Source organism: Benincasa hispida, chromosome 7, assembly GCF_027475165.1.
Source record: "Benincasa hispida cultivar pf3 chromosome 7, pf3_genome.v1.1, whole genome shotgun sequence".
NCBI lineage: Eukaryota > Viridiplantae > Streptophyta > Magnoliopsida > Cucurbitales > Cucurbitaceae > Benincasa > Benincasa hispida.
In genome coordinates, this window is record NC_143484.1 from 40,497,693 (window position 1) to 40,641,871 (window position 144,179).

Genomic DNA, 144,179 nt, shown 5'->3' on the forward strand with positions numbered 1-144,179 from the left:
GACGGTTGGGTGAGCTAAACGATCGTGCAGGTGCGAGCTAAATGATCGTGTAGTATTTACTAAACGATCGCATAATTTTTCTAGACAATCGCTGGCCCAAAATAAACGATCGTATAGAGTCTGTAAGCGGCAGACCAAGCTAAACGATAGATAAACGATCGCATAGCTTTTGCTAGACGATCGCATAGCTTTATCTAAACGATTGGGAATCGACCTATGCAATAGGTCTCGCCATCTCCCATTTGCTCAGTCGTGTACGCGGTCGTTGTTTCTTCCGTTCGTCTGCCTCATACCAAGTCCGAACAGAGCCCACCCACTGGATTCTCACACCGAGAATACCAAGGTCGCCTTGTTGGTGGTGTCAAACTTAACTCGAGACCGTCAAGTTTTTTTGAGGCCGTTCGTGGTGCTGTGGAGGTCGTTCGTGTTGCAGAGGAGTTTGTGACCGAGGAGATTGTTGAGGACGAGTGCGAAGTTTTGTGCTGTGTTCGTGCAGTGTTGCGGTCGTGTAGATTGAGCATTTGTGGTTGCGGATTGTTCGGGCGGTCGCGCAACGGAGCATGGAGACGCATCTGTAATTATGTGTAAAGTCCCTTACTGCATTTGTAGATATTCATGTTGTAATTTCTGCATTGTAATTGTATAACTGTTTGTGTGAAGTCGATTGTAAATGCATTGTTTATTCATGATTATAATTTGGAATAGTCTTTGCTTTCGCTGCTCACGAAATCTCGTTTCCGATTTCTTTCAAACATGACCTCAATCCTGAGTGAGTTGGGAACTCCTGCCATTGAGGGTTGTCCTTTGATTTGTATGGGTGCGAGTGGCCAGGTCGCTAATTCAAACTTACCATTTTGGGGATTCGTCTGATTTGGGAGCTGGGAACTCAGCTACACAAGATAAAATTCACTCATTCCCTGAAGTAGGGGTAAGTAGATAGATAGCTCCCTTAAGGGCTGATTCCAGGGCTTGAACGATGTGGCACCTCACACCTTTTTTTGGCCCGAGATGTGTTCACACATAGTTAGACTATGTTGTATTGTTCATTAGAGGAATCAGTGGTACTTAAGGAGTGAGATGTAACTACAGGGGCAAAACGGTAAATTGGCCCAGCTGTACTTACGAGCATCTATGAAGAGTCATTGTATTCATGATTGGTTATATCCGATGGACACAGAAATATATTTGTGGTAAGAAGAGTTCAGTTGTTGGTCTTTAGTGGAATGCTTGACAGTTAACGGATGGTGGATCTCGTGGCTAAAGAGTTTAGTCAGCTATTCACTGACTGTTGGAGCTTCGAGCCACAGGTCCATTAGGTCCCCTGGTAGCTTGGATAAAGTCGAGAATTAGTGTTTGGGTCAGTTTGAAATGTTCAAATTGACAAGAGGGAGTTCGATTATATATGATATAATTGAACTGGTTAATTATATACGATAATTAACTAAATGCATGAGATACATTATTTTGGAGAAAATTAGATATAAATATGATTTATATCATGTGGAGAAATTAATATAGTAGATATGTGATATCAAACTATAGGGTAAGAATATAATATGATTATATTCTTTAATTATTAAATTGGTTAATTATATGATAATTGGCCTAAAATTTCTCTCGGAAGTGTGTTAGTGGGAGCAGTTGCATTCGGTTATGGTAATCGAAGAATAATATGAAATTTGTTTCATTTTGCAAAGGTTCGAAAAAATTGGCATCGGTGTGAAAACGTAACGATTGCATAGCTTGAGAGCCTATACGATAGTCACTCATCACCTAAACGATCGCACACCTCGCGCTAAACGATCGCACGCTAATTCCTAAACGATCGCATAGTGTGCCGCGTTTTCTAAACAATCGTCTACCATTTACTAAATGATCACTTAGTAAAACCTACATAATCGTGTAGCTTCTTCTAAACGATAAGTACTTAGCTATGCGATAACTTTTTTTCTCTTCCACTTGCTTATCGTCTACATGATTAATTCTTTCTCCGACCTCTACCAAATTCACCAAAGACCTCACTTTGGGTTCTCACTTCGAGAATACCAAGGGCTCCTTTTTGGTGGTGTCGTCCCTGCTGCGTTCACTTGTTCATGACTGTTCGTGCTGCTGTAGCCAACTTATTTGTTGGGCGATAGAGTTCGCATAGAGGTCTTCCGCTGCGTCTGAGTTTCAAAGCTTGAAGAGGGTCTTCAACTGGTATCTATTTCCTTGTAATTTTATTGTTCATAACATGCCTTTAATTAGTGTTAATTTGCATAATTGTATGTTAGAATGTATATGTTGTATTTCGGTCACGATGAAATCGGAAAGACCCAAATGCGCTCATGGGTATTTTTCGTTAAGAGTTCCTTCATTATGTTCATTAGAGGGATCAGTGGTACTTAAGAAGTTAGATGTAACTACAGGGGCATAACGGTTTTTGGCCGAGCTATACTTACGAGCGATCTGTGAAGGGTTATCACACTGCTGATTGGTTAAGATGGACACATAATATATCTATGGTAAGGAGAGTTCAGCTGTCGGTCTTTAGTGGAGTGTCTGGCAGTTAACGGATGGTGGATCCCGTGACTAAAGGGTTTAGTCAGTTATTCACGTACCGTTGGAGCTTCAAGTTACAGGTCCATAAGGTCCCCTTGGTAGCTCAATGGATTCAGTTGAGGATCAGTTTTTGGTGTTGATTTGAAATGTTCAAATTGACAAAAGGTATTTCGATTATATTTGATATTATCGGTATGATGTATGAGATACATCTAGTGGAGGATTAATCTAGTTGAGATTTATATTAAGTACCATGGAATAGAAAAAGAGCTATGGTTTATATGTTTCATGAGATGAAATATTAAAACTATAGGTTATAAATATAATATGATAAATTAGTTATCATTTATATTTATAATAAATTAATTATTGGATAATTAACTCTTTTTCTCTAATAACCAATTGAGTGGGAGGTTATTAGTGGTTTCATGGTAACCGTGAGATAAAAGGAAAAATGTTTTCCTAATTTTAGTAATGTTGAATTTGTTGTTTTGAGATTTCCTCTCTTGGAAATATTCTCAGGGAAGTTGTCAAGTAAATTGGATTTACTAAGCGACAGCTTGGATAAGGTAAACAATCGTGGAGTGTTTGTAAGCAACAGACATTCAGCTAAGCGATTGCATAGCTTTTGCTAGACGATCGCTTAGTTTTTCCTAAACGATTGGGCATCGACCTATATGATAGGTTCTGCCATCTCCCACTTGCTCAATTGTTTACACGATTGTTGTTTCCTCCGTCTTCTGCCTCAAACCAAGTCCACACAGAGCCCATCCTCTAGATTCTCACACCGAGAATACCAAGGTAGCCTTCTTGGTGGTGTCATACTCAACTCGACACTGTCGAGGTTCTGTGGAGGTCGTTCGTGTTGTTGAGGTGTTCGTGACCGATACGATCGCTGAGTTTGAGTGTGCAATGTTTGTGCAGTGTAGCAGTCATGTTGGACGAATGTTTATGGTTGCTATGTTGCCGTGTTCGAGCGTTCGTGATCAAGGAGTTTGGCTATGAGTCTACAAAAGTGTGTAGCTTTTGTCCTTGATCTTTTGCATTATCATGCTGTAATTTCTGTAATTAATGCATAACCATATGTTTTTGTTTATGACAGTAATTGTAAAGTTCATATATGATTGTAATTTGGAATGATCTTTCCTTCACCGAGATTAATTGGCTAAATTCATTAGACTAGATTAATCCCCATTTGTTAACTAATGGGTCACTTCACTAAAGCCCATAGTTGCACTCCCCTCACTGTAGATATATTATGTCCACATGATTTAACCATAATCAGCAAGTCAACCCTTCACAGGTTGTTCGTAATAACAGCTGGGTCAAATATCTGTTTTACCTCCGAGATTACGTCTTATTCCTCAAGTTCCTACTGATCCTCTAATGAACAATTAGTTTGTGATCCAATCACTAAACCAAACTCTCTCAGCCTAGTGAGAGGGTGGGGCCCCTTGTTCAAGACCTAAATTCAGTACTTGAGAGAATAACCTTTCTCCTATCCCTAAATCGGGTAGGCGTGAACTCCGTATTGCATCTTATGTCCCCATCTATCTATCCGGTCTTACCCCTGAAATGGAAATCTTATTGAGCCGGCGCTGTTGAGCCAATTCTTACCTGTGCAAATCTAAGGATAATCCCGAATAAACAGAAGTTCATAGTTAGCTCAGGATTAAGATTGAGTTATCTAGGTCATCTAGGTGAAATAGTCAGTCTTATACGGTAAACAACGTTATAAAGTAAGAGTGACTTATTTCTTGGTTCGATCTTATGCAAACTCATTGCATAGGACGCCCACACTTCTCATGTCATAACATGTACGAATTAGGATCACATCGTATGTAGCATTTTAAAACTCTTTGTAACAACTACAGAGTAGGCCGCATCCACTAGTGTTACCAAAATAAGGTACCCAACCTTATTCATATACTATAGATCATTTTGAATATTTACTCGAACCTGATCCACTCTTATTTCTCCACATAAAGTTCAAGTACTCATGTAATAATCATGGGTTTAGTTTATTGTATTTAGACTTTCATACAATTTATAAAATCAATAATAAATTTATTGATTATAGAAAATGTTTATCATTTTACAAATTGCGAGTTTTAGAACATAAAACCCAACAAGAAATGGGAGGACAATCCTCAATTAAGACAAACCGCAAATCGTCTATCACAAGTATCATGTTCAAATTTGATTTCCATTTCACATAATTATCCCCAATAAGTTTATCCGATGCCAATAATTGTATTATTGAACTCGTCATTCTGAAATTATAAACAAATTCTATAAGTGAATTGTTTTTAGATCCAATCAAGTTTTAGCAATTTTAATAATGAATCCAAGATTATTCTTTTGCAACAATACTACAACAAGACATTCTTGTCTAAATACTATCTCCAGAATAACTCATATTCAGATAGTAATTTAGGTACCATTTTTTGTCATAAATTATTAACACTTAGTACTTCTGTAACTGTAGACCTGCCATTTTCAGATCTTGTAGAACAATATGAGTATGCCACCGAAATAGAAGACAATACCCAAGATGGAACTATAAGATCCTATTCATTTTACTGGAGCCTGGGTTGTTCTGAATCCTATGTTACAACCCTCCAAGAGGATAGCCGTCATTAAACGACTAGCAAAATGTCGCTTAAAGCTAACCAGCAGGCGCAACATAGGAATCTCACGGTTTAGACTAATGGAGGAGACTATAGGATATGTTGACACATTTTCTTCACCCACTTACTATGAATTACTTCCTCTGTTCACCTTGATATTGATTCATACATCCACTTTTCGAATGGAGGTCACTTCTAGGGTGACACGAAGCGTCATATGAATCTCACGGTGTGAACTATGTGGAGACTTGGCAGTTGAAATCGTACACTTGATTTCTGTTCGAACAACTTCCCCTTATTCACCAGAGTCTAAGCTAAAAAATACTTTCCGAATGGAGGTCACTCCCAGGGTGACACGAAGTACTGCTTAAATCCAGACTGTGAACTCTTAGGGATGCGAGAGCTAAGAATAACATATCGTATATGTTATTAATCTCCCGCTGAAGTTTTCTAATAACTCTATCAAATAGATGTTACTGATTACCACTGAAGTGCTCTAATTTTTTAGTAAATTTATACTTAGGTTCTTTTCCGGTTAATAAAAAAAAACCCTAAGTCTATGTGGTTTATCCAAGTATAACACTTATAAGTGGACTTAAACCTACGATGTCGAGGTAATAAACCCTTTTATTACCTCACATCGCTCACGAATACTCATAAAACTGGTTACCAACGCTCAATTATTTGGTTATAATCCCCAGGTAGGAGGTGTTCCGTAGACCGTCAACTTAAATACCCCCAGCCTTCGACAGGATTATATACTGGTTGAGTTTGTAACCCTAGTTTTACAAGTTTAGCGACCTATTTTAACTATTAAAACAAGTGGTTAACCTACGTGAGCATGCGGTTGTTCTTTGTTATGGATTTTAAATGTCTAACCCAATTTTATAATAGTTTATAAAACTTTAGACATGTTAAACATCCACAACATACAGACATTCAATATTTAATATGACCATTATATCAAATACAAGAAATTCTGACATGCATACTATATACTATAACAAATTATAACATACTTTCAATGCATGTTGCATGCTTCCTACGGTGGGATTTTAAATATAAATGGCATACTATATGCACATACAAGATTTATTTAATTATAACATACATCCAATGCATAAATAATTAAACACAGACTGATATGGTTTTAGTTTTGGCAAATACAAGCAAGCAAAAGTCTAACTATTACAAAAACAGTTTCAACACTGCTTGAACCGGACCCGAATCGGATCAGCAGAGTCTGAACCAGACCAGCCACAAGCTATTTGAAGCTGAACCAGACTGTATCTCAAGAGAACCGGTCGAATCGGCTGCTCTTGCTCTCGCTCAAAAACTCACTAAGACTGATCGTTTAGCATCGATGACCATCGTCATGCATTTTCCTGATCATTTAGCGTTTGCGTAATTGATTAGCAACCAATGCAAGGCACCTGACCAAGGTACACGATCGTGTAGTGTCTGCCTACTATCGCATAGTGTCATCATCTAGCGCCGGAGGATGCTACACGATCACTTAGTGTCTAACACTATCGCGCAGCTCCATCGTTTAGCACAGATATTTACTACATGATCGTTTAGCGCTATCGTCTAGCACCGCGTCTTGATCCTTTAGCGCGCGCTCAAGGTAAGCGATCACCTAGTGCTAGCGCATAGCTCTCGACCATCGCCCAATTGCTGTGCATAGGTAAAAGATCGCGTAGTGCTATCGCTTAGCACTTTAACACATTGTTTAGCTGCCGATCAATGGTAAACAATCGTTGATGCATTGTAAATGGTGATGCGATTATGATATAAGTTGCGGTGATGTGTTATCCGTTGCACATGCAAGTTTTCCTAATAAGACCCAAGTATAAGCCTCACTAGGTTTTCTAGTAAGTCCAGGGTCAAACATAAGGACTACTGAGTTAATATGCAACAATAAATTTGATTCTCTTGCAGTGGCAAAAACAATAAGTTGGATGGTGTTTTGTTAAGAATATTTCCTATGCAACGGAGTTCGAATAAAGAGTTGATGAAATCAAGAATTACAATGAGTATGCGATGAACGAGTTGAGAAGGGGTTTAGTTAACACTTCCTAAGATTACGTACAAGTTATGCGATAATGCTACACACAAACAACAGCATGTCATCTCTCAATGCAAATGCCATAATTCCTATTTCTAGGACGCATGCGATGTATACAAAAATGTCAATAGGACTTATGTCTAAGCCTCTATTCTTGTCTATGCGATGGTGAATGATGCACAAATACACAAGGTGACCGCATACTATAATATCCTATTTCTAGGGTGCATGCGATGCGTAATAGTAAACAGAACTTATGTCTAAGTTTCTATCTCTTGCTTATATGGTTCTAATCTGACTCTCTCAAGCCTAGATTCTAATCTTACTCTCTCAGGTCTAGATTCTATCTTTAGACTACTCTCTCAAGTATCTCTAAAGGGTGAATAACGCATACATAAGACAAAATGATCGCATAAAGTGTAAATCTTAGGTCATGCTAGCTAAGTACTTCTCAACCCATTCGGAAATTTAGCTACTCATGCGAAGTATGGAGAGATTGAACATAAGTTGAAATGAGAATTCCATTTTCTATAGATAAAGTGTTGAATACAAAATAACAATGGAATGTAGGGATAAGAAGCCCGGTAGCAATGTCTTGCTTCCCGTGGCTTTTTACACTGTCTTTTTCACTCCACTCTGTCCAGCTGAATGTTCTTGCTTTTGCAAGTGTTGGCCCTCTCTCCCTCTATAGCGCTTCCTGGTAGTCTCTCGAGTTGTCCGGGAATGATCTCTTGACTTCTTCGTCTCTTAGCTCGTCTCCGTCTTCTAAGTATAAGTATGAATATGAACAGACTAACGGCTCTCTAACTTGTATATGATCTAACTTGTTTTTTCTTTACATTGGTGGCCTCCGGTATTTATAGAGCTTAAGATGAAGCAGCCTTTCTCTCTAATGATTGCAATGATGGGCGGTCATTAAATCTTCTGCTCTGATGCGCCGATTAATGGTCACCGAAAGTTGAGTGTACTTGCTACAGTGTGGCGTTAACGGCTTGTCAACTAAATTCGGATTTTTCCGTCATCAGCTTTCTGTCCCATCATGATTTATTATGTTGTCACCTTCTTGAGCATCTTCTCACGATTGCATGACTTTGCGATCACAATCTTTCAAGCACGCGGTCGCCTAATTCCTTGGATCGCAATTTTACTTGCGCCAACATATTTTTCCTACACAAAAAAAGTAAATTAGCTACTTTTATGCGATGGGTGCATGCGATCACAATTTTCTCAGTTTAACACTTTTGGATATGATATTGTTTATTTTTACCGTTGCATTCCCTCATTGTTTTACTAATTTGCGCTATAATAACGTGCATTTCTACCCGTTATCAATCGCATAAGCGATTTTATAGCTACTACATTGCTTAGCTCCCACCCGAAGCTACACGATCGTGTAGGGCCATCGCATAGCCATACAACGCATCGCTTAGCTTTCGTAGGTACACGATCATCTAGCGCACAACACCTAAACAATCAATGCCCAAAGCTACACGATCGTTTGGCTTTTTTTCACATTGTCTAACGCATGAAGCTACATGATCGTTTAGCTACTGAAGCTCAACGACGATATGAACAAATGCTGATTTTCTGGAATCTGCAACTTAGCCTTTTCGCTTGTTTCTTCAAATTATAGCTTAATTTTAACTCTAATAACTCCAAATAAATTACAGACTCTTGGGAAGACATATAAGCTCATCAAACAAGAGCCAATTACAAATTTAAATAAGAAATTAAAAGCCAAAACTCAGAAAATCATATCAGTACAACAATTTCGTATTTTTCATATAAAACACCCACCAAACCAAAATTAAACCGAATTAAGTGCTTATATGATGCTCGTCGCTTCCACTACATGCTGGTACCATCCCAACAGATTGTTCCTCTGGTCTCATCCTCTAACCAAGTCCACACAGAGCCAACACTTATGGATTCTCACACCGAGAATACCAAGGTAGCCATTGTGGTGGTGTCGTACTTAACTCGACATAGTCGAAGTTTATTGGAGGTTGTTTGCTGTGTTCGTGGTCTTGGAGTTTGTTGTGTTCGTAATCTTGGAGATCACTGAGTTTGTGGTCACTATGATCGTGCAGTGTAGCGGTCGTAGTGTTTGAGCATTCGGGTTTGTAGTCTTATTGATTGTTCGAGCGTTCGTGATCAAGGGTGTTGAAGATAAGTCTTCAAAGGTATGTGTAATCCTTCCCTTGATCATAGTGAAGCATGCTATAATTTCGTTGTCTGCATGACCAGTTAGTTTTCGTTTCTTGATTATAATTGTTAATGTTCATATACGAATGGAATTTGGAACGATCATTCCGTTGCTCATGGAAATCCTCATGTCCAATTTCCTTCAGTATATATATGTAACCTCATTAGAGTTTTAGTCCAAGTGGGAGTTGTTGGGTTGTATGTCCTAAAACTGGTGGTTTGTAAACATTAAACATATTCTATTTTACAATAAAATTGTTATTAAGGTTATTCAGTAAAAATGTTATTGAATATGTGAATTGCACATTTTTAACCCTAAATCCAATAAACTAACGAACCCCTGGCTATAACATCAATACTTGAACAATATGTGGAAACATAAAAGTGGATCAAGTTCGAGTATATAGCCAAAACGGTCTATAGTACAGGGATAAAGTTGGGTACCTTAACTTGGGGATACTATGGATGCGGCTCACTTTGGATTTAATACAAATGATGTGATCCTGAATCGTTCATGTAGAGATATGCGAGTGGAGGCATCCTATGTAATGAGTCTGCATAAGATTGGACCACAAAATAGTCACTTTTACTTTATAATGTCGTTTACTAATAAGACTGACTATTTCAATTCGATGATCTAGATAACTCGATCTTAATCTTGAACTAACTATAAATTTTTGTTTATTTGGGATTATCCTTTAATCTGCATGGATTAGTGTGGCTCAACATCGTCTTCTCGATAAGCCTCCCATTTTAGGGGTAAGATCGAGTAGATAGTTGGGAACACAACCCTGCAAGATGGGATCCACTCCTACCTGATTCTAGAGATAGTAGATAGGTTGTTCTCTTAAGTGTTGACTCTGGGTCTTGAACAAGGGGCCCTACCCACTCATTAGTCTGAGAGAGACTCGATTTTTTATTGGACCACAAACCAATGGTTCATTAGAGGATCAGTGGGACTTAAGGAGTAAGATGTAATTATAGGGGTAAAATGATAATTTGGATCCGACTGTAATTACAAACAACCTGTAAATGATCTTTACTAATCATGATTAAATCAAGTGGACATAAATATATCTACAGTGAGGAGAGTGTAGCTACTGAGCTTTAGTGGAATGTCCCAGTAGTTAACGAATGTTGGTTAATTAGGTTAAAGAATTTAGTCGGTTAATCTCGGATCGTTGGAGTTCATGATCTATAGGTTCATTAGGTCTTCCTGCTAGCTCAAATCAGACTAAAACCTTAAAACAGTGTGATGAGAGAATTTGAAACGTTCAAATTCAGTTTAGGGAATAATTGTTAATTGTATGTGATATATTTGACGCTATTATATAGTTTAATTGTTGAATTAAACAAATTTGAGAGTTGAAAATATTTAAATGAGATGTAAATATTATACACGTGAACAAGGATTCACGTGTTCAGGATTGGTGTTAGTTATTAATTTAATATTTGATATTAAACTAATGTTTTTAATTAAAGTGTTTAATTAATTATTTAAATTTTATTTTATTTCAAATTAATCATTAGAATTAATTTTATTTAAATTTGTTTTAAAAACAAATGAATTTGATTTAAATCAATTATTTGGATTAATTTAAAATCAAAATTCATTTTAGTTTTTGAATTTATGAAATTCAATTTTTTAAAGAGAATCAGGGTTAGTAGTTTTATCCCTCCCACTAATTCAAATACCTCGATCCCCACTTCTTAATGCTCGAGCATGTGTCACTTGTAGATACAATTCATTTGCATGAATATCTTCTTTAAATTGAAGAAAATTGGTTGAAGAAAGATTCATGCAACTTTGACATTTTGAAGGGAATTGTTCTCTCCAAGTTTCTTCATACAAAACTCTCCAAAACTCTAATTTTCCTTCAATTTCATCACAGATTGGATCCCACAATTCGTTCTAAGGCCGAAGAATAACGGGAGAAACTCTAGCGGTGGTCCACAAAGTGTTCGTGATCAGAATTCATCAAGGGATTGCACTAGTTTGGAGGTTCTTCAAAGTTTGTCTCTTAAAACCCTATTTCTCCAAGTTATGAACACGCATGCTTTAATCCTAAAATTAATGTAGTTAGAGTGCTTCGAATCCTGATTGTCGCACTATTATAGACTCTTACAAACATTTTTTTTTCTAAATTAAACATATACGTTTCAGATCTAAATTAAATAAAAAAAACATTTCGTATCTAAATTAAATACAGAAAATTGTTTTTAAATTTAAATTAGATATGAAACTACATTTAGAAATCTTTAGCTTATTTTATGACAAGTCATTCCACCAAATGCTAATGGACAATGGTTCTATTTTTTAAAAAAAAATTATTGAATTATGCATTTCTTTTTAATACTACATTGTGCATAATCCAACGCACAATCTATCAAAAGTAAGTAGTAATATACTTTTAGCTAAAATATATAAAATACTCATGGATTGTATTTTGTTTAAAAATACTTCTAAATTTTTAAAATTTTAATAATATCCTTAATTTTTCAATAAAAAATTAAAAAATATTGACTTTATTTTAAAAATATCCTTGAACTTTAAAACGTTTCAATAACATCTTTAGACTTTAAGAAAATGTTCAAAAATACTACTAACAAACAAAAACTATTAATAAGTTAGTAACTTGTTTAAAAAAATACCTTTAAACCTTTAAATAGTTGTATTAGTACCTTATTTTTCATTAAAAAAATGTCCTTACTATTGTTGGCTCGTACGGATATTCTCAACTAAGATCAAAAATTAAAATTTTTTTAATCTTATGTTACAGTCAATTTATATTCAAATTGAGCAAATAAATAATACTAGAACCGGCAAGCTAAGGGCAATTATTGAAGTTATTAAATTGCGGGGCAACCCTCAAAAATAAATTCTCGATATATTTAGGCGCAGGCCTAAATCCAAATGGTGGCTCGCCACTTCGGAAGGCTCAGAAGTCAATATGTTAAACTTTGATGGTCAGAGCTCACAGGATTCATTCAAACATGGAGATTGACGCTTTTGGAGTGTGTGAGAGGCTGAGCTGAGCCTCTCTTCGTTTACCTAAACGAACGCGCTCTCATGCGCGTACGATTCTCATCATCATCTTTTCCTCTTAAGCCTTTGCTTACTATATTGCGGACCCCGCCGCTGGCCCCAATTCGACTTTGTCGCATTTCCCATGTGACTCAACTTTTCCAGTGTTTTTCAGTCCTCACTCCAACCCCAAGTCTTCGATTCGCTCTCAATTCGCGAATTCAATTAACCCCTTTTCTTTCTCAGCTCACAGAAGGCTCCACTTGCTTGGTTTTTCTGCATCAGACGCCTTTGGATTAGGTGATTGTTGTTAGGTGATCTCTATGTTATGTTCTTGCTTTGTGAAGGTTTTTGTTCTTTTTTCCCTTTTCTGGATTTTGGGTTTGCTTCCCTTTTGAATTGGGGTGGATTGATGAGTTTAGATTTATTTGGAGCATTTCATGCATGGTTTTGTTTCTCTTGCATGAAAATAATTGCAATGCATTTCTCTTTTTGAGCTGGGGATTTGAGATTCTTGTATATTCTGATGTTTGACATTTCGTTTGGAATTCATCGTTCTTGTTGTTTTTTACTGATCTGGTTCTATTGTTCGGGTTTAGTTGTCAGTACTGGTTTTTCTTTTCCTCCTTTCATGTTGGAAGTGTGGATTGAGCTCTGGATATTTTAACAGTGGCATTTTCTAGATCTCTTTCTTAAATTTTGTATCGTGGGATTTAGGATGGCTTTCATGGGGTTAGGGGTTTGTTGCTGTGCTAAAAGCTCATTAAAGATTTTTTTTTTTTTTTTAAAACCTTATGGTAAGTATAATTTGAAGGTGTGTTTTGTTTATTTATCATGGTTAAAAGCTCATTTGATTGAGCGATATGAGCCAGCAGTTAAAAATTGCTGTATCTCTGTGTCTCCCTCTCTGCTGGACAATTTCATCCTATAATCTCTGTTAGCATCAAATCTATTGTGTCATCTACTGTCTTTGATTCTATAGATTCAAATGTTACTGTAAAATTATATATAAATATGAATGTAACTTAAGATTTTTTTTCTCTAGGTGCTCTTCATTAAGTTTATGGAAAGTTCGACAGATGATTCTGACATAGACTCCGATATGAGTGAATCGGAATTGGGTGAGCGGGAAAGCAAGTCATATGATGAACTGAAAAATGGAAAACGCATTGTGAAACTCTCGCATGAGACATTTACTTGCCCCTACTGTACAAAAAAAAGAAAGAGGGATTTCTTATACAAGGATCTCCTGCAGCATGCTTCTGGGGTAGGAAACAGTCCTTCAAATAAACGGAGTACCAAAGAGAAAGCTAATCATTTAGCTCTATTGAAATATTTGGAAAAAGATCTAGCTGATGCTGTTGGTCCATCAAAACTCACTAGCAATAATGATCCTGTTATGGATTGTAATCATGATGAAAAGTTTGTGTGGCCTTGGAGAGGAATTGTGGTAAATATTCCAACTAAGCGTACAGATGATGGGCGATTTGTGGGAGGAAGTGGATCAAAGTTTAGGGATGAGTTGAAGGAAAGAGGATTTAATCCCACAAGGGTTACTCCTTTGTGGAATTACCGGGGCCACTCAGGTTGTGCTATTGTGGAATTTAATAAAGATTGGCCTGGTTTGCATAATGCTATTTCTTTTGAGAGGGCTTATGAGGCAGATCGTCATGGGAAAAAGGATTGGCTGGCTAATGGTACTACTGCTGAGAAACTAGGAATTTATGCTTGGGTTGCTCGGGCTGATGATTACAACTCAAATAATATAATTGGGGAACATTTACGTAAGATTGGAGATCTTAAGACCATATCTGAAGTTATTCAGGAGGAAGCACGGAAGCAAGATAGACTTGTGTCCAATCTTACAAGTATCATTGAGCTCAAGAACAAACACTTGATAGAGATGGAGAAAAGATGTAGTGAAACCGCCACCACCCTTAACAATTTAATGGGGGAGAGAGAGAAATTACTTCAAGCTTATAACGAAGGTTTCTTATATAGAGCTTTAAAATAATCTTTCCTGCATTTTAAGACCAGGCAATTTGTTCCATGTTATCATATATTACTTTTTCTTTCATGGATATTCCAAGTTGTATCATTGAATTTATGTAATGTTTCTCACGTGTACAGAGATAAAAAAGATTCAACTGGGTGCCAGGGATCACCTTAAGAAGATCTTCAGCGATCATGAAAAACTAAAGTTGCAACTCGAATCTCAGAAAAAAGAGTTCGAGTTAAGAGGAAGAGAACTGGAGATGCGTGAAGCACAAAATGAAAATGAGAGCAAGTATCTGGCTGAAGAAATTGAAAAGGTACACTTTTTTTTTTCTTTCTTAAAAGAAATCGTAGGAAATAATTTATGCATTGAATAGTGTTGCAATAACAAAAAGAGACAGTATATTTTTTAAAGGTCGATTCTTCCTACTATTCTTGTGTTCATGATTTGCAGAGACGAAGGGAAAAATGAGTATCATCTTTCACTAGTCTTTGCCTGTAGTTATGACAATTGCAGATGTGAAAGCTTGAGATAGTCATTAATCTGACTGTCAGACATGTTTTAGGAGTTACTGTAGATGAGCAATCATTTCACTTTGCCTGAACTTTGGTTTTCAAATAAATTAATACCTGACACCTCTGTTTTTTTTTTTTTTAAAGTTGTTTATTCATTTATTTTTTTAAGCATAGTTTTCAATCGCATTACAGCTGAACAATGTTGTAGGCAAGATTTTTGTTGCACCCCATGGTCTTCACATTTCGAAATGTGCTTGCACGACTGCATCTATCAGTTAGCAAATCAATGAAATGTGGCTTTAGAATTGCTTCTCACTTCTACCTTCACTACCTAGTGCACAAGTTTGCTAATTCTTTTTACCACATAAATTCAAGCATCTTATACCCATCCCTTTTGCTGCACGCTTACACTTACAAGTTACAACTCCCAAACTCAGAAATCAAACACGGACAGCGTAAACTTAGGTTTATGTAACTTTGTCTCTACAGAATCCAAAATCAGACTACACACCTCAGAGTTATTTGTGTGTGTGTATTTGAAATTTCAGAAATTTTCGTGAATTTATGATATTATGATTTTTTTTTTACCAAAAATGAACATAATAAATATTTCAGGTATTTATCCTCTTTTCTTTTACTTCATTATTACATGAACTCATTAAACTTATTACTCTTTTAATTGTTCAATTCTTTGTGTTCTTCAATTTATTAATTTGTTAATTTATTCTTTTATGTCAACCAATTAACTTTGTTTGGCTTCTTCAACTCTATCACTAGCTCCAACCCTGCACATCTATACACAGAAAGAAGGCACATAATTGTGCAGTTTGCCTTGAACATATGAACTTGTTAGAGTGACCAACATGGTGGTTTTATGTTGTGCTGATGCCTGAAGAAATGTTCTAGGGATGCTCCATGTCGTTCAGAAACTTATTGATTAGTATTTTCTGATTCATTGCTTTCTGTAATGGCTGAGCTAACTTCCAGTCGGGTACATATAAATGCTGCAGTGTATGACTTAATGAGTGTGTGATGTGGTATCGTGTTTTTGTTTTCTGTGTCTGCTATGTTTTTGTTATTGTTTTTGTTTTTGTTTTGTTTTTGTTTTTTTTGTTTTTTTTGTGGGGGGAAGGGGGGGAGGGGGGATGGTATTCTTTTCTAGAGAAATCAATCAACGAGGTTTTTTAATTTAATTTATTTTATTATTTTTTGTGAAATATATGTCTCCAACTTGGGGCATGGAGAGGTTTTTTACCATTGGACTTGTATTCTTTTTTCTTTTCAGTATGAGGTGAGAAATAGTTCTCTTCAATTGGCTGAACTAGAGCAGCAGAAGGCTGATGAAGATTTTATGAAGCTGGCAGATGATCAGAAGGTTTGTGGCGGGTGTGCTCTATTAATCATCAGAATATTTCATTATCAAAAATTAGAAAACAGGGAATACTTATTTGTGATTTCTAATGATTCAGAAACAAAAGGAGGACCTTCATGAGAGAATTATCCGACTGGAAAAACAACTGGATGCCAAGCAAGCACTAGAATTGGAAATTGAGCGTCTACGTGGGACGTTGAATGTTATGAAGCACATGGAAGATGATGAGGATGTGGAAGTCCTCCAGAAGGCAGAGGCAATACTAAAAGATTTGAGTGAAAAGGAAGGAGAACTTGAAGAGCTTGATGACCTTAACCAAGCATTGATAGTAAAGCAGCGCAAGAGTAATGACGAGCTCCAAGAAGCTCGTAAAGAGATAATTAATGTAAGATTCTTTTCTTACTGCAAAGTTGTAAGTCGTGTACAGGATAAAAATATACCACAGTTCTTTGTGAACTATTTGTAAAAAGTGTTGAGTCTGGAGGCAGCATGTCTGGAGGCTGTGTTTATCGTCCCATAATGGTCTGATATACTTCAATATGAATTTAAAGTCTTGGTTACGAGGGAGGTCGCGTGCAACTTGATTCATTTTGTGTGTCAATGCATCTGTTGGAGTCGATATATTTTGTCAACTAAAATTAGTATGAGTTTTATATTCATGTAGCTGAATGGATATATTTTTTCCCGTTTGTAAAATAAAATTTTCTTCTAGTTAAAAATTTTGAACTCCTAATACAGTTTAATTCTCTTGTTTCTTAGGCTTTTAAAGATTTGCCTGGTCGTTCACACTTGCGTGTTAAGAGAATGGGCGAATTAGATACAAAACCATTTCATGAAGCAATGAAGAAAATATATAACGAGGATGAAGCAGATGAGAGAGCTTCAGAGCTGTGCTCATTGTGGGCAGAATATCTCAAGGATCCAGACTGGCATCCTTTCAAAGTAATTAAGGTAGAAGGAAAAGATACTGCTGACGGAAAAGATAAGGTGATTCTTTTGCCATCTCCTTTCATCAGTTTAGTTCATTGCAACTAAGAAATGTAGGCATATTTTTGTGGGCCCTAATGTGGCATGTCTATTTAGAATCCAATGAGTTTAAATACTGTTAGATATGTCATACCTAGGCATCCTGGATTTTCCTTTCTTACATACTAGGGATATTTCATGCGAATATTGCATTTTCATTAATTAGATAATCCACAATCTCCCAGTGGCCCAAAAAAAAAAAAGGAAGAAGGAGACGAAGAACTCGTTAAGTATGTCTCCATTTGATGTAGAAATAGAAATGTAATTGCATGCAGAAACTATTTTATGTTCCTTGTTATCATTTTTTAACCAAGAAAATATGTATAATAATTTCTTGTCCTCTTACTAACTGATTTCTGGTTTCTGGTTCTCTGAATGTTAGTTTTTAAACAAATGAAATTTCCGTTGAAAATTAAGTTGTGAGAAATGAAACATTAAGTTATATCATATGTATTTGTCTAAAAAATCCATCTTCAGTTTAAAGCCAAAATGATAAAAATAGCTTGAATAATTTTGTAAGTATCAGCTTGGTCTAATTCTTAGATTCAGAATTTGGGTCCGTTCTTGTAGCTAGTGTTGGCTTGGGGCTCTTTTTGGTGGATTTATTTTTTGTATGCTCTTGTACATTCCTTCATTTTTTAATTAAAAATAATAAATAAATAGTACTCAATGCAATGTAATCTTGGCATATCATTACCTCTGCGTGTTAAAGGGAAAAGTTTCTAGTACAACTGCAATGCCTCCTCCCACCATTAAAAATATTAAGCCACATGATTAGTCGGTATATTATTTTATTATGTAGGCTCCAAATTTTACTTAAAGATTGCTGATAGGGTTGATATCAAACTAGTATGGTATAATGTCGGTAGGCCCCAAACTTTTCTTAGATATTGCTGATAGGTTGAAACCCTGTTCATAGTACAGGAGATTTTCTCACACTTTTTGGGGACAGGATAATTTGTATAATGTTATTATTCCAGTCATCTATCTTAGTGGCACACTGGAGCCGCAGATTCAATGTTTTAAAATTTTATTCTTGAATTTGTATTTTGATTTTTGGCTCACTGGGATGATTCAATGCTTGCGTAGAAGAAAATCAGGGATTATGTTTAACTATTAGTCATTATGCTGTTTTAGGAAATTGAAGTTTTGGATGATGAAGATGAGAAACTGAAAGGTCTGAAAAAGGATTATGGTGAGGAAGTATGCAAGGCTGTGACATCAGCTTTAATGGAGATAAACGAATACAATCCCAGTGGCCGGTATATCACTTCGGAGCTATGGAACTACCAAGAGGAAAGGAAAGCAACGTTGCGAGAGGGAGTAAGATTTTTACTGGACAAGCTGAATAGAAGCAACTAGAAACGGGGAACACACCCTGAAGGTTGGTATTCAATGTTGTGGTTGATATAATTTACCGTCTTTTTGACTGGAAATAAGAATAAAATTGCAGATTAGAAGCTTTAGCACTTTGTCATAATGCTAATACCGCTCAATGGATTTTGTGTGTGAATGCCTGAATAAATTAAATAGATTAAGGAGATGACATGGGGTTCCATCTCAAAATCAATTGGCTGTGAGAAGAGTATCTTATCTATCTTATAAAGAGTTTGAGATCCCTTGATTTTTCCAACGTGAGATCTTCAACATGCTCTCTCAAGATGGTGCCTCTTTTGGGATCACCATTCTTGATTAGATTCCAATTTCCTTTTATTGGATCGAAATATCCATTTGGATTTTATGGATTCTGATACCATATTACATAACATGGAGTTTAAAACCAATTGACTATGAAGAAGTAGTCCATCTATTTTATAAATAATGTGAGGTCCCTTTTTTCTAATGTAGGTTCCTCAATAAATATCATGAAAATGTTCAAAGTAGAACTTGTGATGACAGTCTGAATCCTTTTCAAAGCATAGCTACTCCTACATTAGTCTTCTTGAAGTAATTTGCTTGGCTGCTGTTTTGCATTATTTTGTCAGTAACATTAGATTTATTGAACTGCTGCAGCAGCCACGCCGATTAAACCAACATCATTGCCATGAATAAAACGCAATGCATTCTATTGGGTTAGAATACTCGTATGGAGTTATCGGATTTTCTTTAAAGAAAATTCAAACACGAGCATGGAGATGAAGTTCTCTTCTTTGCAATTATAAGACGTCTAACCAGGAGATGGAATATGAGCCAAATAAGTTAAGTCAGTGTATGTTTTCAAGTCATTCCTTTCCTGTGTATCAATTATTTCCAGATTATAGAGATTTCCATAATGCAGACCTGCTTATCGATTATCATTTACCGATCTTACTATTTAATTTGTTTGGAAAAACCTATAAAACTACGTTGTCCTTGATCTGAGGGGCAACCGCTGTAACCTACATGTAATGTCCAGTCTAGAGACTGAGTGATTATTTCTATCTTATTCATGTTTCAATAATGTAAGGGCTTCTGAGCAATTTTATGAATAGCTTGGATAGCCATTGTTGTTGAACTCAGTTTGCTTATGAGAATGACTTAGATCTTCTTCAAACTTTTGCAAATATAACTGTCTGAATAAAGCAAGACTCCATGATAATGGTTGGTGCATTTGTATGCTCCTTGTTCAGACCAAAATAAGGTTTCATACCTTGTCATATGTGGTTTGAGACCCATTTGGTTTATGCTTTGGAGATAATTTTTCCTTTAGACGATTATTGAGAAAATGAAGGTAAAAAATGTATTTCTAGTCTTTGTAATTTAGTTCTTTGTAACCTTTTTGGTCTCTATTTCATTTTTAACCATTTAGTTCTTGTAACTGTTGAAGTGTTCATAAAATTAAAAGATGAACAAAAGGAAAACTCCATTCATTGATGAGAACTGGATTTTGATTTCATTTTAATATTTCAACTTCCATAATAATTCTTTTTCTCCTTATCTTTCAAATACCTATTATAGTTCCTAAATTGTTCATATATTAAATACTTGAAGTTTAGAGAAAGTTATTCAAGCTACTTCAAAATATTTTGATTGATGGAATCAGTCTTAAACTTTTTAGTGTGAGAATGATCCTTGAACTTATGATATTGTAAAAATCTAACCCCTCGAACTTTTAATCACAAAATTAGGCTCTTAAAACTTGTGAGATTGCAAGAACTGCACCTCCAACTTTTTTATCTAAAAAATGGATCCGTAGACCATAATTGTTGCTTGTTCACCTCAACAATTTGGTCCAAAGTACTAATGTTTACAATTAAAAGTTGTAATTCTTACAATCAAGTTATGGAATGTTTACAGTTAAAAGTTTGAGGTGCAAAATTTACAATTTGAATAAATAATATAAATTTGAAAGTTCAAGTAAAATTTATAAAAACAATAAGGGCTAGTTTGTCTAGTTTACCCTTAAAATAGACCAAAATATAAAAATAAAAAAATAAAAAATAAATCTCAAGGTCACTAAAAATACAATATGAAAATGAAAAGGTTATATGGTACAAAATATCAATAAACTTTGAATTACATTTCTAACTCCGGAAAATTGCCAAAAATAGGTTATATTGCCAAAAAAATTGCCAAATATGTCCCTAGATTTCAAAAAGTTTTATTTCTACCCTTAATTTTAAAATGTTCTTTTAAAAAAAACTTTTGAAGAATTATTTCGATTAAATAAGATGGAGATTGATATGATAGTTAATGTAGAAAAATTTAGTAACTAGTGCTTACGCATATGATTTATAATAATTTTAATCTTCTACATAATTATGCCAAAACATACATAGACAACGACAATTGGCATATACTCCTATAACTCCTCTAAAAAACTGGAGGTTCAAATCCTCATACCTCACTTATACTCAAGAAATGAAAAAAAAAAAAAAAAATACTGAACATGAAGCAGGTGAATTTGTCCATCCCGAAAGTAGTATAGTCCAACAAGCCAACAAAATTAATTGCAGAGCTTCACCAAAAGTTAACATTCAATAATTCCAATTAGAGTTGGGAGTTAAGAAGAAGGTCTTATAATCCCAATTACAAAACAAAAGATGCAGAGAGTCAGAGACCAACATTCTTTCTTGCTCCTCAAGGAAGAACATGCTTTAATAATCCTGATTATCTATCTACACCAACTCATGTAAAATAATTGAAGAGTCCTAAATCCCAACCTCCGATATATAAAAATAAGAAGAAAAGGGAAAATCAGACTGTCTTTTGCCAAAATAGAGGAACAAAAAGAAAGCATTCAACACACAAACTGATTATGATTCACAGAAGCGACGACCGGGATAGAGGAACAAGCCCACCATAATCTCACCAGGCTTTAGTTTCATTCCCAGAAGGCACCACCATAATATGAAGAGCGTTTATCTTTTTTCGCTCTTTCGATCGGTTGGATCTTCTTGTAACGTTTTACGAGCCACAGCAAGCTGACTTTTGGGCGGCTTGACCATCCCCGGCTGCTGCGTCTGGCTTGTTTATTTTGATTGTTTGAGGCTGGATTACAAATAGATCTCAAGGTTTTACTTGGTGACAACAATTTCTTCATACAAGGCTAAAGAACATTCAAAGCAATCCAGGACCGAAAACAACATAGTAAATACCTCTGCCTTCGAATCAGTGTCTGCGAGCCTTTGCTTAATGTCCCTGGCAATTGAAAAGAAAACCTCCTCGACATTCAGGTTTGTCTTTGCACTCTGCATTAGTTAAATGCAAGAACTAAGCGTGCTTTTTCAAGCTCAAGGGCAATAAAGCGCAAAAAGAAAGAAAGAAAAAAGTGTAGGTTTTTTAATTAAAAAAATCCTAAACACAAGGAATTTTGGAAGAAAAACACTAATTATTATTATATTTTTCAAAATAATGAAAAAGTCCAAAAACCCAGGACTTTGGGACTTAGGCTTCACATAAGGCGTGTGCCTTATTTTGTGCCTCTCGCCTTGTGTGCACTTCGCCTTTACAAGGCAAGGTACCAGATCTGCGGCACTGAGTGCGCACCTGGCAGGGCTTTTAAAAACTTGAAGCATTTCTAACTTACAGTTTCAAAGAATTTGATTCCATATTCATCAGCAAGAGCTTGACCTTTAGAAGTAGGCACAGCCTGTGACAAAATTAAAAAAGATACAAGGTAAACAAAGGATAACATCAACTGTCAAATATTAAAACTAACTTCTACTTCGTTACATTGGAAGCCTGAGTATGAACTTTAAAGCGTTGCATTCAAAGTTCTTGAACCTGTAATTTTTTGGTGCCAAGCAATGAAAAGACAAAAATTGAGAGTAATCTTTGCAATAGAAATGCTTACCCTTTTACTTTCATCCATATCAGCCTTGTTTCCTACCAGTATCTTGTTCACATTATCAGATGCATGCTGTTCAATATTGCGGATCCAATTCCTAATGTCTGAATAAGAGAGCAATCTTCAAAGTTAGGGAATGTGATTGAACCCACAAACCCAAAAACATCCCCAAGATATCCAACCAAAATGAGTCGGCGAGCTTGACCTACCTTTCAGTTTAAACAATTTTTTTCTTAAAAAAGACTTTTTATTAAAACACTTTGATAAATAATTATTCCACCGAGCTCTGAATCGAATTAGAATACTTGTTTGTTTGATCATTTTCCTAAGAGTGAATTCAATCCCAAGTTTGTTTGGTCACTACATCTTAAGGTGATTCTACGAATACCAAATTACTAAAAGGGATTTGAAAGGGATCCCTTGTTAATCACTTTAGTATTACCTTTTCGGACCTTGAAGGTATTTCTTTTAAAATAATTAAAGCAATCAGATTTTACTAAAAGCGATTTTGTTACCGAACTTTGCAATTTTTTTAAGAAAATGTTTTTTGTCATAAAAATCATGAAGAAGCTATGCCAAACACTCTTGGTTTTGAAGTTGAACAATATGTCTCAATCAGATCAGTTTGCTACATAAATATAATTTTATAGTCGGTTGGTTGGTTCGGTTTTGGTAGATGGTCAGTTGTGGTTGGTTCAGCCCAATTTTGATCCATTTGGTGATTGGTGATTTTACATCAAAGAGTCATTTTCTTAAACTATAGGTTAATTTGACATCAAGGACAAAATAGCAACCCACTTATACCCCAGCTAAAAACAGTAGAACTTACACACCTTGACGAAAATTGATGCCTATAAAACTAATTTGACAAGTTAGAAAAATCTTGAATGAAACGGTTGGCAGAATGAATCACGAGCCCGTCAAGGTCAAAGATTTAATATTATAAAGTGTGGCAATTGCAAATCAATTCATCATAGATAGGCAATAAAATAACTCACTGTTGAAAGATGACTCGTCAGTGACATCATAGACCAACAAAATTCCCATGGCTCCTCGATAGTAAGCTACAGAATCATAAACAAAATTACACCGATTATTCAAACTATAATCATCAAAGTTACAGACACGCAAATCTTTTCACTTCAATATCATTGGAATAAAAATTAGTTTAAGGGAGTTGAACAAGGGAGTTACTTCACTTCCACATGACAAAAATTAGAAGCACTTCATAAAAAACGTTATTCCATCTCTCTCGTTTTCCTATTAAAAGGAATAATTAAAAGAAAAAATAAAGGAAAAAAAAAAAAAAAGAAGCACGTATTCTTAAATCGACTTTGATACTTATCAAGACACTTAAGAAACAAGAAACCACTATGTTAAAAAGAAAGAGAGAGAAAAAGAACGACCTAACAACAAAAGGACAAGGATAGATTCTTTTGATTACTAAATTGAAATGTTTAATGTCAAAATAAACATTGAAATAAGCTAGAATACCTAAATGAATCGAACTACTTTTAAAAATTTCTAGCTTTCACCTTCAAGAGTCCAAAACAGTTTCCAACGGGCTAAAATAGACGAGATTAAATGGTCACAGAAAATTTTGGAAGGACACCTCAATTACATTTAAGAAGGTCATCATCACCCCTGATCTCCTCTCTACATTGAAGTAATACAAAAGTTTGATCATACAATTAAATGCCCCTCTTTCAGAAAGGGAGCATCTGTCCTGGAACAATATCTAGGAGAAATCGTATTAAATATCAGATAGTACCTGTTGTGATTGTCCGGAAACGCTCCTGACCAGCTGTATCCCAGATTTGCAATTTGATTCTCTTCCCATCGAGCTCAATGGTTCGTATCTTAAAATCAATACTGCCACAAGATGCATATTATCTGGCTATTAAAGAGATGCTTCCAAACTACTTGTACTTAGAAAACTTATAGAATTTCTTGTGCAGATCGATTAATATCATACACATGATTACCAGTATATGAAAAAAAGTCATACCAGCTATCTGATAAACTGATTGTCCAAACCACCCTAGTAACTCATTTCAGTTAATAGTCCCAACTATGAGTCTATGACCATTACAAAACCTTTTGAATGTTTTGAATTGATTCAATACTTAAACGTTTCAACATGCAACCTTCAAGGGTACACAGGCTACAAACCCAATTGTGGTGATAAAACTGGTTGTGAAAGAACCATCAGAAAAACGCAGAAGCAGACAACTCTTTCCCACACCTGCAAAATAATCGAAATGAAGAAAGCTTACGTGGAGACTATTGGTATGCGAAATGGAAAGGCTCACAAATCTATCACAAAATTTGCATGAGATTCCCATAAATAAACTTACTATTCTTTAATGAAAGAACTTAAATCAACCAGAGGCAGAAAGACCAAACGTTACACCTACAACTTATCATACTAAGCATATGCGGAGCCACAAACAGCAACATCAGTCAATTAACAGGAAATTTCACCTCGATTCCAACAGACATTTAAGCATAAAACTCAATATTCAAAATAATCTTCTCGAACAGAAAAAGGTTATTTTTTCTCTATTGGCCGTCAAAAGATCACAACCCCTTTTTACCAGGTATACAACGTTGTTGCACACAAAAGCAAGGCGCATTCCACCAGAAGATGAAATGTAAAAGATAACAAGCCGAGAATGCCAAACTTGAGCCCAAAAAAGGGTCCCAACTAAATGGAGAGATCGACACGAATCGACCATTTTCGAATCAAAAGGCCCAAACCAAAGTCCAAACACAAACCGAAAACATACAACAAAATTACTCCCACTAAAACAAGGAACCTCGAAATCACATTGATGAAAACAAATCCCAAATCCCAAATCCCACGCCACACTACACATAACCCAGCCATCAGATCTCTTAAAGCACCTCCCATTTCCAATAAGCAAATCAAACACAAGAATTCAGAACTCAAAACAACAAAAAACCAAGGGTTGGGGAAATACCGCTATCGCCAATAAGCAAAAGCTTAATGAGGTAATCGTAATCAGCACGAGCCCTTGCCGGTGGTGCAGCCATCGGTTTCCAGTATCTTTGAACGAAATTTGATTTCCCTTCTGCGACCAAGAAGAAAAAGGGAGGGACACAAACAAACAATGACTCTATGAAATCAAACGATACCTCCGTCAAAAGATCAAACACAGAGAGAAGAAAAGAGAGAGATTACCTTAACGAAGCTTAGGAAGTCGTCGGCGACATCGAACGGAGAGAGGGAAGAGAGAGAGAGAGAGAAATGAAAACAGATACTATGATTTCGCGCGGAGATTGGCCGATTGGGACCGATCGACTGCGGTGAGACGCGTGTATACGAAAAGCGCTTTTTCTTTTAACGAAATGAGCTCACTGATTCTAATCTTACACTCGGCTACACTCGATTACTACTTTGTTAGTTTGTTTTCTAATTTATTTATTTATTTCCTTTTCATTAATTAACTGCCAAGAAGAAACAAACAAAATATGTGAATTTTTTTTTCCTTTTTAACCAATAAAATATGAGTACTTCCATCTCTTGATGATAAAAAATGAATTTACCCATAAGTTCTTTACAATCTTCCCTATGTGTGTTATTCTTTATCTCCTTCAAAAAATAATAACTTACAAAAATTACATAAAGTTGAAAGTTAAAATTTATGGGATTGTTTGGACGCTGAGTTAAGATAGAATGTCTAAAATTTATATATTTGTGGGATTCATATATCTGTGGATTTCATATGTCTGTGTTTGTGTAACATCCCGAATTTCAAAAAAAATTAAGTTAATTATCTAAAATCATTGAGTTTAAATTTCCCTTTCATTTGGAAAATTGAGGTTAAATTGAAATAATTGAAAAACTTTTATTGATTAAATTGAATTTAATTGATTAGATATTCAAACTGATTATCTTGAAAATATTAAATTTTGTTTCCCTTAGATTTTAGATTTTAGGGCCAACTTAAAAAAAATAATAAAGAGATAATTAATTTCATGTGGTTTAATTGATTTAAATATTTGGAAGGATTTAATTTGTATCAAATTGATGGATTTTATGCCTTTAATTTTGGTTTTTGAAGTCTAAATTAAGATAATTTGCAAAGTTAATTGATTTATAAATTTAATAGAATCTTTGGAGATTTTGGAGATATTGTGATAAAATAATTTATTTATCTTTTAAAAATTTGAAAAAAAAAAATAAAAGAGTTGAGATTTTTTTCAAAATTAAATGAGAGTGAAAAGAGGGGGAAAAAGCAATTCGTTTTTCAGTGACAACTTTTACAAAATTGTCGATTACTGAAGTTTGAACCGTTGGATCGTGCTCAATTTGGTCAGTCTGTTCAAGACATATGGCATTTCATTTTGAATGGTTGGATCGTTGTTTGAAGATATGGTTTGTTCGTAATTGCTGCTGAATAACATCTGTAAAACTAGAAATTCCCCTCCCCTTCCACTCTTGCAAACCCTCCTTATGCAAGACCCTCGCTACCAGCCGCTAGCCTAAACAATTTATGTTGTCCAACAGCAATACCCGCTTCCTATCTATAGTATCCACGAGCTGATGCGCCATCTACCGCCACTGCTCGATCTTTGCCGAAATCTTGAGAAAAAATTTGGGTAAGACTTATTTTCCTTAATTTGGGAGGTGAAATTCACCCATTTGATTTTGGGTTAAATTAGTAACCTCTCTCTTTGGTGTGAAACTTAGATTCAAGATTTGGAAGTTTTGAGCCATTAACCATCAAGCTAGAGACCATTTTGTTTTGCAGAAAATTGGTGAAGATCGGTAAGTTTTGTAAGTTGTTGTTGTTGGATGGTTATTCTTTTGGATTGAGAGTAATAGTGGAAAATTAAGTTATTGATTTTGGATTTAATTCTTGATTAAATTGGCTAATTGAATCAAGTTTTGGAATTTGTCTTGGACCAAGCCACAACTTTAGGTTGATTTAAGTGTGCTAAAGAAGTTCTAAGGAGATTTTACTTTGTGTTTTTTACCAAGTTGAGGTAAGTGATACTATTATCGGTGCCTTCATGCCAGGTGTCACGGTCATGCTTGTCCAGGGCCTGTTGCCCATGGCCGCATGCCCGATCTAACCCCCTTCTAGCATACTTTCATATCTTGTATTGTATTAGCTTAGTTAGCTTGCTTTCTTTACATTTTCATTATAAGTGACCACTCGCCCTTTTGCATATGCAAGGGTGCCAGTTGGCTTTTTGTTCAGAATGCACTATATGGGGATAGGACTAATCATCACTTTCCCATATTCGGAGTAGTACTCTATAAAGCTGTTGTTGTTGCTTAATTGCTTTCTAGCCTACTACAATCTTTCTTTCTTTATTCACACTCACAAAAACTGCTTACGAAAACCTTTTCTCCAAACTCGTTTTCTAAAACCGTTTTCCTTAAAATGGGGGTGGAGGTTGCGAGAGGCACTCGGTGTACCACCGGCAGTCCGTATTCGAGTTGGCTGGCTTGTTCGTGAGCGAAAACAAGTGTCGCACAATCGTTAAGAGAAGCTTCCGAAAGAGCGATTGTGACAGTTGGTATCAGAGCCAGGTTGGCTCACAGAGGGAAAGATCAGTGATCATGTCAGCGACGAAGAACCTGAACAAGTCCCATGTGGATAGGTTGGTAGAGATGGAAGAGCAAATTCTCTACCTGAGAGAGGTCCCGAATAATATCCGTTTCCTAGAGACTCGGCTACAAGAAGTTGCTGAGAAAGCCGATGGAATTGATGCGGTAGTGGGCCGCCTAGACGGATTGTCCGTCGGAGAATTGATGATAAGGGTAGAGACCCTCGAGACCAAAACAGCACGGTCCGGCAGCTTTGAACGTGGCGATAGCTCATCGGGCTCTGTTGCCCACATAGAGAAGCGTGTCGAAGAGTTGGACGACTCCCAAAAAGCAATACTTCAGATGGTAACCAATTTGTTTGAAGACTTTCGGTCGGCCCTTGACGTCGTCAGAGCCGAGATAGCGGATGTGAGCGCAAGGGTGAATCTCACCATCCGAGCGGTAGGGAACCAAGCCCCATCTGGGGGAGCAATGGCAGTAAGTAGAATAAAAATCCCAAAACCGGAACCCTTCTGTGGGGTGCGAGAAGCAAAAGCCCTGGAAAACTTTATCTTCGACCTTGAGCAATATTTCAAGGCGAACACAGTAACTGAAGAGTCGAAAGTCACACTAGCAACAATGCATCTGGCTGAAGATGCAAAACTATGGTGGAGATCACGATTCACAGACATACAGGAAGGACGATGCACTATTGATACTTGGGATAGATTGAAACAAGAACTTCGCTCGCAGTTCTTCCCTGAAAATGTCGAGATCTTGGCTCGACGAAAACTCCGAGAGCTGAAGCAAACAGGTAACATCAGGGACTACATAAAACAGTTTGCAGGACTCATGTTGGACATACGAGATATGTCTGAGAAAGACAAGGTCTTTTGCTTTGTTGAAAGGCTGAAACCGTGGGCGAAATCAAAACTATATGAATAGAGAGTACAGGATCTCCCTTCTGCCTATGCGGCAGCTGAACAGCTATACGACCTTAGCACTGACTCGCAAGATGTGAGGAAGCAGTCAACTTCCTCAAATGGGGGAAACAGAAACAGTCGTTCCAGTCCTCCCAGACCTGGGGGAGGAGACAAGAACACAGGAGGGGACCGTAAATCATCCCAACCGAGATCAGGAAACAACTGGCGGGGCTCACTGCAACAACATAACAATTACAATCGCCCCTTGTCTTGTTTCATATATAGAGAGCCACACAGGGCAGGCAAATGTCCAAATCGAACCACGTTCAATGCTTTTCAAGCCACATTAGCCTCTACCTCCAAAGACAAGGCTGAACTAGAGGAGACGGTAATCGAGCCAGCTGCAAAAATTGAGAATCCCAGGATGGGGGCATTGAAATTCTTATCTGCGCTCCAGAAAAAAATGGGAAAGGCGACGGAGCCACTAGAGAAAGGACTCATGTATGTGGACACTTGGGTCAACCAAAGATCGGCCAAGAACACTATGGTCGACTCTGGGGCCACCCATAATTTCATGGCTGAAACGGAAGCCCGCCGCCTGAACTTGACCTGGGAAAGAGATGCAGGGAAGATGAAAGCTGTGAATTCTACAGCCCTACCGATTAAGGGGATAGTGAAGAGAACTCCGATGAAGTTGGGAGACTGGAAGGGCCTCGTTGACTTCGTGATTGTCAAGATGGATGATTTCGACGTGGTATTGGGGATGGAGTTCCTACTTGAACATAAAGTCATACCAATGCCCCTCGCCAAATGTCTAGTCATTACTAGATCTACACCCACCGTAGTTCAAGCCAATATCAAGCAGCCTAATGGGGTGAGAATGATCTCAGCCCTCTAATTGAAGAGAGGCCTGGCCCACAATGAACCCACGTTCATGGCCATCCCGATAGAATCAGTTGAATCCACCGAAGAAGAGATCCCCCAAGACGTTCTATTTGTCTTGGAGGAGTATCGAGATGTCATGTCTCAAAGCTTGCCCAAGTCCCTACCCCCACGAAGGGGGATTGACCATGATATTGAGTTGTTACCAGGGGCAAAGCCGCCCGCCAAGAATGCATATCGAATGGCCCTGCCAGAATTGGCCGAACTCCGAAAATAGTTAGACGAATTGTTAGATGCAGGATTTATCAGACCGGCAAAGGCCCCTTATGGAGCCTCAGTACTGTTTCAGAAGAAGAAGGATGGGAGCCTCCAGTTGTGCATCGACTATCGGGCCTTGAACAAGCTCACAGTCTGCAACAAATATCCCCTTCCTATCATTACTAACTTATTTGATCGGCTTCACGACACTAAGTATTTCTCGAAGCTGGACCTGCGGTCGGGATATTATCAGGTCCGAATTGCTGAAGGAGACGAACCTAAGACGACCTGCGTCATGAGATATGGAGCCTTCGAATTCCTCGTGATGCCCTTTGGCCTCACCAATGCTCCAACAACTTTCTGTACCTTAATGAACCAAGTGTTTAACGAATACCTCGACAAATTTGTCGTAGTGTATCTCGATGACATTGTGGTCTATAGTGCCTCGCTGGAGGACCATCGACATCACCTCCAACTAGTCTTCGAAAAGCTGAGGAAAAATCAGTTGTATGTAAAGAGAGAAAAGTGTTCCTTTGCCCAAGAGCACATAAATTTCCTCGGCCACGTGATTGAATGTGGTCGGATTGGTATGAAAGAGAGCAAAGTGGCCGCGATCAGAGACTAGAGGGTACCATCATCCGTGACCGAACTACGATCCTTCCTCAGGCTAGCCAACTACTATAGGCGATTCGTAAAAGGATTCTCGAGAAGAACAGGGTCATTAACCGAACTGTTGAAGAAAGATAGCCAATGGAGCTGGACTCCTGAATGTCAAGCCGCCTTTGAGGGCTTGAAGAAAGTGATGATTGAGGGGCCGGTCCTCGGAATTGCCAACGTGACCAAGCCATTTGAAGTAGAGACTGATGCTTCTGACTTCGCATTGGGCGGTGTCCTCCTCCAAGACAGACACCCCATCGTGTATGAAAGTAGGAAAATAAATTATGTCGAACAGAGGTATGCCGCCTTCGAGAAAGAGATGTTAGCAGTAGTTCACTGCTTGAGGGCCTGGAGACAGTATCTCTTGGGGGCCAAGTTCGTGGTCAAGATCGACAACAACTCCATTTGCCACTTCTTCAACCAACCAAAGTTGTCGTCAAAACAGGCATGGTGGCAGGAGTGTCTAGCGGAGTTCAACTTCCAATTCGAACATAGACTGAGGAAAAGTAACCAAGTGGTCGATGCTCTTAGTCAAAGAGCGAACATGCGGCCCTGTGCATGTTCGCCCGCCTACAAGCAAGTACGTTGAGTGCAACAGTACGAGAAACTGTCAAAACTCACTTGACGAACGACACAGCGGCGCAGGCCATCATACAGTTGGCCAAAGAGGGGAAGACACGCCAGTTTTGGGTGGAAGGCGATCTACTATACGCCAAGGGCAATCGCCTCTACATCCTCAGATTCGGGGAGTTACGAAGATCGCTGATGAAGGAGTGTCACGACACACCGTGGGCAGGACATAATGGTTGGCAGAGGACTTATGCCCTTCTGAAACAAGGCTACTATTGGCCAAGCCTTCGAGACGATGTCATGCAATTTACCAAGACTTGCCTTGTCTGCCAACAAGATAAGGTCGAAAGGGCAAAATTAGCGGGTCTGCTAGAACCCCTACCTATGCCCTCTAGACCATGGGAGAGCGTGTCTCTCGACTTCATCACTCATTTGCCCAAGGTGGGAGAGTTCGAATCAATTCTTGTTATCATCAATCGGTTCTCAAAATATGCCATTTTCATCCCGACGCCGAAAATGTGCACAGCCGTAATGACTGCCCAACTGTTCTTCAAACACATCGTGAAATTATGGGGCGTCCCCGCGAGCATTGTTAGCGATCGGGACGGAAGATTCACTAGGACATTCTGGACAGAATTGTTCAAAATATTGGGGTCAACATTGAATATCTCCTCTAGCTATCATCCCCAAACTGACGGCCAGACGGAATGCTTCAATAGTATGCTCGAGGAATATCTGCGTCACTTTATCGATGCTAGGCAGAAGAACTGGGTCCAGTTGTTAGATGTGGCTCAGTTCAGCTTCAATAGCCAGTAGAGTTCGTGACCGGAAAAACGCCCTTCGAAGTGGTGTACGGTAGACAGCCACTCATGCCACACTTGGTGGACCACCCTTATGCAGGCAAAAGTCCTCAGGCACATAACTTCACTAAAGAGTGGAGCAAAACCTCTGAGATAGCTCGCGCCTACCTAGAAAGAGCATCAAGAAGGATGAAGAAGTGGGCTGATAAGAAGCGGAGGGCCCTCGAGTTTCAAGCCGGGGACAAGGTCCTGATCAAACTACGACCGGAACAGTTTCGTTTCCGAGGCCAGAGAGACCAACGGCTAGTAAGGAAATATAAAGGTCCAGTAGAGGTAATTGAGAAGGTCGGGAGAACCTCATATAAGGTTCAGTTACCCTCATGGATGAAGATTCATTCTGTCATCCATGTGAGTATCTTGAAGCCCTATCATCCCGATCCTGAGGATGAACAACGAAACATGCTAAGGTGCCCACCGGTCACGATGAAGAATTCCGCTGAGAAAGAAGTTGCACAAATCCTGAATAAACGTACGCGCTGTATTGGAAGACCCAGACGAGAACTGACAGAGTTCTTAGTGAAATGGAAGGATCTCCCCGACGAAGAGTTCAGTTGGGAGCGAGCCGAAGATTTGAAGAATGCAGCTCCAACCATCGCAGATTTTGAACAAGGTCAGTTGACGGGGACGTCAACCAATTAAGTGGGGGAGAACGTCACGGTCATGCTTGTCCAGGGCCTGTTGCCCATGGCCACATGCCCGATCCAACCCCCTTCTAGCATACTTTCATATCTTGTATTGTATTAGCTTAGTTAGCTTGCTTTCTTTACATTTTCATTGTAAGTGACCACTCGCCCTTTTGCATATGCAAGGGTGCCAGTTGGCTTTTTGTTCAGAATGCACTATATGGGGATAAGATTAATCATCACTTCCCCATACCCGGAGTAGTACTCTATAAAGCTGTTGTTGTTGCTTAATTGCTTTCTAGCCTACTACAATCTTTCTTTCTTTATTCACACTCACAAAAACTGCTTACGAAAACCTTTTCTCCAAACCCGTTTTCTAAAACCATTTCCCTAAAATGAGGGTGGAGGTTGCGAGAGGCACTCGGTGTGCCACCGGCAGTCTGTATTCAAGTTGGCTGGCTTGTTCGTGAGCGGGAACAAGTGCCGCATAATCGCTAAGAGAAGCTTCCAAAAAAGCGATTGTGACACCAGGCGACCTAGATTAGACCTATAAAGTTACTTGGTGAACTTTGGAGCATGATTTTGTTTGGTTTATTGTCTCACCTTGACATATGTTTTATTTTAGAAGACCTGCGGGTCTAGTTTCATGTTTGACGGTGTGCCTACGGGCCGCTAGACATTCGTGAACCGACAGGTTTACGTTCATGTTATTATCATGTTTGACGGTGTGCCTACAGGCCGCTAAACATGCATGAACTGACAGGTTTACGTTCATGTTATTATCATGTTTGACGGTGTGCCTACGGGCCGCTAGACATGCGTGAGCCGACAGGTTTACGTTCATGTTACTTTTATTTTCATGTTTCATGTTTTAACGGCGAGCCTATGGGCCGCTAGACATGCGTGAACCAACAGGTTTACGTTCATGTTATTATCATGTTTGACGGTGTGCCTACGGGCCGCTAGACATGCGTGAATCGATGGGTTCGCATTCATGTTATTTTCATGTTTGACGGTGTGCCTATGGGCCGCTAGATATGCGTTTCAATGTAAGATAGTACGTCTTTTGGTTTTCCTTTCATCATAAAAAATCGATGTAGCTGCATGAGCCACGAGCTATCTTTCTTTGCTCGTGGATGCATAGTCTGATCCCGGTAATGGGATCACTTACTAAGTATTTATACTCAAACCTTTCTTAATTTATGTTTTTCAGGTAATGATAAGAACGAACCGACGGGTGATGAGAAGGACCTGTGATCGTGCCATATGAGACATGTAAATTGCTTCCGCTCAGTTTACATTTTCAAGCTATTTAAAAGTTTTGATTTGAAACTCGATGTTGGTCCAAATTTTATTTATTTAAGTTATTTTTTTCTTCATTATTTTAGGGGTCTCGAATAAAGGTTTTACTTATTTGTTATTTATTTTGGAAAACTGTCTTTATTATTTTAATGAAATTTATTTTCCTTAATGGTCAAAATATTTTGAATGTAAATGTGTAATTATGAGTAATGACCATTATCAGAGTACTCAAAAGGTCGGGTCATTACAGTTTGAGATATAGTTATTTGATATAAGTTTACTTTGTGTTTGGGGTGCAGAGTTGAATTCAGAAATTTGGGATTCGAGTACACTTTTTTCAACTCTACTTTTATGATTACTATTTTTGTTTTAAAACTTTTTATTCAATAATTCTACCAATTTTTGTTTGAATAGAATATGGATTGCAATTTTTTTAAAAATTCTTAAAGATTTGCTTTCTTTCTTTCTTTCTTTTTTGGGTAATGAAAAAAATTAACCCATTACATTTCTTGCAGGGATGTGGTTAAATAAAATGAGAAACCAAAGAGAAATAAAAAAATTTGATTCTTAATTTTTCTCCATGAATTTTATTATCATCTTCTTTTTCTTCTTCTTCCTATTGTTACTATGTATCTTTACTCTACCATAAAAACTCCCTCATCATCTAGTAGCTAATGGAATATCACCACATTTCTTCAACAACTTCACTTTCAATTCCTCCAAATTTAGAGAATCATTTGAGAACAAATCTTTATTTTTCACTAATTCTTGCTAGAAAATGATATAGGAAACGAATCTCATTTTATGTTTTTTTTTTTTTTTTTGTTAAATGTTACATACTTTTCAACTATGTACATACTTTTCGTCTAAATATTCTTAACACTCATATGATACGTGAATTCAACTAAATAAAAATATATTTTACAATTTTTTACATATAAATATTGCACTTAACGTAGACAATATACTATTATATAATTAACAACTCTACAACATATTTTAATAATCATCAATTTATAATAGTCAGAAGTAATTGTCGAAGTTGATTGCCGAAGATGATTTTCATTGGAGTTTGTAGTTGAATGTGGTTTTCAAAACCTAAAGTTGGTTACATGAATGTGGTATTGGAGTTGATCATCGGAGATGGTTTTCGGAGGTCGGAGTTGGTCATACGAAGGTGGTCATCGATTTTGATCATCGAAGATGATTTTCGTCGGAGTTTAAAGTCGAAGGTGGTTGTTGGAGCCCCAAGTTGATCGCATGAAGGTGGTATTAGAGTTGGTTGTCGGAGGTAGTTGTCAAAGCCCCAGTTGGTTATCGGAGTTGCTCGCTCGAAGGTGGTCATCGAACTTGATCATTGAAGGTGATTTTCGTTGGAGTTTGTAGTCGAAGGCAGTTTTCGGAGCATACGAAGATGGTTATGGGAGTTGGTCATTGGAGTTTATTGTTGAAGATGGTCGACGGAGTTAGGTCACTGGAGTTGTCGTTGGAGGTGGTCATCGGGGCCTGATATTGGTTGTCGGAGTTTGTTGCACGAAGTTTATCAGAGCAAAGAGTTGGTCGTTGGAGTTGTCATTGGACGTCAGTGTTGTCATCGAAATTCGTTGTTGGAGCCCCGAAGTTCATTCTCGAGGTGTGACAACGATAGTCGCTGATAATGGCCAACTGGTGGAGTAATTGAAAACATTGGAAGAATGGAGAATTGTGATGAGTTAATAATATATACCAACTCAACTCCAACAACATTTAAAGTTGGTGGGCCAAACATTGAGTTGGTATATTATATCAACTCAACTCATGTTGGTGAGCCAAACACCCTATATGTTAGTTGAACTATAGTCAAGGATATGCATCCTTAATTAAAATTGGTCCAATCGTGATAGATTTCATTCATGTATCCATCATAATGAACCTTAATAGTAAAAAGGAATTGAATTTCTTTGAACTTGAACTCTTTTGCATAGGTAGTTTGTAATTGTAATTTGATTTGCTTCAAGGTTGTTTACATTAACAATAGTAAAACTGTAATTTGATTTGCTTTAAGATTGTTTACATTAACACTAGTAATGAAAAGGTTGTTGTTGTGATTACTATAATGCCCTCATGATATAATTAAAAAAATTTCTAAAACTTTCGAACATTTGTGGTTCTAGACTTTTGAACTTCAACTATTTTGGACATTCAAGTATCTTTCTCTTGTGATTAATTGCTCAAATGCCCTTCTTCATCGTCTATTAATATTTGATCAGTTGTATTTGAGTTTCAGATATATGTTAATCGTTCCTTTCATTCCCTTCATTTTTATCTTGCTTTGTGGGGTCAGTTATTGTGTCAGTATCATTACCTTGCATAGATTTGACCTCATACATGGTATAGATATTTGAACGATATAAGTATTAATATCGTTAATCAATATAGATGTCAGTATTTGAAATCAATATCAATATTGATATCGGTATTCGAAATCAATATTGATATTGATATCGACATCAATCGCTATCTATTTTAAAAATAATATGAAGTGTATAGATAATTTGACATTGTTGGTATTTAGATCAATATCAGTATTCGTACTCAGTACTGGTACAAAGATATAGCCATTTATATATGAATACCAATATCAAATTTAGACGTAACGAAAAACATATGAACGATAATTTAATGAGATGGATGAAGTAGAGGAAAAAATCTAAAATCCTCAAAGATTCACACAAACAGATGAATGAGTTCTAAAAAATCTAAAATCCTCAAAGTTTTATTGAGGGGTCAATATGCATTAAGATTACAAAATGTTGGTAAACACAAAAAAAAACTGTAATTAATTAGGTCTCATTTTTCATATTGTCATTGATTGATTATATTTATAGGTGAGTGACACATGGCCTATGTTCATTTTGGCTTTGTTAAGGGTTGTCTAAGGCAAAACTAAAAGCCCATGGGCAGACTCAAGCCTAAAGGGTACTGAGAAAGGACATAGGAGAGAGTGCGTCCCAAAAAAAAATGTCGGTGCCTTGAGGTTTGAGTTGACAAGCCTAGCTGGTAAATATATACCAATCGAAAAATAAACGAGTTGAGGCCAGATTGATATCCTTCAACCTCGAGCACCTGAAACATCCATGATATTCCTGTCGTTACACGTAACCATAGTCATCAGAGAACAAACTTATAAATACCCTCATTCGACCACCTAAAAAAGGGGGAAGTAAGTTATCTCCAAAGGAGAGACCCGACCTTACTTCTTTTTATACTTAGGTGAATAAGTGACTCCTTGTACTAACTTAAGCATCAGAGTGCAGTAAGCTTGGCACAACACTAATTTAAGGAACTAGGTCAATTTGAGAGATGTAGAGACCAAACTAGAGGGAAGTGAGTCGGAGGTCAAGGGCACCAAGCACTTGCATCGAAGCCCAATGCATATGAGATCCAAGTGCCAACAACTTCAATCATTTGACTTTAGAGGGTGCTTGTTTTAAGAGTAGGGATTGATGGTCTAAGCATCCTAAACCTACCATGGTTTGGGGCAAGGATCTAGGAAGCTTTGGTTTCTATATCATTTTCCCATGAGTTTGAATAGTAAGCATTTGTGTTATATTAGTATAATAATTGAATTTTTAAGATACAAATAAACTATTATATTAGTATCTTTCGTTTCTATATCCTTTTCCCATGAGTTTAAATTCAACTATTATACTTGAATTTAAGATACTAATATAATGGAATAATTTAAGATACAAATTAAATTCAATTATATTAGACTATTGAAAAATTTAAGATACTAATATAATTGAATTTAACTAGTATCTTAGTCTTAAATTCAATTATTGAAAAATTATAATTTTTTTTTATCAAATTTATCATAACATGCTAATTTCAAATTGAAATAAACTAGTATCTTAGTCTTAAATTCAATTATTGAAAAATTATAATTTTTTTTTTATCAAATTACATTTGAGGAATAAAAAATATATATAAAGTTTGGGTTTTGATTTTTATTTGGCACTAAGTTGTTACCGATGTTTTAATCATTTATGTTTAAAAAATAATTATAAATCTTGATTATTTTCAAATTACTTATAATTATGTTTAAATATATATATATCATTTTCAAATTAGTTAAAATGACAAAAGTCTAAGCTTTATCTCAAAATCTAGTAAAATCAAAATGTCAAATTAATAAAACAATAAATTAAATAAAATTATAAATTTAGTCACATATCTATTTCAAAATTTAAAAAATAATAATAAATATTCTTCTCAATTTTTTATTTATTTTAAACAACTATATTAAAATAATTAAGATGACAAGTTTGAATTAATCTAATATCAAACCACTAATTAAATATAAAAAAATATTTCACAAACTCAAGATTTATAAATCTGGACTTCATTCCCTTCAAACTCAAATTTCTAGGAGTTGCACTCCAAAAACAATTTTCTTAAACCCATACTGTCTAATCTCATGCTTAACATTTCTAGGTTTAAGATTCCAAATTTATGCACCAAACCGCCCTAATATATGAACAAACTCATATAATAAAATATTGTTTTGATCCTTGTTTTATTATTATTAATATTTTAACTACTTGCCAAAGAAAACAATTAATATCTGATCAGTTGATATCTTGGCAAATCTATGTAAAGGAAATCTTTATTTCCTTACATTTTCCTTCATTTTTAATGACATGTTTATTATACCTTCAAGTAGTATTTATGGTATTAAGTTGAGTTGTGAAGTCTAGTTAATATGTTGAAGTTAGAAAGTCTGTGCTTAGAATATGGAGTTGTAAGATAGAGTTTCTTGATAAATACACAAAAGAGAGAGATGAAATTTGTCAATAAATGTACAAATTTCAATAGTGAACGCTATTGAAGTTGAGTATTTAACACCCACTTATGAAGTCGATGGACCAAATACCCCTCAATTTTAATTATTAATTATTAATAATTATATTTAAAGGCAGCTCAAGATTTATTATTTTTTTAAAAAAAAAAAAAATCTTTAGAGCAAAACACATTTTTTGCAAATGAGACCACTAACATATAAACAGCAACCCATAACCCAAAAGAATAATACGCTATCCTTTCATGTCACTTCCTTTATAAATTTTAGTTTATAACATTTATTTCAATTACATCATATATATTATAATTTTGTGTATCATTTTTTTATTACTATCTCTTTCGTTATTTTAAAATTTAATGTCAAATATTTATAATCTAGACTTCATAAAATATTCATTCAATATTTATATTTCACCATAAAAATCTATCATTATCGTAAATTAACCTAAATCAATTTATAATTTTAGTGATGATTTCTTTCATTCTTAAATTTATGTCAAATACTTACCATTCAAGCAAAACAAAAAATATATTCATTCAATATTCAAATGTCACCATAAAACTCTTTAAAGAAATGTCTATAAAAAAAATTAATGTTATAAACAAATTTAACTACGTGTGTTGCATGTCAACGTCTCTTTACTAGCAAATATTTAAAGACACTAGTTGCAAGGTAGACAAGTTCTAAAATGAGCCCTACAAAGATGAAACTAGTAATTTCTTTTCTATGTATGACTCCGAGCCTACAATAGAACACATGGTCTAAACTCTAAACTTAAGAACATTTTCTACTCGGTTCAATAAAATTATACACATGTACTCTATATGTATTTTTCCAAAAATGAAAAATCTTGTTATATTTCTTTTCTGTTCTCTTAAAATTATACACATGGTATACTAGAGAAATATCACCTGACCATTAATACAAATTGGCAAGATATCACCATAAATCATTCTACCTTATTTAAGCTTTTAGACGTTCATAACCTTACATAACCTATAGTATGAATAGATTTCATATTACATATAAAGTTTATCGTATGAACTATGAACTATGAAGCTATCTTTTTTGTAAGTGAGAGTAGAGTTAGGGAAAAAAGTTTAGTGAGGAGACGGGAGACTGTCAAAGAAAGAAACATTTTAAAGAGATTATTCAAGATTTTGCAATTATTTATTAAAATTAAGGTAGTTTAATTTATTGAAAATTGTACTTGATTTCTCACAATTTTTTATAATGATTTGCAAGAAAGTTAATCCAAATTCCAAAAAGAAAAATAAATTTTCACATACTACTATCATTTTTGAAAGCCAACTTAAAATAAAGATGTGAAACTACGCCTTTGAAAACAAAACAAAACAAAACAAACATCAAATAGAAAAAAAATGGCCCTTTTGCTAACAACATTCATCTTCTCTACATAAACAAACTGGAAACTGCAGGTTAACATTTTTCAGTAGCAAAAGTCTACATGATCAGATATCAATACATTACAGCAGAGCAAAATGGAAATTTCAGATTACCAACTGTGGCTGTGGGGAAAAAAAAAGCACAAGATTAAATGTTAAAGAAGCAATAATAATAATTATCACAAAGATAGCTTCCAGAAAAACCCATACCAGGCAAGCAGGCAGTTAAATGTCCTAAAAATAACGGACACCTGCAATGCTCTGAAAAATGAGACTAGTGAGCCATATGGTGGATACATTTTGATGATATTTTCTCCCTCAGTTAAGCTGACTTTACAGACTTGGAAAAAACAAAAGAAGATTCTAGAAAGAAAGAAAAAGAAAAAAGAAAAAAAAGATAACATGGTTAAAAGATTGCCTTCAGGAATGACAAAAACAGAAGAAGGCTTGTTGGAGGTAATGTGATTTCTGTACAAATGAAATGAATCTTCTCAAGTTTCACTTGCAAGTCGTCCGAAAACATTATACACGACATACAGCTGTTTTCACCAAAAAGAAGACGTATCAGTGCAATAAATATAATAAAGAACAATACCTGGGTACATCTCAAGATACACCTATCTATGCATCACACAAAAGAAAGATGAACTTTGAGTGGATAATTTGGTAGAATGCACAAGGATAGGTGTAGTCTGGGATGCATCTAAATATTTTTCTATTAAAAAACAAGTGATAGATTTCTCAAAGAATATTGATATCCCATGTTGCAACACAAAAAGAAGATGGTATTCATTTGAGACAAAAAAAAAAGAAATAAGAGAAGCATGGAGATGATATAAAAAGCAAGCGATAGGTTTCTCAAGGAATATTATACTCCATGTTGCAGCACAGAAAGAAAGCGTTCATTTGGAAAAAAGGAAAGAAAATAAGAGAAACGTTGAGATAATAGGTAATACCTGATGAAAATATTAAAAAAGCTTCCATGTCCAATGATTTGTGGCAGAATGAGGCAGACAAATGAGTAATCTAAAGGGGTTTCCCGAATGCCTTAGTTGTTTTCTCCTTGACTTATGGTTGAAAAGAAAAGTTAATTGGCATAGCCGAGGAGGGATCTCTACAATAGCTAATCTGCACGGCCAGTGATCAAATTAGCTCATCATCTTCCTTCGTGCGTGCTTATCAAAGAAAATCGGAGTTGATGGCTAGAAACAACTGTACAGTGGCAAGATAAAACTACGAATAAACAATATCATCCCAATGTATCACTATCGCCTTTCTCAATGGATAGTCATTCTCCTAGCTTGATCTAAATTAAGTTCCCATATGAGAAGACGAGCTCTGTCATGTACACTTAGTCAGGTGCATTTCTTCATATGCTCCAAAGATGGAAATTAAAGCAAGTGATCGAAACACCATGCATATCAAAACTTTTTCTGCACACCGCTGAATGTGATGTATCCATGTAAAAAACAGAACGCTTCCAGAAAATCAGAGTAAATCACAACTCGAAGCCCATATCGTTTGCCAGCTTAAGTATACCACGCATCTGAAGGTATGGATTTTCCAACAGCTTCTCATTATTGCTCTGCATGGTGAGGAAAGAAAGCAAGCAAGCATGTTAGCAATTTCAGCTCAGTTATCAAACGAAGAGAACATCTTGGTTAAAAGTAATTCAATCAATATTGTGAGAAACTTGAAGATGTGTTTGACATGCGTGAATTGGGATATAAAATCAAAAAGTAAGACAACTATGTAAGGAATATAGGAGTGCATTTTATAACGTGTGATGTAGATTTTCATTCATTTATCTAAAATCAAATTATACTTTTTTCTTTTGCTACTAATATCAAATTGAACTTTCACATAAACTAAATAATAGTATAGAGTTGAATGAAAATTTATCAATAAATTACTACCTACAAATTTAAGTTCTGATCTTTTTATTTCTTTAGGGGACTTTCACGATTAGAGAGCACTGCCACCTATCCTTAAAACCTCTACAGGTTGAGTGGCGAAAATTTTGTAACCTCCCAAAGTATACTTACTCTCTCTAGAGCCGGTGCTTTAGATTTTTTGAAGTTGTTGCAGTTCATAAGAGGGAGTTCCGGTCTTTGTTTGAAGAGATGAGAGATTGTGATGAACTCGCTGTTTTGTGATAAAGATCTTGTGGCAGACTTTAGCTATTTTGTGGGGAGTGTGGATGGAGAGGAACGGTATAATTTTGAAAAGGTTTCTGGAGGAGGTTTGGAGGCGTCTTGGGGCGTTTGTCTATCTGATTTTTTGTAATTATCAGCTTTGCTTAGTATCATTCTTTTGGATTGGACTTCATTCTTGTAGGTAGTTGTGGACTTGCTTTTTGTATGCCCTTATATATTCTTCCATTTTCCTCAAAAAAAGCTTGGTTTCTTACCCAAAAAATAAAAATTAAAAAGATAAACAAAAAACAAATAATTTCCCAAGTTTTGTAAGAGACGGTTGGGTTTCTCGTTTCCCTCCCCCTTTTCTTATATGCTCTATCTATTTTGATACAAGTATTGTTTATCCTTAAAAATAAAGACTGCACATGGAAAAGATATGAGAAGCTGCAGCCAAATCAAAGAATCTGTTTATACAAAGGCACCACAGCCTTCAGGGTAATGTTCCGCGTGAGAAAAACTAAATTAAAATATATGTGAAGCCTAAAACTTTCAAAATACATCAATCATTGTGATATTTTTGCTTTCCATTAGGTCTATAACTAAAGGGCATATCTAGTGACATAAGGGACATCTTGGTATTCTTGGCATTTCTTGATCATTCTTGTTTGTTCTTCTTTGTTTCTTGTATTTAGTTGAGTAGCTTTATTTCTTTAAGTTCTTGGTCAAGTTCTTGTATTTTTGGTGGATATATTTAATCCACCAACCAGCTACCTTACAGCCGGTTCTATCCCTGTTTTACCAATTCGTTTCTGCCACATCTATAAATATGGCAGCATGATGTACATTTTGGGGTATTGAATGACTTCGGAGTAGTTCATTCACTTGTGTGCATCATCTACTCTAAAACCCCAACTTCTTTCTTTTCTTTTTTCCCCTCACTCATTTGGTAAATGATTTGACCTCCCTCTTGCCCTTTGTTTTTTGTTGGGGTCCTTTGCTCGCCCTTGTACTCCTTTCAATTTTGTCTGAACTTACATTTTTTTCTCAATGAAAGTTCAGTTTCATACCCAGAAGGCAAAAGCAAAGGAGAGAGGATTTTTTTTTTAAAAAAAGAACACTTTGTTTATGTGCAGGAACATAGTAAAGATGACGTGAATGCCTAATACAAATAGATTGATGATGTTCTGCAGATACATTAATCAAATCAGAATCTGTACTTTGACAACAAATGTGATAACATCACCTGCTGAGCTTTAATTACAAGATTCTGAAGCATGTATTGGTACTTTTCAGGTTTCTCCGTCATCATACGCTGAAAATAAAAAAACTTCATTCATTAACAAAAGGAAAAAGAAACTTGAAATTTCATACAAATATATTTCGCGGTCGGAAGGAATTTCCTTGCCTTCAAAAGAAACGCTGAAGAGTAATAGGCCACCCTTGAATCTGTATCATCTAGAAGCTCTCTGTAAGAATCCAACGAAGCAACACTTAAACATATCCACACATAGAAAGAAGATTCAGGAAGAGAGAGAGAGAGAGAGAGCTATGCGTGAGTGACCTGAAAAATTGTTCCCCATCCACTTCTTGGAAAGCAGATGAATCAGAACTGCACTTAGCAATTAGGAGTAAGAGCAGCGCTGATCGGATGTCGGAGGCGGCACCTGGGTGGTTCCCTCTTGCTTGGCTTCCAACAGCAACACCCAAAGCAATGTTGTCTGTTGCTGCTCCAGCAAGTTGAATCAACGGCCAGTAGAACAGAGCAGCAGGAACATGAGAAATCAACTGCATGGGGACAATAGTCTGTCCTTGAAGCAGTAATGCTGCCATGGAGGCTGTCTCATGATCAAGAGGATTGTTATAAGTTTTACTATATCTGCTTTTCTCCTCCTTTAGCTCACCAAAGTAATTACCATCCAGTTTAGCTTCAGATTCAATAACCCCTATCATTTTACTTTCACCTGAGTAATCTATAACTCTGCCGTGGGGCAGATCATCTCCAATTGGTAAGTCAGAAGCTTGTGGTACTCTCAAGCATAATTGAGAGAAGAGTATGTCGCACATCTGTCCACAAAAAACACTAATTAAAGTCCAGATAACAAGGGTGAAAAGGAGATTCCATCACTGAAATAGCTCATAAAATAGTGCAATAAACAAATATCTATTTGGATTCCATGAGCACCATAAACACGAATGCTATTTAAAAACGGCTAGAAATATCAAAATCAAGAAGACATCAGAATATACAGAAGAAATATACTCATCACTTCTTTTAAATTTTCTAATACTCCAGCAGGATCAGAAATAGTATAAATAAGAAATGATATTATTAGAACATACCCAATTGCATATTTAAAAAGCATATTACATCTAAAACAGTAACAAAACTAGAAATAAGATCATTGATGAGACAACAGAAAGTGGTGAAAAAATATGTACAAGGCTCAAGTTTTCCTGAAAAGGACTTCTCTAATCCAAAATTACCTTTAAACGGTTTACTTTTTTAGAGAAGAACATTTAAAAGGTTTACTAGATCTTGCAAAGTCATATGGACATATAAGCCTAGAGTCTTGCCTCCGTGACACCTAGCATCATAGATGTCTGACGCTTCATGGGTGCATCATTCTCCAGTGTTTTTCAGTTTTTCAATTCCATGACTTTAAAATGTAGAGCAAAGAGCATATGCTGACATTATGTTCATATCATTAAAGAAATACCTTTAAAATATTGATGCGATCTGTTTCATTGATCTGAAAGACCAAGAAAAGAGCACTGCACATTATATCTATCACTGCATTAGCTTTCTCAAGACGGCTATCTTTGGATGCCTGGCCAAGATCATTGCTGCCAGAATTTCGCATTTCATTTTCATTCAACAAAAATTTGCATCGCATAAGAAGTCTTTCTACAACAAATAAAAAGCCCCATCTAATGATGTTGTGTTTTGACTTTAAAAGTCCACACATAAGCCAGATGGAAAGGGGTATGTCCGAAGCAGATGAATAATCATTTACACCAGCGTATGTGATTCTCTGCTGTAATTTTTTCACATTTGTCCACATATTTTCATCCCTTTCACTAGTTATTTCTTCAAAAAGAAGATCGCCTAGCCAAACATAACCATTTTGACGATAAGCAATTCTCTCTGAATGAAGAAGGGAATGCAGAGTGGCCCATGATAGTTTGGATTTCATGCTAACACCATTTCTTAACATAGAACCTTGAATGCTTTCAAAAAGTTTGAGAGATTTGGTTATCTGTATCATATAAGAGAACTCATTGTCCAAATGTGTAAATGATTTGATTATTGTATTAAATTTCTCCATTATATTCTCCGAGAGCTGCAAAAAAAGAACAATCAAATGTTATTGTCAAGTTTAAGTTGGATAAAATTAAGAGAAAAATACATTTGATCTCAAAGTCTTACAAGAATAATTTGTACCACCTAAAAGCCAGTAAATTTACAAGAAGGCTTCCAGTTGACAATAATAAGATAGAGTGTTCTTATAGGTATCAGATAGTATTATGTTTTTTATAAAAGAGTAAGGGGTGAAGATCAACCTACAAGACCTCGAATCAACTCAAGAGGGCTGAGAACTCTCCAAGATGCTACTCCTTCCAAAATAACCAATACCCTCCCTTTATCTCCTCTCTGACGCATATAAGCAATGTGCACCATTAACTAACTCTCAGTATCATACTTTCCCATTTCACAGAGAGTAGAGTACATATTTACAATAGGGGGCCTAACATAATCACAAAATACACTTGAGCAGGTTCAATCTAGCTTCTTGTCCCTGTTGCCTATAGGAGATCCCTTTCCTTCTAAATGGTAATTACTAAAGGAGACTATTAAATATTTGCTTTGGATTTTGCATTCCACATTGTCCCCTCCCCATCATAATTGTTCATAATTTTAAACAAAAATAATTTTAGATAAGGATGGGAAATTTTCTAAAATGTCCCTTCCTCAAACCCAGTCACACTACAAATCCTCGTCCACCTCATCTCATATTATTGAGATCTAGACTCTCATTCCAAAATATTAAACTAACAGGTCCCCATCTTCCAACTGACCAATTCTCCCTCCTTTCCCTATTGGAGTTCCCTCCTTCCTCATCTGAGGGAATATGCAAAAGGTTTCTTGCTTTCAGAGAGACAAGGAGAGAGAAGGGCGAGAGGGAGCTGATGTCGATAAATGGGTGGTGGAGGTTGACAGATGGAGATAGAAGTAAAAAGAAGTGGACAGAAAGGGTTAGAATAAACATTTAATGTACAATGTTCATCAAGTAAAAATGATTTAAAAGAATTGCAGGTAGAAAGAGATATTTGAGGGGCCCTAGAAATTCCCAAGAATATGTATGCAAGCTGCCACTAAGATTCCAGATAAATTTATGACTCCATCCCAATTGGAACTGTTATTGTACAAAGCATGTAGGCACCCTAGATTGACAAGTTTAGATGAGCCATACCATATTTAGTCGCTCACTATTAGGATATCTACACAATGCTGATGAGATAGACGCTTTCAAAATCTCTCCAACACCTTCCACTCCAAGCTTAACTGAGATGTAAAAAGCCTCAGGTGCATTGGCGAGGGTGAACAGGGTTGCAAGGGGTTGTATCTCATCATCACCATATTCCATAACTCCAGTTGTGATGCAAGATTCATTTATTTGATGCAAAACATAATCAAAAAGCACCAGAAAGAGATTTCTCCGCTCTTCTCTTGAGTTTGCTAGAGAATACTGCAGTAGAAAAATACTAAAAATATTAGAAAAGTTAGACATAGTTTTAAATCATTTTTTAATCAGTTATCATCACTTCTCCTCATACAAATAAGAAAAGGAATGAATGTCACTTTTAATCTTGAGGAAATTCTAAATAACTAGACTCCCAACATGTCAGTCAAATAATTCAACTTACCACAAACTGGTAACTACCTTAAAAGTTAAACCAACAAATTAAGGATTTGACTTGGGGTATCTCTAAGTCTAAGGTATATAAGCTTCCCAACAACAAAAATGGATGTAGTAACGACATTTCTTGCAGTTATCAATGGCTAAAGTACATCAAAATTTCTTCCCAGGAATGGGTCTCATTAGTCCTGCTGCTAAACTGTAAACAAATTAGCATACCTCAAAGAAAATAAACTTAGTTCCTCCAACCAGATCCACCTGATCTACAAGAAATATGGGGCTTGAAGCAACCTCTGTGGGCTCCTCCGGGACTTGATAGAACATGTTTGTTAACAGGCAAATAAGCCTGCAATGAACTATTTCAGCCCAAGAGTTTCTCCTGCTAGTTTCTAGAAATGCCTTAATAACCTGAAAGGGAAGAAAGAAAGAGAAAATAAAGCATCATATCCCGTCATCAATAAAGTAGCTAAATAAAAATAGTATACGAAAAACTAATGACGATATCATTGTTACAATGTACATTTCCCTATTGACAATAAGCCAAATGAGCATGCATGAGATGACTGGTTTCAAGGTCACAAGAAAGTAGGGGGAGGGTCCAATGTATTTGCCACCCGTTGTCAATAAAGCAATGAGATGAAAATATCATAAGAAAATTTAGTGAAGAATAGAATTAAAACAATTTACATTTCCTTGCTGCAAACAAACCAGATAGGCATAACCAATTTCAAGATCACAAGAAACTAGAAAGTAGGCAGCGGGCTCAATGTATTTGCCACAAGAAGAACGGTATAATTTACACGAGAACTACATGGCTTACACATCTACTAAACCTTTTTCATAAGAACCGAAAAGGGCCACATAAATATATTTGGAATAAACTGTATTGAAGCTTTAATAAGTTTTTTGGCATATGGCTGTTTATTTAGTCCATCAGTGAGGTTGAGTTCATTGGTCTAATCCTCTCAACCCTGATATATTGGGATATCTTTGAGGCAAGTTAACAAACAACTCACCCTTATGTCAAGGCCCTTTAGTCGGCTTCTCCTGAGTCTGCCTCTATCACAAACAAAATACAGTAAACAGCTCAAAGCAGACGTCCAGACAGATTCTTCCTTCTCTTCAATCTGAAATCACAAAATGGACATTTTAGATATTTACAAAATAATGACCATGAGCAATTGTAGTTACACATCTTCCATTACAATTTTGTACCATGCCCTTATTTGCACATACAATCACAGTCCTATCTAAGAAGTAACCTTCAAACAAATTTCCCAAAGCATTCCCTGCAAATCATGTCATGAGCTGAATTGACGTTAAGTTCATTCCCTCCTTCATTTGGTGATTGATTTAATTACTTGTGACTAATCATGAGTTAAAATTCGTAATCCCATTAAAACTGTGCTCTAGCCCATAATAGAAAACTACAAATATGCATCTCCCATGTAACAGTGCAATGCAACATCCAGGATCATTTGTTCGAGCAGAGAATTCAAGGGACTAACAATTTGAAATCATGGAACCGTAACTTAGGTAGAATTAGGCACTTTGTTCCTTAACAAGTTGTGCACATTAGGATCAAAATTGTCATATCAGTCAATTGCTTTGTGCACCATAGCATTTTGCTAGATTCTCATTACACTTTTCGCTCCTCTAGAGCCGTTTTGTGATAGAGAAGGGATTACTCCGGGTGGTTTTCTACTAATTGTCCCCTTACGTTAGTACAAAGAGCTCTTGGTATGCCATTGCCAAAGGAAGGTTGAGGGGCCCTACAACGCTACCTTGCTCCAATAGGGGTATGTTGGCTTTTATGAGGGGGTCCTTTCAGGGTCTAATTAAGGTTAGTGGGTAAACTTTACCCTGCTGTTTAGTCTTTCGAAGTGTTCTGTTTAGGAGCGGTTTGGCTAGATTTCACTATGGAGAAAAGAGGAAAGAATACAAGAGCACACGAAAAGAATACAAGAGCATGCAGAATCTTCAGAGAGTTCCAATTGCATTGTTTGGTCCATTATTTCTAAGGAAGAATCAATAAGCATTTTCTCCCATAAAATTCCTACACTCCTATCCTTCCCATTGAAACTTCTATTATTTCGTTCTAGCCAGATTTCCCAAAAGAATGGATAGTATTGCATTTGACAACTTTTTTCTTGGAGGACTTGAACGTTGCAAAAATCAGAAGCTTCTGCCAAATTATTCCAAAAATCATCTTGGTGCTTTTGGACTGAGCTGTCATCATTGAAGAAGGAAATTTTTTTGCAAAAGCATGAAATATCATACATACCTGGACGAGAAGAAGCAGTATCTCATACAAGATGTTGAGGATCCAACATTCAAATTTGTTAATAGATGAAGTTGCACTGATGTTGTTAGAAGAATCAAGATTTTTCTTCCCCTGTGAATTAAATTGGGCTTCTTCCGCAAGATATGATTCTTGAGAGTACTCTTCTTCAATTGTAGGATTTTCATCGAGCGTGATCGGTTCTAATAAGTGAGCGTGAACACCAAGGTTCAAGATTAAATCAAATGCACGAACTTTGCAGGTTGACCTTGGAGAACTAAGCATTTCCTTTAAGGAAAAAAAAAATTAAGAAATAATGTTAAAATAACCTTAAATGGGAGAAAATATGCTATTTGGATAAGTTTTGAATGATAAATCGATCCAGAACTGATACATCACCTCGAGCATGGATAAAGTGAGAGGTGCAGCAATCCCAGAATCCAAAACATACCTGTAAGAGAAATTATTGAATAATTCCACTCATGCTTGACCAACATAAAATTATACAAAAGGCAACCATATTAAAACATCAATTGGCTCAATCAAAATTATTTACAAAGCCTTGAACTTGAGAAATACATAAAAATTTGGATTAAGGTTATCATTTACATTCCTCAAAGACGATAATATTCTGATCTATCAGATTGTTTATATCTTGGATAATGTCATCTCAAAATAAGAGAAACAGGTCGCGTTGCTACACCTAAGAATTTAGATCAGAACAAATGAAGAAAATAATTCATGAATAAAGACTCAAAATAAATTCAGATGTGCTTCAAGATCAGCACACATTTTAAACACAAAAAAGAGAGAGAGAGGGAGAGAGGAGAGGGGGGGTTGGGTTTGTGTGTGGATGGAGGGAGATCAAAATATATGATTCTTTAGAAGAGAACAAATTCTATTGATGAATGAAATAAGATGCATAAAAGGCTCCCAACACCTAAAGATGAAGTGCTAAAAACCTCGTGGTCGGGAGATTATAGAAGAAAGACTATAATCACTAAACGTGTATTTATTTATGTTGACACCAATAGAAACATGAAATAAAATCAAATTTAAAAAGACAGTCAAAGGTTGTGAAGATATCCCTAAATATTCACATTCCTCTCGCACCAAAGATATCCAAAGAAAACTCAATTTATGGCCAACCAAAAAGTCTTTTTCACACTATGGAAGGGATGACCCACAAAAACTAATGCTAGGATACTAGATATTTCATTTGGCAAAACCATAGTGATACGGAAGAATAGGAGTTAATGGGGTAATTAGGCAATATTCTAGGGTAATTCCCTTTTTACCCCACTGGTAATAGAACTCTATAAAAAAGGGACATTCTCCTCTTGTATGAAATACATTATTCATTCTAATAAAAGATTTACAATCTTGGTTCTTGGAGATTTCTCTCCTTTTATCATTTAGGCTACATCAATTTGGTATCAGAGCAACCATTTGGGCCAACGTTGACGGTTTATTTTTCCTTCTTATAACCAAATAAAATAAAGGTTATACAATTATGAACAGCATGGTGTTAAAAATAAATAATAATAATAATAATAATAATAAATTCTATCATAATTTTTTTTTTTTTTAAAAAAAAATGTTAACTATTGTGGGTTTTTTACTCTAGGGGCATTTTTGTCTTTTTACTTGTACCCTAGGGTTTCCCTTTTTTCTATTTAAGCAAGTAGTCACGGTGTATTCTTTGTATCAGTCTTCTAATAAAAATCCTTTATCCCGTAGTTTTTTCTCCCTGATTAGGGTTTTCCACGTAAACTTTGTGTGTGCTATTTTCTTTCTCTACTCTGTCTTTTCATCATGGTATCAGAGCACGGAGACGAAACCCTGGCCACCATTGAGGAAAACCCAATAGGAGAATCCCAAACCAATAGCCCAGATATAACCATTGTTATCCAAAACGCCATTGACAGATATTTCCAATCTGTTCTTCCCCATCTTCAGCGTGATGACCGACCGACCAGATCCAACTAGCCGATCAGAGCCGACCAGCCGGTAAGCTTCCAACCGATTTCATCTGAAGTTGAAGCTCCCAACAGACCCGACCAGCCGTTCGATGATCAGATCCAGTCGCAGAAGCTGAAGTCGGCAGCCGCAGTCGATTTTTCCCATGGATCGCAACCTCTGTTCGAAAGTTTCCAAGTTGCGCCGAAGACGATCAGGCCGCAATCTCCGACCGGTGCTCCTCCTCAGCCGCGGGTCAGCCCAGCGTTTCTTCCTCCCATGCGCACCAACCCGATTTTTCCTCCCAGCCAAGCCCTCAAGTCGTCGCAAATCCGTCTAGGTCTTCTCAGCCACAGCCGAACAAGGGTGCCATGATCGACGGGATCAGCCGCAGTGTGTTTCATCAATCGAATCAGCCGGAAATGGATCAAATCAGGGGCTGTCACTTCAGCAATCGGGATCCTATACTTCAGCCGGATGCGAGTAGTAGTTTGGGACTGTCATCGCCGATCATTGGTGGGTTTGGAGGGGGAGAATCATCGTCCCATCATCGGGACCAAGAGAGTATAATCCAAGATTAGTTTACTCAGTTGCAACTGCAGATTAAGCAACAGAATGAGATGTTCCAGCAGCAGATAGCTGCCATCGGGGAAGCCCTGGGATCGAAATCCAATGTCCAATCAGATCTAAACCAAAATCAACCGATCTACCCTGGAAATTCGGTAACTTCTTTCCCTACATACTCTTCAAATTTATTCTCTGGAGCTATAGGCAACTCTTCTAGCTTTATTGTAGGGGAAAATTGAATGGTGATAATTATTTCTCTGGGTCCCAATCCATTAAAATGGCCCTTGAAGGTCATCACAAATTTGGGTATCTGACGGGTGAAATACCAAAACCAAGGCCAGGCGACCCCCAAGAACGAATTTGGAAGGGGGAGGATTCTTTTCTGAGATCTATTTTGATAGGAAGTATGGAACCTCAGGTTGGAAAACCTTTATTATATGCAATCACGGCTCGAGATATTTGGGAGGCAGTCCAAAAACTCTACTCCAAAAAACAAAACGCTTCTCGGTTATATACCTAACGTAAGCAAGTTCATGAGTGTAAGCAAGGGCAATGGATGTTACAGCTTACTTCAATAAACTGTCACTCCTTTGGCAAGAGATGGATTTGTGCCGTGAGATGATTTGGAACTGTTCGTGTGGAGGAGTTTTGCATTATCAATCTGAGGAAACCGATCGCGTGTATGACTTTCTTGCCGGACTAAACTCTAAGTTTGATGCAATACGAAGTCGTATATTGGGAACCCGTCCAATACCGTCCTTAATGGAAGTCTGTTCTGAAGTACGCCTAGAGGAAGACAGGTCTGGGGCCATGAACAATATACTTGTGACTCTGACAGATTCTGCTGCTTTCAAAACTTCAGCCCATGATAAACAGAACAGTAAGCCACCTTCAGTGTGTGAACATTGCAAGAAACCCTGACACACGAAAAATCAGTGCTGGAAGTTGCATGGCCGTCGCCGAATGGTAAAAAAACGACAGTCAAGCCGGGCACTGGTAGGTGAATTAGTAACTGGAGACACAGCCTCAGAATCAAGAAAACAATCAGAGCACTTCTGGTACAGTAGGAGTAAGTATAATCGTCCAATTAGGTACTTTTCACTCCTTTGGCTTTGTTAGTATGTAGTAAACCATGAATTTTAGATTCAGGGGCTACAGACCACTTGACTGGTTCCTCCGACCAGTTTTTTTCTTATCAACCAAGTGCTGGGAATGAGAGGATCAGGATTGCTGATGGGTCTTTTCCCCAGTTGCTGGAAAAGGACGGTTGTCACCCTTTGAGGGCTTAGTTCTCCAAGATGTGTTGCATGTGCCAAAAGTCTCTTATAACCTTTTATCTGTTAGTAAAATTACAAGGGACTTGAAATGTCGTGTTATCTTCTCACCTGATACCGTTGTTTTTCAGGATCTAAACTCGGGGATGACGATTGGCACTGCCCGACATGACAGGGGGCTCTATTTCCTCACTGAAGAAGCCTCATCCAGGATATGTGATAGGACTAGTTTGCTTTCATCTCATTTTTCTGTTTCTGAAACTGACTATATGTTGTGGCACTTTCGCCTTGGGCACCTCAATTTCCATTATATGAATTATTTGTTTCCTCATCTTTTTCATAATGTTAATACCTCTAAGTTAAATTGCGATGTGCGTGTCCAAGCCAAACAACCCCGTGTATCTTTTAAATCTCAGCCTTATAAGCCTTCTAAACCGTTCATCCTCTTCCATAGCGATGTTTAGGGTCCGTCACCTGTTACTACCACCACTGGAAAGCGATGGTTTGTAACCTTCATTGACGACCATACTAGGCTAACCTGAGTTTTCCTTCTGACAGACAAATCCGAAGTTACATCGGTTTTTCAACAATTCTACTATTCTATAGAAACTTAATTCAATGCCAAAATCGCTATTCTCCGAAGTGATAATGGTCGGGAATACTTTAATAATTCCTTTAAGGACTTCTTAATCTCAAAGGAATAGTCCATCAGAGTTCCTGTGTGTGCACTTCTCAACAAAATGGATTGGCCGAACGGAAAAACCGTCACCTAATCGAAGTTGTTTGGTCTCTTATGCTGTCAACTTCCTTTCCATCCTATTTGTGGGGGGATGTTGTTCCGACAGCAGCCCATTTGATAAATCGAATGTCGTCCCGGCTCTAAAATTCCAAACCCCCTTAGATTCCTTCAAAGAGTCCTATCCAAATAACCGACTTATTTCTGATGTTCCTCTCCGAGTATTTGGATGTGTTGTGTTTGTCCATACTCATGGCCCTAATCGAACCAAGTTTACTCCTCGGGCTCAGAAATGTGTCTTTGTGGGGTATCCACTTCATCAGCGTGGGTACAGGTGTTATCATCCTTCTTCCAGAAAATACTTTGTCTCAATGGATGTGACATTTTTCGAAGATCATCCATTCCTTCCCAATGGTTCTCTTCAAGGGGAGAATACTAGTGAAGATACCAATTGGGGTCCGAGTCTATCCGTCTTGCCCGAACCCATCCTTGACATCAGTACTAATAAATCCATTCTACCGACCAAACAAGTCCCATGGATCACATACTATAAGAGGAATCTCAGAAAGGAAATGACGCTGCCTGTTATTTCTCCGGGTCCAGTTCATGAGTCAGAATGGGGATCAGATCCAGGTATTAATGTTCCTATCCCTGATGATGGTAATAAATGTGATAAAATTGATGCTTGTGTTGAAAATGATGAGAGCAAAGACAAGGAAGATAATGACAGCAAGGATGTAATCGAGACAGAAAATGATGATTGTGAGACACTTGTTCCAGTAGAGAATATTGTTGAACTTGGAAAAGAAATGTCACCTATTCCAGCTGAAAACACTGTTGAGAGTGGAAAAATGGCAGAGCATGAGACGTATGAGCAGGAAGGTAAGTGCAGTACGAAGTCCGAGGAGAGTAAAGATCGAGATGCATCCCTTGACCTTCCGATTGCCCTAAGGAAAGGTACCAGATCATGTACAAAATATCAACTGCAGAGTTACTTGTCTTATAGCAACCTGTCTCTTGAGTTCAAGGCCCTCACTACGAGCCTAGATACAGTGGTGATACCGAACAATATACACACAGCATTGGAAATTCCTGAATAGAAAGCCGCAGTCGTGGAAGAAATGGGGGCTCTTGAGAAAAATCATACGTGGGACCAAGTTACTCTTCCAAATGGACACAAAGCAATCGGATGTAAATGGGTGTTCACAATAAAGTATAGACCCGATGGAACAGTTGATAGATACAAGGCCAGATTGGTTGCCAAAGGTTTTACTCAGACCTTTGGGTTTGATTTTTCACCAGTAGCAAAGTTGAATACAGTATGGGGTCTGCTTTCAGTTGCAGTTAACAAAGACTGACCTCTTCACCAGTTTGATGTGAAAATTGCCTTTCTCAACGGAGAGTTGGAGGAAGAAGTCTACATGAGTCCTCCCCCAGGATTTGAGAAACAGTTTAACCACAGAGTATGCAGACTAAAGAAGTCCTTGTATGGACTAAAACAGTCCCCGGGAGCCTGGTTTGGCAGATTCACTACTTTTGTAAAGTCACAAGAACATAGTCAGGGACATTCAGATCACACTCTCTTCACTAAGAGGTCTATTTCCAGGAAGATTGCAGTTTTGATTGTATATGTTGATGACATTGTCATTTCAGATGATGATGCTTCAGAGATTGACCGATTAAAGACGAAAATGGTTGAGGAATTTGAAATAAAGGATCTTGGAAAATTAAGGTACTTCCTTGGAATGGAGGTAGCTCGATCAAGAGAATGGATTTCAATTTCCCAATGGAAATATACTCTGGACTTGCTTAAGGAGACGGGCATGGCAGGCTGCAAACCAGTTGATACCCCTATAGAAGTGAATGCGAAATTAAGTAATCTGAGTGAAGGTGTTCCAGTTAATAAAGTGAGATATCAGCGGCTTGTTGGAAAGTTAATATACCTCTCACACACTAGACCAGACATTTCATATGCAGTGAGTATGGTGAGTCGGTTTATGCAGTCTCCGAACGAATAACACATGAGGACAGTGGAGCTCATCCTGAGGTATCTGAAAACTTCTCCAAAGAGAGGTTTGATGTTCAGAAAGACTGACAGACGATGCATCGAGGCATACACGGATGCAGATTGGGCAAGTTCTGTGGTAGATAGAAAGTCAACATCAGGATATTGTACCTTCGTGTGGGGTAACCTTGTCACATAGAGGAGTAAAAAACAAGGGATACTTGCCAGAAGTAGTGCCGAAGCTGAGTACAGAGCCATGAGTTTGGGGATCTGTGAAGAAATTTGACTTGAAAAAATTAAGAGACCTTGACCAAGGTCACACCGGTCCAATGAAACTTTATTGTGATAACAAGGCCGCAATAAGCATAGCAAATAACCCAGTTCAACATGACAGAACAAAGTATGTAGAGATTGATCGACATTTCATCAAGGAGAGGCTTGACTGTGGCAACATTTGTGTCCCCTATGTTCCCTCTAGCCAACATATTGCAAATGTCCTAACAAAGGGATTGCCCAGCAGTTGTTTGACTCTTGTGTGAGCAAGTTGGATCTTATTGACATCTACACCCCAACTTGAGAAGGAGTGTTGAAATTAGGGTTTTTTACTCTAGGGGCATTTCTGTCTTTTTACTTGTACCCTAGGGTTTCCCTTTTTTCTATTTAAGCAAGTAGTCACAATGTATTTTTTGTATCAGTCTTCTAATAAGAATCCTTTGGTTTTTTCTCCCTGATTAGGGTTTTCCACATAAACTTTGTGTGTGCTATTTTCTTTCTCTACTCTGTCTTTTTCATCAACAATAAATTTTTCTACCCTTTACATTTCTCCTTTTTTCTTTACCTTCTGGTATCAATGAGCATTAAACTTACATTAAAACAATTTAAAATCAACATCTATATATCTCACTCTATATTTTTCATTCAATTATCAATTGAAATTTTACAATTATATTTTGGGGTGGAGGTAAAATAAACACATTTAATATATTTATAATTTTAATTTTTTAAAAATAAAACCACCATCCATTGGGAAAAATGAAAGAATGCAACAAGACAAAAGACAAGCTGACAGAAAAGGGACCCCTCTAGGCTCTAAGAAAGAAAATCAATCAAGCAAAATAGTGCATAGAATAGATAATTTAATTACATGACAAACATATCAAAGGCATCAAATATCTCAATGCCCACTTTTTAACTCTCTCCCCTAACAAAACAATCTATACATACTAAACATATCAGATCAAAGTCATCAAATCAAGTATTGTTTACTCTCCATGCCCACTTCTTAACACTCCGACCTTATAAAATATCTATGGAAAAATGTCTCATCTTTTTCAACAGATAATTTTTATCCATGTTAAAACCTAAGCACAACTCCAATGAAACAAACAGGGCTTAGGTTGCATATCTTGTTGCTCTCCTCTCTTCCTCCTAACATAAGCAAACCATATTGAATGTCTATCCTAATTGATAGAAAATGACTATTTGATACTTCAGCCAACTCTGGAACAGTTTTATTAAACATTTTGAACACACAGGATTGTTTGGTGCAGAGTGCCAAATATATGCAATGGAGTGAATTGAATGAGTAATAAAAACACATGTGCACACAAAGATGAAATGATTGAGGGCGATGAATAGTATATAAAAATTTGCAACATTTGAAGTAATTTAATTTAAGCATCTTAAAAAAAAAAAAAAAAAAAAACATACATGTCAATAATGAGCTTTACAAGAACGCTCACGGCAACATCCATTGATGGCTTGCCACTATTTGTACTTAACCTAGATGTTACTGTAAGAGGATTAGCGATGGGTGAAGACATTTCAGAGCAAACTGCAGCAATAACCTCGCACACCTCGGCAGGATTCAGTCTCAGAGGCTGCTGTTCACTGAGGGGCATGAAGTTAATTTTGTGAGGTATAATGCAACTACAAGATATTCAGAACGTGATTAATAAAAACTTCTTGTTCGAGTTCAGTTTTTTTTTTTTCTTTTTATCTTCCAGGTAATATTAAAAGTTTTCATTTGATTACATGACAGGGCCTCACGATACACCTTCAAGAAAGAAACAATACTACATGCACATTTTGAGAGCTCAATAACATGTGAGAATGGGGGATACGAACAAACGGCCTCTTAGACCAGGGTATATGTCATAACTAGTTGAGGTCATGATAAAGATCTCATGTTAACCAGTATCTTAAATCAATATTACATGCCAGACCCTCATATTAATTCATACCTTGAAAAAAAGAAAAAATAATAGTAATAATTGCATGAAACAGACACTAAGATATGGTAACACCCAGCCTACCCCTTCAGTAACATCATACAATCATCCATTAAAAGCCTAGAAGAGATATCCAACAGAAAGGGGAAGAGCAAATGTATAAATTCAAAATGCATGTAAGTTTCATATATTCATGTAAACAAGACCACTATTTCTTGTAATAACAAGGCCATCAATCACAAGCAAATCCATTTAAGCATTGATCAATTTCATGATTCCGAATGGCAATTACTCTCTATGTGACTTTACAAATTGAAATAAGCAAGTACTGGCTTAATGATTTTCTAGAATCTATACCTTATGAACTTACAGGGTTTCATGACGGAATCTATTGTTTTGTACCTGTAGTAACGATATTGGAAGAGTGGTCTGGCCTTTGGTCGAAATGTACTCCCAGGAGAATCTTCCCTAAATGACATTACTAAGATATCAAGAGACAAATTTATAAAAGTTAACCTTCATTTTTTTTAATAAGAAACATTTTATTGATGGATGAAATAAGGGAGAGCCCAAAAACCAATAGGCGATTACAAGAAGCATTTCCAATTGGAGACTAAATAAGATCAATTGAAAAGATTGAAAGGATGCTTATCCTTGCACCAATAAAAAGCCATAAATAAAACCATATCTATAAATCTATCGAAAGAGGAGTAACAATTCTTAAAAATACGACCCTTGTGCTTACACCAAAGGGTCCAAAAGAAAGTACGCATAAGAGCCAACCACAACAATCATTTGGTACTGCCAAAAAGTTGACCTTTCTTTCAGTATAATTGGAGAATAATTTGTTTGGTATCTATTAATACTTTTTGTTTTGTTAGGGGTGGATTTTGGCAATCTAAAGTATTTTAGTTTGTGATTTTCCTAACAACTTTGCTATTTTAGATTGTATTATATCCAACAACCCTGACATGGAGAAAAGCAGAAAGTCAACTCACAGAATAGAAACCCCTTCTGGTTGATGTGCATTGTATTTCCCACCTGACCATTTGACTTCTAGATACAATTCTTGCATCTCAAAGAAGACCAAAATTTGGTTTATAAACATTTTTTTTATGAAAACGCTTGTTGAGGGTTTTGTATTTACCAGTCGCCTATCACTGGGTGAAAAAGGCCGTCTCTTTTAATAATTTAGTTAATGGTAACTTAGGGTCCTAAGCTACGGTACAGCATATTTTTCAAATCAACCATATAACCATTTTTTTTATCCCAGTTTGGATCTTCATCCAACATTTTAAATAATAAATCCATGGTTATTTAGTCACAATAATTAGGTCATTTCTATTAAATGCCACAATTCTTGTTGCCAAAGGCCATGCCAGCAAGGACCAAAATGCAACAAAATAGTAGCTAGAAAGGCAACTAAGATACACAAAGGGGGGCAGGGACGAAGTTTAGATACCAAATGAACACCTACTACTAGTAGTAGGGATTCAGTTTAGCTAATGTCTAGTGTATCTTTTAAGAAACAGAGTAGTAAGCATGAGGAAGCTAAGTAACGATAAATGGAAGCAAGAATAAACATAAGACAAAAAACCTATACCAGATCTGATGCAAGCCTGGTTTTGTGCGCTTTGATGCAGTTATAGCCCTCAAGTGGAGACGGGCAGAGGAAGAATTGGTTATAGTTGCTACCGGTGAAGGCTGCAATAGTTGATCAACATATGGCATATCAGCTGTTCCAAAAGATTTCCAAGGTTGATCCTTCATTTTGGCTTCTGTATCTCCCACTAAAAGTGCTGCTGCACCTACTTCTAGAAGATTACGCGTTCTCAAGTCTTGAGTATTAGCAAAATTATCACTGGACCATCAAACATATTCCGCATTTAATTTAGCGAATGCAGAATAAACAAACTAACTTATACTACAGCATGCATGAAAGGCATAAAAAAAACAAAGGTTATTTAACAACCTAATTACCTCTCTCTTTGAAAAAGAGATGACCGTTGTTCCCCAAACCATCGCCATTTCAAGACATCAGGTGAGATGTATTCAAGGTCAACCGTACTATCAACTTCTTCAATATTAGATAAATTTGATGTAGATAAAACTGTGGAGTCTTTATGCTCTGAAGATTCTCCACTACTTGCAGCATTTAATTGTGAATTGAAGGATCTACTCAGCATAGATGACAGTGCAGGTAGCGACTGTCTTGACATAGAAGGTGCACCAGCAAAAGCAGCTGGTTGAAATGATCTCCTTGGTATGTGTTGTCCCACCAAGGAGCGAACATATTTCAGTGATTTTATAAGTGCTCCAGAGGCAATACTTGATACGGGCAATGGAGAAAAAGTAGAAGAGGTTGTAGGTGCAGCAGATGGTTGACTCAAAGATTGAGACCATGGTGATGACCTTCGGTTTGGACTAAAGCTACACTCGCTAATTGTGTTTAAGCAAAACCGGTCTATCTGCATTAATGTTTCTTCAGAGGGTTTGTATCTGCAAAAACAAAGTATCACACAAATTCGTATCGAAGAACAGCAGAAATGGCTCATCCAATGAATGAGTAGTCGGGAAAGGCATTCAAGGATGAAGAAAAGAGCATCCGGGAGCAGTGGAATCATTTAATGCAAGGGGAAGAAAAAAGACCAAAAAGAAAACTCTGCTGCACATTGTCAAGTTCGAAGCAAGAACGACTTGTTTTCATCTGGAATTGAGCTGACCAGCCTTGCATCATTTGAGATGCTACAAAAATAATAGTTCTTTCTAGTCGTCCATACTGATTTTTGGGGAAAAGAATTAATTTTCATTCCTTAACTGGTCAAATTCTATCAATTTTTCCCCAAACTTTTAATTTCATCAAATTGCATCCAAGTTTAGATAAGTGATGCAATCTTAACTTAAACTTGAAAAAGTGTTGCAATTCCTACCCACTGAATAAGTTTTCGTTTGAAAATTCATTAAAAAATGCATTATAATATGCATACATTGAATTAAAATTAAAAAAAATAAATAAACATGGTACTAAATTATAACATTTTAAAGAAAATGACGTGACTAAATTTTAAGAGTTTTGACAAAAGTTACTGGTTAATTTGTGAAAAACTTGATGTGGTTGAAATTAGTGAGTTCACGGAGATTTTTACATAGTAGTTTTTACTAAAATTGGTGGTGAATTAGCAGAAATTGAATATAGGGTAGTAATTGGACCATTTAACTAAGTCTAGGGAATTAACGTTCTTTTTTTAGAAGAGAAACAGATGAATGAAATAACGGTAGCATAGTGGGCTCCCAACATCCAACTACATAAAAGATCTTCGATTAGAATTTTTTTTTTTTTTAAAAAAAAAAAAAAAAAAAAAAAAAAAGAAGAGAAGAAGAAGAAGAAGATAGATTATAATCTCCAAATGGAGTGCATGTATATTTTACACCAATACAAAACATGAAATAAAACAAAATCAGAAAGCAATCAGAGGTAGCGAAAACATCCCTGAAAATTCTTGCATTTCTTTCTCCCTAAGGATACCCAAAAAACACTTGGTTTATAGCCAACCATAAAGCTTTTTTCGCACCATGAATGGGATGACCCACAAAAACTGATCTAGAATATGTAAGGGTATTAAGAGGGATTTATGGGTCGGAGTAACATGGTATTAGTAAACGCATAAGGGTAATTAGTTAGGGAGTTAGTGTATTTTGTGGTAAATAGATTGATGGGCTTTGAAGGAAGCCAAGCAATTGTTGAGTTATTTAGGGCTTGGGTTAGCATACTCAAAAGGAAAGGTTCCAAGTGCCTTATTCTTGATTTATCTTGCTGTTCTTGATCCTTTATATTTTATATTTCAATTCTAATTGTGATCAAAATTACAAAGACACAATCGAGATGCTCTCTCCCTCCCCTTTCTCTCCCACCCTTCCCCCTCCCAAACCCTACCCATGACCTTCACGTGTTCGCTGCCATGCTCCTCCTGTTTGTCAGCCTACCCGAAAGATTTCTATTGAAAAGAAAATTTTCCTTATTGATATCGACACCATCATCACGAGGCACCAAAGTCTACATAACAGAGAAAACAAAAGATAAATCTTTCCCCATTTCTGTCCACTAGAGCACTGTTCGATTTCCCCATTTCTGTCCACTAGAGCACTGTTCGATGGATCACAGAGACCATCAAAGCCCTCCTTATTGCACCATTGAACCAAAAATTCTTTAAAACGGCTGAAGTGAACACCAAAGAGAACAAATGAAAGAGAACAAAGAAAAGAAAGAAAAAGATGCCAGAAGCATTGAATAACCAACCAACCACCACCGTTTTTTCTTCTCTACCATCCCAATCCTTTTCGACCCTGGCACCTTTCTTTACCCACAATATTGTGGTCATCAGAAGGAAATTACAAAGGATGGCAGAATATCCGCTCTTACAAAATCCTCTTCTCTCTTGGAGCCATAATGAATGTCACGGTGAACAGGTTGTCCCCTCCTATGGAGGATGGATAAAAGTGAGAGGCCTCCCTTTTGATAAATGGAACATGGAAACTTTTCAATATATTGGGGAAGCTTGTGGAGGACTAATTGATGTGGCAAAAAAGACCCTCAACAGAATGGATATGATGGAGATTGGTCTCAAAGTTTAAAAAACCACTTTGGTTTCCTTCCGACTAAGGTGTTGCTCCCCTCATCTTCATCTCCGGCCTTAGCTTGTATCCACCCTTTTTTTAATGCAGCTTATCATATAGGAGTTATTGCCGGAATCCATGGCACATCAGCCAAACTTCCGGCAAAAAATGGCACGAAGAAAGAGGAATTTTCAAATTTTTCCGTTGATGATGATCTTACACAGCAAAAGTACTCTTGTGAGGTTGACAATACCAAGCAGACACAATAGAGGTTTCCTTGTGATGTTGACAATACAGAACAGCCTATCACTATCAGCCAGAAATCTGCCCTGTCCACTGGCATTGCTTCCAAACCCAACCAAACACTTGATAAACCACTGGTTAATAATACTTACCAGAGGAAACCCACCTCTCCTTCAACTACAACCCCTTTTATCCCCTTTTCGACCAACCAGATGGGACCTAACTATCCTTCACCAACACCTCCATTGAACCCATCCCTGGCCCCACCACCCTCCAACTCTCTCTCGGGTCCCACACAACAATCTATGTCCCAGCCCCCACGCTTTTGGACCCTACCAGCCCACATCTTGCCCCCGTTTTTCGAAAATTAGCAACAAATCCCACCTCCTCACACTACAACCAAACCTTGACCTACCATCCCCATCCGAAATCCCACACATTGACCCAAAAAATGTTACTATCAACCATAAGCCAACTACCTTCATTGCTGGCAACAAATGCTCCATAGCTATCATTCCTCATTCTTCTGAAGTTGACTCTGATTGCTACCTCACTAGTCCTCTTCAACGTGCCCCTGGATCACCCAGCCACAAGGATTCGCATTGGCAAGACTTCCTTTCCTCCCCACCACCTTATTATAACTCATTTTCCATGAATCCTATGACTCATCTTACTGCTTTGGCACCCTAGTTTGAAGAATGTGGCTTTTGTATTCAATCGATACCTACAAGAAAGAACGGGAATAAACTTATAGAAAAGCAAAAGAGGGGCTTACGTGAAATCAAGAAATTGGAATGCTCCATTTCTTATGATAAGAAGGCTAAGGCCTTGATCAGGGAGGGTTCTCAATCATCCTAATGTTAATTCTCTCTTGGAACATCAGAGGCCTCGGATTGTGGAAGAAAACAGCCACTGTCAAGAGACTAGACACCAACAACCCATCAATTGTTACCCTCCAAGAAACCAAAAGTCGCGATATTGCTCCTGTTTTTATTATATCTCTTTGGAGCTCCAGACGGATCGAGTAGACTTCGATGAATGCTAATGGCTCTTCTGGAGGCATTCTCATTTAGCAGCATCAATTAGAAAAGGTGCATACTCTCTCACTGTCCTTTTCACTCTAGCTGATGGTTACAAATTTTGGTTCATAGGTGTCTACGACCCTCCATATGAGTCTGAAAAGGAGTATTTTATTCATGAGCTCCATGATCTCTTCTGCCTTGTGGATGAAAACTGGATCATTGGGGGCGATTTCAACCTCATTCGTTGGCCCCACGAAAACTCTAATGGTTGCAGACCAAATAGAGATATGTTGCCCTTCAACTCCTTTATTGACCATTGGGAACTTATTGACATACATCTCACTAATAGAAGATTTACCTGGTCTGATTTTCGCACACCTCCTACACATACAAGAATTGACCGGTTCCTTTGCTCTGATTCTATCATCTCAAAATTCATTGATGCATCCATGAAAAGATTGGACAGGCCAACATCAGACCACTTCACCCTTCTTTTAACCCTTGGAAACTAGAAATGGGGATATGCACCCTTCAAATTTGAAATATGTAGCTAAACCACAAAGGTTTTCTCCCATTTGTTGAAACTTGGTGGAACAGCCATCCTTTAATAGGGCATCCTGGCCATGGCTTTAACCACAAGTTAAAAGGGCTGAAGTTGGCTATCAAAGAATGGAATTTATCCTCTTTTGGTATCATTGAAACACAGAGAGATACTCTACCAAAGGAATTGGCCACCATTGATCAAGAATCTGAAAATGGCCCCATCACTTGTGATCTTGCTGATAGAAGATATTTGATTAGAAATCAGCTCCTATCCTTAAATGCAAACGAGGAAATCAAGTGGAGGAAAAAGTGCAAAACAAACCGTTGATCAATGGAGATGAAAACACGTCCTTTTTTCACAAATACGTTGCTGCCAAGAAGAGGAAAAACTACATCACAGAAATTCTCAATGACCGGAACTTAAGTTTGGTTAGAAATACCAACATAGAGGCCGAATTCATTACATTTTACAAGGATCTCTTCACCAAAAAACCAAGTAATCGACTTATTCCATATCCCCTGGAGTGGGATCCTATTAGCCAGGAACAAGCTAGATCCATGGAAGCCCCCTTCACAGAAATTGAGATTTGGACCGCGATAAAGGCATTGGGCACTAAGAAAACTCTGGGGCCTGATGGTTTTCACATCAGACTTCTTTAAAAAATCATGGAACATTCAAAAATCTGACTTAATTAGAGTGTTCCAAGAGTTTTTTAAGAATGGAATCATCAATACCAATGTGAACGAAACTTATATATGCCTTATCCCCAAGAAAATTGATGCCAAGAAGATGGGAGACTATCGACCTATTAGCCTCACTACGGGACTCTACAAGATTATTGCTCGTGTTTTATTATCGCCTCAAGAAAATCCTCCCATCTACCATCACGATCTACCAATCAGCCTTTGTGGATGGTAGATAAATTTTGGATGCATCTTTGATTGCTAATGAAATCCTCGAAGATTGGCATGCAAAGAAAATTAAAGGGGTGGCCATCAAGCTCGACATTGAGAAAGCTTTCGACAAAGTGGATTGGGATTTCCTTGATGAATTGTTAATTGTAAAGGGCTTTGGCACAAGATAGAGATAATGGATCAAATGTTGCATATCCTCCACAAATTTCTCTATCATTATAAAGGGCAAACCTAGAGGGAAATTTAAAGCAACTAGGGGCCTTACACAAGGTAACCCATGATCACCTTTCTTTTCATCATCATCATGGATAGTCTCAGCAGAATCCTCACTTTGGCAGATGCAAAAGGCTTCATTAGCGGATACTCTATCCCAAGTTCACCTCTAAACATCAATCACCTCCTTTTTGCCGATGACACGCTACTTTTCTCCATCAACAATGAGAGGAAGATTGAAAACCTTTTCAATTTGATCACCCTTTTAGAAAATGCTTCTGGACTCAACATCAATAGGCACAAATCTAAATTCCTGGGTATCAATTGTGAAGATGAATGGGTGGATTCTATTGCAACAAGATTTGAATGTAAGGTGGGGAAATGGCCTACCACATACTAGGGTCTGCCTCTTTATGGAAAACCAACTACAATAACCTTTTGGCAGCCGATTTTGGACAAAATAGACAAAAGACTACACTCTTGGCAACACAATTTCCTCTCGAAAGGAGGTAGACTAACCCTTTTGAAAGCAACTTTATCCAATCTACCTATCTACTATTTATCCCTCTATCGTGCCCCTGGAAAAATAACTGATGCCATTGACAAATATTTTAGAAATTTCCTATGGTCGGGTCATAGGGACAGCAAGCTATCTCATGTGTTAAAATGGGATAAATTGAAGAAACCTCTGGATGAAGGGGGATTAGGGATCACAAACATTAAACACCAAAACAAAGCCCTCATTGCCAAGTGGATTTGGCGTTTTCATTTGGAGAAAGAAGTCGTCCGGAGGATTTTAATCAAAACCAAATACGGGTCACATCACTTTGATTTCTAGGCAACCGATTACAAACGCATCTCAACTAGAAGCCCTTGGAAATGCATTCTGCATCAAAAGGATCTTATCTATTGGAATATCCAATGTGTTGTTGGAGATGGCTCCTCTACAGCTTTCCGGATAGATATTTGGTTTGTTGGTTCCACACTTAAAATAGACTTTTTCCTAGACTCTTTCGGCTATCTAACTCCAAAAATAAATTAAGGAGACTTGGAATGCTACAAATTGTTCTTGGTCCCTAAACTTTAGAAGAAATCTCAAAGACGATGAGATAGAGGAATGGGCTCCTCTTACCCATCTCCTTCTAAGTTTGAACCTTATTCGTAGAAAGGACCATTGGACGTGGAAACTCAACCATATTGGTTTCAATACAAAGTCTTTATACTCTTCCCTCATGTCCAACCCGCACTCATCTTAGGCCATCTTTTGCAAAAAATTGTGGAGTTGTCCCTACCAGAAGAGCGTTAAATTCCTCCTTTGGGAAATCATAAATTCATGTCTAAACACTATGGACAGGTAACAGAAACGTTGCCCATGGATCAACCTATCTCCCTTTTGGTGCTGCCTTTGTCGAATAAACAACGAAACTATTCAGCATGTTTTCTTTGACTGCCCCTTTTCTAAAGGGATATGGACAGAAGTCTTTTCTGCCTTCAACTAATCTGTGGCTTTTCCAAATGACTTACAAAGCTAGGTTCACCTACTAATCAACTGGACTCCTTTCAAAGTTGTCAAAGAATGTCTCTGGTTAAGCATCATTTGTGTTGTTTTGTAGAAGATATGGGATGAAAGAAATGCTAGAATCTTCCCAGACAAGGCCAAGACAACAAAGGACATTATTGATACCATCATTCACAATGCTTTTTTTTTTGTGCAAAGATTTACAGGCTATACACCGTCATAGTTTTTCTTTTCTCGTTGCAAATGGGAAACACCTTTTGCACTCCCTATGAATGGGTCTTTTTTTGTACACCCTATGATTGGGGTCCTCATGTACCTTTGGATATCTTTGGATATTTCATTTAATCAATGAAATTGTTTCTTATCCAAATATATATATATATATATATATATATATATTTCAATTCTAGATTCTTATTAGGTTAGGTGGTCTCTTATGCAAGATTCAAATTAGTTGTGAAAAGGGTATCCATTTCTGTTGGTTATTTAGTTCTACCTTCTTCACCAAATTATGATTTCGATGCGAAATCAGATGTGTTAGTGTTAGTAGTTTGGAATAAAATACCATTGTTGAATTCTCAGGGTCGGGAAATAGATCAAGATGGTCATTACGAGGATTACTTTGAATCTTCTTTTGCCCTCCTTTTCTCGAATGGTGTTGTCGGTCAATGGTCATCCATTAAATTCAGTTGTTGATCAGTTCAACGAAGCTTCCCCGCCAGTGTCCACCTCGACAAGTCCTAGTAAATTTGCCTCTCTTATTAAGGTTTGCAGTCTTCAAATGCGTACAATTCCATTTCTTCGTCATAAATAAAAGTTCAGTTAATATTTGATCAATTGATTCGTGATTTCTTTTGGGAGGGCTCTCGTGGTGATAATGGTATGCATAACGTTAATTGGGAAACTACTCAACGACCAAAATTGATGGGTGGTCTTCGTGTTGGCAACTTTCATTATCAAAACTCTGCCTTTTTGGCTAAATGAATTTGGCATTTTTTGCATGAACAGGATGTTTTGTGGAGACAGCTTATTGTGGCTAAGCATAATTCTCTTTCCTGTATTTGGCCGATTGTCATTTGTAGTTCTTCTAAATCTCCTTGGCGGTTTATTTTTCAAACCAGTGATGTGGTTGCTTCTCGTACCCAAAATTGTCTCGGTAATGGTGCCTCTATTTCGTTTTGCAAGGACTCTTGGCTTAGTTGTGGTGTTCTCTCTACGATGTTCCCTCCTTTGTTTCGCCTCCCTTGCTATCCTAACATTAAGGTGGCTGATGTTTGCATTGAGGATTCTAAGGCTTGGGATTTACGTCTTCGTCATAATCTTAATGACCTACAAACTATTGAATAGGTTTCTTTGTCTCGATTGTTGTTCTCTCCCAGATTCTGTATTTCTCTTGATTCTTGAATATGGACTATTGGACCTTCTTCTATGTTTTCAGTTAAATCTCCTATGGCTGATTTGGTAGGTACGGTTGAGCCTCTTGTGAAAGATTTATATTATGTCATTTGGATGGATCACTTCCCTAAGAAAATAAAAAGTTTCTTATGAGTGCTCAATCTTGGTGCTGTTAATATTGTTAATCGTCTTCAACGTAGTATGCCATATATGTCTATCTCTCCATTCTGGTTTATCATGTGTCAAAGCCATTCAGAATCATCGGCCCATCTTTTTTTCATTGCTCGTTTGCTTCCTGCTTCTGGCATATCGTTTTGGAACCCTTTGGTTGGTCGTTCCCCTGTCCAAATAATATTTTTGACATCCTTGCATCTCTACTGGTGGGACATCTTTTTCTTGGTACGAAGAAAACAATTTGGTTGGCTATTGTGTGGCCTTTCTTTTGGACTTTACGGGGCGAGCGCAATAAACGTCTTTTTAGAGATTCTTTTTCAGTTTTTGATAGTTTCATGGATTTGGCTCTATCTATCGCTTTGAATTGGTGTAAAACTAGACACCCTTTTAAGCATTTTAGTCTTTCTTATTTGCTTTCCAATTGGAAATCACTATTTTTTTTTAAGAGAAACGCAATTAGAAATCACTACTGTAATCACCTTTAGGTGTATTGGGGTTCCCCTTATTTCATTCCATCAATGAAATATTTCTTATCTAAAAAAAATAGATAAAAGTTCAGTGATTCTCTACCATTTTTCTTTCGATGATTTTATCTCATGGAATCATAGAGGTCTTTGGAATTTTCTTTAAGGTTTGATTTGGTTGTCCCTTAGTTCAATGGAAGGTATCAAAGAGCAGCGATAGTTATTGTTTAGTCTTGATAAGTTGAGATTATCATCAAAAGGCCTGCAAAGAAATTTGCTTTATTAAGAATTTATTAAGAATTTGCCCATTGTTGATATTTGGACAATCTTTACTTGTTAGAATTTTGTTCTGGATTTTACGGTGCCTTGATGGAAGCCTTATTCATGGTAATATAAGCTATTTGGTATCTTCTTCTTAGAGGTTGAAGTTTGGTTCACAATTTCCTTTGGCAGATTGTATCAGCGGTTGGTTTTGTGTTTGGTGGAAGCTTTTTTCTCAGGTTCATATCTTTCCAATGAAGTTATTGAAATAACTCTTTGTTCCATAATGCTTATATTCTTGGCTTGTTTTCTTTATGGTGTACTTATGCCTTTGTATATTTCCTTTTTATTTTTCACTCCCTTCGAGAGTTTGTTGTCTCTGAACATTTTCACCATTCATTATATCAATGTGTAGTGAGGGATAACCGAACGAGTAATTCTGAAGGTGTTTTGGTGCAAAGATATCTTCAGCGTAGACAAGAACTATCAACAACCAAAGGTGAGGAGGCTCGTTCGAATTATAACCAATAGCATGAACGAAGTCATTCATGAGAATTTTGATTGTAAATAGTAAATAGTAAATACTCTTCTAGCAGAATTTTAGGGCCAAATCCAAGAATCATCAGTAGACCCTAACATGACGAAAGAAGATGGAAGAGACTAAACCATTCAATCACCTCTAAATCATTAACATTCTGAAGCACACACAAGTCCCATGTAGCTTGAGAATAAATCCAAGCCTATTCAACCACAATATTTGGACTAGTAGACAAATGAAAAGGCCTACAAAAAGTCGTAGTAATGGCCCAACAATTCAGCTAGGAATCATGCCAAAAAATGTATTAGCTTCAACATCGTTGAACACAGTTAGTCACAAGTTTAACGGTCAAATAAATAAACCGCCAAACGCTTTTAAAAGGTCCACTATGTATGGACCATTTCAAGGTGAAAATTAATACAATGTGAAGTTTGAAGTTTTCACTTGATTTAATTTTCTAGGCAAAGGCTATCCCCAATTATTGAATTTATAAATTCATGCATGCATGTGTGCAAAGGTAGATGGACTCTTCTTTTGGGTTCACGTGGTACCCATGAGACGTAATAATGTAAGCCTCGTGGCCTTTCTGTTCAACATTGTGGGGTGTGGGGGTTGATCAAAGAGAGGCCTTTCTGTACAAAATAATAAGATCTTCAATGATTTAATTTCACCTTTTGTGTTATTTTTAATGCTGAGTGGTGGTGTAAGTAAAAATTTACACCAATACATGTGCCTTGGTGGAAGACCACAGTCTTGGGAGATCATTTTTTTCAAAATATAATCTCTTTTCAAACACTACGGTCTTGGGAGAGCATTTTTTGTAATCCACTTTGGGTGGAAGGGATTATATTTTTCCTGATTTGTATTTCTATTTCATGGATGAAATAGAGAATCTTGTTTCGTCGGAAAAAAATTAAAAGAACAAAAAAAGCCAGTTCAACAAGTATTAGAGTATAACTGAAATATAAGATGATTCATAACATACCTAAGAAGGTAGCGTTTCAAAAGTGCCACAGACCTCGCAACTACAGCTGGGCTGGATGCAGAAAAAGCCAAATGAGTTGTAAAGCAGCAATAGCACTGGAAATGCAGAACATCTATGCTCAAAGAAAAAGCTGGAGACAAGAAAAATTAACACAATTGTGTATGCATAATAAACATAAATTTTTCCATCCAAAAATTACTAGCGGGTAATCAAGCACATAGAATAATGGTCTGGATTGGTGAATGATCAAAGAGAACTTCCAAACCTAAATACTTTTCAGGTCATGTCTCAATCCTTATAGAAACCTACACAGCATGACATATCTCACAGAGTTTTTGATGTCAGGGGTTATAGGGTCATATAATTGTTTGGTGAGACTAGTCAGATGAGTTCCGGTTACGCAGATTTTTTATAATTAAGACAGGCATTATTGTACAGGACTAGAGGCCCTTTTTGAAGAGGTGCTCCCTTTTTCGTGGGCTGGTTTTTTTTTGTGGCTCGTGTGTCCTTTCATTTTATTCTCAATGGAAGGTTGTTTTTATCAAAAAGAGACTAGTCAAATTTTTGGATTTCTTAAGATCCCTCAGGCGAATGCAGTTAAACTAAATCGATTGCTTAAGATATTGATATCAGCTAGCGCCTAGCTGTAATGAGAGAGATACATGGGCTTTTGGATTCACCTGGGTTGGGGTTCTAACATGTGCTCATACAAAAATGTTTTTTTTTAAAAAAAAAGGGTAATTTAATATTCATTATCCTCTGAACCCAATGACATTGCAAAGAAATAATTGAAAGTTGGCTACTGTATCAACCAAAGTAAATTGTAATTGTTAAAACATAGTTTAAAAAAAATTTTAAAATCTTGATTTTTGTATGCATGTGCCGATAATTTACGAGGATAAGAAAAACATGATATATAGTACAGAATCATCTTCCTTGGCAGAATGTGAAAAATGAAAGCAAATATTAGGATTCACCATCTTAAGTGAAAAAGATAGTTCATGAGTTTATTTCGACCAGCATCATTAAAAAGTTTTGTTACCTTCGTTCCCTCTCTGCAATTGTGTGTTCCAAGATCACACAATATGCTAGGTCTGTTGTTGCAGGTGCTGCCAAATAGTCCTATCATTTTGATAAAGCTTTTGATGTTAGAATTAAATTCTAATCAGATGATGGCTTGGTAATAATTAATAAATACGCAATTTTTTATCCACGGATAACTTTTCATTGAAAGATGAGAAGATACCGAAAGTTCAAGGAAACAACCTTCCAATGGGAGGAAAGGGAAAAAAAAAACTAAAAAACCAAATAGCTAACCTACCAAAAAGGTCAAAACAAGAGCCACAAGGAATGACAACACCTTTAAGAACGCAACAGAACAAAGAATTTAACCAACAAAAAAAAAAAATCCTACCCAAGACCAAAAACAAATCCCAAACAAAAAATGAACTATACATTCTTTCATTGAGAGAAAGGAAAGAATGTACAAGAACCCAGACCAGCTACAAAAGGGATTCCGATCCAACAAAATCAATCTAAGATCATAGTTACAAACCTCATCACCTTCCAAACCTCACTGTACAAATTATAATAGGTTCATTGCCAACCAAAATGAGCCTCACCACCTTCCAAACCTCATCACACAACCACTCCACCTCTCTAAAAATTCTATTGTTTCTCTCAAGCCAAACTCCCCACAAAATACCAAAGAAGTTAGCCCAAGAGCACCTCCTAAATAATAGCATAACCATCGCGATTCCATGCCAAACATAAGTCAAAAGCCTCCGACCAATGACACCAAAGAGACTGAACAAACTGACAACCCCACAACAAGTAATGCAAGTCCTTAGCTTGACTCCCACAAAGAATACACCACAACGAGCACAACACAAGGAAAGAATGTCTCTAAGCATAGTCCACAATGTTGACTCTCACGTAAAATCTACCACACAAGAAAATTTACCTTCCTAGGGATTCGACCTTCCCGATGGAGGGAATAACAAACCCTCACAAAAAAATGTCTCTCTCCCCTCCCTCCTCCCTCTCCCCTCCCGTCCCAACTCAGCCTCCCACCCCCCCTCTTCCCATCCCGCCGGAACTCACCATGTCTCCTCACCTTAACCGTGCCCCTTTCCCTCCCGCTTTCCTCCTCTCTTTCACTTTCTGGCGGTTTTCCTTCCTTCGGCTTTCTTTGCTCTGTGTTTGTGCGCTTCTCTGCCATGGAGATCAAAAGTTGTAGCATCCTTGATCACTTTTTCTGTATGTGGCAAGAGGGACTCGGGTTCCTCGTGGAAGATTTGAAAAGAGGTCAAACCATGTTCCTTTCAATGGCCTCAGCCCTCTGGCTTCAAGAAAGCTTTCGAAGACTTTTAATTGGCCCAACATTTGAATTTTTTTTACTAAAGGAAAGATTAGACCAGAGTTTCATTCGTTTAGCCAAATTTCAAGCTAAAGATAAATGGTTTGTAGAGTGTGCAGTTTGGCCAGCTTCAGGGGGAAGAAAGAACATCCACATTCCGCATGGTGATGACAAATCTGGATGGCAAGACTTCAAGGGCATGATTGAAGCCAGCATACACATCTTCAAAGAGCCCCCTGTTCAACAAGTAAGTTCTTCCTCCTTTAAACTCCCCTCTGAGTTAGTTCAAGTCAGTAACACTCGGCCAGCGCCTCCCCTCTTGGGTCATCAAGAAAGAAGTTATTCAGAAGTGTTAAAAGAGAGAAAGGAGCTCCTTCATTTGGTTTCTAAGCCCCCAAAGATTAATGTCGATTCGCATCAAAAGTCCCATGTTCCGGCGTTGGCAAAACAGAGCAAGAACTCCTTTTGGATTCAAAAGGATCATGAAGTGTTCAAAGAAGACTTTAGTAGCTTATGGATCATCTCAAGACTTCTGGTTTTTAACGATTGGAAGGAAATTGCAAAAGAGCTAAGTGAGGCCTTTAACTCCATTGTCATTATAAATCCCCTGTTTGCAGATAAAGCTTTAATTAAGGTTAGTAATGGTGATCTGAACGATCTGGTTTTATACCTGGGCAAGTAGTAGTTATTTGGTTCTTATCATTTGATGTTCGAAAAATGGAATCCATTAAGGCATGGCAGACCCTTAGTAATGAAAGGATTTGGGGGCTGGTTATCAATCAAGAATCTTTCACTGGACTATTGGTGCAGAAACACGTTTGAAGCCATAGGTGCTTATTTTGGGGGGCTGGAATCGATAGCTTCAGAAACTCTCAACCTCACTAATTGTTTAGAAGCCAAAATTCAAGTTAGAAGAAACCGCAGTGGCTTCATGCCGGCAACTAAGGATGAAAATCGTGGCAATTTCTACTTAAATTTTGGTGACATTGAATGTTTAGAAGCTCCCTCCAAGTCTTTTGGTAATTTATTGTTTAAGGACTTTTCTAATTCAGTTGACTTAGTTCGGTTGAATCAAGTTATTAAGGATGAAGGTGTCAATTTCCATATTGCTATTTCAGAATGGTCCTTCCTTGTCTCCTCTCAATCCAAGTCGAGTTTCTCAAGAAACCCGAATCCGTCCTCAAAAAAGTCTATCTTGAAGCCACAAACCCTGAAAAGAGATGCGAGCTTTGCTAAGGAATGTGAAAAGTCACCTTCTCTGGAAAGTTACACAGATAAATTAGCCACTCATTCTTCTTTTTTAGCTGAAGAAGTCGAACAGGCATCAAAAGGTAAAGAGTCCCCAGTGAAAGAAGGTGAAAAGTCATAGATCTTTTATGAAAAATATGAAAAGGCGCCCCGTGTAATTAAGAAGAGAGAGATGGGGGAAGGAGGTAGTTCAGCTGGCATTATACCTTTAGAAGTTGAACAGTCGTTCGTACAAAAAAAAGAAAAATATTTAGGACTATGCGGCGCAAGAAATTTTAATTCGGCAGTCATTTTTACTTACCCCGAACACCAAGGAAGCCCAATCGTCACCTAAGTCTGCTCCACTCCTCCCCTGCTCTAACCTGATTAAGCCCTCTTCCCCTGTCTCCATAAAAAAATTGGCTCCTCTGCCACTGCCAGGTTCAGCGCCCACCTTAAGCAATCCCACCCCCTCTCTCGTGCCTCATCTTCCTCCCTGCAGTAAGTCAGCGCCAAGACCTAGCAAATCTGTGGCTAAACGACACTCCAAAGCAAGACATCCCCCTTGCCTCTTTAAGTCCTTCCCAAAGCATTTCATCAGAAGAAAGCAAGTGAAGGATTCTTCCAAGAAGTTCGGCCTCAGAGTAAAGACAGTGGCTGATCAAAATCTGGATTTGCTAGAAGCTAGATGCACTTCAGTCCAAGGACTGTCCCAAAGTATTAGGTCAGCCCCCCTTCCTTCTCACCCTCCTCTCTTTGAACACTGTTTTTTCCTTACCTAATTCAGAGTTAACTTTTCTGAGAGGCTCACCAAGCTCTTCCCAGGTGCATATTCAAAAGAAAAAGGGGGATGCCCTCATTGATTCTCCCTTCAGTGTGAGCAATGAAGAAGTTGATTGGAATATTTCAGAGGAAATTACAGAGGATTCAAGGAAAGAAGCCTCCTTTTTATCTGACTTAAATCCCCTGTTCCAGACAGAGGATGAAAAGTCTTCAGAAGCTTTAGTTGTCGGCCATTCCGTGCGATCTTCCAGCTCATCTGAAGTCCATAGTCACTGATTGCAGACTTATTCTGGATTGACAGTTGGCTGCTGAGGCTACAACAAAAAATTTAGGCCCATAATTATGAAAATTGTGACATGGAACATGAGAGGCCTAAAAGATGCTAATAAAAGGTTGGCTCTCAAGCGATTTCTAAAGAAACATAATCCAGCAGTAGTTTTAATTCAAGAATCAAAGAAAGAGAGTTTTGAAGCAAGCTTCATCAAATCCCTTTGGAGCTCCAAAGAAATAGGATGGGAATTTGTGGAATCATATGGCACTTTAGGTGGTTTACTGTCGTTATGGGATAAGAGTTTGATTTCTGTGGTTGAAACTTTGAAAGGAGGGTATTCTTTATCAGTAAAATGCATCACTGCTTGTAAAAAGACTTACTGGATCACTAATGTTTATGGGCCAAATAACTACAAAGAAAAAAATATGTTTGGCCAGAACTCCTATCTCTCTCAGTTTATTGTGATGAAGCTTGATGTATCGGGGGAGACTTTAATATTACAAAATGGGCTCACGAGAGATTTCCTTTGGGCAGAAGCACTAAAGGAATGAGGAAATTTAATAACTTCATAGACCAAGCCAAACTTTTGGAGGTCTGGTTGGGAAATGGCAACTTTACTTGGTCTAGAGAAGGGGTTTCAGCTTCAAGATCTCTATTAGACCATTTTTTCATCTCTAAAGCATGGGATGAGTTGTTTGAAAACTCTAGAGCTAATAAACAAGCCTGAACCTTCTCTGATCACTATCCAATTTTACTAGAAGCCGGTTCTTTCAGCTGGGGTCCATCCCCTTTTAGATTTTGTAACAGCTGGCTGCTCAATAAGGAATGTGTCAAACCCATTGAGACAGTTTGGTTAAGTAGTGAAGCTCAGGGTTGGGCTGGTTTTGCCCTTAATCAAAAACTGAAAAAGGTAAAAACAGCAGTCAAGGAGTGGCATTCGAAATTCCAAGAAGCTCAAAGAAGGAAAGAAGAGGGGTTGTTAGAAGAAATTGAAAAGTGGGATGCTCTTGCCGATTGTTCTACCCTTTCTAGCAGTGAAATGGCAACTAGATCCACTCTGAAATCAGATTTAATGTCTCTATATAGGCTGGAGGAAGTTAACCTAATTCAGAAAAGTAAGTTGAACTGGCTCAAGTTGGGAGATGAAAACACAAGCTTCTTCCATAAATTCCTAGCAGCAAAAAAGAGAAGAAACTTTATTTTTGAACTAATAGATGATCAAGGGGTGCCAACGAAATCTTATAGAGAGATTGAAAGCTTAATCCTGAATTTCTATAGTAGCATTTTCCTTAAATCCCCGGGGATGAGACACATTCCTTTGAACCTAGACTGGCCATGCATCAACTCAAATCAAAATTCGACCTTGCAAGCCAAGTTCTCAATTGAAGAAATAAAGTCAGCTATAAGAAAACTTGGAAAATGCAAAGCACCTGGCCCCGACGGCTTCACTATGGAGTTTTTGTTGAAATTTTGGAACCTGATAAAGGAAAGTTGCACTCCACCTTTGGGAAATTCTACAAGAATGGTAAGCTTAACGCTTGTATAAAATAAAACTTCATTTGTCTAATTCAAAAGAAGAAAATAGCAATTGCGGTTAATGATTTCAGGCCAATTAGTTTAATTACCGTGATATATAAGGTCATTGCAAAGTTGCCAGCTGAAAGACTAAAATCAGTAATGTCTAGTATCATAGCTCCTTCCCAAAGTGCCTTCATTGAAGAAAGGCAAATTTTGGATCCCATTCTTATTGCTAATGAAGCAGTGGAGGAATATAGAGTAAAAAAGAAGAAGGGGTGGATTCTCAAGCTTGACTTGGAAAAAGCTTTCGACCGCGTTGATTGGGAGTTCCTAGAAAAGGTGTTGAGAAACAAAAATTTCAGTCAGAAATGGATAGAGTGGATTATGGGATGCGTTAAAAATCCCATGTTTTCAATCTTCGTCAATGGTCAACCAAAGGGAAGGGTGGCTGCCACAAGAGGTATAAGGCAAGGTGATCCCCTCTCACCATTCCTTTTCCTTCTTGTTAGTGAAGTGTTAAGTGCATTGGTGAATAAGCTCATTCAAGCCGGTCTTATTGAAGGATTTGTGGTTGGCAAAGATAAAATTCAGATTTCCATCCTCCAATTTGCGGACGATACTCTATTATTTTGTAAATATGACAGCATCATGCTTGCAAAACTCAAGCAAACTGTGGAGTTTGTTGAATGGTGTTCGGGGCAGAAAGTGAATTGGGAAAAATCAGCCCTTTATGGTATCAATGTGGATAAAAAAGAGCTGATTTCCACAACTGCATCTTTGAATTGTAAGGCTAACCACCTTCCCTTCTCCTACCTAGGGCTGCCTTTAGGTGGGTATCCAAAAAAACTATCCTTTTGACAATCGGTATTGGACAATTTTCAAGCTAAATTGGACAAATGGAAACGTTTCGACCTATCAAGAGAAGGTAAAGCCACTTTATGCAAGTCAGCCTTGTCAAATCTCCCAACTCATTATATGTCCATTTTCCCTATGCATGAAGGAATTGCATCAAAGTTGGAGAGGATTACAAGGAACTTCTTTTAGGAAAGACATAATGGCAGCAAGCTAAATCACCTGGTGAAGTGGGCTTCGGTGCAAAAGCCTTGAGCAGATGGAGGCCTCGGCCTTGGTGGGTTCAAAAGTATGAATTTAGCACTCCTTGCTAAATGGGGCCGGAGATATTTTAATGAGGAAGGTTCTTTTTGGGGCCAAGTAATCAGAAGTATACATGGGAAGGATTCTTTTAATTGGCACACGGCAGGTAAAGGGGGTAGAAGTTTGAGAAGCCCGTGGGTCAGTATTCAAAGTCTTGGCTAAAAGTTGAGTCTTTGGCCACTTTCAAGCTTGGAAATGGCAGCCGGATTGCGTTTTGGTTAGACCCTTGGAAAAGAGTGACTCCTTAAAATACCTTATTTCCAAGTCTTTTCAGAATCACCTTGTTTCCAAATGGTTCAGTAGCTGACCATTGGGACAGCTGACTGGCCGCTTGGTCAATTTCCTTCCGCCGTTTGCTTAAAGATGAGGAGATGCTTTCTTTTCAAGGGCTGCTTGGGGTTCTTGCAGCAAGAAGAGTTTCAGTTGAATTTGATAAAAGGGAGTAGTCCATTTCAGCCTTGGGTCTTTTCACAGTCAACTCCCTTAAATTACACCTTTTCCCCTCCTCCCCTTTGGACAAATCTCTTTTCTCGGCCTTGTGGAAGACAAGTAGCCCTCGAAGGATTAGTATTCTCGTCTAGATAATGCTTTATGGACAGTTGAATGTAGCCTCGGTTTTACAAAGGAAGTTGCCATCCAGCTATATTTCCACTTCAATCTGCCCTTTGTGCCTACATTCTTTTGAAGATTCTCTCCACCTATCCTTTGCGTGTTCCTATTCAACTTGGTGCTGGGAAAAGTTGCTGGCCATCTTCAATATTTCATTGGTTTAACGCGGTCAAAGCTCTTTTGGCAAAACTTTGGTTTGAAAGAAATCAAAGGGTGTTTCATGATAAATCTCTTGGTTGCCAAGACCGCCTCGAATCTGCCCGTCAACATGCCTCTTCCTGTATCCTCTCCAAGCCTTTTAATAGCTACAGTTTATCAGATTTCAATCTCAACTGGAGAGCTTTAATCTCCCTTCCCAACAGTGGTTCTTAGCCTCGTCAGTAGTCTGCTATTTTCCTTGGTTTTTTCAGACTGTCTTGTTTTGCTTTTCCCCCCATTGTTCGGCCATTGTTTGGGCTTGTAATGTTGTTTGTTCTATTCTCATATCACTAGTTTAATTTTAATTTTATTTTCTTGGATGTGATGAAGGCGCTAAGGGGGTGTCAACCTAGTTGAGATGCCCGGGTGCGCTTCCTGATCCTTTTGGTCTTTGGTCGTTGTATCGCTCATTGTATAACCCTCTTGTACTTTGGGCCGTAGCTCACTTTTTTCTTAATATAATGAATTGTTTCCTTTTCAAAAAAAACCTTCCAGATGGAGGAGACGACAAAGGCAAATTGGGGAGAGGATACAACAAACAAAAGAGAAAAACTGCAAGAGCACCCCCAAGAATGATTGGGAGCCCAAAACCTAGAATCCCTTCTCCCTTGGAAAAACCTATTGATCCTAAGGAATAGAAAGAAGACCCACAATATCTAATGCCTCTTCTTAAAAAAAAAACAAAACAAAACAAAACAAAAACAACGACAACAACAACAACAAAACAAAAAAATACGGGTGAAACCTAATGACAGAGGCAAAAGGATCAGAACTCGGTAAATAGAAGCCACAAAATGAAACTTCTTATTTGAAAGATGATATAAATGTAGGAACAACTGACAAAAAGGCCTATCAACCACCCACCAATCTTTCCAAAAATAAACACCTCTCCTTGACAAAGCATGTAACAGATAAGGAAAAATATGGGAAGCAAAGGTTGTCCCTTTCTAGAGGCAACCCACTCCAATGGGTGCAGACCATATCAACTCGCAATAACTTTGTCCCATAAGATGAGTGTTTTTGAAACGGAAACAATTCATTAATTAAAGAGAATGTCGAGCAAAAACCCAAAGTACAAGAGGATTATACAATGAGCTGAGTAACATCAGAAAGCCAAAACGGATCAGCTAGCACACTCGGGTATCTCAACTAGGTTGACACCCCCTTAGCGCCCTCATCATATCCAATAATTATCTAAGACTAGCTTAACGGAAGCATAGCAACTTTACAAACCCAAAAGGACAAACAACGGGGCTAATAATTAAATGAACATTCTGAAAAATACAATGAAAAAACTAAGAGAACCACTGGATGCTGAAGAAGCTAAATCCCGTCACTTGGGAGGGAGGCAAACACCCTCCAATTAAGATTAAACTCTAATAAACTGTAGGCATTAAAGTGCTTGGAGAGGATGCACCAAGAAAAAGCTAGCCGACAGGCTGATTCGAACCGATCTCGACATCCAAGCACCATATCATGGAACACCCTCTGGTTGCTTTCAAACCAAAGATCAGTCAGCAATGCCTTTACTGCATTTAACCATAGAAAATTGTTGGGTTTGCGAAGGTTTATACCAACTAACAGCTGCTGCAAGTTTCCTTTAAAGTCATTACACATAACCCATGAGATGTTGAAGGATAGCAACTTATTCCAACACCGAGCTGAATAGGAACAATGAAAGAAAAGGTGGAGGGAGTCTTCTGACCAATTTAGACATAAAGGGCAAATTGAGGGAGAGATATTGTTGGCTGCCATCTTACTTTGCAAAACCGAGGCTACGTTCAACTGCCCACTAAGCATTATCCAGACAAGAATATTAATTCTTCTTGGACTGCAAGTCTTCCATAGGGCCGAGAATAGCGATTTATCCATTGGGGAGGAGTGGGAGAGGTATTTCTAAGTGAGCTGACCGTAAAGAGACCTGAGGCTGAGATAGACCAAACCTTGCTATCAACAACTTCTGAAACTTTCCGTGCTGCAATGAACCCAAGCAAATCTTGAAAGGAGGCGATTTCCTCATCTTTAAGCAATCGGCAGAAGGTGATTGACCAAGCTGCCAAATTGGTGTCCCAATGGTCAACAACCGAACCGTTTGGTAACAAAGATATTTGGAAGAGATTTAGGAATAAGGAACGGGAAGGAGTTGCTCCCACCCAAGGGTCCAGCCAAAAAGCAATTCTTCTACCATTTCCAAGCTTCAGAGTGGCCAACGATTCAACTTTTAGCCAAGATTTAGAAATACTAATCCAAGGGCTTCTTAGACTTCTACCCCCTTTACCTGTCGTATGCCAATTAAAAGGGTCCGTGCCATGGATGCTTCTGATAACTTGCCCCCAAAATGAGCCTTCTTCTTTGAAGAACCTCCAGCCCCATTTAGCAAGAAGGGCTTGGTTCATAAGTTTGAACCCACCAAGGCCAAGGCCTCCATCTGTCAATGGTTTTTGAACCATAGCCCACTTCACCAAATGATTGAGCTTGCTGCCATTGTGCCCTTCCCAAAAGAAATTTCTTGTGATTCTCTCCAATTTCGAAGCAACTCCTTCCGGCAATATAAATATAGACATGAAGTGTGTTGGGAGGTTGGATAGCACTGACTTACATAATGTGACTCTACCTCCTCTAGAAAGATTGAAGCACTTCCACTTATCCAATTTGGCTTGGAAGTTATCCAAAACTGGTTGCCAAAAAGACAGCTTCTTCGAGTACCCTTCAAGAGGCAGCCCAAGATAGAGGATTGGAAGCTGATCAGCCTTACAATTTAATGCAGGAGCCATTGAAAACAGCTCTTTATCATCCACATTTACACCGTAAACGGCTAATTTCTCCCAGTTTACCTTCTGCCCTGAGCACCATTCGAAAAACTCCACCGTTTGCTTTAGTCTTGCAAGCATGTTGCTGTCATACTTACAAAACAATAGCGTATCATCCGTAAATTGAAGGATGGAGATCTGTATTTTATCTTTGCCAACCACAAAACCTTCATACAGACCGGCTTGAATGATCTTAGTCACCAGAGCACTTAAAACTTCACTTACTAGAAGGAAAAGGAAAGGTGAGAGGGGATCACCTTGCCTAATGCCTCTAGTGGCAGCCACTCTTCCCCTTGGTTTTCCATTGAAGAATACAGAAAACACTGGATTTTTAACACAGCCCAGAATCCAATCAATCCATTTCTGATCAAAGTTTTTACTTTTCAACACCTTTTCTAGGAAATCCCAATCCACACGGTCAAAGGCCTTCTCCAAATCAAGTTTGAGGATCCATCCTTTCTTCTTTTTCACTCTATACTCTTCTACAGCTTCATTAGCAATGAGGATGGGGTCTAAAATTTTCCTTCCTTCAATAAAGGCACTTTGGGAAGAGGCTATAATGCTAGGCATTACCAATTTTAATCTTTCAGCCAACACCTTTGCAACAACCTTATATATCACTGTAGTTAAGCAAATTGGCCTGAAATCACTTACGTTGACTGCTAACTTCTTCTTTTGAATAAGACAAATGAAGTTTTCCTTTACACATGCATTTAGCTTACCATTCTTATAAAAATCTTCAAAGGTGGAATGCAGATTATCCTTGATCAAGTGCCAAAATTTCAGCAGAAACTCCACTGTGAAGCCATCGGGTCCTGGTGCTTTACATTTTCCTAGTTTCCTTACAACAGCCCTGATTTCTTCAGGAGAGAACTTAGCTTGTAGGCTTAAATTCTGAGTAGCGTTGATACAAGACCAATCAAGGTTTAATGGAAGATGCCTTAAACCTGGAGACTTCAGGAATATGTTGCTGTAAAAATTCAGGATTAGATGTTCAATCTCTTGAAAAGAAGTTGTTAGCACCTCTTGATCATCTATTAATTCAGCAATGAAATTTCTTCTCTTCTTTGCTGCTAAATACTTATGGAAAAAGCTTGTGTTCTCATCTCCCAATTTCAACCAATTCAACTTACTTTTCTGAATTAAATTAATTTCCTCCAATCTGTAAAGAAACATTAAATCTGACTTTAAAGTGGATCTAAGTATCAATTCACTGCTATCAAGGGAAGAGGAATCAGCAAGGGCATCCCATTTTTCAATTTCTTTTAACAGCCCCTCTTCTTTGCTTCTTTGATCTTCCTGAAATTTAGAGTACCACTCCTTTACTGTTGTCTTTACACCTCTCAATTTCTGATTAAGGGCAAATCCAGCCCACCCTTGAATGCTACTACTAGCCCAAGCTGATTCGATGATCTTGACGCACTCCTTATTAAACAACCAGCTGTTACAAAATCTAAAAGGGGAAGGACCCCAGCTGAATGTGATCCGAGAAGGATCTTACTTGTCTATTGGCTCTAGAGTTTTCAAACAATTCATCCCACGTTTTGGTGATGAAAAATCAATCTAAGAAAGATCTTGAAGCTGAAACTCCTTCCCTAGACCAAGTGGAGCTGCCATTTCCCAACCGAATCTCCAAAAGATTGGCTTGGTCCATAAAGCTGTTAAACTTCCTCATTCCTTTAGTGCTTCTGCCCAATGGATATCTTTCATGTGCCCATCTTGTGATATTAAAATCTCCCCCAATGTACCAAGCTTCTACACAATAAAATGAAAGAGATAACAGCTCTGGCCACATGAATTTTCTCTCTTTGTAATCATTTGGTCCATAGACATTAGTGATCCAGCAAGTCTTATTGCAAGCAGTGATGCATTTTACTGATAATGAATACCCTCCCTTCAAAGTTTCAATCACCGAGATCAAACTCTTATCCCATAGAGTCAATAAACCACCTGAATACCCATAAGATTCCACAAATTCCCAGCCAATATCTTTAGAACTCCACAAGCTTTTGATGAAACTCACTTCAAAGCTGTCTTTTTTTTACTCTTGAATTAGAACTACTATAGGGTTAATTTACTTTAGAAAACACTTGAGAGCTAACCTTTTGTTAACATCTTTTAGGCCTCTAGTATTCCACGACACAATTCTCATGATTCGGACTTAACTCAAGGATTGTAACCTCAATTTCTAAACATTAATCGAGGATGAGATGGCAGTCCTTGACAATTGAGGTTAAATGAGTTGGAAGATCACAAGGAATAGCTGGAAAAATTGAACTAACAGCCTCTAAAATAGTGTCATTCTCTGTCTGAAACAAAGGGTTCAAATCTTGAATAATAGGGTCCTCTTTACTTTTTTCTTCTGAAAAACCAACTGAATTTGCCCAAACTTCTTCTTCACTACTCACACTGAAAGGAGAATCAAAGAGGACCTCCCCTTTTTCTGTTCGGAACTCCCCCAGATGGGTTGTGAAACCTCTCAAGAATGTAACCTCTGTATTAGGTAATGAAAAAACAGAGTGTTCAAAGAGAGTAGGGAGAGGAGAAGGAGAGCCTAACCTGGAACATTGAGGCTGTCCTTGAATTTGGGTGCATTGGGCTTCTAATAAATCCGAGTTGTGAATTGCCACTGACTTGGCTTTAAAGCTTGGTTTCTTGGATGAGTCCTTGGCTAACTTTCTTCTGATAAAATGATTAGAGAATGATTTAAAAAGGCAGGGGGGATGCTTGAATTTTTGCTGACGTTTAGCCCCTGTTTTGCTTGCCTTTGGCGCTTGCTTACTGCAGGGAGGGAGGAGGAGTGCCGAGGAGGAGGCAGGGACTTTTGGGGCTGTCTCGGGGGCCGGCTGAAGCAGAGGCGCCTGTTTTGTAGTGAAAACAGGGGAGGGAGACTTACCCGGACTGGAACAGGGGAACAAAGCAGCAACCTTGGAAGATGAAGGGTCACTTTTGCTGTTTGATAAAAATGTTGCTGATTGCTTCGAAAAACAATTATCTTTAATTCCTTGTGACTTTTCATTTTTTTGAATAGGTGACTATTCAAATTCTTTGGCCAAAGGGCTGGATACCCCATTAAATTCTCCCTTCTCTCTCTTCTTAAAGGCTCTAGGCATCTTTTCAACTTTTTCATTAAAGTGCAGTGACTCTTCGACTTTTTGCACATTAAACTTGTCACTAACAATGGGCATCTTCCTCGGCAGTAAAGGAGGTAAGGGAAGTTGGATTCTTTGTAATTAAACACCTTGCAAGGGGGGAATGGGACTTTTTGACTTCCTCTGAATAAATTTCATCTCTTTGCAGGGGTTCTTAAACCGGATTCGAGTTCCTTGAAAAGGTGGGTTTGGAATGTGAAGAGACAAGGAAGTTCCACTCTGAAATATCCAATTTGAAATTAACTCCTTCATCTTTAATTACATCATTTAACCTAACAAGGTCAATAGGATTAGAGAAGTCCTTAAATAATAAATTCCTCACTGCCTTAGAAGGAGCTTCTAAACATTCCACATCTCCAAAATTTAGAAAAAAAATCCCACGAATTGCATCCTTTATTTCGATTGTGGCTGGCATAAATCCACATAGGTTTCTTCTAACTTGAATTTTGGCTTCCAAACAATTAGTTAGGTTAAGAGTTTCTGAGGCAATTGATTCCAAACCCCCAAAATAAGCACCTATGGCTTCAAAGGTCTTTCTTCCCCAATAATCCAGTGGAAGATTCTTGATTGAAATCCAACCACCAAAACCTTTCATCACAGAGGCTCTTCCATGTATTTTGGGATTCCACTTTTCAAACAGCAAGTGAAAAGGACCAAAAGACTGCCATATACCCGGACTTGAGATCAATGTGGCCAAATCACCATTGCTGACTTTGATTAGAGCTTTATCTGCAAACAGAGGATTGATGGTGACACCGGTTTTAAAGGCCTCACTCAATACCTTCGAAATATCCTTCCAATCATTGAAGACTAAAAGCCTTGAGATGAGCCATAAACTACTAAAATCTTCCTTGAGAACTTCATGATCTTTTTTAATCCAATAAGAACCCTTTTCTTGATTTAATTAACCTTTACTACAGGATTTTTGAGTTGCAACATTCCTAAACTTTGAAGGCTTTAGATATGGTTAAGAGAACGTACCTTTCACCACTTCTGAGAAACTCTTCACTTGAAGGGCTTGCTGAACTGAAATATCTTTGAAGATATGGATACTAGCATCAATCATTTCCTTGAACTCTTGCCAACCTGAAGATCCAACCCCATAAGGAACATGAATATTCTTTCTCCCCCCTGTGGTAGGCCACACTGCACATTCTACAAACCAATTGTCTTTGACTCTGAATTTGGCTAGACGTATGAAACTCTCATCTACTCTTTCTTTTAACAAAAAGAACTCAACCGTTGAGACAAACAAAAGTCTTTTGAAGCCTTCTTTCAACCAAATGGCTGCTGCTAAATAGAGGAACAAGGACTGTCCTTTTTTCAAATCTTCTACTATGAATCCTAGACCCTCTTGCCACATACAAAAGAAATGACCCAAAATGTTACAGCTTTTAATCTCCATGACCGAAAAGCACTCCTATCAAGGAGTCGAAAGGTTTTTGCACAAAAAACTGCCTTTTACTCGAAGCAGCAAGGGTTAAAATACAGGGCTGGAAAACAGAGCAAGAAACAGGGCAAGAAAGGAGATCGGGGAAGGTGGAAGTGCCGGAAGAGGGGCAGGGGGAGGGGGAAGAGAGAAAAGGAGGAGAGAGGGGAGAGCATTTTTTTTTTTTAATTTAATCCCATTTCCCTAAGATGAGTGTTAGTAAAGCAATACATGCAAGCATACTCAAAAACTGTTATCCTTTCCAAAACATAGGAGACTTTGTATAACTGATTGACGAAGGGAAATTGAATTGATAGAGCCCCTCATCAAACCCCTATTCCAGTTACACCTTCTTGCCTTCTCTTGTAATAGTGATTCAATGGTAACAGAGGCAATTACGTTGAGAATATTTTTAGGATAAACAAGTGTGTTCCATGAGTTGGGATGAAACCACAAAATAACCATTTATATCAATTTTCGAATGAGAGCCATCACCAAAATGGCTAAAGAAATTTTTAACTCCATACTCTACCTGTTTGTTCAACTTCATCAAGTCAAGGACATTATGATTTGTAGACTTATTATACCAATAGAACACCAAAATTAAGTTTAGTGCACCTATACGGGTTGTTGGCTTGATTTCATTATGTTCCTATGTAACGTGAGGAAGTCAAATGACCATATTCGTCACTAACATGGTAAGCGTGTGACCCCAAAATTGTCTTTGTTAAAGTTTAGGTTCCTACCTCAATTAATGATCCTCTTCTACCTTTCTATTGGTTGTTGATGGCGAGACAATTTCATTGGCTTCTTCTATAGTATTCAAATTTTATACTCTGTTTTCTTAAAGAAAATAACAACTTTCATGGCAAAATACAGAAAACCAAGCCCATTAAAGAAAGGGGCTCCAACCATACAAAAAAAATGGATCCTATAGAATAGTTACAAAAGGTCTTCAAAATTGAAGCCTAAAGGGAACCTAGAATCTGAAAAGAGACCAAACAATGCTAAGATCCCTTTCCACCCCTCTATACGCTCTATAGTTCCGCTCCCCCAAAGAACCCATAAAATTGTGGACACCCCTTTAAACCACAGAAGACACCTCTTCTCACGAAAGGGTGGATAGAGAAAGAACTCCTCGATCATAACACTCACGTCCCTATGTCGAGCTAGCGCAAAACTGAGCATTTGAAAGTCTCTTTTAGGGTGCTTTTGAATGTCAGAAATGGGTATGGAAGTATTGCCACATCCAATTGAATTTGCTGATAACTTACCATTAATTAGTAGATATTCGGCATCAACGCCAACCAAAATGCTTGACTATGATTGGCCCTCCAAACAAGAGTCATGACACCCAAATTTTTTCTTTGTTGTGTAGCCTAGTAATGACACGCTTCCACTGATCCTTTTCTGGTATTTTGAAGTGAGGATCTAAGTTACCTCACTTTGGATGTGTTTATGTTTCCAACCGAATATTCGATGGTCAGTCTCTGGCTGAAACACTTCTAATAACACACTGCCAACATTGGGATGCATGGAGGCAAACAATACAGCGATCCCAGGAAGGATTGGTCAACAGCAAGCCACTCTTCATATAGGTTTCTTAGAGGTTCCATCTTCGGCTAAAATATTTGTCCTTCTACGTTATGTACCCAACAAAAAACCTTCAAATCTCTGCCTTCTCAAAAGTGCTAAAACCATAAATCTCCAAAGAAATCATCTTCATTGAGTTTTAAATTTAGAGCAAAGTTTAATAAAATTGCTAAAGTTCATGCTATTACAGACCTATTATAATAACTATTGAGGCTAGCTGATTTTATAGTTCCTGATATTATAATAAAATTGCTAAAGTTCCTACTTTATAATAACTATAAAGTAGGAGCAGGAATATCCTACTTTCTCTGCTGCCTTTCGAGTGATTGAGGCTCCAAAAGCAGGAGTTTCAAGTGGCTATGGCTTAGATAAAATAGTAGGGGATCAGAATTGTAAAAAGAGGATGCCACGTGCCTTCCTGATACAGTTCCACTACCAAGACAAACTACAAGGAGAGAGGTTGGTTAGGTCGTGACTGGATGAATTCTAAGTTAATTTCAACTGAGGTGCAACGGCAATCTTAATAGAAAGAACGTTGTACACCTTCAGCCCTACTTGACTTACGCATATTAGAGAAATAGGTAAAAGACAGAATAAGTAAAGCAAATCATTTGCATTCAATCACAGATTAGCCATGGTTAGCCTGATGCAGGTGACCCTTGCTGCAACGATGACCAATTGGAACAAAAATATGAGAGCTCTGAACATGTCACTAAATCACTAGTCCCCACACTTACCGTGCCTGAAATTCCCAAGCGTTCTTAACTGGGCAGCACTACTGAAATACTAAGTAGCAGTAGCTTAATTGGTTCTAATCCACTGACTTTGCCTCTAAGCCAGACTCGAAAGCTATGTACTACTAAGCCATCACAGTATTCATTACCGTTCTATATTTTATATCATCATTAAAGAGAAAGCACAATATTATGCAGATATAAAAATGCATAAATTAAACAAATAAAAGAGTAAACGTAGACGGATGAAGATAATATCGATTCATTATAACTGGAAAATAATTAAATATGAGAATTAATCCATGATGCAAATGAAACCCCAGCAGAAATCAGCACAACTTTTAAATAGTTCACTACGACGTAAGTGTTTGAACGTTCTATTTTAGTTGTGACTTATTTCCTCAAACATAATTGATCGACGGGAACACATTCACCTAAAAGGAAGTAAATTGCCATAATTATACTTCCACTTGAACGCTGTAATTATTCTCATGCCACCAATAAGCTACAAAAAGCACAGACGACACTCCCAATGTCCAATCCCGAAACATTCGACATTATAAGAAACACCAAACCAGATTCATATCGGTACAATTCAATTCCAAAAACGAAACAAACATTCATGTTCGCAAGAAGCCACCCCAGATTAGAAATCCCAGCTCTCAACAGGAAACGAATTAAACTCAGACCCAACGAAATTCCCTCAAACCACGCAGCTCAAGTCAAACGAACAGAAAGTTTCAATTTATAAAAAAACAAAACCCAAATCATACAAAGGCAGATTATGTAGTAATCCGAGCAAAATTGCAAGATCCAAAGGAAATGAACAGCGAAAACCTTGGAATTACTCACCCGGAGGGTCCTGGAAGCTTCGGCAACAAGGACAGAAGCAGAAGGACCTCCATGATGCGAATTAGCTGCAGAGGAAGAAAGGCAATCAGCGACGGCTCTTCTTAGCGGTTCAGGAGGCTTCTTGAGCGATGAAGATCTCAAACGAGAGACTCCAGACACGGGTCCCAACTGTTGGAGCCGAGAACTCCCTGGGCTCCGTGAAGGACTGAAGGTGGAAGACATAAGACCACAAAATTTTCCACAGAAAGAGAGAAAACGTAAGAAGAAGAAGATGGAGTGAGTTGAAGTTCTTGAGAAATGGTGGTGGAAAGTATTTTCTTCTACATTTCAAACAGAATCAGAAGGAAACTGTTTGAGGCTTCGCTGCCGGTGTGAAAGTTTCAGACAAGAGAGAGTGAATGGAAGGGAAGGAGACGAAAATTATAATTTTCTAAAAAAGAAAATTAGTTCGAAAAATTGGGATTTGGAATACTAAATAAATAAATAAAAGATGAAATGTGAAAGAATTCTCAATTTTGAGAGTTAGAAGAAAAAAGGAAAAAAGAATCTTAAAATTCGCGAGAGTGGAATTAGCTGTCCGTATGGGCGTAGTTTTATGAAGCTTATTAGCTGGCAAGCATGCGCTTTGTTAAATTACTTTATATTTTTTTATATATATATTTATATTACATTTATTATATTTTATGAAAATCCTAAAAATTACGAAGCATATAAGGAGAGGGGAAAATAAACACAATATTGACCCATAAACCTCTTGAGATATTATTTAGTATTTTCCATTTTCTTATTTGTTAGTCATATATATTTGAATTAGGTTATTACTATAAATGTGATAGTATGCGGTCATAAATCATAGGAAAATGGTTTAAAATGAAATTTTGGTGAATATATTTATAGATATAGTAAAGTATCGTAGTTTATCAATGATAGATACGGGTAAATACTATCATTAATAGTCAATGATATTTTGTTATATTTATGAATATTTTTGTTCATTTCACAATATTTGACAACCCCTAAATTGTAATAGAACTCGTTAATATCTAAATAAATTCAAGAATATAAATATAAATTTTGTCAAATTATGCTTAATCACGGTTTTGTCAATTTTTTCTTAATCATGATTTTATCCGTTCTAATTATAGTTGTTCACTTTTCTTGTAAAGGGTGTAGAGTTTTTCCCTTTTTTTTCCTCTCCATTAATTAGTATGTATTATTTTATTCTATGGTGGTTCCGTACACGCCCTCTAATTGCTAATTATACATCAATGTTTAATTATTCAGTTAAGGAAATGAACAAATATTTATAATAATTTGCTTGCAAGAAATTTAAATATTTTATATTTTAGATGTCTGTATCTATGTCTACATTCCTAGGAATTTGGTTGTTGAACATATTTCTTGAAATAAAAGAAAAATGTTAATATTTGCAAATTACAAAGGAACTTGTAATCTAATACAAACATTCAACATCAATTGGAGTGGTTGATAACTACAATATAATTGACTTTCATGAGCATCAAAATTAATATTTGTTATGAATATTTGAAATTTAGACCTTTTAATCGTTGATATATGTTTTATGTCAATGGAATTATGTTCACTTTTGTATATCAAAATGAAGACTTAAGGTAAATATACCACGGACAAAAATATTAAGTTCATATCATAACTCACAAATATATGAAATTATTATAAATAGTATAAAAAGAACACTTTTAGTCTTTAGACATCCATAGAAGTAACAATTTAGTCCATAAATTTTAGTATGTAACGGTTTAGTTTTTGTATTGTCAAATTTGTAATAATTTAGTCCTCAACATACCAAAATTATCAAGATTAGGTGTTCATTTTTTTTAACCTTATGATGTAGACCTTGTATTTTATAAAAATATAAAGTCTTTGACTAGTTTATCAGCTTATTTATACAAAAAATCTCATTAAACTTTAACACTAATTTCTATAATGCGGACTGAATAAAAGAACTAAATTGTTACATAGTAAAATATAGGAACTAAATCGTTATAAAACTGAAAGTGTATGGAAATCATTACAATCCAAATTCAGGGACCGAAGTGATACATCTGTAAAAGTTAAAAGGATTAAATGTGATTTTTTAACCCAAAAAAAAAAGTATGGCAACATGCAACAAATAATTGTTTATTGGCATATATAAATTGGGCTATAGGGGAGATTTTTTGCTTCATATTTTGACCTTTAAATTTGTATTTTGTCCTTCGTGGCAACTATTTAAGTTAAAGTGATTGCACGGTGAAACGATATATCATTTTCATATATAAGTGCGATATATACCACAGATATAAAATGTCACGATTTAACACTAAGTATATGTATGAACAAACATTCAAGTTGATGTGAATTAGGACGTCCTCATGTAACCTCTGGGACCAATCACGCACTCAAGAGTCAATAAGCTACTGAAGGAACTCTTATTTAAGAGTACCTACGAGCGGAAGCGGACCTTTCCAATTCATTGCAACAAAATTACCACATATACATTCAAACATATTAATATGCAATCATAATGCTAAAGAGATCAAGAGATCATACCAGATGAAGATTTATTCTTCACAGCGAGTCTAAAACCCAACCGTTTACCTCGAACAATCACCACTCGAATAGAAGGAAATGGAAATGACACCACCACTTAGAGCCCTCAGTATTATTGGAGTGAAAATCCAAAGTGTGGACTTTGTTCGGATTTGGTAGAGGGAATGAGGAAGAGAGATCGTACACAACGATCAAGCAAGTGATAGATGAGGTCATCTATCGCATAGACAAGATGCCTGATCATTTAGGTGAAGTGTACGATCGTGTAGGAAAAAGTAAGCGATCTTCTAAACGATCGTGTAGGAAAGGGTAAGCGATCATCTAAACGATCGTGTAGGAAAAACTAAGCGATTGTCTATACGATCGTTTAGTAAATATCAGGAGCTAAATGATCGCTTAGGAAAAGGTAAAGGATCGTTTAGTAAATAACGTGCGAAGGTGTAATTGATAAGCGATCGCTTAGCAATATCGTATGTGTAAGCGATCGTGCAGGCACTATCATATAGACACTAATTTTCTAAGCGATGACACTCTCTTTAACACAATGTCCGTGCATCTCATGCTTAACACACCGTCAGCTATTTATGCATCTCAAAGTGATCTTTCAATACACTCATCCGTTATTATAATAGAAGAAACGTCATCCCATTTCCTTTATAACCGTCTAATGAATGTGATCTCATCATATTCATAACATATAAATTAATATCATATATTAATTATAATATTTTCCTCTACTAGATATAAATCATATTTATATCCAATTTCTTTCAAATTAATGTATCTCATACATAAAGTTAATTATATCATATTTAATTAACTCGTTCAATGATATCATATATAATCGAACTCCCTCTTGTCGATTTGAACATTTCAAACTGACCCAAAAATTGACTCTCAACTTATATCCAAGCTACTAAGGGGACCTTATGGACCTATGGCTCGAAGCTCCAACAGTACGTGAATAGCTGATTAAACTCTTTAGTCACGATATTCACCATCCGTTAACTACCAGGCATTTCATTAAAAATCGACAGTTGAACTCTTCTTGCCATAGATATATTTCTATGTTCATTGGATATAACCAATCATCAGTATGATGACCCTTCACATATGCTCGTAATTATAATAGGCCAATTTATCGTTTGCCCCTGTAATTACATTTTCCTCCTTAAGTACCATTGATCCCTCTAATGAACAATACAACATAGTCCTACTATGTGTGAACACCTCTCGGGCCATGAGAAGGTGTGTGGCGTTACATCGTTCAAGCCCCAGGATCAATCCTTAAAAGAGCAATTTATCTACTTATCCCTACGTTGGGGGAAGAATGAAGTCCATCTTGTGAAGCTGAGTTCTCAGCTCCCAAATCAGACGAATCCCCAAAATGGTAGGTTTGAGTCGGCGCTTTAGGATTGAAGTCATGTTACCTATGGTCATCCTAGTGAAGTGAAGTCTCGGTCATGAACGAAGTTATATGACAATACACTAACACTTCGAGGTAAGGTCTTATACAAACTTTTTGTATATGATGTCCCCGCTCGCATGTCCACCGCACAAATAATCAATATCAGACCATCTATGACAAGTCACAATATTTGTAACAATTCCACAAAGTGGGCCGCATCGGTAGTGTTACTAGGATAAGGTTTCCCTCCTATATCCATATACTACAGACTATTTTGGTTGTCACTTAAGACATGATCCACTTGTATGTCACTACATACATGCTTAAGTTACATAACCAAGGATATTAAGTTTATTTGTTCGTGGTAAATAAAAAAACATCTAAATGTGCAAAATCAAGAGGTAAAGTAAATATCATATATATCATACATCACAAGTGTTCGTACAAAGTTGTTTACAAACTACAGGACACGAGACCTTAGGGCACAAACCCCAACAACTACAATTACTATTAAATTCTCACAAATAAATAGTGATGAACTAAATTGAGGAGATTCAAGCAAAAGCGTCCTATGAAAAGCTTTATAATTGGTTTCAGTTTATGCTACAAGATGAAACCAATAACTGAAACAGATTGAACTTTGTTAATTCATGTCTTTTTTTTCCTTCTAATTTACGAACATACCTTATTTTTTTATTTTTATTATTGGACCCATATATGTTTTAATTGGGCTTTTAGTATTTTGAGTGGGGTAGAATGGACTTTTTAAGTCATTTTGGTAAAGTATGATGGGTTTTAGGGTTTCCGTATCATAAGTCCTTTGTATCGTTACAACTATTCGGGTCGAAATAATTACACGACGAAATGGTGTATTATTTTAAGTATGAGTATGTTATCTGTACCATACATTATGAAACATAATGATCTTACATTAGTTATATGTTTAGATGAACAGTCACATCAATTGCCTTATTGCAACTATTTGGGTCGAAGTAGTTACATAACAAAGAGATGTATCGTTTCGTGTATGGAGGTCGTTAGACCATAGGATTAAAACATCATGATCTAACACATGGAGATATATGTTTGAACAAACAGTCGTGCCCTTTGCCCCAGTATAACAATTGAGTTTGAAGTAGTTACACACGACAAAGTGTTATATCCTTTGGGTATAATCTAAATCATAGATACAAAACATCGTGATATAATAATAGATGTAAGTGTGTGAGGTAGACAGACACGTTTGTTTGTCTCGTTACAACTATTCAGGTTGAAGTGGGTACAAGATGAAGTGTATCATTTTTGTGCATAGACATTATCTAGACAATAGATACGAAATTTCATGATATAACAGTGAAAATATGTTTGAATAAAAATATCACGCACTTTGTCACGTTACCACTATTCGAGATCGAAGTGATTAATCTTACGTATGGGCATGATCTAAACAATATCCATGAAACACCACGATCTAATAGTAGAGATATGTTTGAATGAACACTCACTTCTTTTGCCCCATATTACAACTTTTTCTCGAGGTGGTGGGGGAGGGGGGTATATTCTTTTATATATGAGTGTGATCTAGATTATAGATATGAAACATCACGATCTAACAATAGAGATGTGTTTGAATGAATTGTCACATTTGTCATTTAAAATGTCATACATTCCAATTATCTTTTCCTTCAAATGGTTATAACCAGTTGCGTCAAACAATATAAAAGGCTATTTCATCTATGGCAAATTTTCTATTTCATCTATTGCAAATTTTCTTACTTTCTTTATATGCACTAATAGTAAACTAATTGATGTGCATTCTTGTGTTATGAGCTAGTCAATACAAGAAGTATGTCACAGGGTCAGTGTTGAGACGACCAACCGTGCAACACTTGGATGCTCTTACTTGCCAAAGAGTGCACCAAGTAAGCCTTCAGAAGAGGTTTGGCCTATTCAAGGCACAAATGAACTCCTTGAGAGGTTTTAAGATGAGTAGGCAATGGTACTTAGAGTTTAAGTGAATGAGAGCTTTATTGACGCTGTCCAGTGGATGCTTTACAAATGAGCCTCATTAGGCTATTTATAGGCATGCCCCACCAACTTAGGGGTCTTAGAATTGACCTAGGAGGTCGGTTAGGACACTCCTAGACACTTCTATGTGCCTCTTACATCCATTTTAGGCCATACTAGGCCTTTCTAAAAGTTACCAAGTACATACAAGATAATTATAGACACTCATAGTCTATTCTAGACCCTTATAAGAGTATTATAGAGTATGTACATATGGGCTGATGTTGGGATCTTTCAGCATGGTCAGGGCCTTTTGGAACCATCGAGCAGGTCTTCTAGAGGCTTTCGCGGCTATCTAGCCCTTTCTAGCACCGTGTGGCACTATCTAGTGCATTCCATACGTATTTAGGGTGCTCATGAGGGGCGCTAACACTGTCTAGCATCATTCGAGTCTGTCTGGGCCTGTTTCGAGTCTTCCAGAAACTTATCGAACAGTCTAGAGCGCTCTCAGGTTGTCTAGAATCGTTTAGAGGCATTAGTTGCTAGGTCGCGCGTGCGTCTGTCACTCATTGCAGGGTCACCCATCTGCGCGTTGCACACGTATGCTGGGGCGTGTGTGTCTGGAATCGCACACGTTGGGCCTTCAGTCGTGCGCCCGTGCGATGTGCGTGCGTGCTTGGCCATATGTACGGCCGCATGCTTGGCCTCGCACATGTCTGCGCTAATGACCATGCGCATGTCTGCTATCTTGGGCATTTGTCCAGGCGCTTGTCTGGGCATGTGCCTGCCTTTGCATGCCCTTGTGTGCTTGTGCCTGGGCACACAGGTGTGTTGGGCTTCCGCCTGGGATAGGGGTGCACGAGGTGTTGTGTGGCAACTTGGGGATGCCTTCCAACATGTCTTGACTCCTATTTGGTTGTGCTAAAAGAGCCTTGGGCCTTGCATTGGCGTGGTCTAAAAGGCTATTTTTGTGGGGCATGACACCCTTTCCCACTTGTTTTCGCAACGTCCTCAGTACGCGTCTTCTCTTATAGTGTCGTCTCCTTATCACTTGCATGGCTTCATTACCTGTGGCTCAGGGTTCTCCATGCTTTTTAGGGAGATCACACGAATATTGCGATCTTCAAGCACCGAGAAAGCGTTTCGAGATGGTGCCAATAGGGCATTGACTTTTCTAAAGAAGGCTAGACCAAGAATTATCTTACGGTCATCCATAAACACAATTGTAAAGTCTAGCTTACCGTGCCAATCGCCTATCCTCGTCTTTACTCCCCAAGCTATCCCTTTTGCTTGCTTGGCATCAGAGTTGACGACTTTGATCAAGGTTTCGTCCTTCATATATTTTAAGCCAAGTCGTTGGGCTTCTTGCACATCCATGAAGTTGTGCGTAGCTCTCATGTGCAGCATCACGGTTGCCTCTTTCCCATTAATCGTGGCATCTGCATAAAGTAAGCCCTTGTCTTTGCTCTTTTCAGCACATGCCTAAAAAATGGTTGTTAATCGCTGCAGCGAGCCCATGTATGCTCCGGGCTCTTCAGCCTTCTTCTCTTTGTCACGATGTTGTGCTATTAGAGCACTTAAAGTGTTTTTGCTCGGACACTCCCTCGTCCAATGTGGCCCATTACAAATGAAACAGGGCTTAGGAGGTGTGGATTTGATAGACTCATCTTCTCTCGTAGCAGAACCCCTCTCTTTTTTTTCCATTCAAGGTTCGTGAGTTCTCTTTATCCTTTCGAGAAATATCTTTCTTCGGTTTAAACCCTTTTTCTTCCTCGTTCAAATGAATGAGCTTCTTGCCTTTTTGGGTGAAGTAATCTGTGAGCAATTCAGCAACATCAATGACATCGTCTAACGTCGTGACATTGCGCCTGTCAAGCTCGATCCTCACCCAATCTTTAAGTACATCCTTGAAGTAGAAAAGGGCATCCTTATCCGATAGATCATCAATCTAAACAATAAGTGTTGTGAACTCTTTGATGTCCTTGGGGATAGAATCGATTTGCCTCAACCGTCTGAGTTTTCCTCGAGTCTCCATCTCGGCATTGTGTAGGACAAAGTGTTTGCGAAGCTTGGCCTTAAATTGTCCCCAAGTGTCAATGCGACATTGATCATGCTCCCGCTCAACATACTTTCTTCACCACCATAGCTAAGCTGCATCCCTCAAGAATGTTGGGGCATGGTTTATGCGGGCGTCGTCATGTAACACTCCCGAAGCCTCAAAATACTGCTCTAGGCTAAACAGGAAATTCTATACCATCGTGGTATTCCTCGTGCCATTATACATATTAGGTTTCGAGACTTTGATGCCCGATGTGGGGTGTGCAACGGAGGGTGCACTAATAGACGGGGGAGTGCTAGTGCGTTGAGAGCTCGAGATTCGGCTCGAACATCATCGATCTCTTTATGAAGTCTTTGGATTTTCTCTTCCACGAACTTACATAGATTAAATACTTCAGTCGAGAGTAAACTTACCTCCGACTTGAATTCTTGTCTGAGGGCCCCATGAAGGAACTCTTATTCAAGAGAATCTATGAGTTGAAGCAATATCTTTCCAAGCCCATTGTGACAGAATTAAAGGCATTCACAAACATACAGAATAGTTATGCATATTAGAACAAATTATAACTTGCTTTCATAATTAAATATAAAAGGAATGAGAGACTTACCTTTGAAGAATGTTTCTTCTGCAGATCTCTTGCTCTCGTGAAGAACTAGACAATAACATTTTACTCTCGTTCAGATCGCCTACCCAATCGCTTGGTAATCACGAACAATCTTCTCCACGAACAAGCACCCTTAGACACCACCACTCGGCAACCTTGGTATTCTCGGAGGTGTGGGCTCTGTTGGATTTGGTAGAGGGATGGGGGAAGGCAATGATCGAACTATACGATTAAGCACATGGTAGATAGTATTGTTTATCGTATAGACTGTATATGTTTGATCGTTTAGTAAAACTCGGTAGGTACACGATCGTTTAGTAAAAGGTGTTTAGCATGCAATCATTTAGTAAATCGCTTTGCGCAATCTTTTAATAGATTGCTAGTACACGATCGTTTAGTAAATCACTAGTACACGATCGTTTAGAAACTCGTTTGAAGGCTATCGTGTAGTCTCTCGTGAGCTAAACAATTACTAATGCACACTATGAAGCAATGTCATGACAAAATGGAAACTCTTTTCATTTTATTCTTCAGTTGTGAAAACTGAACATAACCTCCCACTTTCACGATTAATGGAGAAAATAATCAACCACAATTATCTCATAATTGTTTTAATTATAAATAAATATAATAACTAACTTATCATATTATATTTATAACCTATAGTTTTAATATCACATCATATGTAATATTTAAACCATAGTCCTTTTCTCCTTTATTTAATATAAATCATATTTATATCAAAATCTTCCAATCAATGTATATCGTACATCATATCAATTAATCACTTATAATTGAACCAGATTAATTATATCATATACAATCAAATTCCCTATTGTTAATTTGAACACTTCAAACTAACCTAAAAACCGATTCTCAACTTGAATCCATCGAGCTACCAAGGGGACCTTATGGACCTGTAGTTTGAAGCTTCAACGGTACGTGAATAACTGACTAATCTCTTTAATCACGAGATCCACCATCTGTGAACTGTCGGGCACTCTATTAAAGACCGATAGCTGCACTCTTCTCACTACATATATATTTCTGTGTCCATTGGATATAACAAGTAACCAGTACGATAACCCTTCACAGATCGCTTGTATGTACAGTTGGGCCAATTTACCATTTTTCTCCTGTAGTTACATCTAACTCCTTAAGTACCATTGATTCCTCTAATGAACAATACAACATAGTCCTACTATCAGTGGACACCTCTCAGGCCATGAGAAGGTGTGTGGCGCCATATTGTTCAAGCCTCAGAATCAACCCTTAAGGAACCAATCTATCTACTTACCCCTACTTCGTAGAAGAAGTGAATTTCATCTTGTGTAGCTGAGTTTTCGACTCCCAAATCAGACGAATCCTTAAAATGGTAGGTTTGAGTCGACAATCTGACCACTCGCACCCATGCAAATCAAATGACCGCCCTCATAGGCAAGAGTTCCCAACTCACTTAGGATTAAGGTCATATTACCTATGGTCATCATAGTAAAATGAAAGTCACTATCATGAACGATGTTATATGATGAGACTAAACACTTTATGGTATGGTCTTATACAAACTCCTTTGTATAGGGCACCCCGCTCGCATGTCTCCACATGAATGATCAGGATCAGACCATCTGTAGCACTTTACAACACTTGTAACATCTACAAGCGGGTCGTATCCGTAGTATAACCCGGATAAGGTTTCTCTCCTCTATTCATATACTACAAACCATTTAGGTTATCACTTAAGGCATGATCCACTTGTATGTCTCCACATACATGCTTAAGTCACAACGATAATCGAGGATCTTAGTTTATTGGTTTGTAGTTAATGCAAATAAAATATCTCATATTTCATAGACAACAGTGAAGAAAATATCTCATATTATTACATCACAGACGTTTGTTCATACAGATGTTTACAAACTATAGGACCCTACAAAATTTAGGGCATCAACCCCAACAATCTCCCACTTGTCCTAAAACGAGTGGGTGTACGAGATAATAACAAGTACAAAATAATAAACTAGGGCACTAAGGCCCAGTACAAAACCCCGATCATCTTCTTAGCTGTCAGGGTTATCTTGGTGTTCTCTTAGACTAGCTCATTGAAATTTTCACTCAACCGGCCAACCAAAAGCTTCACATCCTCTAACTCAATCTCAAGGGTGGCCAGGCGAGTGTTAACATGATCCCTCGTTGTCGGGCCTTTAGACTTGGAGCGTTTGGATATGGTGCATTGCTTAGTCTTTCCTCGGGTGGTTGGTCCTTCCATTTGCTGCTCGGTTGGAGAATGGTGTCCCTCTTCGGGTACCATATGCTTGACAAAATTTTAAGGCTACGTGAGGTGTCTAGGTTCAAAGAGCAAGACTCTAATACCACCTGTCATGGGGTCAGTGTTGAGACGACCAACCGTGAGACACTTTGATGCTCTTACTTGCCAAATAGTGCACCAAGTAAGCCTTAAGAAAATGTTTGGCCTATTCAAGGCACAAAGGAACTCCTTGAGAGGTTTTAAGATGAGTAGGCAAGGGTGATTAGAGTTTGAGTAAATGTGAGCTTTATTGATGTTGACCAATTGATGCTTTACAAATGAGCCCTATTAGGCTATTTATAGGCATGCCCCACCGATTTAAGGGCCTTAGAATAAACCTAGGAGGTAGGTTAGGACACTCTTAAACACTTCTATGTGTCTCTTACATCCATCTTAGGCTATACTAGGCCTTTCTATAAGCTACCAAGTACATACAAGATAATTATAGACACTCATAGTCTATTTTAGACCCTTATAAGAGTATTATAGAGTATGTACATATGGGCTGATGTAGGGACCTTCCAGCACGGTCTAGGGCCTTCCGAAACCATCAAGCACGTTCTGGAACCATCTCGGGTCTTCTAGAGGCTTTCGGGGCTGTTTAGCCCTTTTTAGCACCGTGTGTCTGCTTAGGCCTGTCTCGAGTCTTCTAGAAGCTTCTCGGACAGTCTAGAGCGCTTTTGGGCCGTCTGGCATCGTCTAGAGGCGTTAATCGGTGGGTCACGCGCACAGGGAGGTGCGCACGTCTGTCGCTCGCATGTAGGGTCGCCCGTCTGGGCATTGCGTTCGTAGGCACGCGCATGCTGGGGCATACGCGTTTGGACTCGTGCATGTTGGGCCTTCGGCCGCGCACTTGTGCGATGTGTGCGCGCGCTTGGCCATGTGCCTGGCCTCACGCGTGTCTACGCTGATGGCTGTGCGCATGCCTACTATCTTGGCGCTTGTCTGGGCACTTATCCGGGCATATGCCTGCCTTGGCATGCCTGTGCCTAGGCACACGGGTGTGTTGGGCAACCGTGATGGGCTTGCGCTTGGGATAGGGGCGCACGAGGTGGCCTTGTGTGGCGGCTTGGGGATGCCTTTCAACATGTCTTGACTCTCCCTTTGTGCTAAATGAGCCTTGGGCCTTACATTGGTGCGATGTGAAAGGCTATTTCTGTGAGGCGTGACAAGTAGAAGATGGAAATTGGTTGTACAGGAAAGGTTCTAGATGTATAAAAGCAATTATATTTTCTCCAAAGATAACATTTTAAAAATTTGTTAACAGTATGAAAAACTAATAGGGAATGATAGATTTTGCAAACGAAAGGACATTTCTAAAATTGAGGAGATTGAAAAACCAAACCTATCTTGCAAATTGTTTGTTTTGATTTTGTTTTACATCATCATTAAATTGTTTTTTTTTTTAAGAATATGAGTAGTAGAGGAATCAAAATCTCGTACTTCGTGTACAAATTCAATTGAACTATGTACAAATTCAAAAAGTGGAAAATAAAATTTTTAAGCTCATTTGGTAACCATTTTAGTTTTAGTTTTTGTTTTTTAAAATTAAGCCTTTGTACACTTCTTACACCTCCAAATTTCTTCATTTGTTATCTACTTTTCACCAATGGTTTAAAACCACCAAATGACTCTTCCTCGTCAGTTACATTGCCTTTTGTAAGAGCTATTGGTCATGTCTGCTAGTCTTCTATCTATAGAAAAGGAAGTTGAAACAGACATGGCACGAAATGAAAGCCTCACAACCACAATTCAGCTAAGTGTCAAAGACCATTGACAGCTACTACTAGTCACAAACCTTCTCTTCTGAAAGAACCCCTTCTCTTCTGAAAGAACCTATTTGCCCAATAACTTTTAGCCCTGCTACTTTTCACCAAACAAAAAGTAGCTTTCAAAAAGTTATTTTTATTTAAAAACAAAAAAGAAAGAAAATTAAAGAGTTACCAAACGGTGCCTTAATTTGTTTAATTTATAGGTTATTAACTCTATAGGTAGTGACAAATTGTTAAAATTATATATATTCTTTTTTAGGGGTGTTCAATGTTAACCTTAGGGATAAATACTAAAAACGACCAAACTAATGACAATTCTACGAAATCGAAAGTTTAGTTTTTATTGAAGCATAAGTTCAAATTGGTTTAAAATTACAAGAAACCAAACCTATATTATATAAAAAAATTGAACCAAGACTATATATATATATATATATATATATATATAATTGAACCAAATATTCGTGGTTTCACTCCGTTTGGTTCGAGCCAAGCGGACAAATTTTCTTTAATATATATCTAAAATTAAAAGGAAATCTTCAATTCGGTTTGGCCAAATCAAATCGTAAACATTCCTAGTAACTGGATGCAAGATCGAACTATTTACTTTGGAGATGGATAATATTTTACCGCCAAGACATCGTAAAAAGGTAATATTTATAAAAAGAAAATAAATTGGTTAAGAAGACAAATAAATGGAAAGAGAATCCACAAAAATAAACACCCTCATTTTCTATATATCATCAAGCATTATCCATAATCCATAATGAAAAATGTTTTATTCTTTCCCTCTTGAAGAATTTAGCTCCATAACATAAAATTTGAAAATAATAATTTTATTAACAAAGCTAGTAAAAGACTAAAAAACTCCTCATCATGTCAAAAACATCTTCATTTAGCTCTCAACCACGTTGATGACCATTCACCAGGAAGCAGCTGCAAAGATTTTTATGCAAAAGGCAAAAGAAAAAAAAAGAAAAGAAAAGAAAAAAAAGAAGTGGTGTTTGTTTCCTAAGAATATGCTATCTTGGCACTTGAAGCCTTGCCCTGAAATCCTCCTCCATCAGAGGCAGTCCATCTCTCAGCTTGATCTTTGGTTCCCATCCAAGAAGCTCCTTTGCTTTTGTAATGTCTGGCTTCCTCTGTCTCGGATCGTCCGGGGTGTTCTCAACCATGACAATCTTGACATTCGGATTGATGAGCTGCAAAACCAAACGACATTGGGAGTTAAAGCAACAATCAAAAGCTTCAACGATTTGAGCATTCTATATGGCTTTATATATATTTTTTAAACTCAGGCTCGGTTTGTTTAGATATTCATCCCTCTAATCCGAACCTTTTTTTGTTCACTTTAGAGATAGAAAGGGAGAGGGAGAGATATATCATACCTCCTTGACAGTTTCGGCGAGCTCGAGCATGGTGAATTCACCTGAGACAATAACAATAGGGTTACTGATGACAGTTGAACAATTGCCTTCCTGGAATTCACAGTTATTATGTTAAGCCATATACGAAACCTGGATTCCCGATGTTGATTGGGCCGGTGTTCTCTCCTTCCATAAGTCTGATTAGTCCCTCAACCTTGGTGAGTTAAAAGGAACAAACCATGAGCCGAGAGCACTCTCCATATCCAAAAAACAGGTAAACAACCATTGAAAAAAAGTAAAGCACAAAAGTTGTCGATTTCACATACCATGTCGGAAACATAACAGAAACTTCGTGTTTGTGTTCCAGGTGCCTGAACGGTCAATGGTTCGCTACTGCATTACGGAGAGAATGTGTATGTGAGAATTCATGCAAAGCAGACTAGACGAGAGATTCCAACCCATGGAAACTTACCGGATTGCCTGAGCAATGAAATTGCTAACAACACGACCGTCGTCAATATTCATTCTCGGTCCATAGGTGTTGAAAATCCTAGCAATTCTTATCTCTTTTTACAGAAAAAATTCTTAGTGTTATTAGGTTGACAACAACTTAGATGAAGTAAAAACACATTTGTCCAAAACAAGAGCATAAATCTCACCAATCCCATGCTGCCTGTGGTAATCAAACATCAACGTTTCAGCCACACGCTTTCCTTCGTCATAGCAACTTCTTACACCTTTAACAAATACAGAAGTCAAGTTATGACACAGCAAGGGAGTCCTAAATCTATCATCGGACATCAGTTTTGAAAATATTCGACATACCAATTGGGTTGACATTTCCCCAATAGCTTTCATCTTGGGGATGAACAAGGGGGTCGCCATATACCTCCGAAGTCGACGTAAGCAAAATCCTAAGTTCCATTATTATATGGTTAATGACCAAAAAAAATAATAAAAAATATATAAATATACCCAACCAGTTGATTGCTAATGACTAATCCAAAGTCATGAAAATTATTGTTCTAACCTTGCTCCAACTCTCTTAGCAAGTCCCAACACATTCAATGTGCCAATCACATTTGTCTTTGTTGTCTGAACACCAAGAGTTAAAAATTAGAACATTATATTTGCAATATGAATGCAACCAATTTGATTTCCCAAAGAGCTGTTCAAACTCTAGTACCTTAACAGGATTGTATTTGTAGAAGATCGGGGAGGCGGGGCATGCCAGATGGTATATCTGATCCACCTCAACCAGCAACGGTTCAGTGACATCTAGCATTATGACATGGGGGAAAAGAGTCGTTTCAAATCCCGGTCAACAAATTGAATGAGAAAAGAGATAAAAGATGACAAAGTATGTAAACACAGAAAGCAGATGCTAGTACCGTGTCGTATGAGCTCAAATCTAGGATGACCGATCCATTTTCTAAGGTTGTCCTTTGAGCCAGTAAAATAGTTATCTGCAACGATAACCTAAAGAGAAGAAAAAGGTACTTTGAACATCAACTTCCAAATAATACAATGGACAGTAATTTCTGCTTGAAACTCCTACGTCGATGTTTTTATACCTCATTCTTTTCGTTTTCCATCAATCTGTCGACTAGATGAGAGCCAATAAATCCCGCTCCTCCGGTAACCAAAATTCTCATATTAGCCTGCCAATGAAACAAAAAACATTGGATCATCAAAACAGAGTATAACTAAGATGATCATGATACAAGGAATGTATTGGTTTGGACAATGACAATAAAGAAAGCAGAGCATATGATTCTAGCATAACAATAAAAATGAAAATGTGCTTCAAAACAGAAACACAAGATGATGTTCTAGAAACTTCCACTATTTAATCAAATTTCTTCAGAACCTTCCCATTCAATTATTAAGAACATATCCAGTGTGATAAGATTGGTCACTATGCCGAGCCAGTCATTCCTCGACTCAAGTTCGAATCCTTTCTTATTATTATAGTCACAAAACTCTCTTAGCAGTGTTCTCCAAACTTGTTAGAGGTAAATGTAAACCTTTTAGAAAACCCCGAAAAAACAAATCCGTTCCAATTAAATCCAAAAATGTACAATACCAAGCTAAGATCAACAAACAAAAAGACTTCAATCCAATTAATTCATAGTGGAGTTTTCAAAGGCAACATCAACAAATGAAGTTTCTTAGTGAGAAAGAGAGCTATATTTGCACGAATACCAATCACAATCAACAAAGGATCCATAAAAAATGATCAACAAACAAAAAGACTTCAATCCAATTAATTCATAGTGGAGTTTTCAAAGGCAACATCAACAAATGAGGTTTCTTAGTGAGAAAGAGAGCTATATTTGCACGAATACCAATCACAATCAACAAAGGATCCATAAAAAATGATCAACAAACAAAAAGACTTCAATCCAATTAATTCATAGTGGAGTTTTCAAAGGCAACATCAACAAATGAGGTTTCTTAGTGAGAAAGAGAGCTATATTTGCACAAATACCAATCACATTCAACAAAGGATCCATAAAAAAGCTGATCATAGACATCATATCTCATCATTCAAAAAGTACAACAACTCGGGGGATGGGATCCAACTTCCAATCTCCGAGGAGGAAGTTCATGCCAATGAGTTCAGCTCAGAAAATAGTTACCTGAAAAAACTTAGCAGTTCTTAGAGGGGAAGGGGGTGGTGGGGCTTTTCTAGAGGTATAAACATCTCCATTTGAAGATTCCTTAGCCATTGCTGAGACCTCTCTTCAAATTTCTGAAACCCAAATTAGGAGAAGAAAAAAAAAATTAAACAGAAGATTTAACTCAAATTCTCAAACAGCACTGATATTCATGAATTGGGTGAAAAAAACGAATCCACTCAACTATTGTTCAATCCAAACAAAATGTGCCTTTCAAGGGAGAAATCAAAAAGGGTTTAAGAAAAGTGAAAAATCATCTTACCCTTCAAAAGCAATAACCCAAATTGCAAGACCCAACAAATTGTTGATTATGAATATGATATATTATTCTGAATGAAATTGCAACACGCTTTTATTTATACCGAAAAGATCAAATAAAAAGCAAAAATTTTAAAATTGATGAATTGGGTTTGTTCTACCAAAATTCGCATCAGAAGAAAGCGAGAAACATAAGAAATACGAAAATTAAAAAAAGAGACAAAAGCCTCCTTCAACAAGGCGACGGTAACTGTAAATGAAAATCTTGGTTTACCGTGAGGTGACAATTTCGAAGATGAATAATAGAGAGGTTCTGATTAAGATAGTGTCTTATTTATATGAGTACGGCACGACATGTCGTTTGACTCTCACAGTCACAGCTGTATAAATTGATTCACTTTAGATGAGATATTATCTGCTGTATGTGAGTTTAGTTTGAGTCGTGTCATTCAAAGATTGGTTGCAAATTTGTGATATTTTTTTAATCACATATTTTTATTTTTTTATTTTCCAGATAATCACTTTCGGTTGATTCTAATCTGTAGTCAGATCAAAATAAAATATTTTAAACATTGATTTGACATTGTGAATTTTATTTTTAGAATTTTTGTGGATAATTGGATTCTTTTAAAATTATTTTTTAATGGTAACTATTTTAATAAATTAGTTTCTCCACACTATAATTATTTAAAATTTATTTTCTATTTTTAAACATCAAGCTTTTATATATATATATATATATATATATATATATTGTTATCTACCCATCGCTCATATTCTAAAAAAATAAGTTAAATTTTTGTTTTTTTTTTTTTCTGAAAAATTTTATTTTTAAGATTTGATTTTGTTTTAAAGATTTGATCAAAGATTTATCATATTAAATTATTGATTATTTTATATAAAAAACTAAATCTCGAAAACATTGAAATTAAAAAAAAAAATCTTATCAAATGGACCTAAAAGTATTTAAATTTTTAATAAATTTTTTTTATGTCAAATTCAAAAAAAGATGTGAGAATGGAATAAATTGAATTATCTAAAATAAGTTTTTATTCCAGTTATAAAAAGTTATATTCGATTATCGAAATTGAAATATAAAATATAAAAAAAAAATGTTATAAACTGTTTTTTTTGTAATCAATTAAATTTTCTAAATTTTAGTTATCTTAATGACTTAAATTGTATTGTTAAAATAAATAACATTAACCATTCTAAAAAATTTGAAAATCTGGAGTTTAGAGAATTGTAATAGCATGATTCATGTCCGCCTATATATTAAGATACTTAATTAAATAGTTAGAGATTTGAATTCTCAATAGATATATTAATAACACTATTATTTGAATTGTGTTTTTATAAAAAAAAATTATTACTCAATTTTTATTTTTCATTTCAAACCGATAGAAATTTGGCTATATTTTAAATTTGTTACATTACGTGAGTTATTTTTATATTTTTTCCAATTTTTTTTTATATCTTTAATCTATTTAATTCAACGATAAATTTATATATTTATTAAAAATCAATATGTAGTTGAATTATATATTTTGCAACGAAAAATTAGTTCGGTTTAGTTTTGATTTGTTTACATTTTTCTGTTTTTAGATATAAAAATATATTTAAAAAATTTAACGAATATATTATCTTCATAAACAACCATTTAAAAATTGTTTTTAAAAAGCCTATTTTAAAAAATAATCGATTTTGTTTTTAAGATTTATTTTTAAAAAAATTATAAAATAAAACATACACCCCTTGAAAATGCAGGCTAGGCCTCTTGTGCCTTTATTTATTATTATATTATTAAATTTGTAGTCTAGATTATATACAAAATGTGTATGAATTTGATATTTGTTTCAATAATATATTTAAACTTTTAAAATATAGTGTAGATTTATCTGAATTATTTTATTTTTTATTTTTTCAAAAGTGTAAAGACATTAATAAAAATTCGAAAGTTCAAGAGTATTTAAAAAAAAAAAAAAAAAAACTTCAATAATATTTTCTACATTCATTTTTTTAATCATGAAAACCGCTCATTACAATGCCTCAGTTTTAATCATAGCAACAATGACAGTAAAACCAAAAATGTCATGAAAATTTTAGATATTGTTTAATATCAAATATTTTATTTTTAGATTTTTGGTGGGTAATTGGAAAGATTTTTTTTTAATGATAACTACTTTAATTAAATTAATTTCAGGATTTTATTTTTAACTTTTTAAAATCCAGATTATAAATATACTGTTCATATTCTAGAAAACTGGGTAAAATTTTGATTTTTTTTTTAAACAATTTTCTTATAAAATGGACTTAAACATATTTGAAGGGATGAACCAAATACAAGTCACCGGATTAGGGTATGCACATTGGGAGTAGATGGTTATACGTTCTTATTTCACAAAAAGAAAGAGATATGCCAGCCACAAGTGTTATCCGGAATGATTGGGCAAGCGTCGCTTTTAAAGTCCTAATTTTTTAATCCAAATTATAAAAAGTTATATTTTATTATTAAATTAGAAATATAAAACAATAGATATTTGAGAAAATATTTTTTTTAATTCATTATTGGATCAAACCTTGGCCAACTTAACCGACGTTTGGTGCGCAATAAAAGCACATAGTTGAGTTGAGTTGGTCTTAAATTATTTAGAGAGTCAAAATTGTTCGATGCAGACTTAGGACTAGAGTTAGTAATTATTGTATGTGTTTGGTATGTTGAGTTGTATTGAGTTGAGTCAGAAAGTTTATGTTTGGAGTGCAAAATTGAGTTGAGTGAAGTTGGGTATTTGGTGCAGCTTTTCTAAATGAAATTGATTTTTTTTTTTTTAATTTTTCTTTTGCGATTTTAATTTTCAACCATACACATATTTTCCTAACTTTTCTAAGACCAAAATTTTTTTTTAAAAAAAAAAAAAAAAAAAAAAACTTTCAATTCTTTTTCATTCTCAAAACATAACAAATTCTTTACAAAGTAAAACACAAAATTTTGAATTTAATTTTTGAATACTCAATTATATGACATATATTTCTCCATTTCTGAACACCAAACATATTCCAAATAAATTATAACCAAACACAAGCACTTAGCACTCAAACATGAACACTAAATAATCTTAAAAATTGAACATTTTTTTCTCTTTTTGAAAAATGTACATATTTTAAACACTCAATTGCAAAACAAGTATATTTTCCAACCAAAATACATATTAATTCCAATGTCTTTCTTCTATCTCACATTCAATTAATCTTACTAATTTAAAATTATTATTAAAAAAAAATTATCATGTTCTACACACAAATGTTGGAGCACTCAATAACTTAACCGTTTATGTTTATATAATATGCATTGTTTATGTCAATGAAAGTGTGCATAGAACATTTACCTTTCATATTATAATGATGTTCACAAGGTACTAGTATAGTAAAGTTACCTTCTTTTTCATATCATGAAATAGTAAGGGTTTTTTAGGGGTTCAAATGGTTATAGTTTAAGGTTTTGGTGAGGTTAGGATTTAGGGATTCTCATGCAACCCTTTATTATATAGTAAAAAATAATGATTGGACAATTAGATATTCTAATACCAAATTATAAATGTAGCTCGATGATACTTAAATATTTTTCGATAATTAATGGTTCATTAGGCTTATCTTTTCAATTAGTATATGATTAGGTTGACAAATAACTCATGGACTTAGACCTAAAGGGAGACAATTCACCTAAAATATATTTACCATATTTAAAATTTATTTACCAATTATTTTTTAAAAATATATTTACCAACTACTCTTTTTAAGTTTTATTACCAACTATTTTTTAAAAACATATTTACCATTGTTTTAAAGAGCAATTATTTCATTCAAACCCCAACTTAATTATTAATTACCGTAAAAGTAAAAAAAAAAAAAAAACAATTGAAAGGATTAGTGCTATCAAATGAAATTATTTTCATTATTTTAAATGGAAGGGATGGCACTTAAATCTTAATTTTAAAAAAACCAAATCTTACAATTTAAATCAGAAAACCAACTATTAGATAGTCTTTTTTGCCAATTTGTGGAATATGGATTAACTTTTGTTTAAAATCCGATGAAATGATTTTAGAAATATTGAGGTCTATTTTTTATACTATTATGTTCCATCATCGTACAAACTATTTTTTTTTTTTAAAAAAAAAACTTGAGTCGTAATTTTAAATTCCACTATTTCATTAGAATTAGGTAATATTTGAAAACATCAAGGAATAGGTTGTTTAAAATATATTCATAATAAAAAAAAATGTCACCAACAATTCTCAAATCACAATTATCTAGAAGGAAAGATGTCCCCAACAATGTCAATCATGTGTAAAAATGAAAATTCTTAGTACATTGGATTATTAAAAAACATTTATCCGAACATAAAATTAACGAACCTCGGACTAATTAGGAATGAATTGTGCAATTAGTTTGGACCTTATAAGGAAAAAAATGAAGTATAGTTAGACTATAATTGAGGTGAAAGCAACTGAAATAATTAAGAAGTAAATATACATCAACATACCTTTTGATTATGTTTAGAGTGAATGGAGGTTGAGAGAGAGGAACATTTGGGGGTAGATCAAAGATGTTTTCTACGAAACAAGTTGTGAAAGATCATACCTCGTATAGAAGAAAGGAAAGAAGCATACCTTCTGTAGGGCATTCATTCTTTTGTTAACAATCCTTGTATGATTGTAAAAATACTGCAGTCAAAGGTGGGAGGAAGGAAGAAAAAAACCAAACTATACCTATGAGAATGCACAAAAGGCATTAGCCAAGTGGAAAAAGAAAGTTAAAGCAGGAAAGTTAGGAATAAGGACTCACCAACATAGTAGAAGTGCAATAAAAAAAAAACCAAAAAATTGACAAACTGAACCAATCCAAACTGATTGGTTGGTTTGGTTTTTTAGTATAAAATTGGACATATTAGTTTTTCTTTGAAGAAAATCGAAAGTTATTGGATCGGTTTGGTTTTTTAATGAAAAACCAATCAAAATCGAATCGAACCGATAATATATATACGCTTAAATTTTGATTGACAATGTACTATTATTATATCATTCCATTGGAAAAACGATATATTGTATTATTACTTTTACTCTTGGCACTTTACTTATTAGGGTGTAATTGTATGTTTATGTAGGATTGTATCAGCAACAACGGAAGCACAAATATCATCTTAGCATTTAAATTCACTAATTTTTGCAAAATATTAAGCATGCTCTTGCAGAAAAACAAGTGAGTTTCAAGACATACCTCTTGTAGAATTTCTTCAAAGCTTATTCTCCAACTGCTATCTTCTCCAAATCTTGTTGTAGATCACTTCAAGATTTTCTCCACTATTTTCTTGCTGCTCTATTGAGTTGTGGGACTCAAAACAAGTTTGAATCAAGGGATGAAGGAGAAATGTTCACTGCAGTAATCTTGTTGAATAACTCTTTCTTCAACCCGAATTTTCACTGAAATTATCTATAAATTACATGCTCGATTTTCACTCCAATCTTTTCATTATATTGCAGATCAACATGCAAATGAGAGACTTGCATGAGTTGCAGCTCATGCTTGGAGAAGACAAGGCAAGATTGAATGCATTTTGTGTGAGCTACTTGAAAGATGGATAAAGGAAAAACAAATTTTTCTATTTGTGTGTTTTGTTTTTTTCCTTTTCAATTTTATCTCAAAAATCAAAATTTGATTTTAAAAATGAAAATTTTAATTAATTTCATAAATTAATTTTTAAATAAACCTTAATTAATTTAATATCAAATATTAAATTAATTTTAACACATATCCATCTTTATATATTTAAATCATATTTAAATATATAAATTATTCTATTCCGTTTAATTTAACTTAAACATGTAATTATATCTCATATAATTACCAATTCCCTTAATTCTAATTTGAACGTTTCAAATTAACTTATCACGCTATTCTAGAATAGTCCGTTACGAGCTAGTAGGGGACTTCGCAGACCTACAGATCACGGGCTCCAATGATCCGAGATTAATTGGCTAAACTCATTAGACTAGATTAATCTTCATTCGTTAACTAATGGGTCACCCCATTAAAGCCTATAGTTGCACTCCCCTCACTGTAGATATATTATGTCCACATGATTTAACCACAATCAGCAAGTCGACCCTTCACAGATTGTTCGTAATAACGGTTGGGTCAAATATCTATTTTACCCCCGAGATTACGTCTTATTCCTCAAGTCCTTACTGATCCTCTAATGAACAACTGGTTTGTGATCCAATCACTAAATTGAACTCTCTCATCCCAGTGAGAAGGTGGGGCCCTTGTTCAGACATGGATTCATTACTTGAGAGTACAACCTTTCTCCTATCCCTAAATCGAGTAGGTGTGAACTCCATCTTGCACTCTATGTGTAACGACCTGAACCCCTAGGACTTAGGTAAGGTCGTTACTAAAATAAATGCATGCAAAGAATTTAAAACGACGCTCAGTTATTTGTAATAAATGTTAATTAAAACAAGAGAAGTTCAAAAGACATTTATTAAATGCAACAATAATAGGGTAACCATAAATCATAAAGGTTGATAAATACATATGAAAAACAATTCTTAATAATAAGTTTCAAACATCAAAACTAAACATTAAGAGAAACATGAAAAGAACTCTAAATCTCATGATGCGGAAGCGTAAAAACTAGTCCCAGTGACACGATCACGAATTCCGCTGCGCCATCGCCGGTGCATCTCTACACTTACCTGAAATATCAACATAAGAAAGAATGAGTATGAAATACTTAGTAAGTAGCCCCACCACTAGGGTCAGGCTAGGCATCTATTTCCTCTAGATATCCGCATATGGCACATAAATACATGTAATAGACAAGAGACTGAGTCCTATCCTATTGTAGTTAAGTATGCCCACAAAACTGGTGAATCCCGAAGGAAACACAAAACTGGTAAATCCCGAAGGAAACACAAAACTGGTGAATCCCGAAGGAACCACAAACTGGTGAATCCCGAAGGAAACACAAAACTGGTGAATCCCGAAGGAAACACAAATTGGTGAATCCCGAAGGAAACACAAACTGGTGAATCCCGAAGGAAACACAAACTGGTGAATCCCCAAGGAAACACAAAACTGGTGAATCCCGAAGGAAACACAAACTGGTGAATCCTGAAAGAGACACAAACTGGTGAATCCCAAAGGAAACACAAACTAATGAATCCCGAAGGAAACACAAACTGGTGAGCATCTAACTAATCAATGAGGATATTCACACAGTCTTAACGTGCTAAAATTCAACATTGTACAGTTCTAAAACAAACATAAAAATCCTTGATACCATGGCTTCATCACATACACATAATTCTTAATAACATATTATACATCATCCATGTATAACTTACATCATGAATCCACAACATGCAAGTATGCCTCAACACCAGCAGATCAGACATCGACATATGAAAACACATACTATCACATACTAACGATCAAGTACTTAGGTGTGTATGTAAACAAATCAGAATTCGTGCCAGAACATACTTTGATTCAGGTCATACTATTAATCAACATGCTAACATTTACCATAACATACACTTATCATGCTAGCATACAACTAAAGCCTGGCCCATGGGCAATTCCAGTAGTAAGATTACTTACCTCGAAATCAAATTCCGGTTTTTTTTAATCCAAGCTAATGATCTCCAACCAAAAACCCCTGAACTAACCAAAAACCCCTGAACTAAGTCCCCTAATACAGAACATAACACAAATTTTAAATTCTTGGAATCAAGATTCCTATATACAAATTAAATTTAGGGATCACCAATGAACTTACCCAACGAAATTTGATCAACCAACACTCGCGAGATTTCGACTCAAAATTTCCTCTTAGAAGATTTTAGAACCCAAAGGACGACGACTTGGAACCTTCGAGAAACTAAAACCAAACTCTCCATCAGTCCAACAACCAAAAGGTGCCTAATAATCAACAACAAGGGTCACAACGCTTACCAAAAATACTTGCCGAACGAACTCGAATCCGCTAAACAACACGCTACGCACTCCGAAGTACTCCAATCTTGGATCTGGATTCCAAATATAGAGATAACAAATTTTTAACCCAAAATCCAAATGGGTAATCAAATTAGATCAACCAAAATCTTGCCCAAAAAAATAATCAATCGCTTACTCAAAACACAAGTCTAGTGGTGTAGGTGGGTCCTGGCGACGAACAGGGCTGGCGGTGCTGGAAGCAACCGGCAGCGATGCGGTGGGTGGCAAAGGAGAGACTCGGCTCGGATCTGGGCAGAGGAGGACGTCGGCGGCTCGAATTTGGTCAGGCTGAGAGCGGCGAACGTGTGGCGAAGGAGTCGGATAGGCAGAAGCTTACACGACGAACTATGGTGGAAACCAGCTTAGGCTCGGATGGCGACTAGCAGCGTGTCTGACCCGCGAGATCTGTCCAGCCGAACCCACGAACAGCGACGATTGGACGGCTGAGAGGCTGGGTGACTGAGGCGCAGTGGATCTAAGCAGTGAGGGAGGCGCGACGGTCGGAAAGTAGTGAGAGTGGCGCGGCTCGTTGAAGGCAGGAGGAAAAATTCTGGGGAAGGGAAGCTGTGCATGAGGAGGAATATGGTTTTTTTTTAATTTTATTTTAAAAAGAATAATAATAATAATAATAAAGGAAAATAGTATTATTATAATTAAATCATTGCCTTATTCTACTTTATACTATTTAATTCTTTTCCTCTTCCAAAGAAAATTACTTCCTGCCATTAATTTTCAACTTGAATTTCAAAATTGAATAATTTTGAATAATTTTCATGCCAGCACTTAAATTCTCGCACTTATACTTCAAATCCAAAATTCCAAACATGCCCTCCAACTAAGAAAAATTATTGAATTTCCAACTAATAAAGTTACTGAAAACTACATTATTATTAAATAAAATTAAAAAAATGTGGGATGTTACATTCTTCCCCCCTCAAAGAACTTTCGTCCTCGAAAGTTCATCCTTGAAAAAGCTCCGGGTACTGGGCCTTCATCTTATCCTCTCGCTCCCAGGTGGCTTCCCTGGACTGGTGGTTCTGCCATAGAACTTTCACAAAAGCAATTTTTCGACGGTGCAATGTCTTAACTTCTTTGGCAAGGATCTCTATGGGCTTCTCCTCGTAGCTCAAGTTATCATTCAATCGCAAGGGCTTGTAGTTGACTACGTGGGACGGATCTGTCACATACTTCCTTACATCGAAACATGGAATACATTATGAACTGAAGAAAATGCTGGGGGCAAAGCCAAATGGTAAACTACGGGGCCAATTTGCTCCAAGACCTCGAAAGGCCCAATGAACGTCAGACTGAGCTTCCCTTTCCTGCCAAACCTCACAATACCTTTCATGGGTGCCACCTTTAAGAACACTTTCACACCAGTCTTAAATTCCAAGTCCTTACGTCTTACATCGGCATAGCTTTTCTGTCTGCTCTGAGATTGTTGCATACGAGCCCTGATCTTCTGTAATGCCTCATTCGTGGTCTGCACCAATTCAGGTCCTAACAACTTCCTCTCACCAACCTCACTCTGGCATACTGAAGACTTGCAACTTTTTCCATATAGGGCCTCAAATGGCAATGTGCCAGTGGTAGGCTGATAGCTATTATTATATGCGAATTCCATGTGAGAGTCCCAACTCCCAGGATCTAGTACTCTTGGAATGTTCCTTTTCTTCTCTCAATTGTTCTTCAATTTTGATTGCATAATGATACATATCTTCCAAGTATAGTTGTGGATATCTATCAACGATATGAGCAATTTCTCGATTTAAATCTTATCCAATGGTGTTACCAGAATAAGGTACCCAACCTCATTCATGTACCATAGATCATTTTGACTATTTACTTGAACCCGATCCACTCTTATGTCTCTACATAAAGTTCAAGTACTCATACAATAGTCATGGGTCTTAGTTTATTGGATTTAGACTTTCATACAATTGATGAGATCAATAACAAGTATATTGATCATAGAAAATGTTTATCATTCTACAAACTGCGAGTTTTTAGGACATAAAATCCTTCAATACTCCCACTTGGACTAAAACTCCAGTGGATCAATATATATAAATGTATACAATGTTGAGTTTACATGGAGAGAATAAAATGTACAAATACAGGGTATTACAATACCCACAAATTCCCCCACTTGCCCTAGTGATACAAAACTCATAGACCTAGTCTACTAGGTGACTCTCGAACACTTTAGCCGAGAGGGCCTTCATAAATGGATTAGCTAAATTGTCTTGAATAGCAATCTGGGTGACGATGACGTCTCCTCTATGTACAATCTCCCTAATGAGCTGGTACTTTCGCTCAATATGCTTTCCCCTTTTATGGCTTCGTGGTTCCTTTGAATTAACAACTGCTCCACTGTTGTCACAACAGAGAGTGGCAGGCAGATGCATATTAGGAACTACTTCCAGATCTGTCAGGAACTTTCTAAGCCATACTGTTTCTTTTGCTGCTTCGCTTGCAGCTACATACTCAGCTTCCATTGTGGAGTCCGCAATACAACTCTGCTTGATGCATCTCCACACAACTGCTCCTTCGTTAAGAGTGAATACTAACCCTGAAGTTGATTTCCTGGAATCAATATCGATCTAAAAGTCAGAATCAATATATCTAGTAAGGATCAAATCCTTAGGACCATACACGAGCATATAATTTCTCATTCTCTGAATATACTTGAGAATGTTCTTAACAGCAGTCCAAATGGTCATGACCAGGATTGGACTGAAATCGATTGACAATTCCTACGGCATAGCATATATTAGGACAAGTACACAACATTGCATACGTCAAACTCCCAACTGCATATGCGTATGAAATTCGATTCATCTCCTTAACTTCTTGAGGTGTCTTAGGAGTTTGTTCCTTAGACAAGTGAATTCCATCCTGAAAGGTAAAGACCATTTCTTGGAATTTTTCATTTTATACCTAGACAACATCTTGTCTATATAAGATGCTTAAGATAATGCCAATTTTCTGTTCTTGCGATTTCGAACTATTTGGATTCCAAGAACCTTCTCCCAAATCTTTCATTTGAAATTATGAAGCCAACCATCTTTTAACGTCAGCTAGATATTCTACCTTGTTCTCAATGAGCAAAATATAATCAACATACAACACTAGAAAAGCGACAGTTTTGTTGACGATCTTCTTGTACACACAAGGTTCGTCAACATTTTGTTCGAAGCCATAAGATTTGATCGCAACATTAAATCTCATATTTCAGGATCTAGGAGCTTGTTTTAATCCATAAATGGATCGATTAAGCTTGCAAACCTTTTGCTCTTGACCCTGCTGTATAAACCCTTATGGTTGAGACATATAGATACTCTCTTTAAGATAGTCATTCAGAAAAGCTGTCTTGAAATCCATTTGCCATATTTCATAATCATAAAATGTGGCTATGAACAAGAGTATTCTAATAGACTTTATCATGGCAACTGGAGAGAAGGTTTCTTCAAAATCTAACCCCTCTCTTTGGGTAAACCCTTTTACCATAAGTCTAGCTTTGTAGATCTGTACCTTACCAGCTTAATCTCGTTTTCTCTTGTAAATCCATTTGCAACCGATGGGTTTTACCCCATCTGGTTGATCTACAAAATCCCAGACAGAATTGAAATACATATATTCCATTTCAAGGCCCATGGCTTTAATCCATTGGTCTTTGTCCACATTGTTCATTACTTGATTAAAAGACAACGGATCCTCTAAACCATCATCTGGTATGATGACTTGAGTTTCTGTTAAACCCATGTACCGGTTAAGCTATTGCACAACCCTCCCACTACGACGAGACATTCTCAACTCTTAAGAAGGATATGAAGTATCAGTTTTATCAACAACTCTTGTTAAAGTGTTTGTCGTTTCTCTGGACATTTCTTCTATTACTAGCTTACTACGAGGTTGATGATTATTTACATAGTCTTCCTCCAAGAAAATTACATTTTTCGACACAAATACCTTATCTTCCTAAGGATCATAAAAGAGACCATCTTTTGTTTCTTTTCGGTAGCCTACAAATAGGCATACGGTGCTCCAGTTTTTTAGGATTTTGTACCAACACATGTGCAAGACAACCCTAAATTTTAAAGTGACGTAAATTTCCTTTACGTCCCATCCAGGGCTCGTAAGGCATTTTAGAAACGTTTTTCGAGAGAACTATGTTCAAAATATACACCGCAGTCTCAACTGCGTGTCCACAAAAAGAAATTGGTAACTAAGCGAAACTCATCGTGGAACGAATCATGTCCAACAAGGTTCTGTTTCTTCTTTCTGTCACACTGTTCTGCTGAGGTGTGTCAGGGGCTATGAATTGAGATTGAATTTCATGTTCTATCAAATAGTTCTGGAATTTTGTGTCCATATACTCACCACCTCGATCCAATCGAAGTGTTTTAATCTTTTTACCTAATTGTTCTCAACCTCAACCTTATACTTTTTGAACTTTTCAAAAGTTTCAGACTTTTGGTGCATTAGGTAAACATGCCCATACATGGAATAATCATCTATAAAACTGATGAAATATTCATACTCTCTTCTTGCTCTAATATTTAGAGGCCCACAAAGGTCTGAGTGAATCAGCTTTAGGGATTCTTTAGCTCTAAGATTTTTTCCAGAAAAATATCTTTTTGTCATTTTACCCTCAAGACAGGACTCATATGGTGGTAATGAACTATCTTCCAACTTATTTAGATGACGTTCTTAACCAATCTCTCAATCCTATTAAGATGTATGTGACCCAATCTAAAGTGCCAAAAATAAGCATTTGGAGAAATCTTCATTTTCCTATGAGTCCCAGCAGTTTTAAACATCTCTATGTTCAAAATAGCTTTGACCTTAGTTGGTTTTAACATGTACAAGTTATTTTCTAATTTTGCAGAACAAATCTGTTTATTTCCCATTTTGATGAACACTTCACCGTTTTTGAAATAAACTTTATAATTTTGTTTTAGCAAACAAGAGACAGATATTAGATTCATTTTCATAGAAGAAATATAATATACATTTTTCAAATAAATGTACTTATCTCCTATAAATAACTTCATATCTCCCACTGCATTGGCTGAAACAATCTTCCCGGTCCCTACCTTAAAGATTGTTTCACATTCTGTCAACTGTCTCCATGAACTTGTTTCTTGTGAGATAGTACATACATGATTAGCGACATCTGAATCAATTATCCAGATTTTATCGTTTTCCATTAAACATGCTTCGATTACAGGTAAATCATATTTATCTTGTTGTTCGAATTCAACATTATCTTCTACATAATTCATAATTTTAGATGAGTTGGGAGATAGAGGACAATCCTCTGTTAAAACTCTATTGGTGTAATCAACTGTTAGTAATTTGTTTGTTGATTTGATTTTACTGTTATGTAAGTCGGAAGTGAATATTCTAGAATTCAACACGCTGATAAAATTCAAAAAAATTCTAATTAGCAAATTGTAACTAAATCCAAAATCAAGTTTTAGCAAAAGTAATAATGTACCCATAACCATTATTTATTTGCAATGATATTTTAATGAGTCAGAATATGTGCTATCGTGGGGCAGTCAGATACTCCTTTACTATAAAAAAAAAAAAAAAAAAAAAAAAAAATTGACCAAACACTATCCCCAGAATAACTCTTATTTCTATAGTCGTTTAGTTATCGTTTTCGGTCAAGATCTTTACTAACAACTTAGTAATTCTTGTAAATGTGACCCGCCATTTCCAGATCCTATAGAACGGTATGAACTTGCCTCCAAAATAGAAGACAATATCCAAGATGGAACTATAAAACCCTATTCATTTTACTGAAGCCTAGGTTGTTCCAAATCCTATGTTACAACCCTCTATAGGAATAGCCGTCGCTAAACGACTAGCAAAGGGCCACTTAAAGCTAACTAGCAGGCGCAACATAGAAATCTCACGTTTCAGACTAATGGAAGAGACCGTAGGATATATTGACACATATCCTTCACCCATTTACTATGAACTACTTCCTCTGTTTACCTTGATATTGACTCATACAAAACACTTTCCGTAGGTAGGTCACTCCCAGGGTGACACGAAGTACCGCTTAAATTTGGATTGTGAACTCTTAGAGACGTGAGAGTTAAAAATAACATATCATATATGTTATTAATCTCCCATTGAAGTTTTCCAATAACTCTATTATATAGAAGTTATTAAACTGCCGCTGAAGTGTTCTATTTGGGTAGATTTATACTTAGGTTCTTTTCGACTAATAAAACAACCCTAAGTCTATGTGGTTTATCCAAGTATAACTTTTATAATTGGATTTTAACCTATGATGTCTAAGTGATAAACCATTTTATTACCTCACATCACTCACGTATGCTCAAAAAATCGGTTACCAACGCTCAATAATTCATAATCCCCAGGTAGGAGGTGTTCCGTAAACCGTCAACTTAAGTACCCCCAGCCTTAGACAGGATTATATACCAGTTGAGTTTGTAACCTAGGTTTTATAAGCTTTAACAATTTAAACAGGTGGTCAACCTACGTGAGCATGCAACGGTTGTTTATAGATTTTAAATGTCTAACCCAATTTTATAACAACTTATAAAACTTCAGACATGCTAAACATCCATACATAAGACATTCAACATTTAATATAACATTTATATTAAATACAAAAAACCCTGACATGCATACTATATATTATAACAATTATAACATACTTTCAATACATGTAACATACTTTCTATGGTGGGATTTTAAATCTAAATGGCATACTATATGCACATACAAGATTTATTTATTTATAACATACATCAAATGCATAAATAATTAAACACAGACTGATATGGTTTTAGTTTTGGCAAACATAAGCAAAGAGAAGCCTAACTATTACAATCAGCTTCAAAACTGTCTTTGAACCGCTCGAACAGCTCCAAACCGAACCCAAGCACCTTGAACTGGACTAGATGAGTCTGAATCGAACTATCAAAGTCTGAACCAGACCAGCCTCGCTTATTGACTACCGAAGCTAAACGATCGCTTAGTTCTATCACATAGAACTACACGATCGTTGAACTCCATCGCTTAGCTATCGCATAACTATCGCTTAGTTCTATCGTATAGAACTAGACGATCGCTTAACACCACCGTCTAACGCTTCATGTCATCGTTTAGTATCCGTCATAGCTAAACGATCGCTTAAATCCATCGTATAGAAGATCATCGTGTCGCTTAGCATTTTGTTGGTAAGCGATCGTATAGTTCCATCGCATAGAAACTTCAATGCACCACTTAGCACTTCGTCTACACGATCGCTTAGCTCCGCATCTAAACGATCGCTCAGCGCTATCGCGTAACACTTCATCACATCGCTTAATGCGCATCATAGCTAAACGATCGTGTAGTACCATCGTATAGTAAATACAATGTATCATTTAGTTCCCACGCCAAAGCTAAACGATCGGTTAGTGCTATCATATATCAAATTGAACACATCGTTTAGCTCCCCCAGGTACACGATCCTCTAGTGTTCAACATCACAACGACCAGGGCCCATTGCTATACGATCGTCTAGCTTTTCTTCACTCATGTAACGCCTAGAGCTAGATGATCGCTTAGTAACTGAACCTCAACAACGATTTTGAGCAGAAGCTAAAAAAAACTGGAACAGCAGCTCGGCCTCTTTCACTTGTTTCTTCAATTACATCTTAATTTCAACTGACTCCAAATAAATTACAGACTCTTGCTAACACATAAAAGCTCATCAAATAAGAGCCAATTACAAATTTAAATCAGAAATTAAAGAGAATTAAACAGCTAAAACTCAGAAAACTATATCAGTGCACTGTTTTCATATTTCTCATATAAAACACCCACCAAACCAAAATTAAACTGAATTGAATGCTTTTTTGATGCTTTGATATCAATTATAGGATTGTATCAACAACAACGGAAGCACAAGGATCATCTAAACATTCAAATTCACTAATTTTGGCAAAATATTAAGCTTGCTCTTGCAGAATAACAAGTGAGTTTCAAGACATACCTCTTGTAGAACTTCTTCAAAGCTCCTTCTCCAGTTGCTATCTTCTCCAAATCTTGTTGTAGACCATCTCAAGATCTTCTCCGCTATTATCTTGGTACTCTAGAATGAGTTGTAGGACTCAAAACAAGCTTGAATCAAGGAATGAATGAGAAATGCTCACTGCAGTAATCTTGTTGAAGAACTCTTTCTTTATCCCGAATTTTTACTGAAATTCTCTATAGATTGCATGCCCGATTTTCACTCCAATCTTTTCATTATATTACAGATCAACATGTAAATGAGAGACTTGCATGAGTTGTAGCTCATGCTTGAAGAAGACAAGGCAAGATTGAATGCATTTTGTGGGAACTACTTGAAAGATGGATAATGGAAAAACCAAATTTTCCATTTGTGTGTTTTGTTTTTTCCTTTTCAATTTTATCCCAGAAATAAAAAATTTGATTTTATAAAATCTATTTTGGTTTTAAAAATGAAAAGTTTAATTAATTTCATAAATTAATTTGTAAATAAAAATTAATTAATTTAATATCAAATATTAAATTAATTTTAACACATATCCATCTTTATATATTTAAATATATAAATTCTCCTATTCCATTTAATTCTTAAATTAAACATGTAATTATATTTCATATAATTACTAATTCCCTTAATTCTAATTTGAACGTTTGAAATTAACTTATCACGCTATTATAGAGCTAGTCTGTTATGAGCTAGTAGGGGGACCTCGCAAACCTACAGATCATGGGCTCCAACGATCCGAGATTAATTGACTAAACTCATTAGACCAGATTAATCTCCATTCGTTAACTAATGGGTCACTCCATTAAAGCCCATAGTTGCACTCCCCGTACTGTAGATATATCATGTCCACATGATTTAACCATAATCAGCAAGTCGACCCTTCACGGATTATTCGTAATAACGATCGGGTCAAATATCTATTTTACCCCCGAGATTATGACTTATTCGTTAAGTCCCTACTGATCCTCTAATAAACAACTGGTTTGTGATTCAATCACTAAACTAAACTCTCTCATCCCAGTGAGAGGGTGGGGCCCCTTGTTCAAGACTTGGATTCAGTATTTGAGAGAACAACTTTTCTCCTATCCCTAAATTGGGTAGGCGTGAACTCCAAGTTGCACCCTATGCCCCCAACTATCTATCCAATTTTACCCCTGAAATAGGAGTCTTATTGAGCAACCCTCAACTATGCAAATCTAAAGGCAATCTTGAATAAACAAAAGTTCATAGTTAGTTCAGGATTAAGATCGAGTTACCTAGGTCATCTAGGTGAAATAGTCAGTCTTAAATAGTAAACAACGTTATAAAGTAAGAGTGACTTATTTCTTGGTCCTGAGCTTATGCAAACTCATTGTGCAGGACGCCCCCACTCTTTATGTCATAACATGTACGAATTAGGATCACATCGTATGTAGTACTTTACAACTCTTTGTAACAACTATAGAGTAGGCTGCATCCAATGGTGTTACTGGAATAAGGTATCCAACCTCATTCATGTACCATAGATCATTTTGACTATTTACTTGAACCCGATATACTCTTATGTCTCCATATAAAGTTCAAGTACTCATACAATAATCATGAGTCTTAGCTTATTGGATTTAGACTTTCATACAATTTATGAGATCAATAACAAGTATATTGATTATAGAAAATGTTTATCATTCTACAAACTGCGAATTTTTAGGACATAAAACCCAACAATTTACTATTTAGAAAAGATCCAATTATTTTTATCTTAAAAAAATAAACAAAATACCTAATTTCAATCTACCAAAAAGAAATATGCCAAATTTTAATTTGAGATAAACAAAAATGACCAATTCAAAAAAAAAAAAATCGAAAAAAATGAAAAAAATTGGAAGAAGAATAATGAAAATGACCAATTGGGTCCAAAACTGAAAACCAAATCAACGTAGAACCAATCCAATCAAAATCTAAATCATTAGTTTTGTCCTTTATCGGATATCAGTTTGGTTCTCTGTTTTTATCGGTTCGGTTTGGATTTTGGTTGGCCTTAAAATCGATAAAACCGAATTGATTATCACCCCTACAACATAGTGTATCAGAGGAGGCAGCGGAGAATTCTAAAAAATAATACTACGAGCAAGTTGTGTATAAATAGAATAGACAATAAAGGGTGGTTGGCGAGGGGAATTAAGTGCACTTAAGTGCACCTAACCTCTATAAATCTAAACGGTGACCTCATTAAATACATATCACAATCAACTCAAAATTAAATAACTTAGAGTGAAGTGAATATTAATTGGATGATTGAGAATAAAAGAATATTTATTTATCAGCGCATTTATTACAATATGATATATCAGGCAAAAATAGACAAAAGAAAAAAAAAATTAGAGGGTCTAACGATTGGGTATATCTCTTTCTTGGAAGAAATCCAACTCCAAAAAAACAAATTGTCATGTGAAAGTTTTGTAAAACTGAAGTTCAATTTTAATGTACAAAATAAGGAAAAAAAATATTGAAATCAATTTAAATGGAAGAAAAATAAAGGCCGATCGACTAGCTAAAAAGGGCAGACTGATTAAGATGTATAGACAAAACAGTCTACAAACCATAAACACAAACAGAGAATCAATGTTGTGAAATAAAAATAAGAACTAAAATGAACTAAAATCAAATTTGAAATAAAATTCAGATATTAGAATACAAAATTTGTAATCGGTCAGTATTGTCTTTGGGAAAAAAAAAAAAAAGAAGAAGAGAGATATAGAAAATAAACTTATTGTGGTGTGGATTGGCCCCCTTCCCAAAAAAGCTCCATTAACATGGTTAGCCCCTACCATGAATTTAGTTGCAAAAATTTGATGGAAAAACATGGGAAAAAAAGGCAAAGGAAAGACACATGATTTATTATTAAAGCGACAAGAGGAGTTCTAAAAAAAAGAAAGAATGAAAACAAACAAAGAAAAGGGGCTTGAAAAGGGGAAAATAGCAGATACGAAGAAGTAAACATAATAGAAGTATAAAAAAACTAACAGACACGAAGAAGAAAGCGTAATAAAAGCGAAAAAATGGAAAACTCGAAGAAGAAAAACATATAACAAGCGAAAAAATAGTCGAGACGAAGAGGAACCCTACTCATGAGAAATGGAAACCAAAAAATCTATATAGGAAAAAATCCTAACACATAAAAAACCTACCATGTAACATTGTACATGAAATCGACCATATATCAGCAAAAAAATGAAAAAAGAAAAAAAACTCAAATAACCGTGGGCTAATCTGACATGCAAAGAAGAATAAAACATAAAGGAATCAAAATATGAACATACAGATCAAAACCCAGAACATAAATTCGAAAAAAAAAAGTTTAGAACCGTAGGCTAATCTAACATGCAAAGAAGAGCAGAACATGAAGGAATCAAAAAGCAAACATACAAGTCCAAACCCAGAACATAAGTCCCACAAAATTTTAAAGCTGTGGGCTAAGAAATTTTACAGTCATAGAAAGAAAATTAAAAAAAAAAAAGAGTTGACGAAGAAAAAGAAGAAGAAAACTCACACAAGCCAGATAGAGTAAAAAGAGAGAAGATGAAAAAGACGAACTAGACAACAAAAGAAGAGAGAAAATGAGAGAAGATGAGTAAATGTGAAGAAACACATGAGAGAGAGAAACAGTAAATTGGGAAGTAATGAAAACATGTGAAAAAATAGGGTGTAACACCCCAAATTTTGCCATTAATGTAATTTCAATAATTTCTTTAAATTGAGGGTGTTTTTGAAAATTTGGACTTTTAAGTGTAATTACGAAAATTTAATTATTAACATTGAAAATTATTTATGTTGAAAATGAATGGCAAGAGTTAATTATTTTTTAAAGAAAAGGAATTTAAAGAATTTACGTGGATTAAGAAAAGAATAAAATAAAATAAAATATATTTTATTTTTATTTTTATTATTTCCTTTTCTTTTCTCTTTCTTTTTTCCCCCTCCCTTCCCTTCTTCTTCCTCGTGCAGACACCCCTCTCTTGAAAACCCTCATCGTCGCCCCATCGCGTCGCCGCCTCAGCCGCTCAGCGCCGTCGTGTGCCTCGCCAGACCGTTCGCTCACGTCGGATCTCGCCAGCTGTGAAGCCGATTGACGTCGTGAGCCTACTGCCGCCAAGCCCTGTTTGGTTGAGGCCGAGCCACTCGTCCAAGATCTACGCTGCTGCTCGCCGCCGATCTCGATCAGCCGTTCAGCCATGTCTGTCCAAGCGCCGCCCTGCACATCCAGCTGCCCTACCGTTGTCGAGGTCCGATCGCACTGCAACCAAGTTTCAAATCGGTCGTTCCGATCGCCATTTTTTCAACTTTGCCTCTCTGTTCTAGCCCTGCCACCAGTCGTCACTGCCGTTCCTTTGGTTTCGTCGGATCTTGAGTTTTGGATAAGATCTAAATGATTTTCATGGGTTCGTTGAAGATCTTGAATCCCAATAAATAATGTATTTAATTATCACTTCAATCAGAATTTTGGAGGTTGGACTTGATAGTTTGAAGGAGTTTAAGAGACTTTTGGCATGCTTGCAGGCAAAGTTAAGGTGATTTCGGTAAGGTTTTCGGTATGATTTGGGTCTTTGTTACTTGTTTGGTTCGAGTGTAATTTATACAAATTAAGTTATTATGTTTTGTTGCTGATTTTGGCGGGATTTAATCTTTAGAATGTGAACCTAAAGGTTAAAATTTATTTTGGTTTATGTACTAGGACTTATTCTAAGATTGTGAAGATTAGAAGGGCGTTGGTTGCTGGAATAATTGTTTGGGCTTAAATTCTACATTTGGAGGTGAATTCGAATCAGACCATGCTTTAAGTAAGTTTATTTGGAAATATTTGGTAATATTTGGGATTTTGGAATTAGGATTGAGTTATTAATTTTAAAGTTTGGTTTATGTTTAGGCTTGATTAAAGATTCGAGAATTTCACAAAGATTCAATTGCTTTTTGGTTCGACCTAATATCAAGGTAAGTAATTTACTATTGGAATCTGCCCACAGGCCAGACACTAGATATTTGCTTGCATGATAGATTGATATTATGACAGAACCATAGTATGATAGATTGATAGTATAGTATAATCGATGTATGTTTTCGTATGAAGATCTGGAAGATTATATGTGCATATGGATACTTGAATGCTAGCATGAGGTGATAGTTGATTCCATGAGATTGTATTTGATCTGAGGATGTTGGGACGTATATGTATGTTATAGAGCCATGATGTTGAGATATATATGTATGTTATAGAATCATGTTATGATACTTGTAATGTTAAGATTGTGATAGTGTCCTCACTGATTAGTTAGATGCCCACTACATGTTGTGTTTCCTTCTTGATTCACTAGAGGTGGTGGTTTTCTTGGGGATCCACCAGAGTTTATGTTTCCTTTGGGATTTACTACAGGTGGTGTTATCCTTCGGGATTCACTAGAGGTTATGTTTCCTTCGTGATTCACTAGAGATGGTGTTATCCTTCGGGATTCAACAGAGGTCGTGTTTCCTTTGGGATTCACTAAAAATGGTGTTTTCTTTGGGAACCACCAGAGGTTGTGTTTCCCGAGATTTACTAGAAGTGGTGCTTTCCTTCGCGATTCACCAGAGGTTGTGGGTCCTACGGAACTTACTAGAGATAGTGGGCATACTTATTTACAGTAGGATAAAAATCAGTTTTTCATGTATGAGTTCAATGAGGACTAGAGGAGTATTTATGTTTGACCAGAGGTGGGCATCTATAAGACATATATGCCTAGCCTGACCTCAGTAGTGGGTTACTTACTGAGTATTTTTATACTCATTCTTTCTCATATTGTTGTTTCAGGTAAGGGTAGAGATGCACCGACGACTGACAAGAGGAATCCTTGATCGAGCCACCAAGGACTAGTTTACATGCTTTCGCTCATATTTTAAGATTTCTATTATATTTTACATTTTCAGTTTTAAGATTCGATACTACCGTTTCAGTTTTGTTTTCAGACTTATTTGTTTCTTTTCATGATTTATGGATACCTATTATTTGACTTAAAGTATTTGGAATTAATGCAAATCTTTTTAGTTATCTCATTTATTTAGCATTTATTTCATTATAAAAGAATGTCGTATTAACTTACATGCATGCATTCGTTAGTAACAGCCTAGCTCGAGTCCTAGAGGGTCGGGACGTTACACAGGATAGAGTGGGAGTGATAAAATGGTGGGTCAACCTACTATTTTATTTTTATCAGTGCAATAAACACAGGCCCAACTTTTTTTATTCACTTAACCCAACTCGGGTTAGGCGACCAAACAACCCCTTTTAAGTTTTTTCTTTTTTGTAGACTAACAACTTAAAGTTGTATTAAAGTAAACAAGATCGAAATCTTTGCAAAATAAGTAAAAAAAATAAAATAAAATAAGAGAATTAAGAAAATAATGATAAGCATAATCCATACCAACTTAGATTTTGTTGGTTAATTCACATTTTGCCGAGGAGTCAAAAGTTTGAAAATTTGAAAGCTTATATCATGTGATTTGTGTTTCTTTGAACATTTATATAAGTTTAATTTTACATCCTTTCTAAAAGAACACTTGTTCACATACTTGATATAATAAATTTTAATACTAATGTTTGAAAACTATTTAAACATAAATGAGTTTCCACATATTAACCAATAAAACAAATATATTATGTTATGACTAAAACTAGCATATTCGGTGAGACCTATGAGGTAAGCTTAGTGGAGCTTAAGAGGACGCATGGGAGAGTCTAAGAGAGCTCAATGGGAACCATGGGGTAAGCTTAGTTAATGGAGCTCAAAACAACCATGAGAGAGTCTAAGAAAGCTTAGAAAGAGCTCAGTGAGACTCATGAGGTAAGCATAGTGGAGTTCAAGAGGACTCATGGGAGACCCTAAGATAGAGCCCAGTGTAGCTCAAAGAAACTTAGGAGAGAGTTCAGGAGGACCTAAGTGAATCCTAAGAGACTTAGAGGAAGCTCAAGTGGATTCATGGGAGAGTCTAAGAGAGTATGTCTGGCATAAGTAAACAAGCATAGAGTGGAAACTAACAGAATTATTAAGCACTCAAATTACACTTAATTTGAGTTGTAATTAGAGTACAAAGCATGCTAAAAACAATTTTTTTCATAAAAAGAGGGTTTTTAGAATGTATACCTTTGTAGAATTCTTCTTAATTCTTGTTGAACTCCACAAAATTGATCTCCAAATCCTTAGTAGACCACCAAGAGGAGCTTCTCTACTATTCTCTGCCTTGGATTGAGTGGTGTAAACTTAGAATTGAGAGGAGTTAAATTGGCTTTTTTAGAGCTAGAGAGTAAAAAAGAATTCTTCAGAAATTTCAAAAATTTCATATTGCATGCCCTCAAATAGTCTGAAATATGGAGTATTTATTAAGTTGATTTATGCAAGCACTCACCCAATCAACTAATTAACACTTCAATAAGCACTACGTGAGTGACCTAGGTGTTGAAAATGGGATGAATCTACTAAAAGAGCGAAAACTTGGATTTTTTTCACTACATACAATTTCAAATAAAAAATGTTTAATTCAAATTTTAATTTGATTAAATTAAACTGAAATTCAATTTTCAAATTTGAATTTCTTAATTTGAAATTGATATAATTAAATAACTAATTAAGCAAATTTAATTAATTAAATAATAATAATTTAATATCAAATATTAAATTAATAAAATATCTAATTTAAAACATGAAACCTATTTGTGTAACCAATATTTAAATATATTAAACTCTCCAATAACGTTTAATTTTGATAAATTTAAACATTAATTATATTGAATGTAATTATCCAAATCCTAAAATTGAAATTGAACATTCAAATTCGCTCAATTTTCTAATCCAAGGTGTAATATTTTACTACCTGGTAGAGGGACCTTATGAACCTACAGATCATGAGCTCCAACGTTTTGAGATTAATTGGCTAAACACTTTAAACTGAATTAATCAATATTCGTTAACTACTAATACCACTATAGCTCGATAGTTGCACTCTTCTCACTGTAGATATATTTCTGTTTACTTGATTTAACCATAATCAGTAAGTCAATCCTTTACAGGTCTCGTATTTACAACTAGGTAAAAATTACCGTTTTACCCTTATAAATACATCTTGCTCCTTAAGTTCCACTGATTCTCTATTGAACAATTGGTTTATAGTCCAACTAATAAACCATGTCCCTCTCGACCATGAGAAGGCAATGCCCCTTTGTTCAATCCCAGAAATCAGTACTTACGGGAACTGTTGGGATTTGTGTCCTAATTCTCTCGGAGTCTCGTAGTTTGTAATATACACACATTCTTATGAATAAAATAAGAGTTATTTTATCTGGCATTTACTCATAGCCAATAAACAAAGCTCCATGGTTATTGTATGTAAACTTAAGCATGTATATCAGATATACAAGTGGATCATGCCTTAAGTGATAGCCTAAATAGGTCTGTAGTATAAGGATTAAGGAGGGATTCCTAATCCTAGTGACACTACGGATACGGCCTGCTATGTAGAGGTTTGAAAGTGTTGTGAACTACTATAGATGATAGATCCTGACCATTCATGTGGAGACATGCGAGCAAGGGTGTCCTATACAAAGAGTTTGTATAAGACCGGACCACGAGATGATTCGTCTCTGTATATAATGTCGTTGATACTGGAGACTTACATCTCACCTAAACGACCATAGGTGACATGACCCCAATCCTGAGTATTTTGGGAACTCCTGCCTTTGAAGGCGGTCCTTTGATTAGTATGGGTGAGAGTCGCCAGATTGCCAACTCAACATGCCTACCTTTTTGGGAACCTGTCTGATCTGGGAGCTGGAAACTCAATCCACAAGATGGAATTCACTCCTTTCCCGAAGCAGGGATAAGTAGAGAGATTGCTCCCTTTACAAGATGGAAAAGAAGACTCAGTCATAGTAGAACTATGACTTATGTTCATTAGAGGGATCAGTGGTACTTAAGGAGATAGATGTAACTGAAATAATCGGTACCATCTCCTTTTCTAAGAATAAAGTGTTTATTTTTCAAGAATGGAATGGAGATTGGTTATGGTTCAATGGAAAATAACTTATATGTACTAAGGTTGTTAGTCATAAAAGGCTTGTTTAACACTGAAATATTCAGTACGTAAACAACAGCTAAAATGCCAAAGGTTTATCCAAAGGAAAACGCCCGTCTTTGGCATCTTAGGTTAGGTCACATCAACCTCAATAAGATTGAGAAGTTGGTGAAAAGTAGACTTTTAAAGAGTTTAGAAGAAAACTCCTTGTCGGTATATGAATCATGCCTTGAAGGAAAGATGACCAAACGACCTTTTACTGAAAAGGTTAAAGAGCCAAGGAAGCCTTGAAGCTTTTACATTCAGACCTCTGTGGTCCGATGAATGTTAGAGCTCGGGGTGGGTATAAATATTTCATCTCTTTCATAGATGATTATTCAAGGTTTAAGTATCTCTTTCCAATTCAAGGTTTAGGCTAAAGTTGAAAACTTGTTAGGTAAGAAAATAAAAACACTACGATCTGATCGTGGTGGAGAATATATGGACCTCCAATTCCAGAACTATATGATAGAACATAGGATTGCATCTCGACTCTCGGCCCCTGGTACCTCAGCAGAATGATGTATCAGAAAGGAAAAACAGAACCCACTTGAGCATGGTTCGGTCTATGATGTTTATACTCATCTTCCAAACTCATTTTGGGGTTATGTAGTTCAGACTGCATGTCATATCTTGAACGTTCCCTCAAAAAGTGTTTCTAAAACACCTTTTGAGATATGGAGAGGCCGTAAATGTAGTTTACGCCACTTCAGGATTTGGGGCTGTCTGGCACATGTGCTAGCAACTAACCCAAAGATGTTGGAACCGCATTTGAAGGTTTGCCTCTTTGTAAGATACCCCAAGGAAACGAGAGGATGATACTTTTATGATCCGAATGAGAACAAAGTGTTTGTTTCCATAAATACTATCTTCTTGGAAGAAGATCACATGAGGGATCATAAGCCACGAAGTAAGCTTATTTTACGTGAGATCTCTAGTGAGATTGAGACTACTGAGGGTTCAATAAGAGTTGTTGAACAAGTCTACAGATCAACAAGAGAGTTGTTGAGGTCAGGACGTCTAGTCAACCAGCTCAAGAGTTGAGACTGCCTCAACATAGTGAGAGGGTTGTGAACCCACCGAATCGCTACATGGGTTTGACTGAAGCCCAAAACGTCATTACGAATGATGGGGTCAAGGATCCGTTGTCTTTTAAGAAAGCAATGAAGGATGTTGACAAAGATGAATGGATTAAAGCCGTGAACCAGGAAATAGAGTCTATGTACTTCAATAACGCCTGGGAGCTTGTTGATCCACCTGATGGGGTAAGACCTATTGGGTGTAAGTATCTATAAGCGAAAGAGAGGTGTAGATGGAAAAGGCGCAAACCTTTAAGGCTAGACTCGTGGCAAAGGGTTATACCCAGGTCGAGGAAGTTGACTATGAGGAAACTTTCTCACCTGTTGTTATGCTGAAGTTATCAGGATTCTTTTGTCCATAGCCAAATTTTATGATTATGAAATATGGCAAATGGACGTCAAGACTGCCTTTCTTAATGGTAATCTTGAGGAGACCATTTATATGAATAAACCAGAGGGGTTCATCGTTCTAAATCAAGAGCAAAGAGTTTGCAAGCTTAATAGGTCCATTTATGGGCTGAATCAAGCATCTAGATCTTGGAACATCATATTTAACACTGCTGTCAAATCGTTTAGCTTTGACCAAAATGTTGATGAGCCTTGTGTTTACAAAAAGATCATCAACAACTCAGTAGCTTTAATGGTACTATTAGACGATATCCTACTCATTGGGAATGATGTAGGGTATCTGACTGACATTAAGGAGTGGCTAGCTGGCTAGTTCCAAATGAAAGATTTAGGTGAGGCAAAGTATGTTCTCGGGATCCAGATCATTCGAAATTGCAAGAACAAACGGTTAGCCCCGTTTCAGGCATCGTACATGGATCAAATGTTGATCAGGTACATAATGCAGGATTCCAAGATGGGCTTGTTACCCTTCAGGCATGGAATCATTCTGTCTAAGGATCAATGTCATAAGACACCTCAAGAAGTTGAGGAGATGAGACGGGTTCAAAAAGCTTGATATATGCAATGTTGTATACTCGACCCTAGTATCAGTCCAAACCAAGATTTCATCATTGGACGGCTGTTGATGCGTTATTTTATGAAGTGAAAAGGTGGAGTGAGATACGGTGATGGAATTGCATTGAGCAAAAAATTTTCTCAGTGGAATCCAAGTATAAACCCCACTGAGTTTCCGGGTAAGTCCAGGGTCGAACTCAGGGATTTGGGAAAACAATATACGGTGGTAATTTTCAAGAAGACTTTGCGGTAACCGATAACTCAAATAATTATTTGGTGTTGTTGGTTGCGGTAATAAAATAATTAAATGCGGTAGATTTGAGAAAAGTTTGATTTTGCGATAGATGCACTGAGTATGCAGGGGAACAGGTTGAGAAGATCTTTAGCTAGCGTTTCCTGGGAATGCGTTATACTATGCGATCATGCTATACTCATGCAACAACAAATCATTTTGCAATGCAAATGCGGTGCTCCTAAGTCTAGGACGCATGTGTTGAGTGCAACAATGTCCATAGAGCTTATTCCTAAGACTCTACTATTTTCCTATGATGATGCAAGATGCATACAAGGAGAGGTGACTGCACACAATCATATCCTATCTCTAGGATGCACGTGATGCGTTAATAGCAAACAATGCTTATTTTTAAGCTCCTATATCTTGATTATGCATTCTAATCTGACTCTCTCGAGCCTAAATTCTAACCTGACTTTTCCAAGCCTAGATCCTGTGCTTAGACTATCCTTCCGAATATCTCTAATGGACGAATGAAGCATACATAATACAAGATAAACACATAGAATGAAGATCCCCAGTTATGCTAACTAAGTGCTTCTCATCGCATTCGACAAATTTAGCTACTCATGCATGATAAACAGAGAGTGAACAGATATTAAGAAGTAAATTCCATTTCTATAGATAAGGATAGAGAGCCAGGTAGCAATCACTGTCTTCTCAAGGCCTTTACACTGTCAACTCTATTCTGTTCAAAAGACATTCTTGCTTCCGCAGGAGCTGGCCCTCTAACTGATCTTGAAGCTTCTGGCACTCTCCCAAGTTCAACAGAACGATCTGTCGGCACAATCTCGCTTTTCTCGCTTCCGCCTTAAAATAAAAGAAAATCTAAGAACAAGGCTATTCTAACTATCTGAACCAGCTGAACTCCTTTTCTGAAGGTTGCCTTCGATATTTATAGAGCTTTGGGGTGAAAGGGGCTTCTCTCTTATGATTGTACAGATGGGATGGCTTTAATTCTCTGACTGATGCGCCGAATATTTGTCACTGAAAAGCTGAGTGTACTTGTTGTCGTTAGCGGCTTGTTAACTTAATTCGAATTCGACTGTCATCAGCTTTCTGTCCCATCGTGATTATTTATGTCTTTCACCTAGATGCGCCCACCAAGTTGCGTCGGCTCTATGCGACAATCCTTCTTGAGCAGGTGTTTGCACGCACAAATCACCACAAAGATTTACGGTAATGGAACGCTCGTTCGTTGATTTCTTGTGATCGCGCTTTCCGCCTTGCGTCAACGCATATTCTGCATAAAAATATAAAATTTAACTGTCTCTATGCGATGGACGCATGCGACCGCAATGTTATAAACTTAATGCTTTTTAGACGCAATCTAGCATATTTTATCAACGCAAACCTTCATTGTTTAATAACTTAGCACTGTAATAACGTGCATTTCTACCCATTATCAGCGGTCAAGACGATCCTCAAGTATCTTCGGAGAACGAGGGACTACATGCTTGTGTATGGGGATAAAGATCTGATCCTTACAGGATACACGGACTCTGACTTTCAGACCGATAGAGATTCTCGTAAAATCGACATCAGGGTCAATGTTTACTTTGAATGAAGGAGCTATAGTCCGACGAAGCATCAAGCAAGGATGCATCACGAACTCCACTATGGAAGCCAAATACATAGCGGCTTGTGAAACAGCTAAAGAGGTTGTTTGGTTGAGGAAGTTCCTTTCAGATTTGGAAGTTGTCCGAAATATGGATTTGTATATCACTCTTTATTGTGATAACAGTAGGGCTGTGGTAAATTCAAATGAGCCTTGAAGTCATCGTTGATGTAAGTACATAGAACAAAAATATCACTTAATCAGGGAGATTTTGCATCGCGGTGATGTGACAGTCATGAAGATCGCATCGGAGCACAACATTGCTCATCCCTTTACAAAAGGCCCTTACGACTAAAGTGTTCGAGGGTCACTTGGAGAGTCTGGGTCTGCGACGCATTCGGCATCTTGTCGAGGGCAAGTGGGAGATGATACTGGGGTATGCTCTAGTTTATATTGTACATTTTTATATTGTATTGTACATTAGTCTCCCGAGTCATTAGAACAAGTGGGAGATTGTTGAGATTAGTGTCCTAATTCTCCCAGAGTCTCGTTGTTTTGTAAAGATACACATTGTTTAATGAATAAAATAAATGTTATTTAAGTCTGGAATTTACTCATATCCAATAAACAAAGCTCCTTGGTAATCTTATGTGAACTTAAGCATGTATATGTGACATACAAGTGGATCATGTCTTAAGTGATAATCTAAATAGGTCATTAGTATAAGGATTAAGGTGGGATATCTAATCCTTGTGACATTACAGATACGACCCATTTTATAGAGATTTGCAAGTGTTATAAACTACGACAGATGGTAGATCCTGACCATTCATGTGGAGACATGTGAGCGGGGGTGTCCTATACAAAGAGTTCGTATAAGACCTGGACCACGAGATGACTAGAATCTGCATATAACACCGTTGATACTAGAGACTTACATCTCACCTAAACGACCATAGATGATATGACCTCAATCCTGAGTGTTTTGGGAACTCCTTCCTTTGAGGGCGGTCTTTTGATTAGTATGGGTGAGAGTGGCTAGATTGCCAACTCAACATGCCTACCTTTTTGGGAACTTGTCTGATCTGGGAGCTGGGAACTCAATCCACAAGATGAAATTCACTCATTTCCCGAAGCAGGGATAAGTAGAGAGATTGCTCCCTTAAAAGCTGATTCCGGTGCTTGAACATAATGGAGTGTCTGACAGTTAACGGATGGTAAATACTTACGAGCGATCTGTGAAGGGTTGTCGCACTACTAATTGGTTAAGATGGACACATAATATATTTGTGGTAAGAAGAGTTTAGCTATCGATCTTTAGTGGAGTGTCTGACAGTTAACGGATGGTAGATCCTGTGACTAAAGAGTTTAGTCAGTTATTCACGTACCATTGGAACTTCGAGCTACAGGTCCATAAGGTCCCTTCGGTAGCTCAATGGATTCAGTTGAGGATCAGTTCTTGGTATTGATTTGAAATGTTCAAATTGACAAGAGATATTTTGATTATATATGATATAATCGGTATGATGTATGAGATACATCTAGTGTAGGATTGATGTAAATGAGATTTACATTAAGTACCATGAAATAGAAAAAGAACTATGGTTTATATGTTTCATGAGATGAAATATTAAAACTATAGGTTATAAATATATGATAAGTTGGTTATCATTTATATTTATAATAATATTAGTTATTGGATAATTAATTCTTTTTCTTTAATAAGCAATTGAGTGGGTGGTTATTGTTGATTCATATTAACCAAAGATAAAAGGAAAATGATTTTCCTAATTTTAGTAAGTTTTTCATAAAAAGTTTTTTGTTTTTTCTCTCGGCAAAAAGAAACTCATGGTAGTCGTCAAGTTAATATAGATTTACTAAACGACAGCTTGGGCGAGCTAAACGATTATGCAGTGGCGAGCTAAACGATCGTACAGTATTCAGTAAACGATCACATAACTTTTGCTAGACGATCGCTTGTCCAAAGTAAACAATCGTGTAGTGTCTGTAGGCGACAGACCGAGCTAAATGATGAGCTAAACGATCGTATAGCTTTTGCTAGACGATCGCATAGCTTTAGCTAAACGATTGGGCATCGACCTATACGATAGGTCTCCGCCATATCAAACTTGCCCAGTCATGTACACGATCGGTGTTTCCTCCTCCATCTGCCATATACCAGCTCCGAACAGAGCCCACCCTTTGGATTCTCAGACCAAGAATACTAAGGTAGCCTTGTTGGTGGTGTCATAATAAATGCGACACCATCGAGGTGCTGTGGAGGCCGATTGTGTTGTTTCTGAGGAGTTCGTGATCGAGGCGATCGTTGAGGACGAGTGCGAAGTGTTCGTGCTTTGTTGCAGTCGTATAGATCGAGCGCTCGAGGTTGCTGTTGTTCGAGCAGTCGTGCGCAAAGAAGTATGGAGACGCATCTTCAAATGTTCGTAGAGTTTTCTCTTTGTTCATTTAAGTTTTCATGTTGTAATTTCTATATTAAATGCATAACCGCATGTTTTGAAGACGACTATAATTTATATTGTTCATTCATGATTGTAATTTGGAATGATCCTATTTCCATTGCTCATGAAAATCTCAAGTCCGATTTCCTTCAGAAATCAGTCACTCTTACTTTATAATATTGTTTAATATTTAAGACTGACTATTTCAAAGCGATGACCTAGGTAACTTGACCTTAATCCTGAGCTAACTATGAACTCCTATTTATTTGAAATTATCCTTAGATTTGCATAGGTGAGGGTTGGCTCAACATCGCCGGCTCAATAAACCTCCCATTTAGAGGGTAAGACCGGATAGAATGCTGGGGACATAGGGTGTAAGATGGAATTAACTCCTACCTGCTTTTAGAGATAATAGAGAGGTTGTTCACTTAAGTGCTGATTCTAGGTCTTGAACAAGGGGTCCCGCCCTCTCATTGACTCGAAAGGGACTCGATTTTGTTGATTGGATCACAAAATAATTGTTCATTAGGGGATTAGTGGGGACTTAAGGAAAAAGAGGTAATTTCGAGGGTAAAACAGAGATTCTACCCAACCATTGTTACGAACAACCTGTGAAGGGTTGACTTACTAATCATGGTTATATCGAGTGGACATAATATATCTACAGTGACAAAAGTTCAACTATGGTCTTTAGTGCACTGACCCATTAGTTAATGAATGGGGGTTAGATTGGTCTAATGAGTTTAGCCGATCAATCTCGGATCGTTACAGCCCATGATATGTAGGTCCACGAGGTCTCCCTACTGGCTCATAAATGGTTTAGCTCTAGAGTAGTGTGATAAGTTAATTTGAAATATTCAAACTAGAATCAAACGGATTTGGAGAATATAAATTTAAATATGATTTAAATATATGAAGATGGATTTGTATAATTAATTTAATATTGGATATTAAATTAATTAGAATTATTTAAACTGTTTAAACGATTATTTATTAATATCATTAAAACATTAATTTATGAAATTAATTTATAAAATTAAAAAATTTTGATTTTAGAAATTAAAAGTGATTTTAAAATCAAAATTAGATTTTGAAAATAGAAAAATACACAAAAGGAAAAATTGGATTTTTCCAACTTCATCTTCAACTAGCTCACAAAGAACCCATTATCTTCAAGCTTGAAAAACTCCAAGCTTGAGCTTCATCCCATGCAACAAATCTCTTTGCATGATAGTCTGCAATATATTGAAGAGATTGGAGTAAAGTTAAAGCAAGGCAACCAATAGAATTTTAGCTGAAAAATCGGGTAGAAGAAGGTGTTCTTCATTGGGTTGCTGCAGTGAGCATTCTCCAAGTTCCCTTTGATTCCAACTTATTTTAAGTCTCATAACTCAATCTAGAGCACCAAGTGAATAGTAGGGAAGATCTTGTGGTGGTCTACACAAAGATTTGGAGGAAGTAGCAGTAGGAAATCGAGATTTCAACAGTTCTTCAAAGATATGTCTTGAAACCCATTAAATTCTGTTTGAGCATGTTTTCATTTCTGCCAAAATTAATCAATTAGAGTGCTTATCGATCCACGTCGTTTCCACTGCGTGCTGGTACCATCTCAACAATTCGGAGGTCGTTTGTTGAGTTTGCAGTATTCGTGTGGTGGTTGCCGATTGTTCGTGATATTGGAGATCGCTGAGTTCGAGCGTTTGTGTGCTGCAGTATTGGAGTCTGTTCGAGTGTTCGTGATCAAGGGAGATTGAAGATGAGTCTTCAAAGGTATGTTATTCTTTCCCTTGATCATAGGAAAGCATGTTGTAATTTCGGTTTATGCATAGTCATTATGTTTCCGTTTCGTTACTGTAATTATTAATGTTCATATATGAATGAAATTTGGAAAGATCCTTCCGCTGCTCATGGAAATCCTCATGTCCTATTTCCTTCAGGAACAACCTATCTGCTAACCCTAAAACAGGTATGAATGAATTTCATCTTGTAGGACTATGTCCCAGCAATCTATTCGGTCTTATCCCCAAAATGGGAGGGTTGTTGAGCAGTGTTGTTGAACTACTCTCATCTATGCAGATTAAAGGATAATCTCGAATAAATAAGAGTTCATAGTTAGCTCAGGATTAAGATCGAGTTATCCTAGGTCATCGAATTTGAAATAGTCAGTTTTACAGTAAACGGTCGTTATAAAGAAAAAGTGACTATTTCTTGATTTGGTCTTTTCCAAAACTCTTTTTCATATGATGCCACCACTTGCATGTCTAAATATGAACGATTTCGAGATCACATCGTTTGTATCAGGATACAAAGTAGGCCGCATCCATAGTGTCCCCAGGATGAGGTACCCAATCTCATCCATATACTTATAGAACTTTTTGGTTATATACTATAACTTGATCATTTTTTGTGTCTTTACAGATAGTTACAGTATTCGTACTATAACCATGGATTCATTTGTTGAATTTTATAACATAATTCAATTTTAATTTCAATAACACTTTTATTGAATAAATTCTTCAATAATACTTTTATTGATAAATATAATATATTTCCATGATTACGAAATGCGAGTTTTAGGACATTCCCAACAATAATGATACCCCAATTTATTGTATTTTCTCTTTTCCCAACAAGATGAGGGCTTTTCCTTTCCATCGGTGTGGAAATAGGTGCCATAAGAAGCTGATGAAGGGGTGAATCTAACTCCAAGCGAGATGGAGAAACTCGAAGGTGTTGGCTCTAAGATAGAAGTTTTTCCCAAAAGGATGTGCTCACAATATTTAGCATCTCTACAAGAGCACCGGTACCGTTACCTACTGAGGTGGATGGTTGGCCCATTATGATATGCATTAAGTCTGAAGACCAAGAGTGTTGTTGCTAATCGACTAAACATGTATGAATTATAAAATGAGAATAAATATGGTCTAAGTGCAAGCATACATTGTCGATGAAGTAATGAATCTTGAAGTATTCCAAGAGTTGAATATCACGAGACTATTTATACAATTCAATCTTTATAAGAAAGAGTTTTTCAATGAAAACCAAAGGGTAACCAGTAAATAAGTGATTTTGAGGTTTAATGGTGATAAAAAGCAGTAAAGAAGAATGTTGAATAAGATACAGTTATGTTCCAACCTTTCGGGTTCTATGCTGTAAGTGATGTTGCCACATCATACCAAGATAGTGAAATGTGCATGAACAGAAAACTACTCATATTCGGTCTGGTGTCCAGTTCCTTTAGGAGGTCTAAGCAGCTACTATCGAATGTTCCCATGGGTAGCTAAATCTTAGATTAATTCAAACTTAGATTCTTTATCGTATGGTATGTTGGGATATATGCACTAAAACCTCGTAGTTTTATATTAGTTGAATCAATGGTTGATTAGTTTTATATTACTTGTACAACAATCCATTAACCTAAGATCCAAGGTTATCTAATATAACTTAAATATGTATGTGGAGACATACAAGTGAATCATGTTTAAGTGATAACCTAAATGGTCAGTGGTATATGGATAAGGTTGGGGGCCTTATCCTGGTAGCCATACTAATACGACCCGATTTGTAGTTGTTACAATTGTTGTAAAGTACTATAAATGATCTGATCTTGATCATTCTTATGGAGACCTGTGAGCGGGAGTATCTTATACAAAAGAGTTTGTATAAAGACCGGACCACTAAATGTTATTTATCTCTTTATAATGTCGTTGCTAGAAGAGACTTACATTTCATCAAGATGACCATAGTTGACTTGATCTTAATCTTACGTGAGTTACGAACTCCTACCTATGAGGGCGTTCCTTTGATTTGTATGGGTGAGAGTGGTCAGATTCGCCAACTTAATAAGTCTACCATTTATATGGGTAAAATGGTAATTTGACCAAAATGTACTTACGGACAATTTGTGGAGGGTCAACGTACCGTTGATTGGTTATATCCAATGGACACAGAAATATATCTATAGTGTGAAGCGTTCAGTTGTCGATCTTTAGTGGAGTAACCAACAGTTAATGAATGTTGACTAATTTGATTAAAAGGGTTTAATCAATTAATCTCGAATTATTGGAGCTTCAATCTATAGGTCCATAAGGTCCCCACGTTAGCTCAATGAGGACTGGTGGGAATCAAATTAATTTTGGTGTAATGTGAATTGTTCAAATTAATTAAAGTGAATTAATTGTATAAGATACAGTTAAATAATGTATATTGATACATCATATAATATTATGTATGTGGATACATTTTTACGAGAGAAATAAATATTTGAATATGATTCATATAAAAACTATATGTTAAAATTTGGTGTGAATATGATTCATATTAAATTTATATAGTTTTATGAGAGAAATAAATGTTTGAATATGATTCATATAAAAACTATATGTTAAAATTAATATGAATTTGATTCATATTAGATTTATATAGTTTGATAAGAAGGGTTGTTATTTGAATGTGATTCAAATATTAAATTATATGAATGTGATTTATATAAAAACTATGGGTTATATTATGTGATATAATATATAGTTTAATATTTGTATATATTAAGTTAGTTAATATATATTATTTTAATTTCATAAAATTGGGGGGGGGGGGGGGGGGATTATAACTCCTTCACCCATGATTTTCTCAAAGTCCCAACAAACTAAAAAAAAAAAACAGAGAGAAGAAATAATCTCTCCATTCTCTTCTCATTCCCTACTGCCAAACTTATGTGCAAGCCCACAACTCTGCATGGTTCTCATCCTTGAGATAATAGGGAAGACCCCGTGGTGGTGTCCGATTGTGGTGTTTTGGGATTGGGAGAAGATAACACGAAAAATTGGTCTTCAACAGGTATGTGATACCCTAACTCTTATTCTTCTTCTTGTATGGTAGAAATTATGTTTAATTAGTTTTGTTTATCCTGTATTTCCATCCTCTAATTATTGTTCTATAAAATTAAAATTGGGACACGATTTCTTCTGCTGCGGAGAATTTCAATCCCTTCAAACTATACAAGAAGGAATTCACTTATTCCCTATAGTTAGAGTAAGAAAATAAATTGCTCCCTTAAGAGCTGATTCCGGGGCTTGAACAATGAGGCCCTTATGCTCTCCTAGCTCGAGAAGGGTTCAATCATTGTTGGTGTTGGGATTGGTGTCCTAATTCTCCCGGAGTCTCGTTGTTTTGTAAAGATATACATTGTTTGATGAATAAAATAATTGTTATTTCATTTTGGCATTTACCCATATCCAATAAAAAAAGCTCCTTGGTTATCTTATGTGAACTTAAGCATGTATATGTGATATACAAGTGGATCATGCCTTAAGTGATAACCTAAATAGGTCTGTAGTATAAGGATTAAGGTGGGA

The 144,179-nt window shown here is 36.7% G+C and overlaps 4 protein-coding genes, 1 long non-coding RNA gene and 1 pseudogene across 12 annotated transcripts; 2 read left to right on the forward strand and 4 right to left on the reverse strand.

The window, feature by feature from the left end:
- The first annotated feature begins 12,276 nt into the window (after positions 1-12,276).
- On the forward strand, positions 12,277-19,911 carry LOC120079776 (protein INVOLVED IN DE NOVO 2-like). Of its 6 annotated transcripts, none has more exons than XM_090315431.1 (8): positions 12,277-12,783; positions 13,515-14,457; positions 14,600-14,781; positions 16,266-16,355; positions 16,450-16,737; positions 17,112-17,339; positions 18,516-18,762; positions 19,392-19,911. In XM_090315431.1, exons 2-7 carry the CDS (start codon positions 13,533-13,535, stop codon positions 18,738-18,740), a joined length of 1,938 nt encoding a protein of 645 aa, XP_090171557.1. In that variant the 5' UTR covers positions 12,277-12,783; positions 13,515-13,532; the 3' UTR covers positions 18,741-18,762; positions 19,392-19,911. The 6 variants fall into 6 exon arrangements, with proteins under 6 accessions (XP_090171557.1, XP_090171556.1, XP_090171558.1 ...); XM_090315430.1 differs by having other exon boundaries at positions 12,282-12,769; XM_090315432.1 differs by having other exon boundaries at positions 12,282-12,769; positions 19,395-19,911.
- Positions 19,912-21,316: 1,405 nt separating this feature from the next.
- On the reverse strand, positions 21,317-26,042 carry LOC120080469 (ras-related protein RABE1c-like). Its single transcript, XM_039035129.2, has 9 exons — positions 25,853-26,042; positions 25,632-25,742; positions 24,820-24,892; positions 24,419-24,519; positions 23,646-23,711; positions 22,654-22,751; positions 22,387-22,449; positions 21,956-22,048; positions 21,317-21,848 (listed from the first exon to the last, which is right to left on the reverse strand). The coding sequence occupies exons 2-9, from the start codon at positions 25,702-25,704 to the stop codon at positions 21,765-21,767; spliced, it is 651 nt and encodes a 216-aa protein (XP_038891057.1). The 5' UTR covers positions 25,705-25,742; positions 25,853-26,042; the 3' UTR covers positions 21,317-21,764.
- A 14,640-nt stretch (positions 26,043-40,682) lies between these two features.
- Positions 40,683-90,786, reverse strand: LOC120079177 (uncharacterized). Its single transcript, XM_090315327.1, has 18 exons — positions 90,221-90,786; positions 72,573-72,652; positions 71,531-71,581; positions 60,625-61,143; positions 60,248-60,505; positions 59,047-59,112; positions 58,124-58,303; positions 50,272-50,323; positions 49,876-50,160; positions 48,608-48,718; positions 47,811-47,999; positions 47,145-47,420; positions 45,390-46,013; positions 44,234-44,736; positions 44,078-44,138; positions 43,916-43,984; positions 41,491-42,119; positions 40,683-41,073 (listed from the first exon to the last, which is right to left on the reverse strand). The coding sequence occupies exons 1-17, from the start codon at positions 90,440-90,442 to the stop codon at positions 42,033-42,035; spliced, it is 3,633 nt and encodes a 1,210-aa protein (XP_090171453.1). The 5' UTR covers positions 90,443-90,786; the 3' UTR covers positions 40,683-41,073; positions 41,491-42,032.
- Positions 90,787-98,154: 7,368 nt separating this feature from the next.
- Positions 98,155-101,177, reverse strand: LOC150035160 (uncharacterized; annotated as a pseudogene).
- Positions 101,178-103,659: 2,482 nt separating this feature from the next.
- On the reverse strand, positions 103,660-107,634 carry LOC120080932 (UDP-glucuronic acid decarboxylase 3). Of its 3 annotated transcripts, none has more exons than XM_039035619.2 (13): positions 107,527-107,634; positions 106,956-107,068; positions 105,888-105,974; positions 105,705-105,792; positions 105,500-105,591; positions 105,344-105,408; positions 105,139-105,227; positions 104,973-105,050; positions 104,786-104,879; positions 104,640-104,706; positions 104,464-104,527; positions 104,335-104,375; positions 103,660-104,148 (listed from the first exon to the last, which is right to left on the reverse strand). In XM_039035619.2, the coding sequence occupies exons 2-13, from the start codon at positions 107,043-107,045 to the stop codon at positions 103,969-103,971; spliced, it is 1,035 nt and encodes a 344-aa protein (XP_038891547.1). In that variant the 5' UTR covers positions 107,046-107,068; positions 107,527-107,634; the 3' UTR covers positions 103,660-103,968. The 3 variants fall into 3 exon arrangements, with proteins under 3 accessions (XP_038891547.1, XP_038891546.1, XP_090171863.1); XM_039035618.2 differs by having other exon boundaries at positions 107,257-107,527; XM_090315737.1 differs by lacking the exons at positions 106,956-107,068; positions 107,527-107,634 and adding an exon at positions 106,184-106,363.
- Positions 107,635-127,271: 19,637 nt separating this feature from the next.
- LOC120080887 (uncharacterized) lies at positions 127,272-129,423 on the forward strand. The gene is made up of 4 exons (XR_005482676.2): positions 127,272-127,916; positions 128,072-128,177; positions 128,264-128,328; positions 129,182-129,423. It is a non-coding gene; the product is annotated as an uncharacterized LOC120080887 (long non-coding RNA).
- Positions 129,424-144,179: the final 14,756 nt, after the last annotated feature.

What these genes read in the sequence shown, in the direction of transcription:
- LOC120079177 (XM_090315327.1), bottom strand. Translation starts at nt 90,442, where the DNA reads ATGTCTTCCACCTTCAGTCCTTCACGGAGCCCAGGGAGTTCTCGGCTC. An exon ending in ATTGCAGAGAGGGAACGAAG is followed by an intron (nt 71,582 to 72,572) that starts GTAACAAAACTT and finishes TTCTGCATCCAG; the next exon opens with CCCAGCTGTAGTTGCGAGGT. An exon ending in GTAAAGCTCATTATTGACAT is followed by an intron (nt 50,324 to 58,123) that starts GTATGTTTTTTT and finishes TTTCTCTTACAG; the next exon opens with GTATGTTTTGGATTCTGGGA.
- LOC120080932 (XM_039035619.2), bottom strand. Translation starts at nt 107,045, where the DNA reads ATGGCTAAGGAATCTTCAAATGGAGATGTTTATACCTCTAGAAAAGCC. An exon ending in TGGAAAACGAAAAGAATGAG is followed by an intron (nt 105,793 to 105,887) that starts GTATAAAAACAT and finishes TCTTCTCTTTAG; the next exon opens with GTTATCGTTGCAGATAACTA. An exon ending in ATTTGAGCTCATACGACACG is followed by an intron (nt 105,592 to 105,704) that starts GTACTAGCATCT and finishes TCATAATGCTAG; the next exon opens with ATGTCACTGAACCGTTGCTG.
- LOC120079776 (XM_039034157.2), top strand. Translation starts at nt 12,793, where the DNA reads ATGTTATGTTCTTGCTTTGTGAAG. An exon ending in TATGTTCTTGCTTTGTGAAG is followed by an intron (nt 12,817 to 13,514) that starts GTTTTTGTTCTT and finishes TTTTTTCTCTAG; the next exon opens with GTGCTCTTCATTAAGTTTAT. An exon ending in AGCTGGCAGATGATCAGAAG is followed by an intron (nt 16,356 to 16,449) that starts GTTTGTGGCGGG and finishes CTAATGATTCAG; the next exon opens with AAACAAAAGGAGGACCTTCA.
- LOC120080469 (XM_039035129.2), bottom strand. Translation starts at nt 25,704, where the DNA reads ATGGCTGCACCACCGGCAAGGGCTCGTGCTGATTACGATTACCTCATT. An exon ending in TGACGAGTCATCTTTCAACA is followed by an intron (nt 22,752 to 23,645) that starts GTGAGTTATTTT and finishes TCTCTTATTCAG; the next exon opens with ACATTAGGAATTGGATCCGC. An exon ending in ACACTGATTCGAAGGCAGAG is followed by an intron (nt 21,849 to 21,955) that starts GTATTTACTATG and finishes TTTGTAATCCAG; the next exon opens with CCTCAAACAATCAAAATAAA.